This window comes from Gymnoscopelus braueri (genome assembly GCF_963280865.1).
Source record: "Gymnoscopelus braueri genome assembly, chromosome: 7".
In the NCBI taxonomy this organism is placed as follows: Eukaryota; Metazoa; Chordata; class Actinopteri; order Myctophiformes; family Myctophidae; genus Gymnoscopelus; species Gymnoscopelus braueri.
In genome coordinates this window covers 11,777,292-11,917,812 of record NC_137608.1, presented here as the reverse complement: position 1 = coordinate 11,917,812, position 140,521 = coordinate 11,777,292, and the positions used below count along the sequence as shown (strand labels likewise).

The window sequence follows — 140,521 nt, the reverse complement described above, 5'->3', positions numbered from 1 at the left end:
GCTTTGATGGAATCTTAGATTAGTTCTATTGCAGAAACACAACATAATTGCCTTGATGCAAGTAACATTAACGAGTGTCAACGAGCGTCAGCTGGACAGTGACACACACCTCAGCTGACCTGAAAGTGACTGGAGTTAGTTTCTAAAAAAGCCCTTGCATATGACTGAAGAAATTATGATGTCTACTGTGATTATGGTAAGCTTACATTTCATATCACAAACAAACCTCGATTTTTGGACATTGTGAATCGATTTTGAATCTTTGATAATAAGAATTGTGATTTTTACATGAATCGATGTTTTCCAACACCCCTAACATTTACCTCTCCTTGTGGTCTCCTGATGTTTTTTCAGGCCAATTTAGAAAGAAACCAGTGTTACAGTACACATCCTGTAATGGATGGTGTCAGGGCATTCCACATTTGGTGGCAGAGCAGTAGAATGAGAATTTTCCCATGTTTGTTGCACATTTGGGTGGTTCCAGATCATGGTCGCTCCCTCTAGTGTTGTGGCTGTGGGTGTCACTCACTTTGGAGAAGTAGTTCCACAGGTATGAGGGTATTGAGGGTTCTGTCCCTTTTGACAATCTTAAATATCAATCCCAGTGATATTAGCTTAACCCTGTCTTCTACTCTGAGCCATCCCAAACTAGCAAAGCATGTTGGAATTAGGTGGGTCATGGGCTTAAGGCCAAGAAGTAGTCATATCACTTTGTTTTGGGAGGTCCGTTAGTTTTTAGTGACATTGTGAACCAAGAGGTGCGAGCATAATCAAAAAGGGCATTGAATGACGGCTGCAGCTAGAATCTTGAGAGCACTTCATTTAATTTGTTGACAAAAGAGGAAATCCTGCCCATCTTATGATTTCCATCTATGGTTTCCATAATATAATATTCTCCTGCTAATACATCAGGGAATGGTGCTGGGTCAGGTTGCAGCCTCCATCTGGTTTGGGTCGACCGGTTCATTTGGGTATGACATAATCAGCCAATAGATTATGAGAATGTATTCTTTAAATTCATTCCATAAGCTGCAAATATACTGTACAGCTGCTAATATGTGCAATACAGAACAATGTTTATATCTAGTATATTGTTTATCTATAGTTTTATTTTATTTGTTATATACATGTTTTATATAGTTTGATTACTAAGCGTTCAAATGTTTTAATGTTGTTTATTCGCACAAAGCTCATCAGATGAAATTCTTTTTTTTTGTATGTGCAAATATTTGGCGAAATACTTGGAATTCTAATTGCTCAATGCTTTTGTTATGAGGAATAGAAGATCTAGTTGGAAGTTAATTGAAGCAAAGTTATAATCATGGGACTTTTTCCTAACACTACGGCTTTCCTAAAGTAAAAGTGACAGCTGTAATATTGCTCAATATAAATGGATGTTGTTGTGCATTTTGTTTTGCAAACCTGACATCAAATCGGCGCGCTTCTCAAAGACAGGAGACCTCAGCCTGTCAAACCAAAATCAAAACATCACAGTTATAATCATGGGACTTTTTCAACACTATGGGTTTCACAAAGCAAAAGTAACAGAGACAGCTGTAATATTACTCAATATATATATATGTATAATGTTGTTGTCGAACTTTTTTTTTCAAAGCAAACCCAACATAAAATCAGCGTGCCGCTCAAAGACAAGAGACCTCAGTCAACCCAAAATCAAAACATCACAGTGAGTGTTGCACAGGGTTAGCAGCTGGAGCAGTGGAGCTCCGCTAAATATATAGACATCTCTATTCCCTCAGCGGCGAGCTCTTTAATAATCATTTTAAGTTCCCATGTTGAGACCTGCTCCATCATTATGCAGCGCACAGCAGTACTTACAATGCTATATTTGGTACTAACTTTCATTCCCAAGTATAGCTCAGCCTCCGCATACAACAACAGGGCCAGCAGCATTTTGTGTGTGTGTGTGTGTGTGTGTGTGTGTGTGTGTGTGTGTGTGTGTGTGTGTGTGTGTGTGTGTGTGTGTGTGTGTGTGTGTGTGTGTGTGTGTGTGTGTGTGTGTGTGTGTGTGTGTGTGTGTGTGTGTGTGTGTGTGTGTGTGTGTGTGTGTCCATATAAATCAAAGCAGCAGCCTCTTGTTTTGGCCTTTGTCTTCTTCGCCATTCTCCTAAAAGTACTGTAGACACTTGATGATGTAAATCATATTTATCGCATGCTGCCTTTAGTGCCTTATCCTGAGATGAACTCTTTGCCATATTAATGATGATGGTAATATCTTCAACTTTTCTACAAAAAAAGTCCCTTTTCTCCTCTGTATACTTTACTTTGTTCAGCCCAATTAACTTTCCTTGAAATACTTTTTGATGGCCGGATTTTGGTTGTGCAACACAGGTCTGAATACTGTAAGCATTGTGTGATTAATTCCAACAGGTTAAGGCAGATCACCTTGCATGTGTGGGAGAGATTGAATAGAATCCCCTGATTCACCACAAATTACTCACACTGCATTGCCGTCAGCACAGGACGTGCTAATGCAATAAGGTCTCGACCTTGACCACAAAAGAAGTCTTAAGCCTAATTTATACTCGTGCGTGGGTGTCGCGCAACGCAGAGAGATTATGGTGGAGTTTGCACTTTCTACTATCGGTACTATCGGTGAGCTTGTAGATTGGCTATTTTTGATAATTTTGTGTGACATGGAATGACGAAGTAGGGCATTAATTACGAAAAAGGTTAAAATACGGAGATAAGAGGTTTCTGCCTGACAGTATATGCAATGTGGCCCTCTGGAGTGAGTGTGGAAATATAGTGGCCCTCTCCATCATCAATGTTGCCCACCCCTGCTATAGCCTTTACGCTAACATTCTTCATCGTAGTAGATTGATCTTCGTGGATAACAGGGATGATTTAATGCCCCCTCCTACTCAACTCTTGGTCGACATGTGTGTCCAATCTTAAACTGACTAAGAATTATTTTCCCTTTGAAAATGATTTCTTACTGCAGATTCAAGGTGTTGCTACTGTACGGGCGCAACCTTTTGCTGCAGATTACGCAAACTTGTTCACGGGTCGTCTTGAAAACAAAAAACAGAACATATTTATTCCACCAACCCTTTTTTTTAAAGCTTTCACAGTCTGCCTTTGACTGCCTTTGGAGAATACTGTACAACATCAATCAACTTTTGATACAATTCTACCACTTTTATATATCCAAGTTACCTTGACTGACAGAACACTCTCCTCATCACTGTAAGTGAACTTAAAGGCACATGTTTGCATAGGAGCTAACCAGTGCTCAAGCACTTGCCCGATTGCCTTCATAGGAGAAAATGCACTAGTGCACTTTCACCTATGAGGGCAATCGGGCCAGAAACAAGGGCATTGGCATACTCAACTGAGAAATCTTCACAGTATGATCTGCCATGAGACATACTGTACTGTATATGGGTGTAAAGTTGCTGACTCGGAATCAAATCAGTGCAGAAGCTCCATCTATTCACAGAGGTGATCCTAAATCCGCTGTAGCTAGACACTTTCAGGCAGTGACGGCTCATCCATTATGTGAGAAAGAAAGAGAAAATGTTTATGTTTTTGTAAAGCTGTGTAAAGCTTGATAGTGTCAATCCTAGCAAAGACACGTATCTTGAAACAAACATTTTACAACGTGAAAGCATATGGTTTGGCCGGTTATTTATGATTCATGGGTCTGTTGTGTCTGTGTGACATATCGTGAATGTGTGGACGCATAATGGTATGGCCACACATACAGCACGCATCGGAGGCGGAGTAGCACATGTGTCGAACGTGTCAATTACCCATGTCGTATTGCGGATTGTGGGCCGGTTTAGTGGTGTGTGTGTAGATTAATGACGTAGGCCTGGCTATGTTGGAGTGGTTGGCTCACTGAAAGAAAACTACAACAAAAAAAAGCCTGCCATGTCCATGTATGCGTGGTCAACCACGCACCACTTCCCAATTGGTTGACGCCCGGTCAAATTTCACCAATGTTGATCTCCAGGCGTTGAGTCGTAATGGGAAGCTCGACTCCTTCGCTCCCATAGAATGGAAGTGAATAGGAGGCTGATGTTTCTGACACGTATGTGTGACCATGTGCTCATTGTGGTCAAGTAGGTCACATCCAATTAAGCCTGATGTATGCCAGAAATAGCAGATCTATACCAGCTCACAACGCATAACTGATGCGACCCATTGTGAGCTTGTAGATCGGCTATTTTCAGCGCACCAAAGTACAGTATTAATTTTGGCATTAACTGACTGTTCTGTGTATCAGGATCTGTATATAGATCTTTGTTTGCTGCTTTTCAAATTCACTTTCAGCACTGTCTGACACAGATGTCTCACATTAACACAACATTTTTGCATCAACCTCAGCATGTGGATTCATTGTGGACTGTCTTTTGAGGCTTTCTAGCCCAGAGACATTGATGTGCACGTACTACACTGGACAATTCTTACTGAGAGACAGCAGCGTTAACCACTGAGACACCGTGTCATCATTTCGTTGTTGTCGGTGTGTCGGATGTCCAAAACTGTTACTTTTCAGGAAACAAAAAAAAAGAACCTGTGTGCCAATTGCCAATGGTTCCAGTGTAGTTATTAAACAGTCACAAGCTCTTGATAACACTTTTGGTACATTTTTTATAAAATCCACACTTAACCGCTTAAACCATCACTTCCAAAGTTTTTCAAGCAAAAAATAGTTGTTGCATTGTATAGGGAATTAATCTATGGGGGAACAAACCCATGCAAAGTTTTAATATGAAGGTTTCCGCCCGACTGCAACCATTTGTAATCCAACTGCAGTTCCGGGGGAGCAGGAAATGGGTGACGTGTCAACTCACGTTCTTACATTAAATCCCCAAGCCTCAACCAGACACATCATGTACACACGTTGGTGCAGGGAGCAGATGTGTGTAGCTCCATGTTAAGCACCTGTGGCAGGTGGCTTCGTCTGCAGATCAAACGGTAATGATATCATAACAGGGTTATGGGCCAATACATGAAATATAAAACAGACCACTACCAGCACTATATACGCTCTCACAATATGGTCGAGTTTTTTTAATTCAATCAAAGTGACGTCAGAGAGACGCTCTTATATATTTTATGACATAATGACGCCGAATAAAGATTTAGATTCATGCATCAGTGTTTCCTGAAAGAGCTCGCATCCTTGAATCAATGAACGGTCAGAAACGTTCACAGTTAAACCAGCCGTGTCACGCCAACCTGCCTGCAGTGACCATGTGTTTACCAGCTGCAGTGCCAACGATGCATACCGGAGGTTTATCCGGCATGCGAGCGTATAATAGATCAGATTTAATCGGTTACGCTTGTGCGTAAGATTCAATTCAGTTCAATTCAAGGGACAATTAGTTACTGGGAATGCAATCAACAATCAACAACAGGGAACAGATAGAGGGCTTGTCACATCCACGAGGGTTGTGGTTGAAATCTTGATATAGCTTACAATTTTACCAAGAGGATGGTGGTTCGAGCCCTCCCAGCCAGGGATGGCAAATTGTTATTCCACTCAAGCTTATTGTGAGGAAAAGCAAACACTCTCCAACACTCTTCTCTCTGTCCTGTCCCAAGCCCTAAAGGGCAAGATGACCCCTAGCAGGACAAAAAATAGCCAATCTCAGACACTTCTTATACTACACACACACACGCACGCATGCGCACACACGCACGCGCGCACACACACACACACACACACACACACACACACACACACACACACACACACACACACACACACACACACACACACACACACACACACACACACACACACACACACACACACACACACACACACACACACACACACACACACACACGAAAGCCCGCAAAAGAACAGACCACTTCTTACAGTCAGCTATGTAAGAAACGTTATATTCTTGTGTATATCGCGTTTTGTACATGATAGTAGTGGGTACAGTAAACATGTGAATCTCTGCACTGTAATGATTAGGGCTGGTAGACTCCCCCTACAGGCCACTTTGTTCATGTCAGAGTCCTCTCACATCATTTGGACCGACCTGGCTACATTTCAGCATCGTGTAACATCATTTATTACGGTGTGGCTCTGTGGGAGGTGAGCTGTCTAGAAGAGGGTCTGTCTGTGAGGCCAATCAATACATGCTCCTTCCGACGTTGGAAAAATCTTCCAGTTTCGGACAGGCTTTCTGAACTAGTTCGGACAGTCAGGACATCTGAGGGGGGGGGGGGGGGGGGGGGGCACGAGGAATGGTTCTGAGACGTCAATTTGTAGTTATACCACCTCCCTTTCCGAACAAATGTTTGGACCTCGGAAAGGAGCATGTATTATTCGTCTTTAGTTTGGGGTTAATGGCACAAACGGCTGGACCAATCAGTGTAAAATGTCTTGTTCATGCTGCCAATAGGCCAAGGAAGTTTTACATTTTAGTCAAAGGCAGTTGAGCTGGGCTGAAACCTTGCCCAAATATGGAGTCGTATGTGATATACAGTAGATTGGCTCCATGAAGTCCAAGATCCACATGAAGCCAATGACGAACTACCAGATCCACTGCTGTTGCTGGAGCTCATTAGATTTTTTGTATGGGAATTACAAATGAATAAATGAACACTGAGGATTTCAAAATCCAAATTTTTTCTTTTACCTTTATTGATCCCTTGGGGGAAATTCAGTTTCAGCTTCACTCAGATTGTCCTGTTGAGCTGTTATGGTTAATTTTCTTGCTCAGGGACTTTTTGACATGTTTACTGGGCGGACCAGAGGGCGAACCAGCAACCTTGAGATTCCCAGAATGTCTCTCTACCTACTCAGCTAAAAATACAGTGTAAGGCCCTGTGTGGGCTTACACTGCAGAACAGTAAAATCAATCATATTGTTTATTGTTCTTTGAGAGGGTATAAATGAAACCATATCACCTTACTGAGCTTCCAGTAGGCTATTTGATGAGGTGTGTTCCATCGAGGAGTTCAGCCAAGCTCCAGCTGAAGCTTTGCAATGCAATAAAACGTATCTCAGACTTACTTACTGTCTTTTCTCCCGTGAAGGTTCTACTATGGAATCTCGGGTCCAGACATGAATTCCCAAGGCCTGTTGTTTTCGTGTGAAGCACCTGGCTGGAGGGATTAGCCATTAGTACCATGTGCTGCCAACATGCATCAACCTCAGTGGTGGAAGAAGTACTCACATGTTTTACTTAAGTAAAAGTATCAATACCACAATCTAGAAATACTCTGTTACAAGTAGAAGTCCGGAATTCAAAATTTACTTGAGTAAAAGTACAAAAGTATTGGAATCAAAATGATAAATCTCATTATGCAGAATGTCCCCATTTCACAAGTTTTCAAATGTACAAAAGGTATAAATATCTTTTGAAAATAGACGATCTACAAGCTCAGACAATGCGTCACGATGCGACACATTGTGAGCTTGTCAGCTATTGTCAATAATTGTAGTGGAGTAAAAGTATAATATTCACGGAGTGGAGTAGAAGTAAAAGTACAGAAAATCGGAAATACTCCAGTAAAGTAAAAATACCTCAAAATTGTACTTAAGTACAGTATTTGAGTAAATGTACTTAGTTACTTTACACCACTGCCAACAATGTGCATTGACCCCACACAAACCCAACAAGAAGGATCAATTTTTAGCATTGCCTACTGAAACACTAGCGTCAGTGCAAATCTAACTTCGGATCCCGGGCTTGCCTTCCCCAGAAAGAAAGCCTGGGGAATGTTGAAGTGAAAAGTGGATAGAATGGGGTTGGTTGGTCTGACAGTAAGACAGTATGGACAGGGCCTTGGCAGAGCAGAGCTGTTCCAAAAAACAAAACACCAGTGCTGTCGGGGAGGTGTCTCTTATTATATTTATTTGATTTGTAGGCGGGCTTGCATTTACGGCCTCTTTGGATAAATTAGTACTTTTCCGGCATTGGGATTTTTTATACCATGGGGTTGGGGCTTTACAAACCAAGGAAAAACAGCACCACCTAGTCTCGCGTGGTCAGACCCGTCGTCTTACTATTCCAGCAACGGAGGTTCTGAAAGTCTGGGTTTTTCCAGAGAAAAACTCAGGTATGCCACTGATTGGCTGAACTGGAAGTCTGTGGTTGACTAAGGAGGTCTGTGGTTGGTCAATTCACATGTCTGACACAATTATTATTATCATTAATTTTGTCTCAGAGAATTTTGTCTCTGTTGAGAACTTCAGAAATTTAAAGCCACACAAGTCCGAGATCCACATTGGAGCCATGCCGTTCCCATGTCATTAATCATGAGATCCACATGATTAGATTTTCTTTTTTACATCATGGTAAATGTGTGAATAAGGGAGATAGTGGTGATGTTTAACAGAACACAACACAAAGATTAATATCTGAAATGAGAGGGCAGTTTGCTGGGACAGCCAGCCTCACCTGGGAACAATTAACCTTTCACTGTGTAAGACTTTGTTTGGCCAATTTGAAACCAGAGAGCGAAGCATCTGAGATGAGTCCTTTTGTTGTTTGTGACAATAGGCTGTTTGTTTGCATACAGCAGCAGTAGAATTGCCTCATGAATACTTTGTTTTATACGCCTGTCCTTTACTGAGAAAAGCGGTTACAAATACCACAGTGAGCTTGAAGGACAGTACAGTTCAACTGTATATAAAATAAAATAAAATAGACGATCTTCAAGCCCACCACACATCACAGTGCGACATGTGGTGAGCTTGTTGATCTAGTATTTTCATAAAAGTTCGACAAATCTTCTCTTATGGGGGTCCCTGGCACAAAATCTTTTCAAACGGGGGTCCACAGCCAAACACATGTCAATCCGGGGGTCCTTGAAATGAAAATGTTTGAGAACCACTGCAGTCTGCGGTCCTGAGCAGTCCGGTTGCCAAACCACACAGCTCTGATACAGCCTGTCAGAACGCTCTCAATGGTACAGCGATAGACGCTTGAGATGTTTCTGAGAGACAGCGTTAGAGGCCAGGGTATCTCCATCCTCCCCCGCCAGTCACGGACGGCACCAGGCGAGACGAAAGAGACTAAAGCCAGGCCAACATTTCTGGTCTGGCTGCAACCGATGTGGGAAAACGGGGCACATTGCATGCTGTCCTGCTCCGGAATCCCTGAGCCCTCCACTCTCATCACTATTAAGCTGACAGTCTCGGTACAGTGCTTCTCAAACATTTTCATGTCAAGGACCACCAAATTGATACGTTTTAAGCCATGGACCCCCATTTTCGGGGGCGGCAGTGGCTCAGGGGTAGAGTGGCCGGTAGAGCAGCCGGATGGGAGCCGCAAAGTTCCCAGTTCGATCCTGGGCTCCCCCAGAGTTAGTGTTGAAGTGTCCTTGAGCAAGACGCTGAACCCCTAATTGCTCCAGATGAGCAGGTTAGTGCCTTGCATGTGTAGTGGAACGCAGTGAGCTGGGAATGAACCCGAGGCTCCCACTCGCCAGTCCGACGTGTTACCAGTCATGCCAATAGGCCTGAGCCCGATTTGCAGGTCTGTTGCAAGCCGGTGCTTGGCCAATTTGACTGTGGAGGCTACAATCACCCCCCCGATCTTTGGAGCGCGTCCTCGCGCTTCACACTTCACGCCGCGCACCACCGTACACAATGTCCCTCATGTCCCTCATGCGAGGATATTACGCTCCTCGTCCTGCCGACTACGCCACATTGTAGTGGAACGCAGTGAGCTGGGATTGAACCCGAGGCTCCCACTCGCCAGTCCGACGTGTTACCAGTCATGCCAATAGGGCTGAACCCGATTGGCAGGTCTGTTGCACGCCGGTTCTTGGCTAATTTCACTGTGGGGGCTACACATGGTTTTGTCCGTGAATGGTGATTGTATGTGGGAGGTGAGGACGCTGGCGTCGACTGCTCGCCGCTTCACCTCCCAATGTATGAATGAATGAATGAATCATTGTAAAGCGCTTTGAGTAAGTGAGTACGCGCTATAAAAATCCAATTCATTATTATTATTATTTTGAAAATATTTGGTGCTGGAGGGCTCTTTCGATCGCTTCCAGCTCGGTCATCCCACTTCTGACACCAATGGTCGGAAGGACTAGCCATGACTTGTGACCCTGTGATTACCCCTATGGCTCACGGTTTTCCCCCAAATAAATACACATAAATTAAATGTTAAACAAACAAAACCCCCACAACATGCCCACAGTGCATTCCCGTAGTAACTAACAACCCAACAACACAATAAAAGAACAACAATTTGCGTAACACCCTGGGGCGTGCTGGGGAATCCCCCTCTGCAGCCACTAACAGCCCAGGACGATTCATTATTGTTATATCCTGATTATTCCCAGCTGTCAGATTATTGTGTTCAGGTAAACATAAATTTTGCCCAGAATGTGGAAATACATGCATATAGGTTTTCAGGAAGCTACGATCACTTGTACTGCAAGTGCCCCAGCAATGTATCATAATGTTCCCGAATGCTAGGGTCACTTTCATTCAAGTGTCAACCTGGGAATGTTTCCCACATCATTCCTTGGCGCAAAGACAAACTTTGGTCGCTCCACTTTAAATGTTTGCTCAACAGACAGCACACAAGGCAAACACACAGGCAGTATTTTTATCTTACTGTAAGAGTGCCTTATGTGTGACCTGTCTTGTGGTGGGACTGTATTGTTTAGAGATGAGCAGGATGTGGTTGTGGTTAGACTGTCTTTGACCGCGTCCCTCAGAGAGACAACCGTCCCTGTATCAAAAGGGCAAACGGCTAACCACGCACCTTGTTCGTCTGACATTTTCCCATATACTGTAGCTCCGGGTGAGGACACTTTTTCTATATTTTTATTGTTACATCCCATATACAGTGTATATGACAGTAAAACCACGGATTGTGGCTCCTCAATAAAAAAGTAGTACTAAAATAACGATAGTAAAAACAGTAAATAAGAATAACTCAAATAGAATACAATGAAACTTGCACACTCTAAGGTTCCTTTGTAGCAGTGGTTCTCAACCTGTGGGTTGAGAACCCCCATGGGGTCCCCACATGATTTTTAGGGGGTCCCCAGATGTCAGTGAAAAAAGAAAGAATAAAGACAGTTACTGCATGAAAAGTAAACAACAAACTATACTATAAAAACTGGTCAAACATTAGCCAAATCGTCAAATAATAAGAAAGGCACAAATTGTGAGAATAGCCGATCTACAAGCTCTCAATGCCTTGCGTTGCGTTTTGAGCTTGTAGATCTGCTATTTTCACAATATTTATCTGTGGAACCGAGTCAAACTAAATGTAATGCCTCAACTCTTATAATTCTCCAAATGCTTGTCAGGGTCCCCAGTTCAAATAGGATTATTTTTGGGAGGCCCCAGTTCAAATATGATTATTTTTGAGAGGCCCCAGTTCAAAAATGATTATTTTTGGGAGGCCCCAGTTCAAATATGAGAGAGGCCCCAGTTCAAATATGATTATTTTTGGGAGGCCCCAGTTCAAATATGATTATTTTTGGGAGGCAGCAGTTCAAATATGATTATTTTGGGGGGTTGTGGCCTGAAAAGGTTGAGAACCACTGCTATAGTGTATGGGTCCTACCTCTAGACATGTACCTCTAGACATGTCAGGTGCCTGTGTTTGTGTGTGGGTTGTGTATAAATAAGATAATATGTAGTGTGTATTATAGGGGTGTTGTGTGTGTTTAGGTGGTTATTTGCCTGTCTGTGTGTGTGGTTGCATATGCACAGCTGCAACTGAGTGACAGGCAACAGGCCTTAGCCTACTTAAGCCCCAATGTCAAAACAATTGGTGGCATCATTTTATCATCTCTGTGTAGAAACCACACGGCAGTTAAAGGAGGAAACCACAGTGTGATAAGATGGCACAGATTTATTTCCTGGAAGACAGGAAGCATCTGGAATTTAAACAGAATTAATTCAGAAGTTATTTCCCATGAAAATTACATGGAATGTCCTGTTGATTGTGTAGCTTAGGTGGGGGCCCAGACATCTCTCACCGTCACCGACATTAAAAACTTGCATATCTGATTCACGGATGAAGCAATCATTGTGGAGAGGGGTTTTGAGGAGCAATGGTCCAGACAATCCCAGACACAGAGTAAGATTGAAAATAAATAGTAGAGCTTGTCTCATCACTCATACATACATTTAAATACATCTAAATACATTAAAGGGATAGTTCACTCCCAAAATGACTTGTGTGAGTAGCCTACTTTTTCCACCACTGCTCTTAAATATACAATAGTGTGTGTCCGAAACTGGGAGAACGTTCCACAGCTGAGGTGCCTGAAACTTAAATGCTCTGCCTCCTGTTCTAACCTTAGATATGTATGGAACACCAGTGCATTTTTGCATACTGTGAATGCACTGGTGTTCTAGCAGGTCGATAAGGCTCGATGAGTTCTTTGAGATACAGTGGTGTCTGACCATTGAGAGCTTTGTGGGTGAGGAGGAGAATTTGTAATTCTATTCTGTATTCAAATTGTATTTACTTGACATTTGTTTAATGTGGGATTGAAAGGACATATCTTGGTCAAACATAACTCCCATATTCTTTACAGTGGCAAGTTAATGCCATCTAGGGTAAAATTCTTATTGGCTAATTTGTCTCTCAGGTGCCAAGTACAATAACTTCAGTTTCAGTGGTGTAAAGTAACTAAGTACATTTACTCAAGTACTGTACTTAAGTAAAATTTTGAGGTATGTTTTGCTTTATTTGGAATATTTCCAGTTTTCAGTACTTTTACTTCTACTCCACTACTGCCCTGCCAAGCCAAAGAGCAGTAACTACGTTTTTGGACACACCGACTTATTTGGGTATCCCAAAGGTCAAATTAGCCTTTGTGATGTTAATAAACAATTATTAACAATTACCTCAAGAACAGATGTACAATTAGTGTAATATCACTTATATGCGGATATCTCATTTGGCTGACCAGTTGAATCACTTTTAAACCCATTTTTCAGTGATTTTTGTTTTCGTAGTTACTGCACTCTGCCTTGGCAGGCAGTCTAGGCCTACATCTCAGAGGCACATATTGTACTTTTACTCCACTACAATACAACAGGCTATTTGAAAATAGCCAATCTACAAGCTCACAATGTGTCGCATCGCGACACGTTGTGAGCTTGTAGATCTGCTATTTTGAAACATTTTAGTACTTTTACTTTTGGTACTTTAAGTAAATTGTGATACCAATACTTATACTCATTCCCAAACTCTCTCCTGACATTCTTTTCTCACTGTCTGTCACAGTGTCATCGATTTTTTTTTTACGATGTTGGCCCTAATCCTTAGATGAAGAATATATGAGTAGTGTACACAGTGGTGCCGTGGTAAAACATGTGCTTCTTAGATCAGAAATTGTGAGTTCAAAACCTCAGCCTTGAATGTTTTTCAGTTTGCACTGACTCTAATGCTTCACTGAAGAGCATGTGATGAAGACTTCATTATATTTGGGTATTTATTTGAGTATTATGTTTATTGAGTCAATGAATTGATCATTTGAGTTCCTCCAATCAGAGAGGGACTGCCAGCTGATTAGGGCCAGGTGTGTTTGATTTGGTTTAGCTTTTCAGTTCAGTATGTTGGCAACATTCGATGAGAGATTAGAGCCAATCTTAGTTTGATGTGCGATTTTTTATAATTGAAGCCGCATTATTATTTTTTGTGTCATAAGTATTTATAGTAGGCTAAGTTGTGAACCACTTTTTGTAAATAAACACCCTGGAAGTGAAGCCTCTCACTGCATTCTTACCGATGCGCCACAGTCATCTCCTTTCCATCCAGCTAAACTTAAAGTGAGCTATCCTACATTAAAAAGATAAAGACGTAAGGGGAATCCCACAGAACACAGTGGTGCAGTGGTCAAATATGTGCTTCTTAAAGCTGAGGTTGAGAGTTCCAAACCGCAGCCTCACATGTTTTGTCTAACTTTGCACTGGCTCTAATGGCGCTTCACTGAGGAGCATGCTAGAATGAGAATATGGAAACAACATTTGAAATGATGGTTGATTTTCTATTTTTGTCTTTTTCCGACGCCCAAGCGACGTGGATACAATGAAAAAGTAAATTCCTCTGTAGGCTATAACTACAGAGGAATTCTCCAAACTCTATCTAAATTCTAAGTATTCTAATTTGAAGTATTTCCTGCTCACTCATAAAAGTGCAATTAAACTAATGAAGAGAGTAAAAATAGAAAATACTAAAAGATGCCTCATAAACTGTGAAGTGATTTCCAAACAAGAAAAGCTGTCAACTTAAAGGTAGTGTAAGTGATTTTCTTTGGTTAAAATAAGTGTTAAATAGCTCTATATTCTGATAGTACTCATTGCTATAGAGTGTTTGTTCAGTAAAAGGAGTCTCCTTGTCTCTCCAGCTCTTCATAAAACAGAAAATGCATTTTCGTTTCAGTTTCAGTTTCATTTCCAATTTGATCCAATCAGGATAGAGAACTCAATCAGGATATAGATTAAACAGGTGAAATTGGAAGTGATGACACTAAGAAATGAAGCTTACTTTCTCCTGATTGGCTGAGATTTTGACACCTACCGGAAAATGTATTTTCTGTTTATTAAAGAGCTGGAGAGACATGGAGACTCCTGTTACTGAACAAACACTCTATAGCAATGATTACTATCAGAATATAGTGCTTTAACCTTTTAACAAAATACTTTTTGTTTTAACCAAAAAATATCACTTACCCTACCTTTAAGCTAATGATATGAATCACTAAGTAAAAACTAAAAATCACTTTGTATAATATGCAAACGTATTAAGCTCCTCCCGCTGGAGTATTGTAATATTCAAATTTCATAAGCTCCTCCATCTGGGGGTGGCCTCCCTCCATGCTCCCCCTCTCCTACAGGACGTAAAAGAGAGCGTGAGGACGGGGGCGGGCTCCCTCCATGCTCCCCCTCTCCTACAGGACGTAAAAGAGAGCGTGAGGACGGGGGCGGGCTGCCTCCATGCTCCTCCCTCTCCTACAGGACGTAAAAGAGAGCGTGAGGACGGGGGCGGGCTGCCTCCATGCTCCTCCCTCTCCTACAGGACGTAAAAGAGAGCGTGAGGCCCCAAGCCCCCAGAACCCAGTGGTTGAATTGAAGGGAAATGGACATGCTGGCCATTCGTAGGTACTGCAGCTTAAACGGACGGGGCCACTGCACAATGTACGAGCGAAAACTGTTTCGACCAATGGGCTCGACTCACGAGCTTGCGCACAAGCTTGCGCACGGGGCCGCGCACCTCTGTGACGTAAACGCGTCACTTCTGTGACGCAGAACGTATCACAGTGGCCCCAAATAGGCTACGCCCATCACACTTTCCAACCCGGAAGAACGGGTGAATTCGCTTCATGCGCTGGGTGAGCAACTCAATGCAAGTGGATGGGAGGGGATTTCGGGTGCCCTCTCTATTATTTTTAACTCTATGGTGAGGCCACCAGGCCTTTCACATTAATAAGATGTTGGAGGTCATATTTGAAGTTGAAGGGAGAGGTGGCAGGTCAAAAGATGAAAATCCACACCAAACACCTCTCCCCCTGACAGAATCTACAGATACATCCACTGATGATCAGGGCTCATTGACTAAACTGAGATTTATGTTATGTAACATTGACAGCAAACAGAGATGTTTAATAACATAATTAATCTATTATTGACATACCGTATTCATTTATTAGTTTGAGTATCCTATAGCAGCTCAACTAGTTTCTTAAACAGTGCTGTATTATGACCACAGCTCCTCTTTTGATTAGCTTAATTACTTTAAGTTTGAGAAAATACCACTTTACACTGGCATACAGCTAATCAATCAAATCAATGCTCAATTATAGGCTGAGCCCCATACTAGTGAATTAGATTCTTTTTTAGTTTTGAGCTATTCTAGTGACTGAGGGATAACACATTATGTAAATTGAATCCAAACGATTCCATTTCACGTATTTATTGCAACAAACACCAATAAAGAATGAACAAAAACAAACAGCTGTCCTGTGAACAATTTAGGCTAACAATTACAAAGTATTATGGCATTGTATAACTTTAGCAGTACTGTATGGCATTTTGTTTAAAGTAAACTATTGTATCACTTAATTTGTTATAACATAATATAGTATGACATTTTTACTATTGTGTCAATGTAGGAACTGAATTAATAACAAGTTAAATTCCTTTTTTCTCCAAGGAACAGGCCTGATGTAGTTCGCAGGATTTTACTGAAGAAAAGCTGAAATTGAAAACAAACAATTACACAAATAATCATACATTGCTGATGATGATATACCGTAATAATGATAATATTCAAAGAAAACCAAGTTAAGTATACATTATTTTTCTCTTACAGGGGTAGCAGGTAAATAGGTAGGCAAGCACACTGTATTTTTTACATTTTCTCCAGCTTTTAAGTAACAGTTTCCCTTCCAGCAGGTTACTAAATATAGCCTAAAGGTCTACACCTATTAGCCAGGTGTAAGACAAGTATAGCCTAATCAAACTTAACCACGTCTACCCATTTACAGCAGAAACACAATCCAATTCACAGCATAATCCAAATATAATCACTATTGAGGTGTTTAACTAAATATTGACTTACTGACAGAGGCAACAGAAGAAACAAACAAAATGATCAGAGGGCATTTCTGAGCCTGCATGTTCTCAATCAACCTAATTACATCCGGCTGGCGTCTTGATGGAGTTAGGCTAACATGTGACCGCCACAAATCTCCCCTGCTTCACAGCTCACACGAGTATAAATAAGAACTCCATGTAGTTTAACAGCAGGTTAAAGCCTGCCTCAGTCTTGAAATGGTACGATTCAACCAAAAGAAAGGACCCGGTAACCTATGGCCATGGTTGGCCATGGACTTTACTTGTCCTTGTGGATCTAACATGTGGATTTCACCTGTGAAAGGTATTCCTATGTGGACTACCATCCAGTGGTGTAAAGTAATCAAGTAAATGTACTCAAATACTGTACTTAAGTACAATTATGAGGTACTTTTACTTTACTGGAGTATTTCCAATTGTCTATACTTTTACTTGCAAATATTGTACTTTTACTCCACTACACTTATTTGAAAACTTTAGTTACTTTGCAGATATAAATTATTACATTATAAAACATACCACCACTTTAGCCCTATTTTAGGGCTAAAGTGGCCCTATTTTATACCGAGGCTATTTGAAAATAGCCGATCTACAAGCTCACAACGCGTCGCACCATGACGCGTTGTGAGCTTGTTGATCTGCTATTTTCAAACATTTTAGTACTTTTACTTTTGGTACTTTAAGTACATTTTGATATCAATACTTTTGTACTTTTACTCAAGTAACATTTTGAATTCCGGACTTTTACCTGTAACAGAGTACTTCTACATTGCAGTATTGATACTTTTACTTAAGTAAAACATTTGAGTACTTTTTCCACCACTGTTTGCAAACAGACCTTATGACCATGTCTAATCTCATGTAGGCTACATACCTGCTGCTAATGTGAACCTACTAAAGTGTCACCATGTCAAGTCTAACCTCATGTTCATGTACATACTGTACCTGCATGTTTATCCTGTGTATATATGTAGATATCTTAGATTTTTGCCTCTCCTTCATGTTTGTTTTTTCCTCATTGCTCTCCCTGCCCCACTTCTTTTCCCCCTTTTTGAATACAAAAACGTACACACAAAAACGAATTTCACCCACTTCTTAGTTGACACATACCTGTGAAGTGACCATAAAGTTGATTCTGAGTATAATAGTCTAATTACATATATTATATTGAGAAACAATCTTTTCAGGAATGGTTTGGAGCATTGGGCTGTGGTTGAGCCATGGTTTTAGGACCGTGTGAAACGTCATCTATGACCTCCTACCTGGTTTTTCTGACTCACTTTTCTCACTTATCCAACTTTCACTCCCCATGGCTCACCTACAAACCTGCAAAGACGTGTGTGTGTGTGTGTGTGTGTGTGTGTGTGTGTGTGTGTGTGTGTGTGTGTGTGTGTGTGTGTGTGTGTGTGTGTGTGTGTGTGTGTGTGTGTGTGTGTGTGTGTGTGTGTGTGTGTGTGTGTGTGTGTGTGTGTGTGTGTGTGTGTGTGTGAGAGCACATACAGCATACCCAGTGAAAACACATTTATAAAAGAAAGGGGGGTGTTTCTGCACACGCATACATACCTACATCTGACAAACCAAATTGTGAAATAAGAATCCTCAAAACTAAAAGGTTGTGGGAGAGTTACATAAAACTATATATACACTATAGTTTTCAAAAAGCACAATCTTCAACGTCTTCAGCTTGTTTTAGTCATTTTAGGGGAAAGCTGCAACACATTGTAAAGAAAATTGGCATGGCAGGCATGTGGGATGTGGTCTGGAAGGGTGTGTGGGATGCTGTTTGTTGTTCATTAAATCTATAGAGGCCCTCTCATTAGAATAAACATTACCAGCAGGGGTGGCAGAGGACAACTGTAGCTTTAATTAAAAATAAAAGCACAGAATAAAACTAAAAGCACAAATTCCTAGTGGGGGGGGGGGGGGAAACGCAGCAAACTTTAGAAAGATTCAAGTGTTCAATTTGAGAAATACTTGGCTGAAAACTGTAAAATACCTGTGACCACTTTCGACCCAGCGTCCCGGTTTTGGGCACGTCATTACAGTATATAGGCGAAGACTATAAAAAAAATGTAGATCGGCTATTTTCGCCGTAGTTTACAACAAAGTATAAAATAAGGCTTATAAGTTCTAGGTCACTAGGAGCTAGGTCAGATGACTCTTCCATTTTGTTTTGTTTTTTATCTTAATTTTCTTCTCCCTTCGATCCACATAAAATACCAGTGGTGTAAAGTAACCACTGTAAGTTCATGTACTCAAGAACTGTTTTTTTTTAACTATTATTACAAAAAATACATTAACCACTTCAGTACTACATATACACTTCGGCTATTTGAAAATAGCTGATCTACAAGCTCACAGCGATGCGACGCGTTGTGAGCTTGTAGATCAGGCTATTTTCAAACAATTTTAATACATTTTTAAAACTCGTGAAATGGGACATTCTACGTAATGAGTACTTTTACTTGTATATTTTTGATGCCAATACTTTTACTCAATTAAATTCTGAATACCAGACTTTCACTTGTAACAAGAGAATGTGAGTGCACTTCTTCCACCACTGCATAATACAGTATATTATGTCTGTCAAATCACAGTTGTGCTGACAAAACATTGGATCCCATTCACCCTGCCCTGCGTTGCATGGTGCCAACAACATGAAAACAGCCCTCTTGCTTTCTGCTGTAAACGGACCAGACATCAGACTCCTCCTGCAGAGAAGTTTCCGTGCCACAGGGAAATGCCAAGTCCAACCTCAACATGTCTGTGGCTGCTACTGCCTCGCTACAGGCCCGACAACAATAAAACGTGCTTTTATCATCATCATCCTTCCTCTCTTGAACAAACGCTAAACCACTGGTTCTCAAAGTGGGGACCGGGGACTCGCCCAGCGGTCCTTGAGAGGGTTCAAGGTGGGGGTCCCCAGCAAAAATGAGGAAAAGTTTAAAGGAGTAGTTCACCCACAAATGACTTATTTTCTATCGATTACACACCCCATGAAGCTTTGAATTCATGGAGATTTTTTTGTTTTTGTCGTATTCCTAAGCCAATAACTTGATGACGGATAATTTGAAGTCTCCTACTGAGTCTCCTACTGACCGATGACCCAGTCATCAAATTAATGGCTCAGGAATGCGACAAAAGAAATCTCCATGAATTCAAGGCTTCATGGGGTGTGTCATTGATAGAAATTAAGTAATTTTTTGGGTGAACTACTTTAATTACACACTTACTGTAAGCCCTAATACATTTTAGGCTATTTTTTAACAATGCCGACATAGCTTGACATGCTGACAATGTTGACATCTCTAATGGGGATCCCTGGCACAAGATCTTTTCAAATGGGAGTCCATTTGAAATGATACAAATATCAATTTGGGGGATCTTGGGGCGAAATGTTTGAGATCCACTGCACTATAAACCACAGGAACAAAGGTCAATGATGCAGAACACTAGTCTGAACACACAAAACATGTCCAAAATACATCCCTGGACCTAAAGCATTTATTGAACAAATATATTTATATTTTCCAGCATAAATGTGAAATATTTTCACTGAGGGGTAAGAAACATATGTACTGTACCGCTTATTAAAAACAAAACAAATACAAAACCAAGTCAATTCAAGTTATGTAATTAGCTCATTTCTATCATTAAAAAAAATATATTGTAGTTAGGTTAGCTCACTGACATTTTCATCATCTATAACTAATTAAATTCAGCTCTAAAACATGGTACACATTACATGTGTAAATATGACATGGTTATGAACATCATGCAACTATGTCCGTTAGTATGTAAAAGGTCATACACTTTTGACACTGTAACATAGTCCATATTATACTGTGTAGAATGTAGATGATCAAATCATTTACCGGAAAGGGTTTCATTTGGGGCACCAGGGGATGGCAATGGAACCCCCCGTAGCGTTTGCATGTAACCTCAAATTCAGTTCTTTTATGCATATTTTCTCTACATCTGAAAACGTTTTGCAGATCAATCTGATTTTAGATCAGCACTGAGAGCATCTCAATCAACACCCCTCCATCTAGCTTACAACGCATTGAAATAGGGCTTAAGCTGTCACTGTATGTGCTATTATGGGGTAATATAATGTATAAAGAAGGAAAAAACCTTCCATGGGGTTGGAGGCACCTCATTGCACAATCTATACATAGACGTGTCAAAATTAACTCCTGCTGACAGAAATACACTCGTTTACACACTATTCCATGTGTCTGGAATCTAATCCCTTCACAAAATGTAGGCTATAACACTAATTTAACATAGGCCTACAATAACAGATACTCTCACCACGTTATGTAACATAAAATTCCCCTCTACCATCCTTTAGGTTGGTTTAGCCATAGAAAAAACATTACAAAATACATTCTCTAACAGATACGTTACGACACATGGGCCTACACAGTATCGTCACGACCGCTGTCCATCGTGCCAACCCTGCCTATAGCATCAGGGTACTTGTCAATATTCTGCCACGTAAGAACGTAGCACGTATCAATCCAGTGTACAGTACAGTATATGACTCTCTTCCAGTGAACTCAATATGGCCACGGTCTGTGCCAGCTATATAACCTTCTGTGTTCAACTTTCAGATCGCTCAGAACGAGCTTCAATGGAAGAGAACACGTACTGTACACACTGTAACTTCGCATTGCATCACTGTTTCGTAACAGCGTTGAAATGGATACCGTCGTCATCTTCAAACGCCTCAGGTTACCATGTTACCATTATACCGCCCAACCCTATAGTCTGTACATGCAGCCTTTTCATCTTAAACTTCTGACATACTCTATATACGGCCGGATATAATACTGTGCGACAAACAACCTTATCTATGCATGACTCGAGTGGTTATCAAACCTTCTATTGCAGCAGTGGCACAACCTACATAATGTCACAGAATTGCAAGAAGGCACTTAATTGTGTTTGCTGAAAAGGTCACATCAAGGCTACATGCGGCCACGTAAACAACAGCATCATTGTCTTTGAAGTTGATAACCATGATAAAACATACAGAACCGTTCCATTTCACTCAGGCAAACATCACACAGCGGGCCATAAATCGCCTACATTTCTACACAAACAGAACCCCAGTTCACAGCACAGCACACCTGAGCTCACTTCACGCCAGTGAATAAAATATACATTTCTATGTGCTTTTTCCACTACCACAGTATAAGACTAGACTAACGCTCGTTTTAGCTTTTTAAAATGTGTTATTGGTAATTCTACACACACAAAAGGATCTACAGTTACATGAACCATTATTCAATCTGCTGCACTTCAATCCACCCGACACTCACATCTCCAACACCTGTGGACAAGCTGCACTCTCTCAGAGTGCAGCTTGCTCTCTCTTCTATCTCTCTCTTTTATATTGTTATGGGCTTTTTGCACTTCACTTTTCACTTCACTTGGCAGCGTCGAGACGGCTTTCATCTTTAACCTGGCCGGCTACAGTACGCCTCTCCAACACCGTCCGGTCCACGTCCATGAGCTCTCCAAGACATTTACTGGAAAGACCCGGTATGATCTACAATGTTTTCATGACTGACTTGACCACAGCCTGGACTTTAGCATCACTGCTACTAAAGCCTATCTTATACTCCGTACTGCAACGGTGTTGCGTGCTGACAAGAACGTCAGCTTATAGATCAGATCAACACTGTCGCACAATGGAGTATGACTTGAGCTTAAAAATGTACCTTACACCCCAGGAGCGACGCACGTGAACGCTACGAACATGCGTGAAACCAGCAAATATTATATGCCAAACTATAGGTCAGTGGTTCGCAACCAGTGGCCCGGGGACCATCAGTGATCCTTGAGGGGGTTCCAGGTGGTCCCCAGCTAAATGGAGGGTTGGTAACCAAATGGACCCTATTAGATCTTTAACTTTTGAGAGCGTAATTTTTTTTCATTTTACGCTCTCAAGAGTTAAATTATTGTTAAACATCTGCCTTACTAAATAAAATAATTGTTATTTTGATCAACGTTTGCCATTTATCTCTCCTTTGGTACCAACATCAATACAGCATGGAATTGTGGACAAAATCTTGGGTCTGAGAGTCTAAATCTCATCAAACGGTGGTCCATGGCTCAAATGCCCAATAAATAATGTGATATGAAAAGGGTTGAAAACCACTGCTATAGGTGGATGATTTTATTTGCGATGATAAATACGTCGATTTATCACTGCCTAACATTCGCGTTCAGCGTGGCCGTACTCGTGACACCAACAGAAGGAAATAAACGCTCCCGGTGTGTATAGACCTTAAAGACTAACCTCGACTAACCCTTTCCCTTTCTCCATTGTCCAGACCATAGAAATAAAACGTTTAGAACGGACAATTCCATTCATACTAGCAACTCTGTGTGCTTCCGTGTCAAAGTTGGAAAAGGAAGAGGAAGTAATCAATCCACCAAAATGTGGAATGCCCTGGCACCATCCATTAAAAGATGTAAATCACTGGTTTCTTGCCAAATTGGCCTGAAAAAAACTTCTATCAGGAGACCACAAGGGGAGGTGAAATGCATGTTCCCATAGAAAGGAGGTGTCATGCACTGCCACCATTTCCCCCCTTTTTTTCTCCGTTGTACATACAGTGTTTTGTATTTGTTGATTGTGTACATGTTTTATGCTACAGTATGTTGATGAATTGAACACATAGGACCACAATGGAAACAAGTCCCCAGGACTTTTTTTGGTGTTATCATTTTAGCCTTAATGTCTGACTGTACCTCATGCTGACTAATACGTTCAATCAATCTGTGACGTATTGGTTTGATGTGAAGATGCATTAATTATCTGGTATCCAAGCATCATCGAGTCCCCCCAGGCGCAGGTGAACATATTAGTAGGGCGCTTATGGTCTATCTATACTTTTAAATCTATGGTTCAGACATACAGAAAATGCCCTACAGATTATGTACAGTAACCAGGCTGTTTGATATCTGATATCAGTATCGAAAACTAACCTTATATTCCCTGTATGTCTGTTCCTTCCTCTACCATTAGTATTCATGGGGGCAGTACCACACACACTAAATGCTTGTGCATGCGCATGAAAAAAACACACGTTTAAGCTTCGTAGAGAGGGGTCACCGTGCCATCTTTCCACTGGATGAGGATTTCTCCTCGCTGTAAAGCAGGGGAGGAGTGAGGGAGGCGCATGGCGTGCTGGGTCAGCGGGGCTCTTTCGTTGGGGACGGGAGACCCCGGCTGGCTCACCTCCTCCCTAGGAGTGTAGGATTTCAACACGCACACCACCTTCTTCCTGCTGCTGGGGGGGGGGGGGGGGGGTCAGAGAGAGAGAGAGAGAGAGAGAGTGTAAATGTTTTAACCTTACTATGCTACTTTATTTTGTACTTATTTTGAACTTATATGTACTGTCTCTGTCATCTTTATTTTATGACTATCAGTGGTGGAAAAACTACTACTTAAGTAAAAGTATCAGTACTGCAATGTAGAAATACTCTGTTAGAAGAAAAAGTCCGGAATTCAAAATTTACTTTTGTACTTGCAAAAGTACAAAAGTATTGGTATCAAGATGTACTAAAAGTACTCATTATGCAGAATGTCCCATTTCACAAGTTTTAAAATGTATAAAAATCTTTTGAAAATAGTGAGCTTGTAGATCGGCTATTTTCAAATGGCCGAAATGAATATAGGGCTGAAGTGGTTAATGTATGTTTTGTAATAATAATCACAATCTATAAGTCAACTAGTAACTAAACGTTGTCAAATAATTGTAGTGGAGTAAAAGTACAATATTTGCCTCTGAGATGTAGTCGAGTAGAAGTAAAAGAATTGAAAATTGGAAATACTCCAGTAAAGTCAAAGTACCTCAAAATTGTACTTAAGTACAGTACTTGAGTAAATGTACTTTACATCACTGATGACTATAGTAGCTTTAAGCTGCATGTCTTTAGCACGGAAAGCCATATTAGATTGTTATTATCAATATTATTATTATTACGAAACAGGAGCCAGCGCTGGCTGTCAGATGACACACAGAGAGTGTTCATTTTTTTTTACCGTACTATGCAACTATCCTAGTCATAGGAAGCACCACCATAGGAAGCACCATAGATGTCAGGGAAGCACCATAGGAAGCACCATGGATGACAAGGAAGTACCATAGGATATAAAATATAACACGCCTCGGGTAAAGGCACTATATAAATTAAGTTCCATAGAAAAATTCCAGCACACACTCTGAGATGATTTATTAAAAAAGGTCAACGTTCGGTCACAAATACCATGACAAATCAACCAAAAAAGTGACATAAAGTGACAGGCTTAAATACAGCCCATAATTACATGATAGTCCATAGTTGTGAAATAATTGTCATACTATCATGCAATTATGGGCTGTATTTAAGCACTATATCACTTTATGGTTCAGATGTCTTGAGAAATGTTTTTAATATTTTGTTTATAAATTTTCTCTATGGAATTGGATCTTTGAGGGATTTGATTCTCTGTACCACAGATAAGAGACAACGCAAGTGCCGTGTGTTTTTCCTTCTATTTTACCGTATGCTACAGTAGGTATAACGGAAACGCTTTCCCCAAAACACACTCGCCCCTATTTTTTCCCGCGGACCATTCGCCCCCAGCAGCGGACCACTCGTCCCGCTTGGCGTGGAACTGACTACAGCCCCTAATATTACGTTAGGAGGTAGTTAGGAAAAAAACAGAACAACGATGGAGGCATGCTGTCTGCAGTGGACTTGAACCTCGAGAGGCACCGCCGTGCGATCTCCGGCGAGCGCGTCGCCATGCCGAATGCTTGTGAGTCCGACTGCTCCGAGGTCGCCGGGTTTGTGACAAAAAAACAAATTTAAAAAAAAAGTTGATATTAATAATTGTACACCTCTCTTACACCTACATGTTTTTTTAATGCTTTTAACAAACATTAAAACTTTTCTTTTTTTTAAAGTTGGGAATATGTTTTCTGGCAGAGTGCAAGTTTAGAAAAAAGGAAACCAGACCAAAACATTGTATACATCTTATGTAATTCATGCTAATAAATAATTTAAAATGTTTTGGTATATGATTTGTCCCAGTTCTCAAGAATGGGTGGTATATAAATATTTCAGCTGTCATCTGTGTGTGTTTCCCTGCAGAAAGACACATCCCTCAGGCTGTATTTTGGTTTTGTTACACTGTTTATGTAGATGTTCATCAGGGCAGAGGAACGCCTCTGCCGGTGGGGGGTGGCTGATTTGTACTTAGTTGTGTGCAAAACAGAAGTGAGCTTGTAGATAGCAGTGGCGTACCCACTGTAGAGGCAACTAAGATCTCGCCTCCCGTAGAAAACCCAAATCATATAACCTGAAAATTTGTGCTTATGTCCTCAAAGTCACGCATCCAACAAGCTTTGAACTGAGCAGATTGGACTTTCCGTTCCAGAGATAAGGGCCAAAACATCTTGAAAACGTCCACTTTCGCCGATTTTTGATTGAGTTGAAATTGTGACTAGGATAGTGTTGTGTTTTTGGGGTGGGGGGTTGGGGGGGTTGGTTGCAAAAAAAAATCTCGCCTGCCCTAAATGTAATTCCTGGGGATGCCACTGGTAGATAGGCAGTTAAGTATTACTCAGGCCATTGGGTTTAGGGTTAAAAATGCCCCCCAAAAAGGTAAACAATGTCCTCAGAATTATAGTAATACAAACTGTGTGTGCGTGTGCGTGTCGTGTGCGCGCGCGCGTGCGTGTGTGTGTTTAGGTTCTCACCTGTTAGCATAAACATTGATGATAAGAATCACAGACCCCAGCACTAGAGCCAAGGAGCTCAGGACCAGCATGGTTATCTTCCAGCCCATACCTGTGAACATAGTGAACTTTCAGGACAACACAACATTACAACGTTCTGCACATTGCATTTCAACATACTGTAGTATACAGTACTTCTATGTCTGTGAGCCATGAAGCCTTGCCTAATGTACTTTTTCACACTGTTAGAGCCAATTTAGTTATTTATATTGTATTTATTGTTTGGATACCCGTTGCTGCCCCCCGCTGCTTGGGCTATGCAATAGATCCCACAGGTTGCTGGAACCCCTTGATTAAGGAATGACAGAGAGACTGTCAGGGACAGATGGAAATGTTTGGACGGCAGCAAACAGTTTTTTGACCACGATATAACACAATTCCTTAAGAAGAAATTAGAAGTTTTGTTTGTTACTTTATATATTGGATTGAACTTTAGTTAAACGACGCTGTGTGATTACAAACACTGGACCCTTGAATTGGAACGACTTGAAAATAAAAAGGTAGTCTCCATCACACACAAACTGAAGATAGAAGGTTATTGACTCTGAACTTTCTCACACACACCATAAAACATTCCTTCTCTTTTCCTAACGTTTGGCTCTCCCTAGTGGTGAAGGAGCTGTACCTACATTCATGCAGGTCAAACATCAGTTCCTAACCCCCTAACATTTGCATGGAAAACTAAATTCTTGAATGCAGCACTGCACCAAAACTCACCATAGTCCATGGTGAAGAACACCATTGTGGGATCTGAAGATGTATTCAGCTCTGTGACAGGGTCCATAACACCTTCAACTGGACATGAAAGAAGAATGCAGGCATTTCAATTAGTTACATTTATATAAACCTAGCCACTTTTTATATATTTTTTCTATATTTTTGGGGGAAATAAAAATAAAAAAATCCAATAAACAATTCAAATTAAATTTATAAAAAAAGTTATTATTGATAAACCTCATGTATTAGGAGGGCAGTATGAGTCACCACAACCAAGGATGGGTGTTTTCGATTAATGAAGTTACAATGGGTTTGTATAGGAAGGCTGAGATAATTTTATTTTGTCTGATAAAATGAATATTAAATATCTAAATACTGAATCAAGCAAATCTTAAGGGTTAGGGTGATTTCTTCCATACAATATAAATCCCATAGTCTTTGCACACAGGACTCATATGTTGGTGGATTGGGTTTAAGCCTTTTGTATGCCTTTTGTAGCTGCTGTGAGCATTATTTGTAGAATATATATCTGATTTCTTCTCTCTAGACCCTCTGGGAAAACTCCAAAGTAGGCCTATTAATGGGTCCTGAGGAATTTGTATATGGAATATTGCACTGACTGCTTTAAAGATATCTTTCCCAGTATTTTCTTAATTTTGGGCATGACCAAAAGGTATGTTTTGATGCCTCACAATATTATTTTTGTATGATTAATTATCATCAGATAAAGAACTCAATGGCTGGAAAGGGGGCATACTGTAGGGTTAGTCAATAAACATGTTTTAATGGAGAGAGACAGAGACAGAGTTAAAGAGGGAGAGGGATATCAGTTTTAGTACAAATACATAAACCAATTCACAAATCAGTTGAGAGATGGTTCCAGTGGTGTAAAGTAACTAAGTAGATTTACTCAAGTACTGTGCTCAAATATTGTACTTTTACTACACTACAATTATTTGAAAACTTGAGTTACTAGTTACTTTGTAGATTTTGATTATTATTACAAAACATACACCACTTCAGCCTATATATATTTTGGCCATTTGAAAATAGCGGAAAACAAGCTCACAATGCGTCTCATCGCGACGGATTGTGAGCTTCTAAAATGATTAATTTTTTTGGGAAAACCTGTGAAATGGGACATTCTGCATAATGAGTACAATAATAATAATAAGTATATTTTGATGCCGGTACATTTGTACTTTTACTCAAGTAAATTTAGAATTCCGGACTTATACTTGTAACAGAGTATTTCTACATTGCAGTATTGATACTTTTACTTAAGTACAAAATTTGTGTACTTTTTCCACGAATCATGCTGAGTCACACCCCCCCCCCCCATATGAGGGCAGTAGGTTTATATCGATTGGTAAGAAAAGCACTTAACTAAATGAGATCCAGCCCATCCTCAGGCTGAAAGCGGGCATCATTCTAATCCAATCTGCAGCCCAATGGGAAATACAGCCGTCTATGCAACTAACGTCACAAAATGGAGCCAAATGCCAATGAAAACAAACATTAAGTCGTATGAAATGGAAGAGGAAGTGGGTGTAGAATCAGCCGGAGTTGGCAGTGTGAGAAGAATACATGCAAAACAAGGAGGGAGGGAGGGAGCAACTCACTTTTAAAATTATCAATTTTATTCACAGCAGTTAAGGCTGTCACGATTATGTCATTTTACTTGACGTTTAATTGTTGCTCAAATAGATTTAATTGGGTTTCTGTCATTGGAACATTGGAACATTATGAATACAAATTAATATTTCTGTCTGGCTTTTAGGCTTCGTAAACCAAAGTAGAATAGGGCAGATATGACAAAAAACATAATTCAAAAACTTTGCACTTAACAAAAAAAAACATGAATAGTGGAAACAGCCAATCTACAAGCTCAATCAAATGCCATATCCGGTCTAGAGCCCGCCTACTAAATATATGAACATAATATGCCAATATATGGCAAATATATGCAGAATATACTGCATATATGCCATATTCAGGTTCATATACAGTATGTGCATATATGTGGATTTATAGGAAATCTATGTGTCATATATAGCTCATACTGTATATATTCCCATATATGTTAAACATATGTGTGGCATATATACAAAATATATATGTTCATATATTTTCTTGACCTCCCTGAAATGAATTTTTCCAGGGTGGGATGTCTGGAAATATCAAATTAATTTGAAGCCATTCGACCTTGGCTGTTGTCTTACTTACTTAGTTGAGGCTGTTGATGAGAGTTGGACATGTCTGACATGGCACTAGGTGCTGCATTCACGTGGTGATGAGGGTGATGGCTGTCTCTTTCACTGCACACCGTCTGGTTGTCCAGTGTCCTCCACCGAGTGCCCTGCTTTTAGGGACAGAGTATGGTTATTTAGTTCAGTAAGTTCTCAAACTTTTTCGTGCCAAGCGCCCCCAAATTAATATGTATTTGGCCCCATATGTACATTTTGTCTCTGTTTGTATTAATTTAATCGTACCTGTTTGTTTTGTGTGTATGCCTCTGTTTGTTTTTCATACGTGTTTGAATCGTAACTGTATGTCTTTATCCAGTGCTTCACATTAAAGATATTTGAAATAGATTATGTATTTGGCTGCAGACCCCCATCTGACCAACATTTTTTGTGCCAGGGACACCCAGAAGAGAAGATTTGTGTTAAAACATTTCAAAATTATTCAAACTGTTTCAAACATTTCAAAGACTTTTCACATGTACAAGAACAATTTTAGTTGAATAATCCTCTGTTTGATCTATTCAATTATTCACATATTGGATACATTATTTCAGCTAATTAACATAAAACTGTGATGTTACACTTGGTACAATAGGCTGGCATTTAAAGGTGCTGTAAGTGATACTTTTTGGTTAAAACATTGTTTTTGTCATTTTTTTTGTTAAAAAGTTGAAGCTCTAGTCTACAGTATATTCAGATATTCAGTAATCAGTAGTGTTTGTTCAGTAACAGGGGTCTTCTCATCTCTCCAGCTCTTTAATAAACAGAAAATATATTTTGAGGTGGGTCACCATTGACCATTTCATCCATTTAGGAGAGAGAAGACATTTAGCTTCAGTTTGATCGTGTTCTAATTCCAATTTTGTAGTTTCCTCACTTCCAAATTCACTTCTTTATCCTATATGAGTTCTCATTGAATTGAGTTCTCCTGATTGAATGAAAAGCTGAAAATGTACTGTAATTTCTGTTTAACCACCTTATTGAACAAACTTACTGTATACTGAACATACTGTAGAGCTATTTGGCACTTATTTTAACAAAGAATGTCACTTACAACCCAAATACACTGGGTATGGTTCCCAGTTTTACAGTGGTTTGACAATGAACAAACAAAAGCGCTTTCTGAAGTGCCTTTGTTCCCTCCGCTGGCCGTCAACTCCGGTTTCACTCCAGACCTCCAATCAGGTTATCAGGTCAGGTGTGTGCAGTTAACTAGCTGGTAGAATGGAAATAACCAGATTATTTATTTATGTATTTTCAACTCTTGTTTTTAGTGTTTGCTAAATTGCTTATTTGTTTTTCCTGATAAAGTTCTCCTCTCCCCTTGGCCCACACACACACACACACACACACACACACACACACACACACACACACACACACACACACACACACACACACACACACACACACACACACACACACACACACACACACACACACACACACACACACACACACACACACACACGTAAAGCGACTTTGGAATTTATATGGCACTTTTCTAAATACTCAGGTATTATTATTATTAAGTATTCATACCTGCTTATGGTCCTTGGAGAGGAACACCAGGGTGGACTGGTGGGTGGCACTGAGGTGCAGACCCTTGCCCGACAGGCTGAGAAGACCCTTCTTGTTGCAGGTCCATGCTTGGCTGCTGCTCGTCTGCCTCTCCATATACACCTCCTCTCCTCCTTCTCCAGGAGGAGACGTCTCTTCATCTTCTCCGCTTAATACACAGGTCTGCAGGTATAGGGTTGTCACCATTATGAGATTGTACGTGACGATTAATTGTCATTAAAATATTGCGATTAATGACTTGTGTGGCTTTTAGGTCTTGTAAATAAAAGTTGCACAAGGGCAGATATGATAAAAAAAAAATACACAAAGAAATTATAAATAATAAATAATATATGGCCATATGTCATATTTAATATTCTACAATATAATTTTTCCAAAATTGTGGAAATAGACGATCTACAAGCTCACAACACGTCGCGAGCTTGTAGATCGTCTATTTCCACTATTTTGGAAAAATAATAATATAATATATTATGGCCATAAATACCATATTTAATAATTTCGAAAAATACAAAATATTGGAAAAATAGCCGATCAAAATATTTTGATCGACTATTTTTGAAATGTTTCAAAATGTATGAACCTTTCTCAACATGGAAACGATTATGACGATTATGTTCGATTGTATGTAATAAAATGTAATAAATTGTGACAGGCCTATACCTGCAGGCTGACGCCCTCGTACTCTGCCCGCGGCGCCGTCAGACAGTCCCCTGTGTGCTGGTTACTGATGGCGTGGCCGCCGTGGTGGGGGTGGCTCCCCCCGCCCCCGCCGGGCACCCAGCGCCACTCCTGTAAGGGTGACCCCTGGCTGCATTCCTCCAGGGCCACCCTGCCTCCGCTGTGGACCTTCAGACATTTCCCCAGCAGCTTGTTTCTGATCATGAAGCCAGACGCCTCTGTGTTAGGAATACAAAGGAAAACATCATGTAGGCTAACTGGGAAGCTTATAAATGAAGGAAGGAAGAAAGAAAGAAAGAAAGAATGTACACACACACAAATGTTGGCTATTTTGAAAATAGCAGATCTACAAGCTCACAACGCGTGACGCGTTGTGAGTTTGTAGATCTGCTATTTTCAAAAGATTTGCATACATTTGAAACCTGTGAAATGGGACATTCTGCATAATGTGTAGTTTTACTTTTGGTACTTTAAAGTATATTTTGATGCCAATACTTTAGTACCTTTACTCAAGTACAATTTGAATTGAGTATTCTACATCGCAGTATTGATACTTTTACTTCAGTAAAACATGGTACAGTACTTTTACCACCACTGCCAATAAGTTCTAGACACATGCGTTTGATCTTGATGTTGATACATGGCACTAGCCCTAGAATGGCTGTGATATTACATACATTTCATGTATTCCAAATACTTGTATGTGCCTAATGACTATGCAGTAGGTGAAAAGTAACCAAGTACATGTACTCAAGTACTGTACTTAAGTACAATTTTGAGGTATTTTTACTTTAGTGGAGTACTTCCAATTTTCAATAATGTTTACCTCTACTCCACTACATCTCAAAGGAAAATATTGTACTTTCACTTCACTATAATTATTTGAAAACGTAAGTTTAATACTAGTTACTAGATTTTGATTACATGCTCATGTCTGTAGGAATGCACCTGTTGATGTCTAGAAAGTTTTAAAAAAAAAAGACAACCAACAAAGTTTGATCCTTGCAGAAATTATTGCAATTTCAAAGCTAACATCTGCTTGCAAAAAAATCGCTACAAAAACAACCAATCACTTTTGAAAGCAGATGCAGATCACTATGAAATCTGCAAGGATCCCAGTGGATCCCAGACAGTGCAGTGCAGTTGCTACAGCGACGTCAGAAGGAACATGGAACTCAGTGTAACTTTAACAACTTTAGGCTAAGAATAAGTTAGAATCAAACTCTACCCTGGTTATGAAAGAGTGTCTTAAATGTTTACCATGGTAATTCACAGCAACAGCCACAATGCAGAGACCCAGCAGCAGTCTGTTGTTATTCCACATGATGATGATAAAGCTGATGATGACAGTTTGTTGTCTCTGATCCAGTCAGTGCATGCAAAACAGTTACAGTCGCATTCTACACTAGTTCAAGTTGGGTAGAGTACTAGAGCTCTACATCCCATAACCCGGAGGGACAGTCACATCCTGATAGGCTAGGTGGGTTGTCAGTAGCCATGGATACACGACGGTCGTCTGTCACGACACGACAGGCATGGATGAACTTGAACTGCGTGTTTGCACTTTCTTACCCACTGAGCATTTTTCGGGCTATTAGACGTCTAAAATACGTCTAAGGGCTAGGCTAAAACGGGGTTATAATTGGTCTAACAGTGAAAGTTTTTTAGCGGTCTAGGCTTAGCCTAGACGTTGATTAGCTGTTTTTTAAGCGTCTATTTATAGACCGTCTATATTATAGACGTTGAAATGACGTCTATAATATAGACGTCTATATATAGACGCTTAAAAAACAGCTAATCAACGTCTAGGCTAAGCCTAGACCGCTAAAAAACTTTCACTGTTAGACCAATTAAACCCAGTTTTAGACGGAGGTCTAATAGACGACTATGGCTCAGTGGGTAATTTACGGCCCGTATATCTATCTACATATTACATAAACGTTCACATTTCAAATATAAAATGCTTACCCTATGGCCATGGATGTTAGAATTATACTCGAGCCAGCATAAGTACCTGTATATTACGTATTGTTCAATAAAAAAGCATTTTAATCCGATTGGTGGCCATTTTATCATAGGGTATCAGAGTGCAATACACCTCCCAACCGATAGGGTCACGTAGTTGAAAGCATATGGAGGAAATACGAAGAAAATGACCACCGATCGGATTCAAATGCTTTTTATTGAACAATACGGGACACACAGTTACTTCTAAGGACCCGTACATAATTGTAACATTTGAGGCCATGAGGTAAGCACTTTACATTTGAAATTTGAACGTTTATGTAGATGTACGGGCCGGCCAAAAAGGGTGAAAGTACAAACACCAGGTTGAAGTTCATCAGTTCATGACTGTCATGATATGACAAATATGTTCCAGGGCTGAGTTGTCAGGGGAGACAACAACATCGTCCAAACTAATTAACCACTCAAAGATGCTGCTGTATGTGTATCATACTGTATTTTGATGCATTAATCTAAGGCTATATGGGTCTCCCCATCTCTCCAGCTATTTAGTAAACAGAAAATACTTTTTCAGGGGGGTATTTCATCCAATCAGGAGAGATCATACAGGATAAACAAGTGAAATTAATAGGAAGTGCTGAAGAAATGGCGGATTAGATGAAATTTGTGTCCCATCTGGAAAATGTATTTTCTGTTTATTAGAGCTGCAGATATGGCTAGACCCGGCCTGTTATTGAACAAACACTATAGCAATATATGATATCTATCAGAATATAGAGCTTTAACTTTTTAACACATTTTATGGTTTGTTTTTGGTTTTAAGCAAACAAATATCACATCATGTAACTTTCCTCTTCTATCCCGGATTTGAATCCGGTTTCCTGCGCAAGTGCTGACATTTTTAGAGCCTGCCTGCTTGCTCTGGGGATAAATTGAATCTTGACCATCAGGTCAAAATTCTTGTCAGGTCCTGTGTCTAGGTGAGACATGACCTTTGACACAATCTAAATGTCTCAATAGAAGAGCATGGAGACAAGATACAACCACCCCAATTGTATACGTTATATTGAATTAACATACTCTACCATACAGATGTACAAAATTACATTTTTATTCATAAAAAGGTTATGTAGTTCTGCTTTAAGCGCCTTTAAACCCTATTATACTTTGTTGACCGTGTCCCCAAATGACTTTGCCAAAATAAGCAGATGTATAATGCAATCTGCTATTTTTGGTGAATGTTCACAACCTATTTTAGCCAAACTTTCACCTGTTATGACATGGACTGAATGGGGATGCTAGGGTTTGTCTGGTTAATGGAATTAGATTGTATCTTTTCACTGCAATTGCATTATTTATTAAATTGATCTACTCTAGAGTCTAAGTAATCTTTCCTAAACTCAGCGGTGGAAAGTAACTAAGTACATTTACTTACTGTAAGTACTGTATTTAAGTACAATTTTAAGGTACTTTTACTTTACTGAAGTATTTCCAATGTTTTATACTTTTACTCCACTACACCTCAGAGTCAAATATTGCACTTTTTTAATTGTTGGAAAACTTTAGTTACTATAGTTACTTTGTAGATTTTGATTATTACAAAACAGACATTGACCACTTAAGCCTGATTTAAACTTTGGCTATTCGAACATAGCCGATCTACAAGCTCACAACGTGTCATGATGAGACACGTTGAGAGCTTGTAGATATGCTATTTTCAAAGATTTGTATACATTTTAGACATTTTAGATATGATAACTTGTGAAACAGGACATTCTGCATAACGAGTACTTTTGGTATACTTTAAGTTTAAGTATATTTTGATGCCAATACTTTAGTACTTATACTCAAGTAAATTTTGAATTTCTGTGTTTCTACATTGCAGTATTGATACTTTTACTTAAGTAAAACATGTGAGTACTTTTCCACCACTGCCTAAACTATAGTCTTAGCTATTCATGTGTGAACACACTCCCCAATATTTTTTTATTTTTATTTTTTATGTCAAATAAAAAACAACCTGACATTTCTTGGTAGGTTTGTGGTTACCTGGCAACAACCTAAGTATCTCAACGACCCTCCAGGCTATGGGAATGTTTGTGTGTGAACAATAAAGTGAAATGAACTTGACTTTTTGTTTTCAGTCCTCCAATCAGAAGGGCTTGAAGTGCAAACATTCTGGGGGTGTGTAACTGAGGCATACATCACTTAAGTTAAGTATGTAGCGGGAAGGTATGTGTGGTCATAACATAAATTATACTAAATACTTGTTGGGGAGATTTTATACTGTAATAATCTGGATACTAATAAGGCTTAATATTCAGTTTCTAAATTTGACTGCGAGGTCAGCCAACTTGACTCACTTACATTAATAAATGCCTATTTAAACTGTTTTTCTATCAAGCTGTTTACATCTAATCTAACACCGTGAAGCAACTTGGACTACCAATTAGATGAGAAGAGCATAAATCTGGTGATAAAGAGAAAACAGTGGCTGTGGCTGAATAGGATTGCCCTCACATTAAAGTGACAAATGGGACAGGCTTGGGGGGCCTGGCTGGTCACGTGATGTTTTTCTCAATCAGTTTATGTGCAAAGACTGTAAAATTCTACTCATATTGTAGCATAGTGTTTCCCAAACTGGGGTACGGGGCCGCCCTTGGGAAGGCGCCAAAGCTCACAGTACATGAGGCCAGTCTGTTTGGAGGTTGTCAAAGATTGTTGATAACATGTTGCACAAAATCATGCTTTCATCTTACTTTCATCCGCTGTCTGCCTGTATGTTCTTAATGTTATATCAGTCCAATCATCATGAAGAAATGATTTAGATATTTTTTAAACAGTTTAAAAAACAGCAAAAATAGTCAATTTACAAGCTCAACGCGTCGGGTTATTTTCACTAATAGAGGCTCGGCCGTTATGCGGCCCTCACACCAATGTCGCACCGCCGACCTGATCGATATGCCCATATAGAGGGAGGTCTCTATATCGGTCTGTCCTTATCCCTTTTATACCCATATATGGAGATCCCTGATGTCATCAGTATATGCCCATATATGGGCATGCCCCCTTTTGTGCCCATATATGGGGGTAAATATGGAGCTGACTGATCTGTAACGGTTAGACTCTAGTCTAACCGTTAGACAACCCACTCCATATTTGGGTGTAGCTACATTGGGAACTCCTTATATGGTTCTCCCTCAAGCCAACTTTAAGACGTAGTCAAGAACATTTACTTGAGTACTGTACATTTGAGTATCGGTGCTTTATTGGATCATTTGTATTTTTGAATACTGCTAATAATCTGTTTAGTAAAGTCTTTGTCGAGTTCATCCATGTCTCTTGAGTTCTGGTGTTTGAGTTCTTAACAATATCACTTTGTAATAATTTACTGCCCGATACTGGGAATAAAAATACCAGACCACCCGTATGGTCTTTCAAGTTTAAATTGGAACAACACAGAGGAGCAAGCAGAAAACTACTATGAAAAAACATCTCAAATCCCAAGTCAAGGATGACAAGATACTCATTTCACTCATTTATTTGGCTTACATCACAATAAAAGTAATACACAGAGCAATATAAACACAACATAAATTTACTTTGGAATACAATTAGAATTAAAAATAAAACAAAGATTAGGGTAAAAGTTTTTTAAACCCCTACAGTTATCTCTAAAGGACTTCTTCATAAACATATACAACATAATCTAAAGCCGCTTACTGTAGCCATCTATGAGTCCTGTAACAGTGTCAGCAGTCATTATATTTCCATGGGCTCTGAATCGAAGAATTTTATAAATTCCATGATATTCTCAGAGTCTCCATCAAAGTTTTTAAGATTTTTTTCAAATGCAAAGAGATTCTGTGTTTCCACTATTCTCTTTACATCCTCCTTCACTTGGTCATATGAGTCATATGTGTCATGCTTGTGAGTAGAGGTGTACTGGAGGTACACCTCCAGTACATCAAATCTCTGTCTTTCTACTATTTGGATGATGATTCTGGGAAGTATGCGTGACAGGGGTTGGGCGTACTCAATGAAACTCTGGGTCTGTCCTCCCTTGATCTTATAGGCATAGCCCCCTGTGTGCATCGCAACAAGATTACAAAAGTCATCAAAGACGGGGGAGCCAGATGACTTATAGAAAAAGCATGTATCATAAGCTAAATCTGGGCTTTGATTAACCAGGTGTTTTAAGTCAGCCGACGGAAAGTAATGCTCAGTAATGAGGTGGTGAATCTCATTAAAACGGTCATCTGCCACCTTTATACGGTCATCAACTGGAATGGTGAAGCATGTGTCGGTCTTTTTCACTCCTCCATTGGGGTGTCCGATAATACAGATTCCACCCCTCGTAGGTGCAGAGGTTACAAAGTAACTCAACAATCCCGTGTAGTGTGAGTCAAGCTCCAACAAAGCCCAATCGTGAATACATCCTGAATCATCCGAAAGCTTTTCGAAGAAAACAACCTGACGTTTAACTGGCACTGAATCCACCCGGCTCCCTAGATCTTCAAAATGGAAAGAGACTGTGACCTCCTGAGTCAGCCGTTGTCCCCTAACATGAAAAACTTTGTCAATCACATGGGCACATGTGAGGATAAAGTTATCAAACAGGAGAAAACCACTCCCTATAGGTATTCCCTCTGCTCTCACCTGACAGACAGAGTGAGCCCGAACCCCTAACTGCCTCAACATTTTCACCTCCATGCAGCCCCTTCTTTCCAGATTCTTTCCATATTCTGCACGGAAGAGCTCTTTTGTAGGTTTTGATTTTCCCTCTCTGTCTTTCATGTGCTTAACTAACTCTTTATACTGTGCACACAGGAGATTCCAAATTTCCTTAGAATTTGGAATTGGACGTGGTTTGGCCCAAGTAGAAGAAGTATTTCTTCTTTCTGTGTGCTCAGTTGTTGCGGACTGCTGTGGGGAACTGGTACTGGTAATAGTAATGGGACTGGTAATAGTAATGGAACTGGGACTGGTAATACATGCAGTACTGGAACTGGTACTAGTACAGGGAACTGGTTGATATGACTGGATCTTTAGTAAAGCATATTTATCATCCCGTTTGATCTTGAAGGTTTTGCCATCAAGATTATTAACAAGACTGGACATTTCTGTGATTCTGTCATTACTTACATTTTTCAGTGAGCATTTACTGAAAACATCACTTTTGAAGCGTCCATCTCGTTTCAGAGCTTCCTCTACTGTTTCTCCTTCATATGCATACACAGTAACTTCATCAGCTAGGAGTTTAAGATTCTTGTTGTTCAGAATGTTATACTTTATGTTAAGACCTCCTTCTGCTTTTACATGAAAGAGTACTGGTTTGAGTTGGGGAGAACCACTTAAACTCTTTGGGGGTTCAGAGTTTCCCTCAGTTTTTATATATTCAATACTCAGAAGATCATCTTTTCCAATTAACCAGCATGGAAAGTGTGTGCTGATAGCTTTTTTGTCTCTCAGAATTACAAGTTCTTTGTATTTAACTTTTTTGACATTATTTGTGTGTGAAAAGGATGATGATGTCAATAGTGCATCTAAAATGGTCTGGGCTCTGGTACAGGTTATCTCCCTCTGTGATCCCTTTCCAATCATATATGCAAAGGAATGGCTGTCATGATGTCGTTCTTCTTCCTGAGAAAATAACAAACACATCAACACGGAAGAAAGTTTAATTGCTTGTGGTTTTGCGCATTTATTATTTTTAGTTAGAAATCAGTGCAAAATCAGTGCATATCTGTTTAGATAATCTGTGCTTGCTCTGTTTGGACAGGCTAATAAGTGTAGCAGGATGGGCGTTGTCTCCCACTCTGCCCACGGCCCATACTCCTCCCACTCATCAGTGGGCTGATTGCTAGCCGAAGTATTTAGGCAGCGCATCTTCTGCCTGCGTTAGGTGTCTCCTCTCGTTTGTGTGTGCGTGTCCGTCCGTCCTCACTATCTAGTTGTTTAGCGAGTGCCTGCAGTGCATATAGTGTGTGAACTTGACCGTTCGTTTCGTGTCATTTTAGTCCCTGTGTGCTACTGTTCGCCTATCCACGGAGAGCACTTCCCCCTTGGGGGGGGGGGGGGGGTGAACCGAAGTACCGGAATTTGGCGGAAATACCGCCCAAGGAAATGATGCCGACACTTTACAAAACTGTTTACATTCTCTGTGAATGAAACGAGTGTTGTGATTGGTCGACAAAGATCGCTTTTGGGGGAAATACGTACGACGGGAGTCTCGCCCCTATAGACACTCTCTGCATTAGGTCGTGAGCAGGCTTTTCTCTTCGCAGATGAGTAAAGGCTGGGAACGAGGCTGTGGCTTAGTAAGGCTTTCAGCACTGTAATTAAAGCATATTTGTGGCAGCTGTTGCTACAGGTTGCGAGGCGCTACAAGCTTTGTAGATACGCTACTTTTAAAATACCCATACACCTGTTTAAGCTGAGAAGAATGGCAAACGGCTATGTCCGACCAAGTGGTTATATCGCAAAAAGTGAACTTTACTGCGAGTGGCCCGATATATTGAGGCACAGCGTGTGCGATTTTGGTGTTGGTACGATCAAAAATGTGGTTATAAGAGCGAGTTAAAGAATGTTGTAGCTGAAATTATAAATAAATTAACATTGATCCCAATGAAGGACCTAATGGAACTCCTGTCACTCAGATTACCACTGTAATTACAAATAAAGGTAATTGAGATCATACTATTAAAAAGAAGATTACCTTGAAATATTGATCAATTTTTTCGGAATCCATTTCCTTGGCGTCCATTTTGAGTGATATTGGCAGCTGATGGTTACACTGCAAGGGGTTCCACCTGTTAAGGTGGGGAAATGTGGATTATTAATCCATGTCACTATGCAATACATAAACAAAAATAGTGTTGTTATAAACAATACAAGCGTTATAAGACAATATTCAACGGTTAAATATTGTCTTATATGTGAGCTATGTATTGTTTATAACAACACTGTATGTGTGTTAGTTTGTTTGTTTGTGATATGGTTAAACCATATCAAACAAACAAACTAACAGACATACAGCACATGAATCATCTTCTTCCACATGATACCTGTAGCCACCATAATCGTAAAACCTTTATAGATGTGAGGATTCTGCCCTTTGGGTATCACTCGGATTGGATTTGGATCCCAAATTTATCAAACCCCTCAATAATATTTCAGTATATTCCACAGGACTCCAAACAAATACATTCATGTCTCCTTGGAGAATATGTGTGAGCCCTTATGAAGCCAGATTGAAACATATTGTACGACATCATCGAGCCAACACTGTAATATTGATATCCTCCCGATGAGCTGGTTGGTGCCTTGCATGGTTTCCTCTGCCATCGGTGCGTGAATGTGTGTGTGTGAATGGGTGAACGTAATGCACAATCTATGTACAGCGCTTTGGATAAAAGCGCTATATAAATGCACCATTTACCATTTTACCATTTACAGATACAGAGATCTCCATATATGGGCACAAAAGGGACACAGACAGACGGGTACAAAGCCCCCAGAGACAGACAGGTTGGCTCGGCAGTGCGACATAGGTGTGAGGGCCCGAACTCTAGGTCCGAACCTCTAGTATACAAATAAACTGGCCTTACCCAAAGAAAGATGCAGGGTCAGGAAGTACTGGAGAGCTCCTCAGATGTATGGAGGATGCTGCCTCAGGGCTCGTTCTAGGAAGATCTAGAGAGACAATAGTGTTAAATCACTTGAGAGTAACAATGCCATTTATTAAACATAATCAAGGGGGAAAAAAACAACAGGACAACTTTCCTTTCCTATGTTAGGCGAGACTAAACTGGAATTTACAGCAGGAGACGCCATGACTCATTGATCAGCATCACATTTAGCTTTCAGATGCATCACAAGCAGCAGTTGCATCAGACGATAGGATAGGATTCACTGGCAGCTATGACACTTGCGCCATCAGTTAAACTGACGATGTTCACAGCTCACCTCTCCGCAACAAAAAAAAACACACAGATTTGGCTCAAACAAGGGGTTCAATTTTTTCTACTGCTATGCCACAAAAAAGTGGAATGCCCTACCAACAGACCACAAAAGTGTGAATCCTTACTCTTGTCGTGTCTGAGCACACATTACACATACAATATAATCACACATACACACACTACTAGCCCTTATATAAGACAGACACACACACACACACACACACACACACACACACACACACACACACACACACACACACACACACACACACACACACACACACACACACACACACACACACACACACACACACACACACACACACACACACACACACACACAATATATACATTTCAAGACAAAAGCTACACACATATCTCTTAACACACACCCACCCTCCCACACCACACATCCACATCACCTACACACCCACACACTATATACATTCCCAGCCAGATTGATGACCCCTTAACAAACACACACACACACACACACACACACACACACACACACACACACACACACACACACACACACACACACACACACACACACACACACACACACACACACACACACACACACACACACACACACACACACACACACACACACACCCACGCACACCCTCCCACACCACACACACATCGCACACAAACACATACACAGTACACACACACAACCATTAAGGTGATGGGTGACACCTGGTACCATATGCATTACTGTACACACACGCACGACACATGCACGCACGTACAGTCTTACTTCAGTGCCTTATAGGGACAAATATCGCTACTTTCATTCATGCACTCCTGTCTAATACACGCACACACACTCACTCACACATGCCTGCGCACCTCTATCACGCACGCACTTCTGGCCCCATACACATGTGTACAGGGGAGCACATACATACACATACATTGACAAGAGACCTATATAGACTCAGACAAGACAATACTCCCAGACTTTCCACTATGTCCTAGCGAGAGACAGCCCGTTTGACTGACCATGTAAACTTTGTACAATAAACTCTGTCTTTGTTACAACCTACTTCTCGGCCTGCTACCTCTAATCATTTCCAGCCATCAACGCTCTCCAAGACCACACATAAGTTACCACACTCTCCTTCAAAACCGCTCTTAAAGAGCACTTACAGGTGGCTGCAATTCGGAACTGGCCCCCGTAAAAAGTCTAAGCCTATCACCAGAAATGCTATCACCCACCCCCCATATTTTTTGTTGTTGATTACTAGTCGTTTATATGATGTTTTTGCATAGTAGTGTATATTTGTCTGTCGTTAAATGTTTCGATGAATTGATTACAAAGGACCCCAATGGAAACAAGCCATAGTACTTTCTTGGGTTTAAAATCCTCTAAACAGACCGTGTATTGAACTGTACTTTCTTTGTGCTTTTTTTGCAAACTGTTAATAAAGTAATCAATCAATCAAACACACACACACACACACACACACACACACACACACACACACACACACACACACACACACACACACACACACACAGTCACACAGCCTGGTAAAGCCCCTCCCTCCGGAAAATCTCATTTTCTTAAATTACAAATGAGATTTCCGGAGGGAGGGTTTACCAGGCTAACACACACACACACACACCACACACACAGCATCTCCAGTGAAAACTACTCATGATATTGTTGACCCCTCAGAATTGACCTGGTTCCGAATAAAAAGTTACGTTACTTTATCACTTTGTGATATTCACATTCTGTGTGGATGTTGTTCTCATGAAACAGTTCCAAAGAATATAGTCATAGATACAAATGTATGGTTAAACAATAAGTGTAATGCTTAAGACTTCACTTGCCCACTTTGTTTTAGTGCCCACCTAGTATTTCCAAGGAATAATGAGAGATCTACACTTACTGTATGAGCGAAGAGGTGTATTATCTTCAGTCAGCCAGGGTCCACTTCAGGTAGAATAAAACTTTCAGTCACCAGGCAGGAACTTCAGTCACTGTTTGGCACCTGGAAAAGTGCATTTTATGGGTTATATTTGCCCTTGAAAAGATATTTCAGTGGGTACACTCACTGGTTGAGTCAATCTAGTCTTTAAACTATAAGCCTCAAGAATGAAGTCAAGTCATTGTGAGGCAGAAAATACCCTCCAGTCACCAGCTAGGTCCTAGCTGCTAGGAGACGGACTTTTTGGCAGATATATAAAACTGCATTTTATGGGTTCTAAATGAAGTTAAATCAGGACAATTGCTAATGCGATTTTTATTTATTTATTTAAGGTTACACAACCAAGCCCATCATTTCTTCCAAAATGAATGATTCAGGTCCAATCTAGCCCCTACGGAACCTCTCCCTCCGCTGTATAGCTCCTCGGAGCTATACAGCGTTGCACATTGTCCCTACAACAATGTGCAACACAGCAGCAGCAGTGAGATTTATGACAAAGCCAAACAGTAACATAGGCCTATGTACTGGTTTATTTTTCTCACATCATTAATAGACAAGAGAGATCAATCTACAAGCTCACAGCATATCACTGCCACACGTTGTCTTTCCCTATTCTTTTTTCTCCATTTTTCAGTTATATTATGTATATATTTTGATTTTGACTAGTTATGGGAAAAAATGAGAAATGCGTAAGCCTAATGCAAAAATTCGTAGCCAGGCTATTCTCAGAAAGGGTTATATTGTTCCAGTAGTATCTATCCCCTCATATATTTGATTTGCAGACTGAGCCCTGCTTTGGTTTGGGCTGTGTGTGTGTGTGTGTGTGTGTGTGTGTGTGTGTGTGTGTGTGTGTGTGTGTGTGTGTGTGTGTGTGTGTGTGTGTGTGTGCGCGTGCGTGCGCAAGGTCTACACATTATACATGTGAACATTAGGAGCTTATTTCCTTAAATCAATCTCCTAAGGGCCTGGGTTGCTTATAATAAACCTAATGTAATTACACTCTCTTAGACATGGCTGACTAATTCTATCCCTGATAATTCTGTTCAATTTGAAGATTATGTGTGAGATTATGTGAGTTGATAGAGGCACAAGAGCAGGTGTGGCTACATATGTTTCTTCGTAATTTATCTTCTGAGCTTGTCATCCCAAATGAGAAGCCTATGCATTTTGCTATTTATCAACACAAAAAAATCATGAAAATAAACACCTGATTATAGGAAATATGTATAGGCCTCCAGATGCTCCCTCTGAATCTACACAATGTATTCTATCTACTATCGTCCAAATGAAATTATTATATTTTGGGTGACTTTAACAGGAACTGGCTTGATAGGTCGTCATCCTCCAAGGACCGTCTTGTCAGCAATGCTAACTTCACTCAGCTCATTAGTGAGCCCACTAGAGTTGACCCCGTTCATTTGTCTAAATCTCTGCTAGACTGGATTCTTGTCACTCATCCTGACAGAATTACAAAATCCAGGGTACTGTCTGATTGTTTCAGTGACCATTCAATTATTTATTGTGTGTGGAAGATTAAATTACCTTGTTTGCCACCAAGGTACATAAAAGTAAGACAGTTAAAAAATGAATAGTACACCTGTAAAGTAAAAATACCTCAAAATTATACTTAAGTACAGCAGGCTACTTGAGTAAATGTACAGTAGTTACTTTCCACCACACCTACAACATTAGCTTTATTTTAGGGTCCAAAACACAAGGCTATAGAACACCGACATAGGTTATGCATTACATGACAATAATAAGCTTTATTCCAGTTTATGTAAACTGCCGAAAACTGTCATAAGGGTGACTTTGTAACTTTTGATATGGAATTATATCAAAATCTGTAGGCTAAAAATTCAAAGTGTACGCTAAGGCTAGTTATAGTTATGAAGGTTGAGTGGAGTAATTGCCCAATATTAGCTAGGGCTTGTAATGGATACAGTCATACAGGTGAATATGACTCGGACTGTTCATTGAATAGAAAAAAAAAGTCCCCAAGTAATTCTCCCCCCAAAATGGAGCCATTATTATATGGGGCCAGTATGATTTCAGCTGGAGTGTTGCTGCTACCTGACCTGTCCCACACCAATATGCCTGATCTGCAGGGAAAAGTTATCAAATGTTGTCACACATTTAGGGGTGCCTTGGATGGAAAACAAAAATGTGGTGCCTTAAGCCCAAAAAGTTTGACAACCACTGGGCTAGTAGTCTATGGCAACAGGTGTTGGTGAGAGGACCATGAGAGTTTCTTTCTCTGTCTCTTTCCACCTTTCATGATACTGCAATGATGGAGCTTGATTTGAGTTTACCTTAGGGAGGTTAGGTAACAAAAAACTAAAAACTACAACATTTCAGCCAGCCTACATTCTGGGTTTTCTGGAAGTAAAAACGTTTTGAATTTCAAATATCTTCTGTGTGCATACAGTAGTATGTTCTGCTGTCATCTCCCATCCCTGTCGACCACCGAACATTAGCATCGCCTTTCAGTTTGATGAAAACGCTTTAAACTTTGGTTTCTTTTTCCAACTGGAACTGGAACTCTCCTTGTGACCGGATCGCCCCCTGCAAAGGTGCCCTCCTCGCTGAGAACATCACAAGTTACATTAAGGTTTTTCACTGAAGGCATAACTTCAGACAATGCTAAAATAGTGAAATGGATGTTACATTTGTCATGTAAATTTAAACAATCGACCCCAACAGGAACAGAAGTGGTGTTCAATTCACCAGGGAACTAAAGGAGAACTCGACCCCTACAGGAACAGAAGTGGTGTTCAATTCACCAGGGAACTAAAAGAGAACTAATTGTACATTGACGTTGCTTCATTGGCCGTTTATGGAGTAAAATGTAAAACATACTTGTTGAAAACACTGTTTATAAATAAAGTCACTCTCAAAACTCTGTGCCAAAAGAGAAGGTAATCTAACCAATGCAGTCAATCAATAAAAACATTTTTGTTGAAATTCTGAATTTAATATTTTAGAAATAGTACAGCGGGTTAACTCCTGTTTTTGAGCAAATCGTGCACTTTTTGTAAGAAGCGTGAAATTTTCAGCATAATTAGTAAATAATATAACATTAATTTTCAGAAGGGGAGGGAAGTCAGATTTGACCTCTGAGGACCGTGAGAGGTCAAATCCAAAATGGCCGCTAGTCCAACTTAAATTTGGAACCAAACACAGTAGAAAAATGTTTAAAGTATAATTTCCAACTAAATAGGGGATGCCTTTTCATTTGGTGATACTTTCGAGATCACCAGATTTCAAAGAAATGCATTTAGGTCGAGGTCAAGGTAAAAATGTGCCCAAAAAAATAGTGCAATGAATTCCTCAGAATCAACAAATGGCAGTGTAACAAACATGGGTGTCTTATATAGGCGACACATCTGAAGGGGTTTAGACAATTAATTAATTAACATTCCTCTATCAGAGGGCAAGGAACTTTATGCAACCAATGGAAGTAGAGTCGTCTGTTCTCCTGATTCTCCTGCTGATTCAAACTTGGCCTGCCTTGCCCCATGTTCACAAGAGGAGGCTGACACTTGTCTGCTTCTGCATGTGGCAGATACTGTGCTAAAGGGGTGTAAGAAGGTGACCATACGTACTGTTCATACTGATGTGGTAGTACTGTCTTTGGCTTCATTCCGATGAGCTGTGGGTTGCCTTTGGTGTTTGATCAAGCTTTCGGTACATAGCTGTTGTAGCATGAAATGGTTGCCACAATGACTCCAACACAGTGTCTGACTCTCCCAGTCTTTCACGCTTTCACCGGGTGTGACACTGTATCTGCATTCGCTGGCAGAGGAAAGGAGACTGCCTGGGAAACTTGGAGGTCATTCCCAGAGGTGAATGAGGCTTTCAGTGAACTCCTACACATGCCGAGTTAGGTCAGTGAAGGATCAATGTTCCTGCTAGAGCGATTTTTGGTGCTCATGTATGACCGAACCAGTGAGTGCACGGAAGTGAATGATGCCAGGAAACAGCTCTTCACACAGAAGTCAAGAACACTAGAGAGCATTCCTCCAACCCAGGCAGCACTCAAGCAACACATCAAGCGCACTTGCTACCAGGCAAACTGTTGGAACCAGGTATTGGTACTGGAACCAGAGATGCCAGAGCCATCTGAATGGGGCTGGACAAAAGAAACAACTGGGTGGCAACCATTTTGGACCACTCTCTCAAGCATCCAAATCGTGCCATGAATTAATCCGCTGTCGCTGCACCAAAGGGTGTACTGGACGATGCAAGTGTGCCAAAGCTGCACTCAAATGTACTGCACTGTGCCTCTGTTCTGGAGACTGTTAGGTTGTTGTTTTTTTGTCTTGTTTTTCTCTTCTGTACGCACGTGACAATAAAGAAGCCTTGAACCTTGATTATTGTCATTTACTATTAATTTATTAATATAGACTACCACCATGGGTTTATTCTGTTTATTTGTTTTGTATTATTCACATTGTCACAAAATGGAAGAACAGTTTCACTATATTGCAGTATAACCCAGTGTCCAAGCTAAAATATACTTATTACTATGTAATTTGACCTTGACCTTGATTTAATGTATGTCCTTGGGTTCTGGCAATCTCCAAAGTATCATCAAATGAATGGGCAACCCCAACTTAGTTGGAAAGAACGCCTTAAATGTTTTTTTTTAAGTATTTAGACATTCAGACCCTGTAAACGGGCGGCCATCTTAGATTTGACCCCTCAGAGGTCAAACTTGACTTCCCTCCCCTTCTGAAAATTAATGTTATATTATTTACTAATTATGCTGAAAGTTTCAGCCTCCTTACAAAAAGTGCACGATCGTATTGCTATTCCGCTCTACTAAAAACAGGATGGAAAGTCTGGAAACATAAATCTTTTTTCCATACTCCAAATTCCATACTTTCCATACTTGTGTAGGAAGCACACTGTAACCAAGTGGGTAAAGGTAAATAAATGAACAGCTAGAATATTCAGGAAAGTTCAGAAAAATCACTTCACTGCTACGTAGTAGCCTTTAAAACCAGGAAAAGACAACAGCCATCAGGGTTGTCACGATTACAAAATTTAAGTTGACGATTAATTGTCATACAAATAATTGTGATTAATGATTTAATTGTGTTATTGGCATTGAGCATTGGAACATAATATACTATGAATAAAGATAAATAAATACAAATTAAAATAGTTTGCCTTTTAGGCTTCGTAATAAAAAATGCACAGGGCAGATATGACAAATTATTTGAATATAAAAAGAAATTACTGACATATTCAATAATTGTATACTTTAAAAAGACGTTAAAATAGAAGAAATAGCTGATCTACAAGAGTTTTGGAAAATGTTTGGAAATGTATGAACATTTTTCAAAATGGAAACGATTATGAAAAATAATTGCGATTATATCAAATACTTGTGATTTGGTGACAGGCCTAACAGCCATATCACGATATTATAATATCCAAAATCCCAGACCATATCTAGTCTCATATCACTATATTGATATTATATCGACATATTGCCCCGCCCTAAATGATTTGATTTCTTCCCATGAGATCTGACTGAATCAGTCGGTCTCTCATGTCAGTGGTTCTCCAGTGTTTCCCCTATATGCATTAAGCAGTGGCGGGCCGCCACCCCTTAAATCCGACCGCCACAGTATGATTTATTTCTGTAAAAAAATAAAAATAATAATATATATACATATATTTTTTTTTACAGAAAAGATTATATCAATGATAATGATTGATATAATGCTAAATGCTCTCAGGCAGGATGCCATCACTAGTTGTTGATGTGTGACTGACTGATTTGTATACTTTTGTCTAATAAAAGTATATTTTCCTAAATCTGGAGACAATTCATATGTAAACTATAAAGATTATTACTGTGCACATGTACTATATAAGATATAAGACTTTGTGTTTGAGCATAAATATCTGGCTAGGGGAAACACTGGGTTCTCAAACATTTTCATGTCAAGGACTCCCGAAATGAAATGCATTTAGCCACAGACCCCCACCTGCAAAGATTTTGTGCCAGAGACTTCCATAAGAGAAGATTGTGTAAAATTATTTCAAATATTTCAAACTTTTTGCAATGTTTCCGAAAATAGCATATCTACCAGCTCACAACGTGTTACAACCTGTCGCATCGCGTCACGTTGTGAACTTGTAGATCGGCTATTTTCAAATATACCCCACAAGGACCCCTGTGGGTCCCCCCAAACTCCATGTCTTATGTAGCTAAACCTTGGGCATGTAAGACGGAGGCTCTTCTTTCTGTTCAGACAGGAAGTTGGAACTCATCGCTGGGGCAGTTGGATCGATGTTGAACGTGGGTTGAAGCGATGGGTTGAACACAGGCGGAGCAGTTGGAGGGAGGTGGGGATACACAGGGAAACCAGGCTGGCCGGGAGACTGCTGTGGCAAAGGGTTGCTCTTATATGACCCATGGCTGGGCTTTGAGCCGGATGGATCATTTTGGAGATCCGCATATGCAGGCGGATTTGACGAGTACCCTGGAAAATTGTTGGTACTGGGGCTTGGGCCTGCTGGGTAGCCTGGATGCACGCCAGGACCCGAGGGTACAGCGGGGTAAAGTTCCACCGGGGCAACAGGTGGTTGGAAGTCGCTGTTGTGGGTTGGCCCCCCGAACCCTGGCTGCTGGTTGGGTGGAGGGAAGTCGCTGTGGGTTGGACCCCCAAAACCCTGTGGCTGGTAGGGAGCGGGACCCCCAGCTCCAAATGGTGGAGGGATACACTCGCTGGTCATGCCAGCGGGTAGCATGACTACTTGAAACTCGACCTCTGGGTCAAAAGCAAAGCTGATGTCCAAATACGCCTGAGAATAAAAAGCAGGCAGTTAGATTGACATTGAGATAAAAAAAATCTACAATCCTATATGTTTTTTAGCCTATAGCTATTAGCCTACATTGATTGAAGCGTCACCGACGTGGACCATTTTTTTTGACCACCCATCTCCGCCCACAGGTATTTGAACACCACCCGCTCCCGCAAGACTTGTGTCGGCTCCCACGGGACCCCATGCAGGGCTCTAATGTGTGATGTTTAATTTCAAACCACAATCCCGTTCGTAGTTTGGTGAGAAAATTAAGAGGAAAAATTAGAACAAAAATTGGCTGGGGGGGGGGCTTTAAAAGGACCATAACAGCATGAATACCTCATTGTATTTTCACAGTTTCACCACTGCCCATATGTCGTACATACACATAGACATGTTGGATTATCTATAAATGTTTATCTAGCTAGTTTTTAAAGTTTCACACTCTACTGAAATGAATGGTATCCATGAATTGCTTCCTGAAAAATCAAACAAAATACAGAATGCTTTCGAAAATGGTCTGCACACTACACAGTAATGTCAAGTAAATACTGTATACCATGCGTCATTGTCAATCAGGGCTAAATATGCCAGGCCGCTGGTATTGTCATTTTACAAGAACAAGAAGACCATTTCATTTAATACTATCCCATAGGATCCAACATGAGGTTCATACATGGAATGTTCTTAATCTTTGGCATCTTATGCAGCGCCAACTCAACAAAGAACACAGCCAATGCAAAAAAAAGACTAGCAACAAGTTAGGTAGACATACAGAACTGATGTCAATGGAACAATGGGAAACATACTGTAACTACAAACTGTACATACCTTTACAACGTAATCTAATGAGATGATTTCACAGTTGCTGATGGTCGGGCACCAGCCTGCAGGAACCTCCATCTGACAAGTGATTGTTTCGTTTGTTTTGGGTTCAATAAGTTTTGGGTTCACCACTTTGCACACTTCCCTCTCACTCCAATTGGTGCGGTATTGGGCACGATACAACACTTTCTGAACCATTTTGAATTTGGGCGTCATTTCCTTAGATGAGGAATTGTTGACTTTGGCCACAATAGTCATTTTTTCACCTTTAGAAGAAGATAATAACAAATGATCACTGGGATAATGAAACAAAACAGCTGTATGTTCCTATACAGGTAATTAGACAAGTACAATATCAATACTTTAATAATAACAACAATGATAATGAACTATAACAACTTCTTCTACAGAACTATAGACATATTTTAATATGCATACGGTAGTCTCTACTCCATAATAACAATGCAATATACAGTGTTGTTGACTTGCAGGGATACGCTGAATCTGTCACGATCTTGGCCCCTGCCCCTGCTCTGTGTCCCCCTCCAGTTACTGTATGTGACTCTGCCCTTGCCCAGTGTGTTCTCGCCCTCGTTCTGCTCACCCCCTCTCCTCTCTGTTTTCCCCTGATTGAGAGACTGGTTCCACCTGGGCACCAAGCTGTGGTGCATCTGAGTTATTGAGACTTTCAAGTATTTAAGTTGTGCTGTGTGCTCAGTTACATTACTGGTTTATTGTCTTCTGTTTGTCTTCTGCCATGTGCTCTGTTCCAGCTTGAGAAGTTTCAGTTTTTGAGAGTATTTGTAAGATTTTGCACTGTGAGGTGTACCTGAGCTTTCAGTAAAGAGTTTTCAGTTTACCAACTTCTTTTGTGTTAAGAGTGTTTTCTGCATTTTGGGTCCTACATTCCATCCCTGGGTGTGAGCGCGACAGAATCATACACATTTATTTTTTATGTTGTGAATCAAACTAAAACTATCGTGTTGGGGGTATAGTTACCTGGACAACAAGTGCCCTTGTCAACAGAGGCCTCCATTTTCACAATTTGTCCTATGCGGAAAGTTCCAAGCTCTTTTTCCACCGAACCAACCTGAGGAGACTAGAATGCATCATGTAAATTTATATTAGTTACTGAAGAGCTATATGTTATATGTACAACATATATATTGCAACATCAAATGCGCACACACACACACACACACACACACACACACACACACACACACACACACACACACACACACACACACACACACACACACACACACAACCTGTCCTCACAGTCAAACTACAACCCACTACAACTTGCACAACGACAGTAGTGTCCAGTTACATGTGAATGCAAGAGAGCGCGTCCAGGTTTTGATATCATGAATTGACACGCCTTTTACCAAAAGACAGTATGTATAAAAAACAGATATACCAGTATAAAGAATCACTCAGCCACGACTGCCAGCTCTGGAAAAATAAGGCTATGCAAAGCCTGGTTAAGCCAGACCAGGACACTATGCCAGTCGTGTGTTGGGTGAATTATGATTCATATGTACGCAACATAGAGGAAACGGTTGCTACGTGGCTGCTACCTAGTGGTATAGTCTCTACGTACGTGCTCTGCAGGTACAAGTCTTAACCCATTTTGGACGGACCCCCTATTTGTAACTATACCTTTCAGGACAGGAACCCCTTTTGGGGTTGTGGTATATGGACAGTGTGCAAGTCAAAACATATTAAGAAATGATACTCAGTTTACTAAAGTAAGAGAATCATGAATGTGTTGTGAGCCAGCCTGCCATCTGCTACTCAGAGTGTGACTGGTGAAATTGCTATATTCTAACGCAGCAACAGCTGCAGCTGAGCCAAATGGCCATTGTGCTGCTCTTATTTTAGTACATACCTTATATGGCTATCATTGACCCCCACCCCACATGCTAATGTTAGCTACCTACTGTGTATAAAGAAGTGACTGTAAAATTAGTTAGTAGGTCTGTCTCACACGACGTGAGGCTGTGTGGAGTCAGGGCCCTGTCCCTGGCTCTCTGGATTATATGATGCTGTACTTGATGATGCTGTACTTGAAGGAATGCTGAATAAATGACCATGGAGAACCTGGAAACCCTGACGTCGTCTCTCTTCTATTCTCCTCCATATTATTACCACCAACGGGCCTGATAACATGCAGTTTATGCCTCAAATACACGACATATTTGGCGGGCCAGCTCCATCGTTGTGCATACTTTTGCGAGTGTGTGCTTCGATTAAAGAACCTGTGTATTTTGAGGTGGCCGTGATGCGGGCCTGTGGGGAGAATCGGACCCGTGGGAGTCTTCCTGCGGCGAGGAGGACCACCGCCATGGGGACGTCAGCGCGACCTACGATGATGGACCTCGCAACGGCGACGCTGTGATGACTGCCAACCGCCTCATGACCTGTTCAGATGGCTACGGGGAACATCTACTCTTCTCATGGTGGTTGCGAGCGGAGCGCTTTGGCTATGGACGGCGGAGCGGAGATCTTGCTGGTCGCAATTCTCCGTGGGGGGAGGTGGTGTGAACAGCGGCTATCTTTTTGGCTGGAGGACAATGACGTGCGTGGACATTGAGCTAGAGGCGACGAAAGCAGCATTATCGGATGGGAACAATGAACAATGCAGGAGAGAGGTTGTATTTAGTGATAAAGTGGTTTAAACTACGGAGCGTTATTTTTGTTGCCGTGCGTAAAAGTGTGAAGTGAGGATTTTGTTATTCTGGTCTCTAGGGTTAAATGTGGAGTTTTTGAGGGTGATTCCCTTATGTTTTTTGTTTTTTATTTGCGCGAGGAGTTTGCGACAACAGCTGAACCTATCATATTAGGGTGGGCGTGTGTTATGGTCCCTTTCCAGGTAAAGGAGACATTCGTTCATACCACAGGATGTTATGGTTTGCTGTGCACATTTTATTCTAGAGTTTAAAGACAACAGAAAGGCCTGCACACTGATTAGGAGGGGAAATGCATACTGGATGCGACGTGAGGGGGTGTCTCTGACAAACTAATAAGGCTATAAAAAGTTTGGTCTTGAGATAATTGATTCCCTTATGTTAAGTATGCGACTGAGATTGATAATGAGAGGCGAAGGGGGCTAGGAGAAAAAGATTTTCTCAAAGCGACGGCAGGCGGAAGGAGAGATCGATGCGCTGAAGTGCATATTGATGTATTTTCTCTGAGAATAAGATTTTATTTTTATTCTGAAATTTGATGTAAACCACTGTATGACTATTGTGTAATTTCTATTCCTGTATCTAAGTTGTTCTGTCTCATGTGTTGTTTGTGTTGAATCTGCTGAATGTCCTTTTGTTAAACTTCCAGTCATTGGTCATGGGGGGTGTAGAAGAAGGAAGGTTGTTTTTTATGTTTTCTCTCGCAAACTGTTTATTCAATATACCTGGTTGCGAAAGAAGTTTGATTCTTTCGTGGGGGGAAGTTGTGTGGTATATGGACAGTGTGCAAGTCAAAACATATTAAGAAATGATACTCAGTTTACTAAAGTAAGAGAATCATGAATGTGTTGTGAGCCAGCCTGCCATCTGCTACTCAGAGTGTGACTGGTGAAATTGCTATATTCTAACGCAGCAACAGCTGCAGCTGAGCCAAATGGCCATTGTGCTGCTCTTATTTTAGTACATACCTTATATGGCTATCATTGACCCCCACCCCACATGCTAATGTTAGCTACCTACTGTGTATAAAGAAGTGACTGTAAAATTAGTTAGTAGGTCTGTCTCACACGACGTGAGGCTGTGTGGAGTCAGGGCCCTGTCCCTGGCTCTCTGGATTATATGATGCTGTACTTGATGATGCTGTACTTGAAGGAATGCTGAATAAATGACCATGGAGAACCTGGAAACCCTGACGTCGTCTCTCTTCTATTCTCCTCCATATTATTACCACCAACGGGCCTGATAACATGCAGTTTATGCCTCAAATACACGACAGGGTTCTTGTTGCTATGTACAGTATATAGCAACATACCTTTTGTAGTAATTTTTTAATAAATATTTGAAGTTTTTCAGAAAACGTAGGTAAGGATTTAGAAGGCGTTTCTGGAATCGGCCTCAGGTCTAAATGGGTTAAGGGACATCGCAAGTCAAGTGGATGGCAGAGTTCACACCAACTATAAAAAATAAATACAATGAACAATATAGTTATAGTTATCGTTATAGTGCTCAGTGTGAACAGCCCTTAAAGTAAGTAGTATCGCCCCCATTTATTTATTGTATTTGTTTTACTGAGGTTAAGGTTATGTATAAGGTTAGTTAGGTTTAGGCATAGTTTTACTGAGGTTACTAGGGGTGTCGGAAAAAATCGATTCGAATACGAATCGCGATTCTACTGTTGGACGATTCAGAATCGATTCTCATTTTTTTTTAAATTGATTTTCAAAAAAAATAAATATATATATATATATATATATATAAAAAAATGTTATCTTGGATTTACCTTTGTGTGTTTACATTATTATCAGTTGATAAAACCTTTACAATTATAAAAGCTACATACATGTACTCTGTTCTCATGCCAGCAGATTGGAGTAGATCCTGAAATCCTATGTTTTGAATCAAGAATCGTTTTGAATCGAGAATCGTTTTGAATCTAAAATCGTTTGAATCGGAAAAAAACACTTTTGAATCGAAAAAAATTTGAATCGAGAATCGTTTGTTTTGAAAAAATCTATAAAAATCGGAATCGTGACCCCAAGAATCGGAATCGAATCGATTCGTGAGATAGCAGACGATTCACAGCCCTAGAGGTTACATTTAGGAATACCTGGGGACCGCTCCGAGGATGTGGGGCGGATTTGACCTGGGGAAAGCGTGTTTTGGGGCGAGTGTTTTTGTATTCCGTAGTATACCTACCCACTGAGAAAGCTCCAGGATTTCTGTGTGTGTGGGGGGGGGGGGGGGGGGGGGCTGGGGGGGCATGTGAAACCAAATCAAATCTTGCAAACCACTGGCCACCCTCTGGGCCCAGCAACAACAACAAAAAATATTCCTACTACCAAAACATTATGGAACGTATAGGTGGACCTAGTTCATAACAAATGTGCTAAGCTTAGCCAGGGCGTCTTGTGTTGTGACATAATCGCAGTCATAACGGACCCCACACGCAGTTCTGTCAGGTTCACCTCTAGACTGTGGAACCATTGGCGCAACATGTTTGTATGTCAGAAACTGAACAATGTGGGCTATTTGCATTATTGTTATTGTTATTTTTATTTTATTTTATTGTGTGGTATTGTATATCTGTGATATGGATCTACCTGGGTCTGAAATAAATATTGAATTGAATTACCGTTGCAGATGCTGAAAGGAACTTATTAACAAAGGTTAACTCGTGTGTTGAGACGCTATCTGGCCACCAGCTCCTGGACACCTCGGCCTGCAACACGTAGACAATCTTCCCATGTATTCCTTTGAAGGACGGTGGCATATTTCTGTAAAGGAAGAGTCAGTACTCCAGTGGATTTCTCACACCCCATACCAAAAAGAAATAAACTGCCCACAAAAAGTTCGGAAACTAAACAGTCGATTATTTCTCCCCAATTCAATAATACCAATTGGTATTGTGTTTTAGTCACCTTTACAACGAGGTACAGCTTGTAAGGATCGGGCATTCGTGGAATGAGCAACACAACTAAACGTGTGGGTAGCGCCTCCCCAAAATTTGCCAAAATCCCCCAATATGCTTCCTTTGGTAATCGCTCTTGTTTTGAGCGACCTGCCAGGACACACCTGCTGGCAGGTGTGTGCCAGTCACAGGTGTGTGTGACTGGCATCTGAGCATGGGTTCTGCAACTTTGTTGAGTTTGTGTATGCTCCAAGCAGCAACATTGCCCCCATGGAAAGATGCCACGTTTGTCCCTTCAGGATAAGGCCCGTGCAATAGGGCAAGTGAATCTGGTGTTCCGCTATGCAGAGTTGCGGCATTATTTGGTGTCAGCCCTGGTACCATTTCCAAACTTAGGAGCAAGTTCTGTGAGACTGGTGAAGTCAAAGGAAGACAACAACCCAAGAAGACCGGTTCCTCACCCTTGCTTCACTGAGGAACCATAGGTTTTCTTCCAGAGATTTACAGGCAAGATTTGCACAACGGTACCAAAGACAGATGTCAAAGTTGCAGGACCCATGCTCAGGTGCCAGTCACACATCTGTGACTGGAAATGGTACCAGGGCTGACGTCAAATAATGCGTAATCTGCGGAACACCAGCTTCACTTGCCCTATTGCACAGGCCTTATCCTGAAGGAACAAACGTGTGCATGTGTACCAGGTTGCGCACCCATTAGAGCTTATAAATATCGGCGCCCCTGCCTCTCAGCAAGACTGTGCTGGCAGGTTGCTCAAAACGAGAGCGATTACGGGGATTTTGGCAACATTTTAGGGGGCGCTACCCCCACGTTTAGTAGTGATGCTCATTCAACGAATGCCCGATCCTTACAAGCTGTACCTCGTTGTAAAGGTGACTAATCAACGATAAAAATGATATAAAACACACTACCAATTGGTATTATTAAAGGGGAGAAATAATCGACTGAAGTTAAGTTTCTTTTTGTGGGCAGTTCATATCGTCGCACTGACGATATAATGATGGTTTAAAAATATGCAAAAATATGTTTCTTGGGTCCAAATATATAACTATATATATCTTTTTTTTTCTCTCAGTCTGTGCTGCATTATTTAGCATGCCTCAAACATAAACTATTTCAGAATTACGCAAATGTATCGTTTTAGTAATTGTATATCAAACATAACAAATGTCCACATACTCCACTGGTATTTTGAAGCTGAAGTTGTAGGCATGGGGTCCTTCAGCAAGTACAGTCTCTGAAAAAGAAATACAAAATATGTTACCTCAAAATATCCTATGTTTATTCACACGCATACAAAGTGTGTGTGTGTGTGTGTGTGTGTGTGTGTGTGTGTGTGTGTGTGTGTGTGTGTGTGTGTGTGTGTGTGTGTGTGTGTGTGTGTGTGTGTGTGTGTGTGTGTGTGTGTGTGTGTGATGTTTTGTTTTATGTAATTATGTTTTGTTTTGTGTTTAATGTGTAGACTATTATGTTTTGTGTGTTTGATGAAGTTGTGTTTTATGGACCACTTAACCATATACACTAAAATCCTGGTTGTCAATGGACCACAACGGAAATAAGCACTCTGCTTTTTTTCCCCCTCCTGATGTTTTGTACTTTTAACAGGTATATACAAATATAATTCTATATGTATACATTTCTGTCAATAGAAATGACAGCGACTAAAATACATACATGTTCAGGATTTATTTCATTTAATTAATTGTATTCTTTGTTATAACTTTATTTAATTGTAGAGCACATTATTTCATAGTCACACACTTTGCATCCATACCAGGAGCCTGGAACGGCTAAAAGCAACAGATTATGTTTTTTGCTCCTGTGAGTCCATCTGTCAGTAACTTGTGATGTATGTTTTACTGTCACAAATTAGGTTACGCACTAGAACTCTCTGATTAGGATGCAGAACGGTTCATGTCTGTGCAAGTCTGACCTTTAAGCCTACCATTGATATCCGAAATGAAACACAACGTAAGATAGCCTTAGATTAGGTGTACTGTGAGACAATGGAATATACATTTGCTGTGTGCGTGTGCGTGTGCGTGTGCGTGTGTGTGTGTGTGTGTGAGAATAGGCTCAGGCCTAACTATCGGTTTCGTATCATAAGTGTGGATCTCTTGTTCGAACACACAGCCAAGCCTTTACTGAACTCAGTGAGAAACATACGTTTACATTACATCCCATTATCTCCTTTCAACATCATTCTCCCTTAATGACTTAGGCGAATACGCCCCCTTAACTGTTATCACTCATGCTGCAGACCTCAATCTTATTTTTTTTATCTAACCGCCAATCTGTGACGGGGTGGGAGGAGGTCTAAACTTCCGGTCATAGATGAGGTGGGAAGTGTGAGACAATGGAATATACATTTTGTGTGTGTGTGTGTGTGTGTGTGTGTGTGTGTGTGTGTGTGTGTGCGTGTGCGTGTGCGTGTGCGCGTGCGCGTGCGAGTGTGTGTGTCTGTCCTATACAAACCCAATGTAACTTCAAACTCCATTTTAACCATGATAGATTCATCAAGAACACCCGTCCTTGGTTCTGGTGACTCATACTACCCTCCTAATACGTGAGGGGGCCATGTTTTTCAATTACTTTTTTCATTTATTTTATGTAATTATTTTATTGTAATAAAAAGGTTGTTTTTCCAAATCTTCTTTTTTTAAATAAATAAATTGATTGATGAATCATGGTTAAAATGGAGTTTGAAGTTACAATGGGTTTGTATAGGAAAGGGGTCTGATTAAATAAATATCAAATATCTAATACTGAATCAAGCAACTTCAAAACTGTCTGGGGTGTTCACAAAAGCCTGAGTAGACGATGAAATTACCCAATTTTTTTTAAAAGTGAAATATCCCTTTAACTAGGTAAACTCATGTTATGCAGTGTAACTAAAGTACTGTTACTTAAGTAACATTTCCAAATTTCAATACTTTTACTTCTACTCCACTATATCTCTGAGGAAAATATTGTAGTTTTACTCCACTACAATTATATGAATTATATGACTTTAGTTACTAGTTATACTTTGTAGATTTTGATTATTATTACAAAACATACATTAACCACTTCAACCCTATATATACTTTGGCTATTTGAAATTAGCAGATCTACAAGCTCACAAGCGACACGTTGTGAGCTTGTAGATCTGCTATTTTCAAAAGAGTTTTAACTTTTATACATTTGAAAACTTGTGAAATTATGCATAATGAGTACTTTCTACTTTTGGTACTTTCAGTTTAGTTTTAACTCCACACTTTTACTTGTAACAGAGTATTTCTACATTGCGGTATTGATACTTTTACTCAAGTAAAACACATTTCTCCCCCACTGCATGCAGGAAAAGCAAGTATGTATGGGGCATGATAGCTTTATTTTTCCCTAAGGCTGCCTGAGACTGAGGCACAGACACTTTTAACCATATTAACACATACAAATGGAAAATGGTACACTTTTAGATCCATCAGAAAATGTGCCAATCTGCCAATGCTTTTGCAATGAGAATCGCATGGTTTGATGGTCTTTCTTGCGCATATCTTTCCGCGTGTTGCGCACACCTTGCGTTTATGCGCCTGCTGCTGATTGATGGATGGAAACAGTAAATGGAAGTACAATTCACAATACAAGGTCCTCTAAACTGGATCGCTCATAAAAGCACTTACTTGGCTTATTTAAAATGAGATCCCCAAATCCCCATGCTGGTACATGCCAATGCCATACATTACTGGCTGCAAAAAACAACTCCAAAATACAACTTTAAAAACATTTACCTTCTGCGTTTTCTGGAACCAGATATGTTTTGAGTTTGAAGTATCTCCTGTGTGCGGTGTGGGTATGCCTGTGCTTTCCTGACCCTGAGCTCCACCGAACATTGGCGTCTCGCTTGATGACAACACTTTTCACTTTTAACTCTTTCTCCAGCTGGAAGGTGACCCTCCCAGTGACCGGATCTCCCGCTGAGAAGGTGTTCTCCTTGTTGAGAACATTACAGGTTACGTTGAGGTCTTTCACCGAAGGCATTTCTGTTGGAAGTAAATCACCAAACTGTGATCTCTTCTCTTGTGTCGCTTGTCGACATGGGACGGATCTTCCAGACTGTAGGGGGGCGGGGGGGTTGTTTGAAGATCTAAGGGTTACTTACGTAACCCCGGTTTTGTAAATTGCGAACGAGTTGTTCACATATGGGAACAGCGCCCTCTGGCGGTGATAACAGAAGCTTCACATTAACTCCCTCAGGGCCAAACCTAATTTTTGGCCCGATGGGTCTTCCGTCGCTTTCCGGTAGCCCCCTCCCGAAGGTATTATAGGTGACCGGAATGCGGAAGTCGTTCTCTTGATACACCAGCTTCCTTCTGCCTACGGTGAAGCAAAAAGAAGGGTGTTTCTGTGAACAACTCGTTCGCAATTTACAAAACCGGGGTTACGTAAGTAACCCTTAGTTTTGCTACATTGCTCTCTCGTTGTTCACATATGGGAGATATAAACCCCCGTAATGTATCTACAAACAAGATACCACAAAAACCTGCCCCAGCGCCTGGGCGCCAGGGCCACGCCCCCCCCTGGGACGTGACCCCCTGGCGCCCAAGCCCCCCCAGACCCACCGGGTCTGGGGAAACCCCCAGACCCACCGGGTCTGGGGTAAGGAACAGGAAAAGAAGTGGGGCCCTGACAGACCTAAGTCTGCCTCATAACTAAAAGCAGGCACAGCCTGTCTATTCTAGTGGGGGGAGGGCCCTGACAGACCGAAGTCCGCCTTATTCATCTAAGGCCCAGACGTCGGCCAATCATACACTAAATTACAGGGGCATGAACAGATCCTACGGCCGTTCTATGCACCTACCCACCTTCAGGTGGAGGCCACACCCAGGACAGCGTGCGCCAGGGAAGACGCCGCCACGTCCAGGCTGTAGAACGCAGCGAAAGTCGAGGGAGACGCCCAACTCGCTGCCGTGCAGACGTCCTGAATGGAAACCCCTCTGCAGAGGGCCCATGACGTCGATACACCCCTAGTAGAGTGCGCTCTCAGTCCGTCAGGCACTGGGGCTCCCCTACTAGTGTACGCCAAGCGAATAGCCTCCACAATCCATCGGGAAAGCGTAGACTTAGCCACCGCTTTTCCCCCAGGCCCAGGGCCCAGGGAAACGAACAGCTGGCCGGGTCGGTCCCGGGCCGCAGTCCTCTGGACATACAGCCGCAAGGCCCTCACTGGACAGATACAGTGCAGCCTCCGATCCTCCTCTGAGGCAAACGGAGGCGGATGAAAAGCAACCAGCACGGTCGGTGTCACCACCGCCAGGTGGTTCTTAGGGATGAACGCCGGGTTGGGTTTAAGAACAACCCTACCGTTATCACCAGCGAACCTCATGCACTCCGGAACTACCGATAGGGCATGCATATCGCTCACCCGTTTCGCTGTTGTCAGCGCAACCAAGAGCACCGTCTTGAGCGTGAGGAACCTAGGTTCCACCGTCTCCAGTGGTTCAAAAAGAGGACGAGAGAGTGAGTCGAGCACCAGGACCAAGTCCCACGTGGGAAACAAAGCCCTGGAGACAGGGTGTTCCCGCAGGGCACCCTTCATGAACTGGCACACCATTGGTTGTTTTCCCACGGTTTTCCTACCGAAACCAACATGGTTGGCCGAGATGGCCGCCAGGTATACTTTGATTGTGGAGAAGGCGTTTCCCAGATCCAACCTATCCTGTAGGAAGGTCAGGATGTCTGGGACCGAAGCCTGGAAAGGGACCACAACCGGGGACCGGTCCAGGCACCACTCCTCGAACACACCCCACTTAGCTCCATAAACGGACCTAGTGGAGTGTGCCCTAGCGGCCTGAATAGTCGCTACCACCCTAGGTGGAAGCCCGGCTGCAGTCAAATTTTCCCTCTCACGGGCCAAACCCACAGATCTAGGTCTGCGGGCCTGGGATGATGAATCTCGCCCCCCGCCTGCTGTAGCAGGTCCTCTCGCAGCGGGAGGGGCCAAGGCCGCTCGTATAGGAGGGGAGCTATCTCCGACCTCCAGGTGCCCCATGCTGGAGCCACCAGCAGCACCGTGAGGTCCCGGAGCCTGATCCGTTCCAGAGTAGGGTGGATCAGCTCCATCGGAGGGAACGCATAAAGTAGCCCCCTCGGCCACTCGTGCGCCAGGGCGTCCAACCCCAGCGGAGCCTGGCCTTTCATTGAGAAAAACAGCGAGCATTTCGCGTTCTCCTCTGATGCAAACAGGTCCACCCTGGGCCGCCCGAACCTGACCCAGATCTGGTTCGCGACCGCGGGGTGCAGAGACCATTCTGAAGCCTGAGTCTTGCCTCTGGACAGAAGATCGGCTCCCCTGTTCAGAAGACCAGGGACATGAGAGGCGTGGATTGACTCCAAGTGCGTGCTGCACCATAGTATCAGCCTCCGTGCCAACCCGTCCAAGGTAGGAGACTTCAGGCCTCCTTGCTTGTTTATGTAGGCCATGGTCGTAGTATTGTCCGTCTTGACCAAAACGTGACAACCACAGACACTTTTAACCATATTAACACATACAAATGGAAAATGGTACACTTTTAGATCCATCAGAAAATGTGCCAATCTGCCAATGCTTTTGCAATGAGAATCGCATGGTTTGATGGTCTTTCTTGCGCATATCTTTCCGCGTGTTGCGCACACCTTGCGTTTATGCGCCTGCTGCTGATTGATGGATGGAAACAGTAAATGGAAGTACAATTCACAATACAAGGTCCTCTAAACTGGATCGCTCATAAAAGCACTTACTTGGCTTATTTAAAATGAGATCCCCAAATCCCCATGCTGGTACATGCCAATGCCATACATTACTGGCTGCAAAAAACAACTCCAAAATACAACTTTAAAAACATTTACCTTCTGCGTTTTCTGGAACCAGATATGTTTTGAGTTTGAAGTATCTCCTGTGTGCGGTGTGGGTATGCCTGTGCTTTCCTGACCCTGAGCTCCACCGAACATTGGCGTCTCCTTTCAGCTTGATGACAACACTTTTCACTTTTAACTCTTTCTCCAGCTGGAAGGTGACCCTCCCAGTGACCGGATCTCCCGCTGAGAAGGTGTTCTCCTTGTTGAGAACATTACAGGTTACGTTGAGGTCTTTCACCGAAGGCATTTCTGTTGGAAGTAAATCACCAAACTGTGATCTCTTCTCTTGTGTCGCTTGTCGACATGGGACGGATCTTCCAGACTGTAGGGGGGCGGGGGGGTTGTTTGAAGATCTAAGGGTTACTTACGTAACCCCGGTTTTGTAAATTGCGAACGAGTTGTTCACATATGGGAACAGCGCCCTCTGGCGGTGATAACAGAAGCTTCACATTAACTCCCTCAGGGCCAAACCTAATTTTTGGCCCGATGGGTCTTCCGTCGCTTTCCGGTAGCCCCCTCCCGAAGGTATTATAGGCGACCGGAATGCGGAAGTCGTTCTCTTGATACACCAGCTTCCTTCTGCCTACGGTGAAGCAAAAAGAAGGGTGTTTCTGTGAACAACTCGTTCGCAATTTACAAAACCGGGGTTACGTAAGTAACCCTTAGTTTTGCTACATTGCTCTCTCGTTGTTCACATATGGGAGATATAAACCCCCGTAATGTATCTACAAACAAGATACCACAAAAACCTGCCCCAGCGCCTGGGCGCCAGGGCCACGCCCCCCCCTGGGACGTGACCCCCTGGCGCCCAAGCCCCCCCAGACCCACCGGGTCTGGGGTAAGGAACAGGAAAAGAAGTGGGGCCCTGACAGACCTAAGTCTGCCTCATAACTAAAAGCAGGCACAGCCTGTCTATTCTAGTGGGGGGAGGGCCCTGACAGACCGAAGTCCGCCTTATTCATCTAAGGCCCAGACGTCGGCCAATCATACACTAAATTACAGGGGCATGAACAGATCCTACGGCCGTTCTATGCACCTACCCACCTTCAGGTGGAGGCCACACCCAGGACAGCGTGCGCCAGGGAAGACGCCGCCACGTCCAGGCTGTAGAACGCAGCGAAAGTCGAGGGAGACGCCCAACTCGCTGCCGTGCAGACGTCCTGAATGGAAACCCCTCTGCAGAGGGCCCATGACGTCGATACACCCCTAGTAGAGTGCGCTCTCAGTCCGTCAGGCACTGGGGCTCCCCTACTAGTGTACGCCAAGCGAATAGCCTCCACAATCCATCGGGAAAGCGTAGACTTAGCCACCGCTTTTCCCCCAGGCCCAGGGCCCAGGGAAACGAACAGCTGGCCGGGTCGGTCCCGGGCCGCAGTCCTCTGGACATACAGCCGCAAGGCCCTCACTGGACAGATACAGTGCAGCCTCCGATCCTCCTCTGAGGCAAACGGAGGCGGATGAAAAGCAACCAGCACGGTCGGTGTCACCACCGCCAGGTGGTTCTTAGGGATGAACGCCAGGTTGGGTTTAAGAACAACCCTACCGTTATCACCAGCGAACCTCATGCACTCCGGAACTACCGATAGGGCATGCATATCGCTCACCCGTTTCGCTGTTGTCAGCGCAACCAAGAGCACCGTCTTGAGCGTGAGGAACCTAGGTTCCACCGTCTCCAGTGGTTCAAAAAGAGGACGAGAGAGTGAGTCGAGCACCAGGACCAAGTCCCACGTGGGAAACAAAGCCCTGGAGACAGGGTGTTCCCGCAGGGCACCCTTCATGAACTGGCACACCATTGGTTGTTTTCCCACGGTTTTCCTACCAAAACCAACATGGTTGGCCGAGATGGCCGCCAGGTATACTTTGATTGTGGAGAAGGCGTTTCCCAGATCCAACCTATCCTGTAGGAAGGTCAGGATGTCTGGGACCGAAGCCTGGAAAGGGACCACAACCGGGGACCGGTCCAGGCACCACTCCTCGAACACACCCCACTTAGCTCCATAAACGGACCTAGTGGAGTGTGCCCTAGCGGCCTGAATAGTCGCTACCACCCTAGGTGGAAGCCCGGCTGCAGTCAAATTTTCCCTCTCACGGGCCAAACCCACAGATCTAGGTCTGCGGGCCTGGGATGATGAATCTCGCCCCCCGCCTGCTGTAGCAGGTCCTCTCGCAGCGGGAGGGGCCAAGGCCGCTCGTATAGGAGGGGAGCTATCTCCGACCTCCAGGTGCCCCATGCTGGAGCCACCAGCAGCACCGTGAGGTCCCGGAGCCTGATCCGTTCCAGAGTAGGGTGGATCAGCTCCATCGGAGGGAACGCATAAAGTAGCCCCCTCGGCCACTCATGCGCCAGGGCGTCCAACCCCAGCGGAGCCTGGCCTTTCATTGAGAAAAACAGCGAGCATTTCGCGTTCTCCTCTGATGCAAACAGGTCCACCCTGGGCCGCCCGAACCTGACCCAGATCTGGTTCGCGACCGCGGGGTGCAGAGACCATTCTGAAGCCTGAGTCTTGCCTCTGGACAGAAGATCGGCTCCCCTGTTCAGAAGACCAGGGACATGAGATGCGTGGATTGACTCCAAGTGCGTGCTGCACCATAGTATCAGCCTCCGTGCCAACCCGTCCAAGGTAGGAGACTTCAGGCCTCCTTGCTTGTTTATGTAGGCCATGGTCGTAGTATTGTCCGTCTTGACCAAAACGTGACAACCGCTGATGCAGGGTCTGAAGTGCTTTAACGCCAAAAAGACCGCCATCAGCTCCAGGTAGTTGATGTGGGCCGCCCTCATACTGCGGTCCCACACACCCCTGGCCATTCTGCCCTCGAAGGTGGCGCCCCAACCTGTCAGACTGGCGTCGGTGGTTATCATCTTCCTGGAGATGATCCTCCCCATTGGAACGCCCTCTGACAGGAAGGAGACTACTTTCCATTGTTGGAGGGACTGTATGCATGCTGCGGACACCGTTACCCGGCGAAAACCCTGAGTTACCGGGACCCCGAGGGAGCCCACCCATCTCTGAAAAGGGCGCATGTGCAATCTGCCCAGGCGTATCAAGGAAATGGCCGAGGCCATGAGCCCCGCCGCCCTCATGCAGATTTTGTACTGGACCTTGCGTCCCAGTTGAAACATGGCTAAACATCTCAGAAAGGAAACTCTCCTCTCCTGAGACAAACGAGCCCTGAGAGAGACCGCGTCCAGCTCGATACCTATGAAAGTAGCGCGACGGGACGGCGTGAGCACGCACTTCTCGAAGTTCAGTGTGAACCCTAGGGAGGTCAGGTGCGACACCACTGTACTGGTGTGATGACATGCCTCCTGATACGAGTCCCCACTCAGTAGCCAGTCGTCGATGTAACTCGCGATGCGAATACCCCTCTGCCTCAGGGGAGCTATCGCTGCCTGAGTACATTTGACGAACACCCTGGGACTTAGTGACATTCCAAACGGGAGGACCAGGTATTCGTACACATGACCCTCGAACTCGAACCGCAGGAATTTCCTGTGCGGTGGATAAATAGGGACGTGAAAGTAAGCGTCCTTGAGATCTATTGAGCTCCACCAGTCGCCCTGACGGACCGAGCGTAGTAACGCCGCCGCCGTCAGCATTTTGAACTGAAAAGTTTTCAAATACCTGTTGAGAGCTCGTAGATCCATGATGGGACGTAATCCCCCCCCTTTCTTCTTGACCAGGAAGTATCTCGAGTAGAAACCGAGCCGGCTTTCTCCTGGTAACACTTCCCGTACGGCGTTCTTGCGTAATAGGGAGGCTATCTCCTCTCGTAACGTCAGCGCCGCTTGACCACTCGCTCGTGACAAAAGTACTTTGTCGGACATGGGTGGTTTTGTGGAAAACTGCAGCCTGTACCCCTTTGCTATTGTACGAAGCACCCAGGGGTTGGCGTTGCATTCTTTCCAACGCTCGATGTGTAGTGTTAAAGGATTGGGGGGGACTGTTATTGTATTCGTACTCACATGAGCCGCCATCTTGGCTGCACTCGTTGGCATGGCTACCGTGCTTGTTGTTACATTCGTGCTCATGGGCGCGGCCATTATTATTTTCCTGGCTGCGCACGTGGGACCGGCCTTCGCTATTGTCGACACGTGTCTGCAAGTGGGGGCCGCCATCTTGTCTAGCGACACGTGTTGAACAGCTGAGGCGGCCATTTTGGCCCCCCCCACTGTCATTGCGACAATAGCTTGACTTTGTCTTACCTTGTGGCGCCGAGGAAAATTTTGGCGTGACCCATGTAGCATGTGGCGGTTTTGGCCCGCCACAAGCCTTTGTTCTGTCCGGAGACCACCATGGACCCCCCTGGGGGGGGTCCGTCGCGGTCTCCGGCTCATTTTCATTCCTACCGTTTTCAGTTGCAATTTTTTGTTGGTCTTTTTTAATACAGCAGCATGTAAAAGCACAACATTGGCAACAACAACAGTAGAAATAGCATGCACACTCAGACGATCTGCTGTGGCATGTGTATGTGTATTTTGCAAAACTTTCCTCTCTAACGCATGCACACTCAGACAATCTGCTGCGGCACGTAAATGTGTGATTTGTGTTTTGCTCTTCTTTCTTTCGGTGCTTGGCGAGCGATCTTCCGTCGCATCTGCTAGCTCCGGTGGAGATCTCCTCCTCTTCCTCGGTGACCCGTACATGAGGCCCGAGGCCACTAGATACAGGCGCGAATCCCCCGTCTGAGGGGAGAGGGAACCGGGGGAGAAAACTTCCCTGCTTTCCACGCAGGGAGTGACAGTGTCACCGACACGACCTGGCACCGCGACCCTTGTTGGAGCCTCTCTGGCTGGGTCTGTTCTGTGGGGGGCGAGGGCGGTCGTCCTCCCTTCGGTCCCGCTGTTCTCTGGCAGCAGGTGGAGCGGAGGAAGACTGGGCCTGTCGAACTGGGCCCTCCTGACGATTCGGCGGCCTACCTCGGTCTGGCTGTCGTCCAGGACGGGACTGGGGTCTGGGGAGAGGTGCTCTGGATGGGGCTTGGATGCAGGACAATGCAGCCTCATCTTGAGCTTTTCGAACCGCGCTGCTCTCCTTCAGATAATCCATGGCGCCCTGGAAAAGATTTCCTGGGGTGACTTTGAGGTTCAGCAGCTTTTTCTTGTCCTCGGGACCGCGGAAAGTAACATGGTCGAGCCATCGTGCTCTTTCGTGGGTGACGCAGAGCCCCAGCACTCTGCCCGTCCATTGTGTTTATTTAGAGAAATCATCTCTTGAGTGAGGCGTCGCATCTCGGCCAGCTGCTCGGGTGTGGCGGCGTCTCCCGCCTCGCTCAGAAGCACCTTCAGGGAGCCCTGCAGAAGAGCGGAGGCATTGAGAGCCCTGCCGCCCGATGTTGACGCCCTGTAGACGGCTTTAGAAGCCAGGGAGGCAGCGATGTCCTTTTCATTGGTGAAAACAGGGATGTCTTTCACCGTGGAAAAAGGTGTTTTCTGGCCGCGAGGCTGGCTAAGGCAGAGGGAGCTGGCTAGGGTGCGATCCATTGGTGGGGGGGGGCCGAGGCCCAGTTCACCCGCACCCACACAATCGATGTCGAACCGTAGCCTTCTGGGATCCGCGTCGGGGGCCGCGGGAGCGCTCCAGGACGAGGAGAGAGCCGAAACGAAACCCATCGCCAGTGGAAGTTTGCTTTTCTTGGTGATTTTTTCCTCCACTGAGTCGAGTCACTGAAACTCCGAGGTGTTAATAGGGGTCTCGTTGATCTCGTCGCCTGGCCACTTGAGGCCACATCTGACGGTGGCTTTTTTATAGAGCTCCAGAAGAGTAATCTCACCTATTATGGCCGGTGCGGGGGCTGTGAGCGCCTCAGCGTGAACAAGGACAGTGTGGAGGGTCCCAGCTGGGGCTGGGGGGGTCGGGGGGTCGCGGTCCGCGGTGAGAGCGTCATCCCTGACGACCACCCCGTCCTCCGCGACCTCGTCAACGACCAGGTAGTCTCCTACGTCCTGCGACTCCTGCCGCTCGGCTTGGTAGGGAGTGAGGGCGTCGTCATCCACCTCATAATCGCTGACCGAAACGACGCTCCCCGGGGTGGAAGAGTAGTGGGAGGCCGCACGGTGTTCGGTGTGGCCACCGGGTGGGGTGGGGGGTGGTTCGACGCGGGGCTCAGTAACATATTCGTTCCTCGGAGGAGAGCGAGAGCGGGGGTGTTTTGGTGGCTCCAGAGCCCTCGCGCAGCTAGCTGCTGCTGAAGCATGAGGCCGACGAGCAGCTTGGCTAGCAGGTGTGCGGTCCGCAGATCGCCGGGAAGCGAAGTAATGGCGGTCGCCGCCGCGCTGCTCCTCATAGTCCTCGAACAGGGGCCGTGAAGGAGGCTGGAAAAGATTTCTGGCCTCGTGGAACCGGTTCTTGCGCTCGGACGAGTTGAAAGACGCACAGTCGGAGCATCTTGGGTGTAGCTCGTAAGCAGCGTCCTCAGCGTGGGCGAGACCCAGGCAGGAGACGCAGTGGTTGTGTGTGTCCCACTCGTCCAGGAGTTGAGGACAGGAACGGGAGCCGCAGCGACGCAGGGGGTACTCCTGACGGTCAGAAACGGCGGTACGGCGTCGAGCCATGGAGAGGAGGTGGCGAGCTAAGCTACTAGCCACTAAGGTGGAAAGCTAAACTAGGCCGCTAGCTACTAGCGGAGCCAACAGGTGGCTAAGTTTAGCGTTCTCTTTTTCTTTTCTTTGAAGAGCTGTGCTTTTCCTCGTCTGGAAAAACACAGTGGGGAAGAGGGAGAAGAAGAAGGTCTGGGGAACTCTGTGGACCGCGAATCCTACCAGTCGCTATAGAGTTGTGATACCCGCAGAACTCGTTCTTTTGTTTGTTGAATGTTTGTCGATTTGCGAAGCTCCTTCACCGAAGGCAGAAGGAAGCCAAGAGAACGACTTCCGCATTCCGGTCGCCTATAATACCTTCGGGAGGGGGCTACCGGAAAGCGACGGAAGACCCATCGGGCCAAAAATTAGGTTTGGCCCTGAGGGAGTTAATGTGAAGCTTCTGTTATCACCGCCAGAGGGCGCTGTTCCCATATGTGAACAACGAGAGAGCAATGTAGCAAAACTCTTAATACCGCCCACGTTAACATTAGCTTTGTTTTAGGCTATATAACAGTACATAGGTTATGACATATAGCCATGGATCACACGACGGTCGTCATGGATGAACTTCAACCTGGTGTTTGCACTTACTCCCTTTTTGGCCGGTACATCTACATAAACGTTCAGATTTCAAATATAAAGTGCTTCACCCATGGCCACGGATGTTATAATGACGTTCGGGGCTTTGAAGTACCCGTATCTTCCGTATTGTTCAATAAAAAGCATTTTAATCTGATTGGTGGCCATTTTCTCATAGTTAGAAGGTATCAGAGTGCAGTACACCTGCCAACCGATAGGGCCGCGTAGTTGAAAGCATATGGAGAAAATACGGAGAAAATGTCCACCAATCGGATTCAAATGCTTTTTTATTAAAGAATACGGAACACACGGGTACTTCTGGACACGGACATAATTTTAACATCCGTGGCCAGGGGGTAAGCACTTTATATTTGAAATCTGAACGTTTTTGTAGATGTACAGGCTGTAAATGGAGAAAAGCAAACACCAGGTTGAAGTTCATCCATGACTGTCATGTAATATATGACAGTCTGCATGTTTCAGGGCTACTCCAGGGGCGGGGGGATTAAAGATCTCTTAATTAATACCACCTACAGTGATGAAAGAAGTACTCACATTTTTTTTACTCAAGTAAAAGTATCAATACCCTATTGTAGAAATAGCCTGTTGCAAGTAAAAGTTCGGTATTCAAAATGTATTTGAGTAAAAGTACAAAAGTATTGGCATCGAAAAAATATACTTAAAGTACCAAAAGTAAAAGTACTCATTATGCAGACTGTCCCATTTTTTCAAATGTATCAAGTTTTCAATGTATAAAATGTATAAAAATCCTTTGAAAATTGCGTTGTGAGGTTGTATTGGCTATTTTCAAATTGCCAAAGTATATAAATTATATAGGTCTGACGTGGGTTTTAATAAGTAACTAAAGTTTTCAATTCATTATAGTGGTGCTGCCTTTGAGATGTAGTGGAGTAGAAGTAAAATTATTGAAAATTGGAAGTACACCTGTAAAGTAAAAATACTTTATTTTAAGGTCCAAAACACAAGGCTATATTATATTACACCGACATAGGTTATGCATTACATGACAATAATAAGCTTTATTCCAGTTTATGTAAATGTATGTAAGGGTGACTTTGTAACTTTTGATATGGAATTATATCAAAATCTGTAGGCTAAAAAATCTAAGTGTAGGCTAAGGCTAGTTATAGTTATCAAGGTGCTAGGGCTTGTAATGGATACAGTCATACAGGTGAATATGACTCGGACTGTTCATTGAATAGAATTAGAAATGTGTTTTAAAATGTAAACTAGGGTAAGCTATTAGAAATTGGTTCTAAAATGTAAAAAAAAAAAAAGTCCCCAAGTAATTCTCCCCCCAAAATGTTTTAACATTTAGACCATTAGACTGTTAAACTGGTGAGACCACTTTGATAATATTTGGAATTTATCAATATCACTTATTTAATTATTACCGAAAAGGTAATCTCTCAAAAACAGGCGCTGTTTTTCCTTTTCATTTGGCGATGGGTTCCCAGATTGCCGAAAAGGATACTCTCAAGTTTTCCTTGCAACTTGTCTCTTCCTAACAGAAACAGAAATGTCGGAAATATGGAGGTTTCATAAGAGAACAAATAACGTTACACCCATTCTGCAACTGACAACTGCCTTATCTGATGAGTCAGGAGCAGCATAAAAGCCAAACACAAGGCTTTATAATGATTGTGCCAGTATGGTTTCAGCTGTAGTATTGCTGCTACCTGTGCCACACCAATATGCCTGATCTGTAGGGAAAAGTTATCAAATGTTGTCACACATTTAGGGGTGCCTTGGATGGAAAACAAAAATGTACAGTGGTGCCTTGGTGCCTTAAGCCCAAAAAGTTTGACAACCACTGGGCTAGTATTCTATGGCAACAGGTGTTGGTGAGAGGACCATGAGAGTTTCTTTCTCTGTCTCTTTCCACCTTTCATGATACTGCAATGATGGAGCTTGATTTGACTTTACCTTAGGGAGGTTAGGTAACAAAACAAAACAAAACTACAACATTTCAGCCAGCCTACATTCTGGGTTTTCTGGAAGTAAAAACGTTTTGAGTTTCAAATATCTTCTGTGTGCATACAGTAGTATGTTCTGCTGTCATCTCCCATCCCTGTCGACCACCGAACATTAGCATCGCCTTTCAGTTTGATGAAAATTCTTTAAACTTTGGTTTCTTTTTCCATATGGAACTGGAACTCTCCTTGTGACCGGATCGCCCCCTGCAAAGGTGCCCTCCTCGCTGAGAACATCACAAGTTACATTAAGGCTTTTCACTGAAGGCATAACTTCAGACAATGCTAAAATAGTTAAATGGATGTTACATTTGTCATGTAAATTTAAACAACGGAATACCTTCAACCCCTACAGGAACAGAAGTGGTGTTCAATTCACCAGGGAACTAAAAGAGAACTAATTGTACATCGACTTTGCTTCATTGGCCGTTTATGGAGTAAAACATACTTGTTGGAAACACTGTTTATAAACAAAGTCACTCTCAAAACTCTGTGCCAAAAGAGGAGGTAATCTAACCAATGCAGTCAATCAATACATAATTTTTTTTGTTGAAATTCTGAATTTTATATTTAAAAAAACAGGATGGAAAGTCTGGAAACAAATCTTTTTTCCATATTCCAAATTCCATACTTTCCATACTTGTGTAGGAACCACCCTGTAACTAAGTGGGTGAAGGTAAATAAATGAACAGCTAGAACACTTTCACTGCAACGTAACCTTTAAAACCAGGAAAATACAACAGCCATTAGGGCTGTCACGATTACAAAATTTAAGTTGACGATTAATTGTCATACAAATAATTGTGATTATTATTAAATAGTTTTTATTTTTTCAACACCAACAAAACATACATACATACATACATCACAGGACAGCACATAGCCACACTTATATATTAACAATACCTGCAATAAATAGACAGTAATACGAATATCAAAAATAAAACCCCAAAATAAAAAAACATGTCGTTCTCATACAGATTGTCAATTGCCATACAAGAATTGTCGAATTAGTAGTTCACCGTTCTATACCTAAGTGTCCCCAGCCGGGAATTTTTGATCAAAATAATCCAAAAATGGCTGCCAAACCTTGTAACATTTCTGGACAGAACCCCAGGTGGAATATTTAAGCTTCTCAAGTTTTAAATGAGCCATCACATCTCCGACCCAGCGTCGATGTGATGGGGGAATGGCTGATTTCCAATTGAACAAAATAAGGCGTCGAGCCAATAATGAGGAGAAGGCCATAGCATCAGACTGAGCGACTGATACTGTCACTTCACCAGGGACCACTCCAAAGACCGCAACCAAGGGGTTAGGGCAGATCTCTTTATCACAGATAACAGAAAAGGTCTCAAAAACAGAAAGCCAAAATTGTGATAATGATGGGCATGACCAGAACATATGGTAGAGAGTGGCTGGAGCTTGGTGGCACCTGGAGCAAGTCGGGTCAACATCCGGGTAAATCTCAGCAAGTCTGCTCTTAGAGAAATGTAACCTATGAAACACTTTGAATTGAAGTAGTCCATGTCTGATGCAGACAGATGATTTATGTATTCTTTTAATTGCCAGCTGCCAAGAAATATCGGGGATTTCAAGTCCCATATCATTACACCAGGACTCCCTAATGCGGTCCAGTGATGGGGATGCCATCTCTTGAATATCCAAATAATTGTGATTAACGATTTAATTGTGTTATTGGCATTGAATATTGGAAAATAATTATGAACAAAAATAAATAAATACAAATTGTGTTTGCCTTTTAGGCTTCGAAATAAAAAAAATGCACAGGGCAGATATGACAAATGATTTAAATATACAAAGACATTACTGACATATGGGTCTACACCATGAATTTCATTTTTTTTTGGTTTTTAGTATTTTTTGGGCTCCCCAGTGTCTCTTGTACCCCAAAAAATATATATATTTTTTAACATTCAGTCATTCATTCTCATTTCAGAGATTTTCAGAATGGGCGTGTCTGAACAGGCCATTTCAGAATGGCAATGCAAGTGACATCACTTGCATTGCCATTGCATTGATGCTGGCCAGACAGAATTGCTCAGTAGCCCCCCCCCTGCCCAAGAGGACGTTTTGGTATTGCAGCTGAAAGTGCTGTATAAGCCAGAGACAATTGACTTGGGATGAGTATATCTGAGTGATGATTTAGGCTCAAACCTTTTGAAAAAGGTTTGAGGGACATACACCATATGATATTAAATATCAAATATTTTTTTTTAATTCATGGTGTAGATCCTTAAAAAATGTTATACTTAAAAAAGATGTTAATCAAAACGGAAACGATTATGAAAAACAATTGCGATTATATCAAATACTTGTGATTTGGTGATTGTGACAGGCCTCACAGCCATATCACAATATTATAATATCCCAAATCCCAGATGATATCTAGTCTCATATCACAACATTGATATTATATCGACATATTGCCCCGCCATAAATTATTTGATGAGTCTCTCATGTCGGTGGTTCTCAAACATTTTCATGTCAAGGACTCCCGAAATGAAATGCATTTAGCCGCAGACCCCCACATGCAAAGATTTTGTACTAGAGACGCCCATAAGAGAAGATTGTGTAAAATGATTTCAAATATTTCAAACTTTTTGCAATGTTTCCGAAAATAGCATATCTACCAGCTCACAACGTGTTACAACCTGTCGCATCGCGTCACGTTGTGAACTTGTCGATCGTCTATTTTCAAATAGCCCCCAGACTCCATGTCTTATGTAGCTAAACCTTGGGCATGTAAGACGGAGGCTCTTCTTTCTGTTCAGACAAGAAGTTGGAACTCATCGCTGGGGCAGTTGGATCGATGTTGAACGTGGGTTGAAGCGATGGGTTGAACACAGGCGGAGCAGTTGGAGGGAGGTGGGGATACACGGGGAAACCAGGCTGGCCGGGAGACTGCTGTGGCAAAGGGTTAACATTATATGACTCATGGCTGGGCTTTGAGCCGGATGGATCATTTTGGAGATCCGCATATGCAGGCGGATTTGAAGAGTACCCTGGAAAATTGTTGGTACCGGCCAGGCTTGGGACTGCTGGGTAACCTGGACCCAAGGGTACAGCAGGATAAAGTCCCACCGGGGCAACAGGTGGTTGGAAGCCGCCGTTGTGGGTTGGCCCCCCGAACCCCTGTGGCTGCTGGTAGGGTGGAGGGAAGTCGCTCTGGGTTGGACCCCCGAAACCCTGTGGCTGCTGGTAGGGTGGACCCCCGAAACCCTGTGGCTGGTAGGGAGCGGGACCCCCAAAACCCTGTGGCTGGTAGGGAGCGGGACCCCCAAAACCCTGTGGCTGGTAGGGAGCGGGACCCCCAGCTCCAAATGGTGGAGGGATAGACCCGCTGGTCATGCCAGCGGCTAGCATGACCACTTGAAACTCGACCTCTGGGTCAAAAGCAAAGCTGATGTCCAAATACGCCTGAGAATAAGAAGCAAGCAGTTAGATTGACTATGAGATAAAACATCTTTAGCCTATAGCTATTAGCCTACATTGATTCCAGAGTCACCGGCGTAGACCATTTCTTTTGACCACCCATTTCCGCCCACAGGTATTTAAACACCACCCGCTCCCGCAAGATTTGTGTCGGCTCAACAGTAACTACTGTATACCATGCATCATTGTCAATCAGGGCTAAATATGCCAGGCCGCCGGTATTGTCATTTTAATGGTCAACAAGAAGACCTTTTCATTTAATACTATCGCATAGGATCCAACATGAGGTTCATACATGGAATGTTCTTTGGCATCTTATGCAGCGCCAACTCAACAAAGAACACAGCCAATGCAAGAAAGACTAGCAACAAGTTAGGTAGACATACAGAACTGATGTCAATGGAACATTGTGAAACATACTGTAACTACAAACTGTACATACCTTTACAACGTAATCTAATGAGATGATTTCACAGTTGCTGATGGTCGGGCACCAGCCTGCAGGAACCTCCATCTGACAAGTGATTGTTTCGTTTGTTTTGGGTTCAATAAGGTTCCCCACCCCTTTGCACACTTCCCTCGAACTCCAATTGGTGTGGCCTTGGGCACGAAACACCACTTTTTGAACCATTTTGAATTTGGGCGTCATTTTCTTAGATGAGGAATTGTTGACTTTGGCCACAACAGTCATTTTTTCACCTTTAGAAGAAGATAATAATCAATGATTAAACAAAACAGCTGTATGTTCCTGTAATTAGACAAGTACAATACAATATCAATACTTTAATAATAACAACAATGATAATACATTTAAAACTTGTTCTAGACATATTTTAATGCATGCTGGATTATTGTCTTCTGTTTGTCTGCTGCCATGTGCTCTGTTTCAGCTCGAGTTTCAGTTTTTGCGAGTATCTGTAAGTTTGACTTTTGCCCTGTGAGGTGTACCTGAGTTTTCAGTAAAGAGTTTTCAGGTTACCAACTTCTTTCGTGTTAAGAGTGTATTTTGGATCGTACATTCCATCCCCGAGTGTGAGTGTGACAGAATCGTACAAATCTATTATTGATATTGTAAATCAAACTAAAACTATCATGTTCGGGGTATAGTTACCTGGACAACAAGTGCCCTTGTCAACAGAGGCCTCCATTTTGACAAGTCCTTTGTGGAAAGTCCCAAGCTCTTTTTCCACTGAACCAACCTGAGGAGACTAGAATGCATCATGTACATTTATATTAGTTACTGAAGAGCTATATACAGTGTACAAGGTCACATATTACATTTTGAATGAAAGATGCTGTAAGTTATATTTTTTGGGGTTAAAACAAAAAGGTTTTGTTAACCCATTTAGACCTGAGGCCTATTTTAAAAACGCCTTCTAAATCCTAGGTTTACAGAAGAAGTGTATTTTTTTATACACTATATACTGCTATATACATCGCAACATCTAAAATACCACAGATGCTTTCCCAGTTTTAAAGGTATAACAACGTATAGGCTCGGTCATAATGGGTTAAGAAGTTAAGCTCTATATTCTGATAGTAAAAATAGTTTTATAGTGTTCTGTAACAGGGGTCTCCCCGTCTCTCCAGCATTACATTTTCAGGTTTTGCTAATTTGATCCAATCTGGAAAGACAACCCATTTATCGGCTTCAATTGTGTTAACAAAAACAATTAACAAAAAAAATATCCCTAACACATCCTTTAACTCAACTTCTTCAAACTCTACTGCCAGAGATAAAGCCCTTTTAACTCATAATCTGTCATAAAGCACTTAAACTCAGCCCGCACTCCACCCATCCTATTTGGTAAATAATTGCTTTTCCATATTTGCAACATCAAATGCCCGTCCGCCCGCCCCAGACACACAAAACTGTCCTCACAGCCAGTCAAATTGCCCACTACAACTTACACAACAACAGTGGTGTCCAGTTACATGTGAATGCAAGAGAGCGTGTCCAGGTTTTGATGATATCATGAACTGACACGCCTTTTACCAAAAGACTGTATGTATAAAAACCAGATATACCAGTATAAAGAACCACTCTGCCACGACTGCCCGCTCTGGAAAAATAAGGCTAGGCAAAGCCTGGTTAAGCCAGACCAGGACACTATGCCCGTCGGGATGTGTCGGTGAATTATGAATGATTCATATGTACGCAACATAGAGGAAACGGTTGCTACGTGGCTGCTACCCAGTGGTATAGTCTCTACGTACGTGCTCTGCAGGTACAAGGCCATTCACACAGAGCACTATAACTATAACTATAAAAATATGGTTTTAAAAAGTCAAATGGATGGCAGAGTCACACCAACTATAAAAAATAAATACAATGGTGAACGATATAGTTATCGTTATAGTTATAGTGCTCAGTGTGAACAGCCCTTAAAGTACGTAGTATGGTAACTGGAAGACTCGCCCCCATTTTTTCCCTGTATTTGTTTTACTGAGGTTAAAGTAATGAATAAGGTTAGTTAGGGTTAGGCATTGTCTTACTGAGGTTACATTTAGGAATACCTGGTGGCGACCACTCCGAGGATACTGGATTTGACCTGAGGCAAGCGTGTTTTGGGGTGAGCGCTTTTGTATTCCGTAGTATACCTACCCACTGAGAAAGCTCCAGTGTGTGTATGTGTGTGTTTGTGTGTGTGCGTGTGCGTGAATCCAGAGCAAATCTCGCAAACCGCTGGCCAACCTCCGGGCCCAGCAAAAAAACAAAATATTCCTACTACCAAAATATTTTGGAACATATAGGTGGACCTAGTTCATAATAAATGCGCTAAGCTTAGCCATGGCGTCTTACCGTTGCAGATGCTGAAAGGAACTTATTAACAAAGGTTAACTCGTGTGTTGAGACGCTATTCGGCCTCCAGCTCCTGGACACCTTGGCCTGCAACACGTAGACAATCCTCCCATGTACTCCTTTGTAGGACGGTGGCATGTTTCTGTAAAGGAAGAGTCAGTACTAGTGGATTTCTCACACCATACCAAAAATAAATATATCGTCACACCGCCGACAGAGACGATATAATGATGGTTTAAAAATATGTTTCTTGGTTCCAAATATATATTCAAAGGTACAGTATGTTTTGTATATTTTGAAAATAACTGAGATTTTTTTTCTCAGTCTGGGCTGCATTATTTAGCATGCCTCAAACATAGACTATTTCAGAATAATGAAAATGTATTGTTATAGTAATTGTACATCAAACATAACAAATTTCCACATACTCCACTGGTATTTTGAGGCTGAAGTTGTAGGCATGGGGTCCTTCAGCAAGTACAGTCTCTGAAAAAGAAATACAAAATATATTACCTCGAAGTATTCTATGTTTATTCACACGCATACTGTGTGTGTGTGTGTGTGTGTGTGTGTGTGTGTGTGTGTGTGTGTGTGTGTGTGTGTGTGTGTGTGTGTGTGTGTGTGTGTGTGTGTGTGTGTGTGTGTGTGTGCTCATCATAACCAAAGGTGGGGTTCTGAGACAGACAAACAGGTGGTTGTGAGAGGTCTAAAGTTGTATCAGTATCACCATGACATCGGAGTTGAAGGACAAAATAAATAAACTATTTATAAAGGCTTGGACATTATCAATATAATCAAAACAAATATAGGCTATATGAAGGATAGCTTAATTTTGCAACCCCATGTTTACACCCAGTGCCAATTGTCCAAGTAATCCCTCTGCCAGCCTAGGGAGCCTATTAAAACAGAAAATAAATTTCAGTACTCTCTCCTGATTGGCTTAAATGTTGTCACCTAGTACCTGAAAATGTACTATATCCTGTTTACTAAAGAGCTGGAGAGACCGCTGTGACTGAACAAACGCTCTGTAGCAATGATTACTATCATCAAAATATAGTAATAGTACTTTAACCTTTTAACAAAAAAACTCAAACACCCAAAACATATCACTTACCCTACCTTTAGGTAAAACATCTGAGTACTTTTCCCACCAAGTTAGACAACATTTAGCTCCAACTCCAAAATACACGTTAAGGGCACGGTCACACCGCACTTTTATTTTACCTATGGGGCGGAATCTGCCAATGCTTTGTCAATGCCATTGCGTGGATTCGTGGTCTTGCGCATCTTTCCGCGTGTCGCGCACACCTTGCGTTTATGCGCCTGCTGGTACATGCCATACAACATGTATAGCTCCAACTCCAAAATACACGTTAAAAACATTTTACCTTCTGCGTTTTCTGGAACCAGATATGTTTTGAGTTTGAAGTATCTCCTGTGTGCATGGTAGGTCCTCCTGTGATCTCCTGACCCTGTGGACCACCGAACATTGGCGTCTCCTTTCAGCTTGACGACAACACTTTTCACTTTCAACTCTTTCTCCAGCTGGAAGGTGACCCTCCCAGTGACCGCATCTCCCCCTGAGAAGGTGTTCTCCTTGTTGAGAACATTACAGGTTACGTTGAGGTCTTTCACCGAAGGCATTTCTGCTGGAAGTAATTCACCAAACTACAATAGGGCGTAGCACATATTTTCTCTTGTGTAGGTGTTGCTTGTTGACATGGGGTGATGGGGCGGATCCTCCAGGATGTAGGGGGGCGGGGGGATTGATTGAAGATCTCTTAATACCAGTCCACCCACGTTAACATTAGCTTTATTTAAGGGTCCAGTTAGGCTATATGACACCTACACTACAGTACATAGGTTATTATGACATATAGCCATGGATCACATGACGGTCATCATGTATGAACTTCAACCTGGTTTGCACTTTGTCCCTTTTTGACCCGTACATCTACATAAACGTTCAGATTTCAAATATAAAGTGCTTACTCTATGGCCATGGATGTTACAATGATGGACGGTGCCTCATATTTACCAGTATCTTCCGTATTGTTCAATAAAAAGCATTTTAATCCGATTGGTGGCCATTTCCTCATGTTTCACACTACAGTACACCTCTCAACCGATAGGGTCACGTAGTTGAAAGCATGTGGAGAAAATACGGAGAAAATGACCACCAATCGGATTAAAATGATTTTTTATTAAAGAATACGGCACACACGGGTACTTCTGAGGACTCGGAAATAATCTTAACATCCATGGCCATGGGATAAGCACTTTATATTTGAAATCTGAACGTTTATGTAGATGTACGGGCTGTAAATGGAGAAAGGCAAACACCAGGTTGAAGTTCATCCATGACTGTCATGTAATGTATGACGGTCATGTTTCAGGGCTACTCCAGACTATAGACGGGCGGGGGGATTGAAGATCTCTTAATTGATGGATTTTTTTTACTCAAGTAAAAGTATCAATACTCTATTATAGAAATAGCCTGTTGCAAGTAAAAGTTTGGTATTCAAAATGTATTTGGGTAAAAGTACAAAAGTATTGGCATAAAAAAAAAAATACTCATAATGCAGACGGTCCAATTTCACAAGTTTTCAATTGCATAAAATGTACAAAAATCTTTTGAAAATAGCGTTGTGAGGTTGAATTGGCTATTTTCAAACTGCCAAAGTATATAGGTCTGAAGTGGTTTATAATCCAAATCTACAAAGTAACTAACTAAAGTTTTCAAATCATTATAGTGGAGCTGCCTTTGAGATGTAGTGGAGTACAGTAAATTTATTGAAAATTGGAAGTACACCAGTAAAGTTTAAAAAAAACCTCAAAATTAAAAAGTACTGCAGGCTACTTGAGTAAATGTAGTTACAGCACTTACTTTCCACCACTGGCCACCTACTACATTAGCTTTATTTTAGGGTCCAAAACACAAGGCTATATGACACACCTACATAGGTTATGCATTACATAACAATAACAAATAAGCTACATTCCAGTTTATGTAAACTGCGAAAAACTGTCATAAGGGTGACTATGTCACTTTTGATATGGAATTATATCAAAATCTGTAGGCTAGTAATATTAAGTGTAGGCTAAGGCTAGTTATCAAGGTTGAGTGGAGTAATTGCCCAATATTAGCTAGGGCTTGTAATGGATACAGGTGAATATGACTCGGACTGTTCATTGACTAGAATTAAGAATGTGTTTTAAAATGTAAAATAGGGTAAGCTATTAGAAATTGGTTCTAAAATGTAAAAAAAAATAAAGACCCCAAGTAATTCTCCCCCCAAAATAGTGCTTGGTTTCCCACAAAATGCTTTACCTTTTAGACCATTAGACTGACCATTGGCCTGAACACTGCCTGTCACCAATCTGGCCTGCCACAACAGTGGAGATTACTTTCCTTATGTGGATTACTTTCCCTGGAATACGTGGCCTGTTTTTCTAACCTGTTTTCCAACATCTTCTTTCTATCTCTATTCTTCTTCCGTTTCCTGAAAACTACAAATGGAGCTTGTACGAAAAAAGAAATAAATACACATACAGTATATATCACCCACCTGTTTACACCTGTAAACCTGTGATGTGACAATAATACTGATTCTGATTCTTAAGGGCCCAGTTCTCCAGAAAAAAAGTTCCCAATTCTCTCAAGTGCCTAGTTCTCCGGTGACCGTCACCCCGCTCGTCACTCAACTCGTTTGATTAGTTCTGGTTTTTCCACGGTTGTTTTACAAATGTCAGTAAAATTTACATTTTTGCTTCCTCTTTGAATGCCACCACTCAGAAATAGTGACAGTGGTTGGACAAACTGACTGGGCCAATCACATCACAGAGGGGGCCAGTGCCCACCTATGGCCCTTTAGTAGTTCCAGCTCTGTAAAATGCCCCATATAGTTTGAATGGGGTTTCCCATATCCAATCAAAGAATCCTGAACAAACATAGGCTACAGCTGGGTTTCTCAAAGTGCCTACGGTGCCGTGAGACCAGTCCAGGGGTGCTGCGGAATACTTTGATAATATTTGGAATTCATCAATATCACTTGAATCTAAAAAGAGTATCCGAAAAGAATACTCTCAAGTTGTCCTTGCAACATGTCTCTTCCTAACAGAAACAGAAATGTCGGAAATATGGAGGTTTCATAAGAGATCAAATAATGTTACACCCATTCTGCAACTGACAATGGAGGCCTCTGATGAGTCAGGAGCAGCATAAAAGCCAAACACGAGGCTTGAGTGTTGCTGCTACCTGTCCCACACCAACATGCCTGATCTGCATGAAAAAGTTATCAAATGTTGGCAAACATTTAGGGGTGCCTTGGATGGAAAACAAAAATGTGTAGGGGTGCCTTAAGGCCAAAAAATTGACAACCACTGGGCTAGTAGTCTATGGCAACAGGTGCTGGTGAGAGGACCATGAAAGTTTCTTTCTCTGTCTCTTTCATGATACTGCAATGATGGAGCTTGATTTGAGTTTACCTTAGGGATGTTAGATAACAAAACAACAACAACATTTCAGCCAGCCTACCTTCTGGGTTTTCTGGAAGTAAAAACGTTTTGAGTTTCAAATATCTTCTGTGTGCATACAGTAGTATGTTCTGCTGTCATCTCCCATCCCTGTTGACCACCGAACATTAGCATCGCCTTTCAGTTTGATGAAAACGCTTTAAACTTTGGTTTCTTTTTCCATATGGAACTGGAACTCTCCTTGTGACCGGATCGCCCTCCTCGCTGAGAACATCACAAGTTACATTAAGGTTTTTCACTGAAGGCATAACTTCAGACAATGCTAAAATAATTCCATACTTTCCATCCATACTTGTGTAGGAACCACCCTGTAACTAAGTGGGTAAAGGTAAATAAATGAACAGCTAGAACACTTTACTGCAACATCGTAGCCTTTAAAACCAGGAAAAGACAACAGCCATCAGGGCTGTCACGATTAAAAAATTTAAGTTGACGATTCATTGTCATACAAATAATTAAGATTAATGATTTAATTGTGTTATTGGCATTGAATATTGGAACATAATATATTATGAATAAAAATAAATAAATACAAATAAAAATAGTGTATGCCTTTTAGGCTTCGTAATAAAAAAATGCACAGGGCAGATATGACAAATGATTTAAATATAAAAAGAAATTACTGACATATTTAATAATGTTATACTTTAAAAATATATTAAAATAGCGGAAATAGCTGATCTTATTTTTGGAAAATGTTTGGATATGTATGAACATTTTTCAAAATGGAAACAATTATGAAAAATAATTGCGATTATATCAAATACTTGCGATTAAGCGATTGTGACAGGTCTAACAGCCATATCACGATATTATAATATCCAAAATCCCAGACGATATCTAGTCTCATATCACTATATTGATATAATATCGACATATTGCCCCGCCCTAAATGATTTGATTTCTTCCCATGAGATCTGACTGAATCAGTCAGTCTCTCATGTCAGTGGTTCTCCAGTGTTTCCCCTATATGCATTAAGCAGTGGCGGGCCGCCACCCCTTAAATCCGACCGCCACAGTATGATTTTTTCTGTAAAAAAGAATATATATATATATATTATTTTTTGTTTACAGAAAAGATTATATCAATGATATAATGCATTGATATAATGCTAAAATGCTCTCAGGCAGGATGCCATCACTAGTTGTTGATGTGTGACTGACTGATTTGTATACTTTTGTCTATACTTTTGTCTAATAAAAGTGTATTTTACTAAATCTGGAGACAATTCATATGTAAACTGTACAGATTATTACTGTGCACATGTACTATATAATATATAAGACTTTGTGTTTGAGCATAAATATCTGGCTAGGGGAAACACTGGGTTCTCAAACATTTTCATGTCAAGGACTCCCGAAATGAAATGCATTTAGCCACAGAAAGAGGAGATCAGAAAGGAGATTTGGAGATCCGCATATGCAGGCGGATTTGACGAGTACCCTGGAAAATTGTTGGTACCGACCGGGCTTGGGGCCGCTGGGTAGCCTGGATGCATGTCTGATGTCCAAATACGCCTGAGAATAAGAAGCAGGCAGTTAGATCGACATTGAGATAAAACATTTTATAATCCTAAATGTTTTTTTTAGCCTATAGATATTAGTCTACTTTGATTCCAGAGTCACCGTAGACCATTTATTTTGACCACCCATTTCCGCCCGCAGGAATTATTTAAACACCACCCGCTCCCGCAAGATTTGTCGGCTCCCACGGGACCCGATGCAGGGCTCTAATGTGATGTTAAATTTTAAACCACAATCCCGTACGTAGTTTGGTAAGAAAATTAAGAGGAAAAACAAGAACAAAAATTGGTCAATGGAACGTACTGTAACTACAAACTGTACATACCTTTACAACGTAATCTAATGAGATGATTTCACAGTTGCTGATGGTCGGGCACCAGCCTGCAGGAACCTCCATCCTCCATCTGAACCTCCATCTGAACCTCCATCTGACCACCCCTTAACACACTTCTCCCTGCTCTGTGTCCCCCTCCAGTTTTTGCCCCTAATGTGACTCTGCCCCCTTGCCCAGTGTGTTCTCGTCCTCGTTCCGCTCACCACCTCCCCTCTCTGTTTGGCCCTGATTGAGAGACTATTTAAATTGTGCTGTGTGCTCAGTTACATTGCTGGATTATTGTCTTCTGTTTGTCTGCTGCCATGTGCTCTGTTCCAGCTCGAGTTTCAGTTTTTTAGAGTATTTGTAAGAGTGACTTTTGCCCTCTGAGATGTATCTGAGTTTTCTGTACAGAGTTTTCAGTTTACCAACTTCTTTCGTGTTAAGAGTGTTTTCTGCATTTTGGGTCCTACATTCCATCCCCGGGTGTGAGCGTGACAGAAGCGTATAAATCTATTTTTGATATTGTAAATCAAACTAAAACTATCATGTTGGGGGTATAGTTACCTGGACAACAAGTGCCCTTGTCAACAGAGGCCTCCATTTTGACAAGGCCTTTTTGGAAAGACCCAAGCTCTTTTTCCACCGAACCAACCTGAGGAGACTAGAATGCATCATGTAAATTTAAATTAGTTACTGAAGAGCTATATACAATGTACAAGGTCACATATTACATTTTGAATGAAAGGTGCTGTAAGTTATATTTTTTGGGGTTAAAACAAAAAGGTTTTGTTAACCCATTTAGACCTGAGGCCGATTTTAAAAACGCCTTCTAATTTTCTAAAGCCAAAGTTTTCAGAACAACTTGTATTTTTTATTCAAAATCCTGTTGCTATATACATAGCAACATCTAAAATGCCACAGATGCTTTCCCAGTTTTAAAGGTACAACAACGTACAGGCATAATGGGTTAAGAAGTTAAAGCTCTATATACTGATGGTAAACATAGTTATAGAGTGTTTGTTCGGTAACAGGGGTCTCCCCGTCTCTCCAGCGTTACATTTTCAGGTGTGTTGCTAATTTGATCCAATCTGGAAAGACAACCCATTTAGATAATGCCCTTTTAACTAATAATCTGTCATAAAGCACTTAAACTCAGTCCGGACTCCACCCATCACATTCGGTAAATAATTGCCTTTCCATATTTGCAACATTAAATACCCCCCCCACCCCCCCACACACACACACCCTGCAACATCAGAGTGGTACAGGCTCCAACCTCCTCACCCTGCAGCTGAAAACTGTCCTCACAGCCCGTCAAATTGCCCACTACAACTTGCCCAACGACAGTGGTGTCCAGTTACATGTAAATGCAAGAGAGCGTGTCCCGGTTTTGAGTACAGCCAGTGATATCATGAACTGACACGCCTTTTACCAAGAGACTATGTATAAAAAATAGATATGCCAGTATAAAGAACCACTCTGCCATGACTAAGGTTAGTTAGGTTTAGGCATAGTTTTACTGAGGTTACATTTAGGACTTGTTGGCGACCGCTCCGAGGACACCGGATTTGACCTGGGGCGAGCGTGTTTTGGGGCGAGCGTTTTTGTATTCCGTAGTATACCTACCCACTGAGAAAGCTTGTGTGTGTGTGTGTGTGTGAGAATCCAGAGCAAATCTCGCAAAACCGCTGGCCAGCCTCCGGGCCCAGCAAAAAATCCAAATATTCCTACGACTGTACCAAAACATTTTGGAACATAATAGGTGAAACTAGTACATAACCAATGCGCTAAGCTTAGCCATTTCGTCTTACCGCTGCAGATGCTGTAAGGAACTTATTAACAAAGGTTAACTCGTGTGTTGAGACGCTATTCGGCCTCCAGCTCCTGGACACCTTGGCCTCCAACACGTAGACAATCCTCCCATGTATTCCTTTGAAGGACGGTGGCATATTTCTGTAAAGGAAGAGTCAGTACTCCAGTGGATTTCTCATAGCCTGGCATTGGCCAGACTGATAAGGTGGATTCACTCTCACGGTCCTCCCCGGTATCAATCTGGACTTTGGCCCATAGGGAGCGAGTATGAGAAATCAGAACATTATTTTGATGCTTTTCACTGTTGTACGGACAGCAGTTGAAACGCAGTGACTGATCGGCCCGATCATTTTCTGATTTCTCATAATCGGTCCCTATGGGCCGAAGTCCAGACTGATACCGGGGAGGAACGTGAGAGAGAATCCACGTTATCAGTCTGGTCAATGCCAGGCTAGATTTCTCACACCATACCAAAAGGAAATATATCGTCGCACCACCCGACAGAGACGATATAATGATGGTTTAAAAATATACAAAAATATGTTTCTTGGGTCCAAATATATATTCAAACGTACAGTAGGCCTTTCTCAGTCTGGGCTGCATATTTTGCATGTCTCAAACATAGACTATTTCATAATTATGAAAATGTATTGTTATAGTAATTGTACATCAAACAAATTTCCACATACTCCACTGGTATTTTGAAGCTGAAGTTGTAGGCATGGGGTCCTTCAGCAAGTACAGTCTCTGAAAAAGAAATACAAAATATATTACCTCAAAATATCCTATGTTTATTCACACACATACAAATTGCGTGCGTGTGCGTATGTGTGTGTGTGTGTGTGTGTGTGTGTGTGTGTGTGTGTGTGTGTGTCAGCTCATCATAACCAAAGCTAGGGTTCTGAGACGAATACAAGAAGACTCACTCCAAAACCAACTCACCCCAACTCAAAAAGGAAAACTCACCCCGGAGCTAGGAACACTCACCCCGTGGGGTGGGTAAACTCACCCCAGGACCTGAGAAAACTCACTCCGGAACACTCACCCCGGGGGTAGGAAAACTCACCCCGGGGGTAGGAAAACTCACCCCGGGGGAGACGCACTGTGATTGGCCAGTAGTCACTTTGAGTGGCAGTTGGGGCAAACGCAGTCAGTGGGGCAAACGCAGTGAGTGGGGCAAACGCAGTCAGTGGGGCAAACGCAGTCCCCACCAAAAATATTTACTATTCTGTCCCTATCGGTACATAACTCGGACGGCGCTGATTCGACTAGCAGACCATCGGCTGGTCGTTGCGGGCACTCGCGCCTGGAGGCGCTCGGGCGCAACTCCTCAGCCTCAAGGTCTGCTGAGTCGGCGCGCCTCCGTCATGGTCCAAAACTATACTTTATCGGCGAAAAAAAGAAGTCCGCGGATGACTGAAAAAGTTTTACCCCAAGCATTCTGTGAAAATGGAAAGCTCACAAAGTTAAAAACCATTGGGGTGAGTTTTCCGGAGTGAGTTTTCTCAGGTCCTGGGGTGAGTTTTCCTACCCCCGAAAATCTTTCCTACCCTGTGGGGTGAGTTTTCCGGAGTGAGTTTTCCTATCAATGGGGTGAGTTGGTTTTGGAGTGAGTCTTCTTGATACCTCTGAGACAGACAAACAGGTGGTTAGTTGTATGACCATGACATATTATGCAGTGGTGTAAAGTAACTAAGTATATTTACTGAAGTACTGTACTTAAGTAAAATGTTTTACTTTAAATGTTGTATTTCCAATTTTCAATAATTTTACTCCACTATATCTCTGAGGAAAATATTGTAGTTTTACTACACTACAGTTGTATGAAAACTTTACAGTTGCTTTGTAGATTTTTATTATTATTACAAAACATGCATTAACCACTTCAACCCTATATATACTTTTGCTATTTTCAAAATAGTTTTACACATTTGAAAACTTGTGAAATTGGACATTCTGATAATGAGTACTTTCTACTTTTTGAAATTCTATTTTGATACCAATACTTTTGTACTTTTACTCAAGTACATTTTTAATTCCAGATTGTTACTTGTAACAGAGTAATTCTACATTGCAGTATTGATACTTTTACTTAAGTAAAACATGTGAGTACCTTTTCCACAAATGATGCATGCAGCAGGAAATGCACGTTAAACAACATTTTTTGCTCCAACTCCAAAAATGCACCTTAAAAACATTTACTTTGTGCGTTTTCTGGAACCAGATATGTTTTGAGTTTGAAGTATCTCCTGTGTGCATAGTATATCGTCGCTGCTATCTCCTGTCCCTGATTCAGTCCACCGAACATTGGCGTCTCCTTTCAGCTTGATGACAACACTTTTCACTTTTAACTCTTTCTCCAGCTGGAAGGTGACCCTCCCAGTGACCGGATCTCCCCCTGAGAAGGTGTTCTCCTTGTTGAGAACATTACAGGTTACGTTGAGGTCTTTCACCGAAGGCATTTCTGCTGGAAATAAATCACCAAACTACAATAGGGCGTAGCACATATTTTCTCTTGTGGCGCTTGTTGTTGACATGGGGGCGGGTCCTCCAGACTGTACAGGGATTGATTGAAGATCTCTTAATACCACCCGTGACCCACGTTAACATTAGCTTTATTTTAAGGTCCAGTTAGGCTATATGACACCTACAGTAAATAGGTTATTATGACATATAGCCATGGATCACACAACGGTCGTCATGGATGAACTTCAACCTGGTGTTTGCACTTTCTTCCTTTTTGGCCTGTACATCTACATAAACGTTCAGATTTCAAATATAAAGTGCTTACCTCATGGCCACGGATGTTACAATGACGTACGGGCCCTCGGAAGTAGCAGTATCTTCCGTATTGTTCAATAAAAAGCATTTTAATCCGATTGATGGCCATTTTCTCATAGAGTTATAATGTATCAGAGTGCAGTACACCTCCCAACCGATAGGGTCACGTAGTTGAAAGCATGTGGAGAAACTATGGAGAAAATGGCCACCAATCGGATTAAAAGGCTTTTTTATTAAAGAATACGGAACACACGGGTACTTCTGAGGACCCAGATATAATCTTAACATCCGTGGCCGTGGGGTAAGCACTTTATATTTGAAATCTGAACGTTTATGTAGATGTAAGGGCTGTAAATGGAGAAAGGCAAACACCAGGTTGAAGTTCATCCATGACTGTCATGTAATATATGACAGTCAATTTTCAGGGCTACTCCAGACTATAGAGGGGCGGGGGGATTGAAGATCTCTTAATTAATACCGCCTACAGTGATGGAAGAAGTTGTCGTTTAATTTATTATTTAGAAGTAACTTAAAGGTAGGGTAAGTGATATTTTTTGGTTAAAACAAAAAGTATTTTGTTAAAAGGTTAAAATACTATATTCTGATAGTAATCATTGCTATAGAGTGTTTTTTCAGTAACAGATGTCTCCCTGTCTCTCCAGCTCTTTAATAAACAGAAAATGCATTTTTCGGAAGGTGTCAAAATCTCAGCCAATCAGGAGAAAGTACCCATTTTTAAGCTTAATTTGTATTGTGTTCCAGTTCCAATTTTGTCTGCTCATTTCTTAGTGTCATCACTTCCAATTTCACTTGTTTAATCTGTATCCTGATTGAGTTCTCTGTCCTGGTTGGATAAAATTGGAAATTAAACTGAAACTGAAACGAAAATGCATTTTCTGTTTAACAAAGAGGTGGAGAGACAAGGAGACTCCTAATACTGAACAAACGCTCTATAGCAATGAGTACTATCAGAATATAGAGCTATTTAACAATTATTTTAACCAACGCAAATCACTTACCCTACCTTTAATTCATATAAATCTTTGTTTTGATTTTACAACCCAAAAGCTTACTTAAATGCCTCGGTAAGATGTAAGTAACAGTTAATTAGCCAATAGTTTGAATATATATGATAAATGATCACATTGTGATGTGAACATTGGCTTTCAATATTAGATTCATAGACATATCATAGATTGATTGTTTTTATTGACAAAATGCACAAACATATTTGTATATATCTGTCGAAAGGATAACACAAAAAAGCCTGAGAGCATATTTCCATTGTAGTCCTAAATGGGGGGTAATCAGTAATACTGTAAATTCATACAATTTCCAATGTACTAGAGTAGACAACTAAAATAGAAAAAAATGTAAATGGTACCTGCTAGTTCACAATAGAGCTAATCGATTTAAGGCTTGCTTACAGAGAATATGCACCAACAAACAGCAGACATTTATTCATATCTTACGTGGAAAAAGTCAGAGAAAACGTAGTGGTTAGTATTTCCGGGAATATGCACCTCGTATGTGAACTGGGTAGGAATAAATATAGGCATTATTATTCCTACTCCTTTTTGGACATGTTTATTAAATGATTTATTAATCCATCAGTATTTTTGTGCAAACTGAAGTGGACACTGCAGAGGTAGTTCCATAACATAAAGTGGATGCATGTAAGTAAGGGGATGCGGATTAGTTTTAACTATATATCTATACAGAATATACATGTAAAACACACAGCTCGCATACTTATCCAATGTTCAATATCAGAATCAAACAGCCATTTAATTTTACTAAGACAGAATACAGGAAAGCGTCATGCACTCTGTAAATAAGATGTCAAGGGTTTTCTTTGCATACTAGCTCACAGCTGCCCAATAAAATGGCCACCAGCTGAGATGAGGTCATCATAGATTGACCTTGCTTAATGTGACTACCTAATACCTAATAAAAACAGAAGGCTGCTCCTGGAAGAGATTTTTAGCTTTTAAAGAATGGCAACATAATTATTTTTCTATAAAAGTCACATAAAAAAGGGGTTTTATTTACACAGTAGGTTGGATTTGATTCTGTTCATCCAAAACATCATCTCATGGTGTTCACAATTTAACGTTCTTCCTGTTTCCTCCTTTCTACATTTCATGTCATAAAAGGAGCCTTTTTCCTGTGGAACCTCTGTCCTAACCGGAAAAACATGACACCACTTCCCACAAGAGCCATCAGAACAATGTGCCCTGACCGTAAAGGGCCATCCATTCCACACCAAGAATGATAACTGTAAAGATAATGAAATCATAATGCAATACGAGGGTGTGGAGTGGACTGGCCGAGTCGACACCAACTCAGGACTCCTGGATCGCTGCCCTCCACTTCCTTCCTATCTGCAGTGTTGCTCCGCAGTCCACACCCTCGCATCACATGATTGCATTATAATGATCTGAGCATCCGCACTGATGAATGATAATGTTCTGCAGTGGTGTAAAGCAGCTAAGTACATTTACTTAAGTACAAGTTTGAGTTTTTTTTTACTTAACTTTTCAGTATTTCCAAATATTATAATTCATATATTATTGGGCAAATATTATACTTTTTGCTCCACTACAATTAATTGACGGCTTTAGTTACTAGTTACTTTGCAGATTTAGATTATTATCACAAAACATACATCAACCACGTTAGGGTGCATCTGTTACCTCTCACCTACACTGACCGATATCTAGCTTACGAAAACCTGATCTGCAGTTATCACTTTACACATACAATATTTTCCGGGACAACACTTTTCCAGTGCGCTGATGGCCTAGTGGTTAAGGCGCATACCACATATAGGCTCTAATGTAGCCTGACGGCTAGTAGCAGGTTCGATTCTCGAACCCGATAAGGTGACAACATCAATGCCTGGGGGTGATAAGTGTTGCAAGGCCACAAGGTGTCACCCTAACCACACTGTAAGACGGTGTCGCTTGCTGACCTTCAAGCTGTTACGTCCGACATAGCCCTGCGACACCGGCTTCGGATGCTATCAATGCACTGAATGGGACATTATCAAGTTTAATCAGACTATTGATTGGTCTAAGTAGGTGAGATTCTGACCTACCGGCGGGGCTCAGTCCCCAAAACATGATTTACGATTCTGTGCCTATCGGCTCAAGCAAACTGGAGTCACGAGAGGCACCACCGAGCGAGCTAAAGCGAGCGAGTTGCCGCGCCCAACGTTGCCTCCAACGCGGTCCAAAACTATACTTTATACAAAACACCTACTTTGTAGGTCAGTATCTCACCAATCAATAGTCTGATTAAACGTGGGTAGGTCAGTATCTCACCTACTTAGACCAATCAATAGTCTGATTAAACGTGGGTAGGTCAGTATCTCACCTACTTAGACCAATCAATAATCTGATTAAACGTCCCATTCAGTGCATTGACAGCCTCCAAAATGGGTGCCTGGCTGCGACGGGAGCCAAGCGTTAACCCCAGTAGTCAAGTCAAGCGTTAACCCCAGTATACCACTGGGAAACCACTACTTCTTTTCACCGGATGCACTGGTATCAGAAGGCGGCGACGGGTAAAGTGATGTGTAAGACGGAGGCACTTCCTCCTGGGACAGGAAGTTGGTGTTCATCATGTCCGGGAGGCCAAACGCCGGCGGGGCGGAGGGGGACATGTCGGACAGGCTGTACGACGGGGCAGAGGGGGACGCGTCCGACAGGCTCAGGTTGTACAGCTGGGCGGTGGGCGGGGGCAGGTCTGACTTCTGGGGGAGGGCCGGGGCAGAGGGAGGAGGCGGTGGAGCAGAGGGAGAAGGCGGTGGGAACACGTTGAGGTGAGGAGCATTAGCAAGATGAGGAGGAGGTGGATGCCTCACTGGAGAAGACGAAGACGAGGAGAACGGAGAGCCGTAAGGAGACGGCTGCGTCGGCAGCGGGTTATTATAACCCCCTGCCATGCCTGGCTGCTGCGCGCCGTACATAGGTGGCGGCGCTGCGTACATGGGTGACTGTCCAGGGTATGCTGGCCCAGGAGCACCTGGGCCGGGGCCAGCTGGGTAGCCGTACGCGGCCTGACCCGGGGGTCCGTACGCGACCTGACCTCCTGGGGGTCCAGCAGGATACGGGCCATACGCAACCTGACCTGGGGGTCCAGCGGGATATGGGCCCGCCGGAGGAAAAGCAGGAGGGGGGAAATCACTGCTGGTTGGCCCCCCGAAGGCCCCCGGGTGGCCCCCCGGAGCGCCGCAGTGATCCATGTATCCGAGTGCAAGGAGGACCACTGGGAACTTGACCTCTGGATCCGAAGCAAAGCTGATGTCCAAATATGCCTACGAATACAGAAGCAGATTAATGATATCATTTTTATGTCCCATTGACACGTTGTCCAAGTTGGTAAAAGGGTTAAAGGAGAATTCCGGACTAGCCTTTTCCTTACCTTTACCTGTTATTATGTCCTAGGACGTGATTTCACCCGTGATTTCATCCAAGCCGCTTGTAAACACTACGGCAGCCCATTTGGGACAAAAACACTTTGGCGAGGTTTCTGTCATTATGAACGTCAGATAAAACAAAAAAAGATCTGGCGCATGGACCGTCCACTCGGGTTTTTAGCTGCGGTGGACTTGGGATGGAGTTATGAAACTTTTCTACTGTACCACTCATCCTAGGACATAATAACATCATATAAAAAGGTAAGGAAAAGGCTAGTCCGGAATTCTCCTTTAAGGAGGAAGAAGCATAGGAGTTAGCTCACATTCCCTCAGGTATTTCATACCTAAAGACTTACTCAAACATAAAAATTAAAGAGTACGCTCAGAACCAAGCCTGGAGCTGCTTCCTGATTTTAAAAAAACAATTCCCTAATTGCATTGTTCCTGCCTTATTTCTTGTTTACATTACAGCCTCTGAAATGTTCCTGTACTGTCTTAGCATGTGCATTACATTACTTTGACCACCAGATGTCCTGCTTGTGCCAACTAAAATGAGTAAACCTAAGCAGTATAAAATACACTGCTGAGAATGAATCCTTTTCACAGCAGACATTTGATATGTAAATGCAGCTGAAGGTAATAACATGGGTGTGTTTCATTTAGGTCAGCGGTTCTCAAACTATGGTTCGCGATAAGAGATAAGATAGGCTTACAAATCTGCAGGAATCACTGCTTTAATTTCATTTTCTAATAAATATTCATATAGAAAGACCAACAATGTATGCTTTTATTTTAACTCACTGAGTGCCAGAATTATTTCTGGCTATTTCTGGCCAGTACGATTTTTTTTTTCTTCTTTTTTTAAAGTAAAAAAAAGTGCTTAGGAAGCGAGATACAGCCTTTTTTCAGTTATAAGTTAAACAAGGAGTGGATGGAGCTGCAAATCTTCAGATAATGATATCTTGGGTTCTTTTTTTTCTATTTTTTTCAAAAACACGTTAATGGCACGTTGCACCATAGCGGTAAAACATGTGAAACACGTTAATGGCACTCAATGAGTTAAGATATCCTTTATTTCCACTTTTAAATTGCACTATAAATAAAGTGAGGGGTCGCCAAAAGAATTCCACCATAAAATGGGATCGTGGCATAAAAGAAGATTGAGAACCCCCGATTTAGGCGTTTCTGTGTGCCAGCATGGATGGACAGATGGTGTTCAGTTAACTTCACGCCGACACAAAAATACTTAATGAAAACACACCCAGAAGATAATAACATTACTTGGGCGTTTACATGATACAGTACACGCCTTGTCTCATTATGTACAATACTGTTCGCAATGACCCTACGGTATGCTCCTTATATTCATATATTTCATATGTATACGTTTATTATTTTACGCTTAGATTTTATACTTTTTTTTTTTGTCAAATGTAGTCAAAATGTGAAAACGGGTCCATACTGTAGCTTATTCAGACGAAAGTGGACCATTCTGTGTGTCTCTGTAACTCAATCCTCAACATCTGAATGAAGTCTTAGTTGCACATCCGCTTGGCAACTCCTTTCAGTTCCCTAAAACACTTTTTTGCCCCCGTGTTTGGTTTGATGACATCTCAAACCACTTTGCTGACTAGAGATTAAGGAATAATCTCCCATCAGTCCAGTCCCATGATTCTAAATCAAATCTAGAGACTAAGCTTCTTTCGGTTGCTTTTAGCTCAGTCTGTGAGGTTGCCCCCACCGTTCATGATTTGTCAAGTCCCCTGAATGTATTGAATTGAATCTATTTCTGATACCCTTTTACAACACTTGAATCAGTTATTTGTTTTGTTCGGTTTGTCTTAACTTTTTACATGATTTTCACTTGTAGTTGAGTAATGTTTGACCAGGAGTAATCCCTGCCTGGTCAAATCCCATACCTTTAGCTCGTACTCCAAGGTGATGATGTCACAGTTCTGGATGGTCTGGGGTATGTCGGGGCCAATCTCCATTGAACACGTGATGGATTGTTCTTTGTTGGGACTGATGACGTCTCCGATCGCTTTGCTCATCACAGTGCTGTCGTACTTGGTCCTGCCTTGGGCGTGGAACACCATCTTCTTCTTCAACTGGAATTTAGGCGTCATTTCCTTGGACGACGCGTTGTTCACTTTAGCAACAATGTTCACAGTCTCACCTGCAGTGGTGGAAAAAAGTATTCACCTTTTTTTTGTACTTAAGTAAAAGTATCAATACGGCAATGTAGAAACACTCGTTACAAGTAAAAGTCCGGAATTCAAAATTTACTTGAGTAAAAGTGCAAAAGTATCGGTATCAAAATGTACTTAAAGTACCAAAAGTAGAAAGTACTCATTATGCAGAATGTCCCATTTCACAAGTTTTTTTATTACTTTCTTCTGGACGATTTGTGTGAAACAAAATTCTAAATTATTCAACACCTTTTTCTAAAATATTCAAAAAGAGCAGATGTACAAGCTTGTAGATCTATTATTTTTGAGAACCACTGTTCTAAACCACTGTTCTAAATCCTAGGAGTTTTCAGAAAAACTTCTAAAATCTAAAGTGACACAGATGCTTTCCCGGTTTTAATGGGTTAAGTGATTAAAACGGCATTATTCGATATCGATCTTCCCCACTAGGCCTGAAGGTTTCATTGAGATATACTATAGCGGTATGGACAATAATATGGTCATTAGCCTGGCATCTAATGGTGGGGCTCTAAGGATGACGTTGTCTGTCAGTCGGTTCAGCTGTACGGTGCGTCCATCCGCCCAACGCTTTACTCCCAAGCAGCAGGTCTCAAAAAACTACTGGTTGGATTTCCATGGAATTTGCCGTGCACCCTCATGCCGAGGATGAACCCTACCGATGTTGGTGATCCCATGGCTTTTCCTCTAATTCCACCCATTTCCCATCAATAATAAATAGCAGATCTACAAGCTCACAATGTGATGCATTGTGAGCTTGTAGGTTGGTATTTACAAAATAAAATAATTAAGGATTATGGCCTTATTGGTCATTTATTTTGATTATACTGGTACTGGTCATTGTCATTCATTTCGTTGTAATTTCAAAAATAGGATTTATCAATCTTGAAAGATATACCCGCACTCTGCCACTTGCACGTTCAAGAGAGGCAACGTTTTGGTCGTGTAGACCTTCCTCGGGCATGCCTGAGACCGAAACGTTGCCTAAATTAAAAACTTCTCTTGAACCTGCAAGTGGCAGTGTGAGGGTATATCGTTCAACATTGATCTCACCTATTTGTCGCCTACGCACCTGCTTTTAAACTTACGGGTGTATGGAAGTAATTTTTTCACTAGACTGGATTTATAAAATGTTTATTTATAAAGTCATGACTCATTTGTCATATTTGCCCTTTGCCATTTTTGTAAACAAAGCCTAAAAGGCAACATAAATGTATTTTTTATTCATATGTTCAATGCAAAAAGGAAAAACACAATTCAATCATTAATCACACGTCAACTAAAATCTAACCTAATTCTTTTATTTTTTATTTTTTTTCAGCTATGATGACGTGCCCAAAACTGTGGCGCCAGGGTTAGTGGTTAACTCGTTTCCTGTCTTCTTGTTAGTTTATAGTGTGAAGTCAATCACATGAACTGTTAACCCATTCAATCTGGGAACGCATCTGTGTCATTTTAGATTTCTTTGGCTAATAAAAAAACTAGTAGATATACATTATATAAGCTCACATATACGAACTTGTAGATCTGCTATTTTACTCTATTTTAGTGTGTGCAAATCTTTGAATATATATATATATTTTAAAGCGAAAATATTTTACTCAAATCTTTGCTTCTGGGGGATTCTACAAATGTCTTCTAAATCCAAACAGTTTTTTTGTTTTTTTTACTTATGTTGCTATAATATCAGTGGTTCTCAAACTTTTTCATGTCAAGGACCCCCAAAATGATATGTATTTGTCCACGGACACATTCAAGGCTTCATGGGGTGCGTAATTGATAGAAAATAAGTAATTTTTCGGGTGAACTACTCCTTTAATTACTATGGACCCTATTCTGAATACAGAAGTTATAAAATTGTGGCGACATTACCTGGAGCGTAAGCCCTCTTGTCGACAGTTACGTCCATGTGTACTTGTCCTTTGGAGAACATGCCCATCTCTTTATTCGTGGAACCAAATTGGGGACACTGAAAAGGACACACATCACTTTCTGTCAAATTACAGCAAGAAGATAAGTCTTAGTCCCCAACTCCGCCCAATACTACAACAATATTGTCCTTATTTACCTTTATGCTAGCAATGGCCACCAGATGCTATAATTAGCAAAGTAGTTTTGTTTCTTTGCTTTCTAATCATACAAATTTGTAATGAAATTGTAGCATAATAGAAAATGATGCACTTGAGGTCATGCTATACTTTTGAGATCTTGGCGAATGCACAAGCCCCCAGAACCGCGATAGAACAGTGAAGCTGCCGTCGCCTGGTGGTCAAATTTGTGGTCCAATTGCAAGACTTGCAATTTCCGAAAATTTTAAACGCTACTGAGGGTGCTTCTACCATTTGAAACCCTAGTGTGCCAGCTCGGTACTCAAGTTTTCTGCATGAGGGTACTTCCGGGTGCTTCATTTAATTTTTTTAAGCCGACTGGGGTCCTTCTGAGGGGAGGTTTTATATCGTCTCTGTCGGGTGGAAACCTCACGTCCAAAACTGTTACTTTTCAGGATTCAAATTCAAAAGCAGCAAAAGAAGCAGATCCACAAGCTCGAAACGACTACTTTCGAAGCGACTACTTTTGATGTTTTTGTGTGACGCTGTATGATCAAGTAGGGCGTTAATTTATGAAAAAACACAAAAAGTTAGAATATGGAGATAAGAGGTTTCTGAGTCAGAATAATCGAATAATCAATATTAAAACAATATTATTTATTTGTATTAATTTAAAAAATACATTAAGGCTATATTGTCATCCAAACCTTGCCCATAGTAACTAACTACATTTTAGAGGATACCTAGTATGTGTGTAATATTTATTTATTCTCCATTTTGCGTTTACAGGAAGTAATCAACAATCGAATTTAGGGACTTAGTCTTTTGATATTAAAAAATACACAAAAATGACTGTGGGTATGCTCTAGAAGTGTGAAAAGTATATGTTTTTCACTTTTACACATCCCTACTGCTCGACAGCAACAATATTCTCCTTGTGTCCCGTTTCCTGCCACACAGCGCAGCTCATTGGCTGCCAACTGTTCCTAATTATAATTAGGACGTGTCAAACCCCCTGTGGGGATCAAGTATAACTTAACTTCTGTAACGCCCTCCAATGTGGCGTACATAACCTAAGAAAAACCCTGCAGTGTCTCAACATGAGCTGGAACATAATGTTTACATACCATCAGCTGGCCAATGTTGTGGCCAGACTTGGAGACAAAGTTGAGACGAACCAGATCGGTTTCGTTCATCCTCCAACTCCTTGTCATTTTAGCTTCAAGATCGTACACAATCTTCCCAAGATTGTGTTTGAAGGAGGACGGCATGGATCTGCAACGATAAATCAGATGCTTCTTTGTTTATTGTAATGCTGAGGTTGTTGAACCAACTGTGTGACTTTGTTGCTCCCTGCGGTTTGGTCCTGCCTGGTGACTGTCCTTGTTCTTACTAAAGCAGTAACACACTAAGCATGATCTGCTAACAAGTTCTCATCATTTCAACAAAACGTTGATTTCACTCACCCTGCTGGAATTTTCAAGCAGAATGGAAAGTGATGGATCCCTCTGGGAAGAACAGTATCTGCAGGAGAAATGGTTGTGGTTAAATTAATATTATCCCAGCAAGTATGCACCAAAAGGCTGTTTAAAGTTCACTTTAGCCTATTTACTTTGAGTCATGGGCTCAATAGAATAGCTAGCCTAAGGAGTGGAATGGATGGGACTGGAATGTGATTATTCCAGTTAGGGCATAGCCTAAGGGCTTGATTGGTTGATTGATTACTTTATTAACAGTTTGCAAAGACAAGCACAGGGGAGTACAGTTCAATACAAGGCCTGTTAAAAGGATTTGAAACCCAAGGAAGCACTTCCCACTGGCCAAAGCCTGTTACAAGCTTATTACAGTATGAAGGTTGAAGGTGTTCTTTATTGTTGTCTTGTGTACAGGTACAAAAATATTTTGGTCTGGTTCCTCAGTCACTGTAGCAGCATGAATAACAAACAAAAACATCAACAAACAACAATAATAGTGAACATATATTAATTAATTAATTGATGAATGTATTAATTAAAGATTTCATTTCAATGTATGTTAAACATACTATGTTTGTTTGTTTGTTTGTTTTTTCATAACTGGTCGCTACCAATCCCTTACGGGATTATTCAGATTTAAATGGACCTAAAGTTGTATTTTGTTTTTTCCTCTAGTCTAGTGCATCGTAAACTTAACATCAGAAATGAAACATGGAATGGAAACAAGCCCTAGGCTTTTTGTGTTATCCTTTTAGCATCATTGTATAATCGTACCACTAACTGTACTATTTGCAAACTGTTAATAAAGTATTCAATTTCAATGAATCAAAAGAGAGTGGGTGAGCGCAAGAGACTGCAGGCAGAGAGATCATTCCAGGACATGCACACTGTTGCAGAGCTGCAACAACACGCAATGAAAGCCACTGCACTAGTAGTAGTAGTAGTAGTCACATGAACCTAGTACTACTACTACTAGCCTCACCCTTCACGTTGTAAATAAACACCACACAGATAGCCTTAGATCAAGACTATCGTAGATGTATTTTTTCGAGTCTGATTTACTTTCGTATCTGCGAGAGTCTTAGCGACCACCCAACCCCCCAGCCAGTTTGTCCTGATTGTCGCCAGTAAAGCCCGTATTTCTCCAAACATGTACAAATGCAAAATATAAGGTGCTTACCCCAAATGTTAACTAGGTGTCCGGCGTGTTTGTGCAATGTATTAGTCCATATTTCTACAATGTACATTGTATAGTCCGTTTTAATCCCGTCTGGGGACGATTCTGTCGGAAGTTGGGCGGTAGTGACGGGGCGCAACCGGTGAAAGCCGGAATTACACTCAATGTAAACAGGAAGTAAACGAGGGGGGGGATTAAAACACCTCTTTATTGACAAATATGGACTACATTACACTGCACAAATACTCCGTACACCTAGTTAACATTTGGGACAAGCGGGTAAGCACCTTATATTTTGCTCATGTTCAAAGTTATACGGGCTTTAGTGGCGACACAGGCCCCCCACATGCACCGAGCTATGTGGAACCTCATCTCGGAGCTGTATAGCGGAAGGAGAGGTTCCAAATGGGGCTAAATGGGGGGGGGTCGCTAAGACTCTCGTAGATACGAAAGTAAAAGTCAGACTCGATAAAATACATCTACGATCTAAGGCTAGTATTTGTCCTCCATGCATACCCTTCTCAACCAAATCCTGCTTCACTTTGAAGAACCGCCTGTGCGCGTTGTAGTTGTGCGTCTTGTCGTTGTGTCTCTCGGACCAGTGCACGTTGGCGTCTCCTTTGGCCTTGACGAACAGAGACTCCACTTTAACGTCCTTCTCCAGCTCCACCGTTACTTTACCCGTGATGTTGTCGCCCTCGGAGAACGTCCCGTAGTCGTTCAGGGCGTCACAAGTCACCTTAAACTTTGTTATGGAAGGCATTTTTATTTCTCGACGTAGTAGTGATGCAAAAGCTGCACAAAAAGATAAAAACCAAAAGGCCCTGTCAGTGCATCCAGTTTGGTTTGTTCCCTGGTTGTTTTGATTGTAAATGTTTACATTACTCCTCGTCCCCGTCCAGTCTGAGCTGAGGCTTGAATGACTTGGCCAATGGCCACACCCTTAAACATGGAGGGATACCCTGGATCAGAGCCCAGATAGACCCAGGAGAAAGACCTCTACTGCCACCAAGTGTAGAGAGGGGGCTCCAGTCCAGATGGACGGTAGTGGTGGTCTTCTCGACTCTGGCCTCTTCACAGCCGACTTTTGGTGCGTTTCTATTACTGTAGCTACAGCTCCTTCAAAGACTAGAGTTGATATTAAACATTATGTTAATGTGGGAGGAGAGCCCTTGCCTTGCTATTACTCCTCCTCCTCTGGCTGCTGATAAGTGAGGAGGAGGAGGGGCACACTGACTGACTGGCAGACTGCCATGTCTGCTTGTCAGTGTGCTCTGTATCTCACACCATCTCTTTTCTTGCCACTCCATTTCTCCTTTTCTGGGTCTCTCTATCTATTTTTTTTTTTAAAAACATTTTTAGAGTAGCCAATAATTTTTTTTACCCCCCTTTCTCCTGAAATGTAGTCATGATTCCAATTAATTCCTCCCCACACATAAATTTTTGTGTTTTCACTGCTGTCGCGTTCCTACAGTTATTTTCAGGTTCTCAGTGAGGGGGGCTTCGGTATCCTTTACTGGACTCCTCTTTACGCTTGCTTAAGCTCTGTATTCCTGTTGAGCAGCCTTGAAATGAACTGACATGGATTTAACATTGTTCCTCTAGTTAGCTTAATGAAATTAACTCATCAAAGGCACCGCTCACTCCACTTGTGGGTGGTGTCATTGGACTCAGATAGCAGTCCTTGTTCTTCATTGGTGTTACATAACTCCGCCCCCTCTTCTAATTGGTCGATATTTGATAGTATTATGTATGTGTTTTTACCAAACTCATTGAGGTTCTATGAAATTAGCCTGGAGGTATGACCACTAGATGTACTGTGTCTGAGCATGAATTCATGTTGTTGAAGGTTGTGTATGCTCTCACGCAATGCCAATACAATCAAAACAATTACCTGATGATCGATGAGACGATATGGTAAGATTTACACCTTTATCTTCCCTGAAACCAACAACCAGTCCTGTCTCTGCAGTCAGGCTCATGACCTGCCTTGCGGACAAGTCAAGTGTTGCATGGCACACAGCTGTGTGCTACAGCTGCAACAATGCAACAATGAAGGCAAGCTGGAGGTTGGCCTGTTTGGCTCCCTCACGGTCACTCCTTCACAGGGAATAGATGGGTTTCCTGTTTGTAAACATGAGAGGATGATGCGCGCGCAGTGGCGGGATGAGCCTGTAGAGGGCGCTATTACCCGCAGCATCTCTGGCCATTGTACATTCATTAAAATAAATGGTCTTCACCAGGTTTAATGAAAGTAGATTAAATGATGCAGTTTGTAATATCTTCTTTACTCAATAAAAATGATTTGTTGGAAGTTGGATCTGTTTGTATATAATAGCAGCATTATGCCTATTATGCCTATAATAGCAGCATTATGCCTATCTAAATCACGAAAATAACAATAGAGTGAATGGCGCTTCCGGTTCGTTCTCCCCCGCGCATGCGCAGATTGCGCACTCTGCTCTGTGATGACGTCGCGCGGAAACCCATCTATACTAACGGTCTTCTTGGCAACCCAGGGGGGGAATTAACCAAATTAAAGTAAATTGTGATGCGCGCGCACACGCTGGGAACGCACATGCGTCCCCTTCGGTTCTAAAATGCCCTCTGTGTCCCTGTGGCAACCTGTCCACACTTGTTAAACCCAACGTGAAACACCTTGGTGAGATGTTTGATTCTGCCTTTAAGTTTAACAAGCAGGTAAAAGCAGTAGAAAAAAATCCGTATTTTTTTCTAGCTTTGAATCGTTTCCAAAATCAAGCCATTTTTCTCTAACATAGACCTTGAGAAAGTCCTCCAGTCCATTTTTTGGATTGGGGGACTCTCTATATTGGGGCCTATTTAGTTTTAATTTAATTAAGGGTCGGGCTCTGGAACAGTGGGTATCAGTCGGCCCATTTTTCTAGAGGCCCCCCCTGATCCTTGGGCCCTGGGCCCACTAGGCCCGTTCGGGATCCACCACTGCCAAGAGCCAGAGCCTCTGTATGATGTCACAGTTATCTTTGCATTTCTTGTCACATATAAAGGGCTTAGTAATGCATGTCAATAACAGCCCCAATAGTCATACTGAAGGAATAGCCTAAACATTCACATAAGATGTAGCCTTGGAAACCCATGCCTTTTTTTTGGTTGATGTGACAAGAAAGAAGCGATCATCATACCTTTGATGCCTGAGTGTTTATTCCCTTAGAAAGAAGCGATCATCATACCTTTGAAATGAGTGTTTATCCCTTTAGTTTACCTTCACAGAGGACATATATTCCATGCAATAATCAACTCTGTGGGGAGAAATGATGACAGATAAATGAGTGTAATTTATCACTTGTTTATGTGTTTTTACCAAAGGTGACTCATTGAGGTGTTATGAAATTAGCCTGGAGGTATGAGTGCCTGTTTGTTTAGATGTACTGTGTCTGAGCATGAATTAATATTTTTTTTTAGATTTGCTGCTGCATTATCTGAAGGAAGCCAAATAAAATAAGTTTTACTCTTATGTACCTGTACACAAGATGTAACAATAAAAACACAACCTTGAACCTTGAACTCCTCATCACTCCACTGAACATGGCTATCAATCAGCTTTCCTTGGTTAGTTATCTGATCATTATGTTTTATGTTGTTTTAATTGATTGTATGTGTAGTGGTTGTGTTGACTAAACTGTTGCGAACCAAATTGCCCCCCTGGGGATAATAAAGCATGGGGTGGGCCTAGGGCCAAGACGTGGTCGTCTGTCTGCTGCCCAATGCTGCACTGCACTTGGCCGCAGTGCAGCATTGGGCAGCATGCAGCATGCAATTTGCAGCATGCAATTTATGTGCTATCCAGCACAAAGAAGATTAAGTAAGTAAGTAAATGGGATTGGTATTTAAGATACTCAAAGGGACAGTGCCCTCATACCTGTCTAACTACTTCTCCTAAATGAGTGACACACACACAGCCACAACACCAGAGTGAGCAACCATGACCTGGCTGGTACCCCCCACATTTAGAACCATGGGAAAATTCTCATTCTACTGCTCCACCACCACAATGTGGAATGCCGTGAGACCATCCATTAAATTGATGTGCATCACTGGTGTCTTTCAAAAAATGGCCTGAAAAAACATCTATCAGGAGACCACAAGGGGAGGTTAGGTTTTTTTCCCCCGTCGAAAGGAGGTGTTATTCACTGCCGCCGTACTTCCTTTTTCTCCTTTGTACATATAGTTATTTGTCATTGTTGTTGACATGTATTAATGCGTATTTGCAAGATACTGAAAATACCACCAGATCAAATACTTCAAATAGTGGTAAATACATTGGTGACTATTTTCATTGAGTGGAAGAAAATATCAATATCAAATATATGAAGTGGAGGTTATGAACCAGTGATCGAATATTTCCCGGGAAATGTATTTTATTGTACTCTCAAAGACTCAAAATACAAAACATGGCTATTTTAGTTTGATAAACTTTATGGTTGCAGTATATTTTGATGCATTTATACATCCCCTCAGCAGGAAACCGGTGGATTGTGCAGTCCGGGTAGGGAATGAGGCTTTGCCCCAGGTGAAGGAGTTTAAGTATCTCGGGGTCTTGTTCACGAGTGAGGGGAGGACGGAGCAGGAGATCAGCCGGAGAATCGGAGCAGCAGGAGCGGTATTGCAGTCGCTGTACCGCACTGTGGTGACGAAAAGAGAGCTGAGCCAGAAGGCAAAGCTCTCGGTCTTCCGAGCAATCTTCGTTCCTACTCTCACCTATGGTCATGAAGTGTGGGTCATGACCGAAAGAATAAGGTCGCGGGTACAAGCGGCCGAAATGAGTTTTCTCAGACGGGTGGCTGGCATCTCCCTTAGAGATAGGGTGAGAAGTTCGGTCACCCGGGAGAGACTCGGAGTAGAGTCGCTGCTCCTTCGCTTGGAAAGGAGCCAGCTTAGGTGGTTCGGGCATCTAGTACGGATGCCTCCCGAGCGTCTCCCTAGGGAGGTCCTCGCTGCACGTCCCACTGGGAGGAGACCCCGGGGCAGACCAAGGACCAGATGGGCGGATTACATCTCCACACTGGCCTGGGAACGCCTCGGGATCCCCCAGGAGGAAGTTGCTAATGTTGCTCAGGAGAGGAAGGTATGGAGCTCTCTGCTGGAACTGTTGCCCCCGCGACCCGACTCCGGATAAGCGGTTGAAGATGGATGGATGGATGGATGATGTAGTCTCTGTCTCATTTGGAAGGATTCATCCTATCACCATGGTACCTATTAATGCCCTAATAGGTAATTGTGAATGAAGACAACATAGTAAGACAGCATCATGTGACTAGCAGTGTGATGCCCCCCAGCTAAACAGTACAGTATATATATATATCATTTATATATGAGGTATGTATCACAATTTGCAATTTAGTCATTTAGCAGACACTCTTATCCAGAGAGCAACTAAAGGCCAGTCCACACCAATGTGGCAACTTACAACCAGTTGCAAGAAATATAGCGGTCTGGACAGAGCAGTTGCAGAACGGTGCCATATGGGGGATAATGGTTGCAGTTGCAAGGAAGTTGCATTGGTGTGGACAAGTGCAAGATCAGATAAAATGTCATGAATCCTAGTTAACAAACAACAGGGTAAAAGGTCACATCAATAGAGTGCAAAGAAAAACGATTAAGTGTTACAAAGATAACAGGTGTCTAAATAACATGTGAATAAGTAACCAACATACTGTTTATCTGCATAGTATAACCATCATCTATCAAATAGGTACAGAGTACACAGTAAATAAACATTGAAATTATACAAAATATTAAGTTCTCCTTGGAAATCCTTTGGAAAAAGCATGAGATTTATACGATTTGAAGAGAAGGGAGTATACGGTAGCTTTGATAAAGTTGCTGTGAATGGCTCCAATCACAGAGCTACTTTTCACATTGATGACAGTACAGTAGTGTATGCCTTGTAAAGGTTAAGGTGTTACTGAAACCACTATATACTGTAACTAGGCTCGTAAAACTTTGGCATGCTGGATAATGGCTATGTGTTGGGGTTCAGGTGAGTTAGCCGTCTGCCATGCATTTGACATCCCCCATTTGTTAAAGCAAAGTAAATGAGTAAAAAAAGCAACATGGCTAGTTTTACAAGACCATTGGAGATCCATAACATACAGTGTATAGTATTCCCTAAAAGAGCAAATTAAACCATCGGTTACATTCCCAAAATTAACAGATAGTAAGTCAGAGTTATACTCTTCTCTAATTAACAAAAGTCCTTACCACTGAAGGCCCGGTCACACACTGTAGTCTTCAGACACGTTGTAGTCAAAGCATCTGAAACGCAAGCCCATGCATCGAATGTGTCAATTTGTTTCTTTTTTTTTTGACTGGCCAATTCATTTTACCCCCTTTTTCTCCCCAATTTTGCCGTTATGCCAATTAATTCCTCCCACACACATTTGTGTGTGTTGTCACTGCTGTTGTATCCTACTGATTCACCTGCCAGTGAGGAGCCCCCACCGGGAGGACTACTCCTCCCGCCCAACACTCCCTGCTGACAGGTGCCGCTCCAGCCTGTAGGAGTACATGCAATGACCAATATCAGCCTCCATGCCCCGGCTTCCCTCCCCCGAACACGGGCCAATTGTGTTCGCATAGACGCCCGACAAAGCCGGACGCACCACGGTGGATTTGAACCCACAACCTCTGTGGTGGTGGGCAGGGACTTTGCCACTGCACCACCCGAGCGCTGTTGGATGTGTGGATTTCAATAACATTTCCCATGATGTCTTGCAGGTTGTTGTAAGCATTGCTAGCTTGAGTGCCGATCTTCCGGTGTGTAGTTCGTTTGGAGTGCTGGCCAAGGTTCTTTACGGGGCCACTATGAGCTTCAGATGCGTCAGACGCAGCAGCTTCCCCGTTCACTTCAAACAACTACAAACCACAAAACCGGCACTCCTACCAACACTTCCCACAGCCCTGCAAGACAACATGACGCCTTGGCGTGCGTTGCAGATGCATTGGCTGAAGCGCATGCGTGACTGAGCCCTAAAACGCTTAAATGACACAATCTGTCCCTTTCACAAAAAGGTTCATTTTCACAAACTCAACAGTTAAATCAGACAATTCCTCAACATGAGTCCTATTTTTCAAAATGCTAACAATGTGATAGGATTTTGTTTTGTACATGTAGTCAGTACAGACTGTGGACAGGCAAAATGGACTTCTTCTTGATTCGTTCCAGAATATCCTGTCTCAGTGTGTCGTTCTGTACTCTGTACCAGCGGTAACGGGGGTTTTCCAGGGGCGGAGGGGCGTTTTGCGCCGGCTCCATGCGCTCTCCGTCCTCTTTGCGTTGGGGGCGGTCTTCTACCAAAGCGACCAGCGTGTTGAGACACACGCCGTCCGTCATGCCCGTTAGCCTTCCGTTATGCTGCACGCTGAGCACGCCCAGAGTGCAGAGGTCATAGTCGTGGTAGCAGCTGGGCGTGGCTTCCTGCAGCACCATGCTAGCAGCCCAGGTCACCGTGTGGGTCCTCACTGCGGCGGCTGCCGGCAGGTGAGCCGACGGAGCTTCAAAACAAACACATTAACAGTTTTACAAGCATGTATGATGAGAGTTTTCTCTGTTCTGGCCCCAGTGGTGGAATGAACTCCCCACTGATGTCAGGGAAACAGAGTCACTGCCCATCTTTCGCCGCAGGCTGAAAACCCACCTCTTCAGGAAACACTACCCTGACCCTTCCTCTTAGCCTTGCCTACTTGTTGTCAATTATTTGTACGAGCTTGTTGTAAAATATTTGTACGTTTTATTGGATCTTTATTTGATGTGACTGTAATGTAATAATGTTATGAGTACAAGAAGTGAACAAATCTAGAGCCAGACTGATATATCGGCCCAACGTCCTTGGAAAATGGCATCACCAATTCAAAGTGAGCTTGGTTTGCGGATATAGCGTAGGTGGGCAAGTGTATACTGTTCAGAGACCGGAAAATCCTTTGGCTTTCCAAAGTAATTGAATGTCATTGGATGTCATCTGTGTCCTTCTAAAATGGCTCCAGGACATTAGACCGATACAAATACAAAATAATCTACAGGCCATCATGGGTGCTGTGGTTGAGGGGAGGCGTTGTACCTGTGACCAGCAGTACCCACAGCTCCTGCTGTGAGTTGGTGAAGGTCATGATCATTCTCTGGGAAACGTGTGGACAGGGCATGTCTATAGGCATGGTGGTGGGATGCCAGGCCGACTGACGGTACCTATAAACACACACACACACACTGCAGGATTATAACACTTGTCTTTTCACTGACTCTATACATAGGCCTGTTTGTCAGGTATGGTTTACTATGTGTTGCGTTGGATTTTCCATTTCATATGCACTAGATAGGTGGTGTGTTTACAACCACTTCCTCTCAGAAACCACATCCAGATGAACAGATAAAGATGTGGAGGAGAGTTGACACTTCAAAAATAGAGAGAGATATGCCAGAACGTCTTGTTCAGTGAGGGTCTATTTCAACTAAAGTGTTAATGATACAATTGTGATTACCATTTATCCTGGGGGTAGCTTAGCAGTATTATTAGCATACTGTATGTATTCTTACAAATAATTATGGTGTAATGATTAACTGATTAATTGAGTAGTCGATCTGCAAGTTAATGCAACGTTTTCCAGGACAAGGCCCCTTAGCTGAGAGAAGTAAAAGTGTCTCATACATTTTTAAAGCCTTCCATTCAACTTCAAAACTACGTAGCTCGCCGTATTAAGCATTCCACAGGTTTTAATTCTAAGTACCTACAGTATGGGTTGCCTGTGATGCAGCAGCTTTGATGGATTCATAGATCTGTTTAAAAGCACTGTTGTGTAAATTAAATGTTTTTTGTTTGTTTACACACAAGATTTGACAGCCCACCTGTCCCTATCTCTCTCTCTCTCTCTCTATAGTGTCATAAACCATCATTGTTCATACTTGAGTCCAGTGTCAATGAGTGGAAGGATGTCTCGTCCTCTGAGAGACAGGGGAGACGTTCTGTCCCACCAGGCTGCCTGTAGAGACTCCTGATCAGCCTCTTGTGGAGTTTTCAGACTCCCACCTACAGTCAGACAGAGTGAGAGAAAGTTATGTGTTAACACTAACAGATTGTACGCAGTTGAAACTTTCACAAAAGCAAACATATTCTAGTGAATGGAGGATATTTTTATTAAAGATTCAAGTCTAATGACACACTTTATGACACCGCTCTCTCAGATCAGCCAACACAGGGAAGCTGTCAGAACCTTCGCTAAAACATCCGGGACAACACTCCACACGTCCCAGATTCAGATTCTCCCTTCTGACTCCCAAACTATGGATGCAATTAGAACTGCAGACTCACTCCCAATCTTCTACCTAATCTTGGTTTACGTATGTATTAGTTATTATTAGATTATTGGTTTACTTATGTTTTACTTTATTATTAGATTACTATTTCTATGCATTTGATGTATTATTGATATATTATGATGTATTACTTGTGTCCTTGCTTACTGTAAGTCGCTCTGGATTAAGAGCGCCTAAACTGTAAACTGTCAACTTTATCCCAATATACATTACTACATATACCCAGAATACATAATACGCAATTCAAATATATTATAGCCAATATATGTATCCAGAATACATACAGTGCCAAGTTTAGACACACCTACTCATTCAAGATATCAAAACTATAAAATAACACCTATGGAATTATGTACTAACCAAAAAGACAAAATAATTACAATCATGACCAAATGTGTATGTTATGTGTGCCCTCTGACCTGTGACCTTGACCAGGAAGATGAATCTGATCCACTGAGGTCCCTGTTCCTGGATCAGCAGCAATGTGATTGGTTGACAGTCAAACCCCGCCTCCTCTTTCACCTGACAAACAGTAAAGCTTCTTTAAATATTATCATGAATCTTGAATACCAGTGGTGGAAAAAGTACTCAATTGCTTTACTTAAGTAAAAGTATCAATACTGCAATGTAGAAATACTCTGTTACAAGTACTCATCGTGCAGTATGTCCCATTTCAAAAGCTTTCAAATGTATAAAATGTATACAAATCTTTTGAAAATAGCTGATCTACAAGCTCACAATGCGTCACATCACATTGTGTCAGTCATGGATCAAGGAAAGGAAAGGTCACATCCCATGTGTTTCTACTGTATGCGTCCTGTAAAGTGTCCTTGTTGTTGCTGCACCTCCTAGTCTCACCTCTCTCCTCAGGGCCTCCTCAATGCTCTCTCCTCCCTCCATCCTCCCAGCAGGGAGGTACCACTGTTTGTGGCACTCCTGCTTCGCCTCTTGTACCATCAACACCTCCTCCTGATGGAACACACAAACGTGCCGTACTCATTACAGGATCATTTCATAGAGCCAGTATCTTGCAGTAAGATGAATGCACATGCATAATGTAACAACACTAAAGGTCCTGACACAACTAGGGCTGTCACCATTACAAATACGTTTAGAACAGGGATGCTAGTGGTTCATCAAATCAAATCAAATCCAACTTAGAGGGAAAGTGCAGACCTACGCCATCTGCTGGTTGCATTTTAAATATTTTAAATCACAGACTCATTTCCACATAGGGCACTTTCTGCAATTCTGCATTACAATACAAATCGGTTAAAACTTGAACTTTCATGAAGCATTTTGCATTAGTTTAAATACACGTGCTATGAATAAGATACAAGATTAGCATATTTTACAAAGCCACATGACAGTGAAAATGTAATTAATAGTGAACTGCTGCAAGTTGGTGCAGTGCTTTCCTCCGGGATGTTTGCACACTTTATTATTCAGAAAGCGTTTCTGCCATACTGGATGCTTTTATGATAAGATCTTAGTATTTAACAAGCCAGCTGATGGATATTGGCATTTCTAAACTGTGATAGTAAATGATGTCATTTCTATGCGTCAGCCTATGATGTCATTTCTATGCATCAGCCTTTGTAGTCCATTTTGGGGGGGGGAAATGCTTCCTCGTGAATCTTGTATTTCTGTCTTTTACTGTCTATCAATCATTAGAAACACAGACAGTGTCCAATACGACTGAAAACGTGGCAACAGAACACTTTGTGTTGTACAATGTGACTGTGATTGTGCATTAGGTGCAGTTTATTTCCATGCTAAAAATGTTCATATTTTCAAAATATGTCAAAAATAGTGTAAATAGCCGATCTAAAAGCTCACGCGTTTTGAGCTTGTAGATCGGCTATTTCCGCTATTAATGTTTATTCTTAAGTGTGAAGTAATTAAATATGTGTTATTTGTCATGCCTGCCCTGTGCAACTTTTGTTTACGAAGGCTAAAAGCCAAATGGACAACGACAGAAACACAATTAAATAATCGCAATTATTTGAGTGACAATTAATCGTCAGGTAAAATTTCAAAATAGGGACAGCCCAACAAACACACAAACACACACGTTACGTTCTCCTGACCTTATCGTTGAAGATGACGGCACAGACGATGTAGGAGACGGTCTTCCTCAGAGCCACTGGTCTGGCCTGCTCAGGGACCACGTCCAACAGCGTGAGCTCTAACCCCTCGCCGCTCAACAGCCGACCCATCTGCTCCTCCACCTCCTTCTCTTCCACCTGCATGATGGCTGAGTGCTGACTGGACTGGAGGAGGAGAGGTCAGGGGTTACGGATGGATGGACACACACTCTTGGAGGACGCTGGATAACATAGGAGTGAACAACACTGATTGAGTTGATGGTTCTTTTAACATGACACACACATTAGTTAGTTACATTCACATTAACACCTGTCCAGTACGACCAGTCTTAATGTTGGTCTCTGGAGCTGCTTAGTACAACCAGTCTTAAAGCCGGAAAAGCATCTATGTCATTTTAGATTTTAGCTGAGCTATATATATATATATATATATATATATATATATATATATATATATATATATATATATATATATATATATACATTACATATACACACACACACACACACACACACATTTGAAATATTTATTTATGTCCACATAATGAGAAGTACAGGATGTACAAAAGACATAAACACTGCCAGTGCAGTCAGATGAAGGGAAAACAGTTAGTTACAAAGCGCATGTAAAGCAGAGCAACGTTACATACAAAACAAAAGATGGCATACTTGTCAAACACAGCGGACAACAATCATGGGTAAAGGAAGCAACGCCTCCTCCAAATTGAGCGGCTTCCTATAATAGCTGATATTGAGCAGTACCTTGCTAATTGTTTAGCCCTCCTTTTGGAGAGGCCGGTCATTTGCAGGCCCCTTACAACCAACTTGTGCACGTGCCCTACACTACCAAAGATAAAAACCAAAAGTTTACATCTGTAGCCTAGCTGAGAGATGGTCTGCTCTAGCTGATGATATTTTAGCACTTTGGTTAGGAAGGCTTCCTCTAAGCTGTAATCAAAAGTACAGCCGACCTCGAGAATGAACACCTCCCTATGGTTTTCATTAACAACAATGACATCAGGGGTGTTAGCTGAAATGTTGGAGAACACAGAATCATCGTTACACAGGTTAAACATGCTCGGCTTCACAGTAGAATGCTTATACAGCATGATGGAGGACCTGAAAATAGAAGTGATATCTTTAGATATCAAATCCACTATTCTGTCATGCCTACTTATGTAGAGTCCCCTGTATACATGGCACCCATTTAAGATGTGGGACATGGTTTCAGCTATTTGTTCATGACCATGATGTATACAGTGAGGAGCATGGTTGCCTGGAAACCAGATGGAGAGGTTAAGTTTAGATGGTAAAACCTGCAACCTCGCTTTCAGAGTAAAGATAATAATGCATTCGTCTAAAGCAACATTTTTTAGCACAGAGTGCGAGACAGAATGGTCCGCAGCGGGGAGACATGCAGTCTTCCCTTGCAACCTCAGTTCAGTCCAATGCTGCCGCTGCCTTTGCTGTTGTGCCCATAAGAGGCGACCTCGGGCATTAGTCAGTGGGAGTTGGTGTTCTGTTCCACACACAGTCATAGATGCTCTGACAGAGATACTGGGGTCAGATATAAAGTCCTCCGAGACAGCCATCGCCTCTGAGTTAGACCCTACCCACTTCAAGGTAACATCAGCCCAACAGCACAGATCGTTTAAGTCCGGCCAGTCTGACCACACACCGAAGCCGGGAGAGCGACTGTCTAGCTTTCCACTAGGTTTCCTCCTGAAGCCTAGGAAGCAAGGATCCGAGCCACATGCCAGGGGGACCTTACGTCGTTTTAGGTCCAGAAATAGAGATGAACGTGCAAGCTCTCTCACATACTGGTCATCGTTGTTCAGCATATTTAACAAGTGGGAGAGCCTCGTAGCAATATATGTCCATTCAAAATTGGGAACACCCAAACCACCCTCACGTTTACTGTGAAATATAATGTCACGTGTTGTGTGTGTGTTAAGACCAGTCCATTGTCTCACTAAGTGCACAGTTTTGTCAGTCAAATCACGTAGTGATTTTCGTGGAACATGTACATTGGAGAAAAGATGTTGTACCTTGGCCAATGCTATTATTCTGACTGCCTCCAGTTTCATGATTAGAGGCAGAGGCGATGTGTTAGTCACACACACACACACACACACACACACACACACACACACACACACACACACACACACACACACACACACACACACACACACACACACACACACACACACACACACACACACACACACACACACACACACACACACACTACTCAAAATAATTAAGGGAACACTTTGATCCCTTAATTCTTTTGAGCAGTTTTTGTTAGCAGTATGTACACAGTTCATGAAAACTCAAAATAATTAAGGGATCAAAGTGTTCCCTACATTTCTTTGAGCAGTATATATAGTAACATACGTTTTTCACAAAACTATTTAGGATTTAGAACAGTGGTTCTCAAAAATAGCAGATCTACAAGATCTACAAGATTTTGTGTGTGAGTTGGTTGGATATGTAGGTACATTTGTGATGATGATTTTTTGTTTTTAAGTCCACACAAGTGTGTTTTGATTTGTTGTAAACAAAGACCGAAAATAAACCATCCATTCATTCAGATATATATATCAGAGAATCAGAGGACCATCACCCTGTAAACCAGGGGTAGGCAACCTTAGGCACGGGTGCCAAAATTGGCACAGGGGAGGGTGATCACTGGCACACTGGCATAAGTGTGAGAGAGAAGATTACTTTTTTAATATAAAATATTCAAAATAATGTAGTCAATTAAATTGAGTCTCCTCACATTTGTATGAAAATTACTTCCTGCACATAATTCTACATTCATACAAACTCTGAACTCTGACTGGGGAGGGAGTCTGGGAGAGGGTGGGCTATTGCGGGTTATTGCTCTGAATATACAATGTCCAGATAATTTCTAAATAAAAATAGAACAAATGTATATGGCCAATACAAATCAAGTTGGAAATATTTAATTTTGATGTGGCGTCATAATTCAACGTTATGTTGACTGACTATCAAGAAAATAAAAACATGGCACTTCATGTCAAAAAGGTTGCCAACCCCTGCTGTAAACTATTTGACTTTAGCTGATCGTTAAGGCTATTAGTTGACTTGACCCTGGTCTGTTAATCTGTTGAGAATATTAACCAACATGAACCACTTAGCAAAGCTTCGCTGACTCTAAACAACATTTTGTGAACATAAACGTGCACTGCATAGTGCATATAAATACATGTCAGTCAAACCTTTAGGTGTTAATGAAATCCGTCCACTTATCAACCAGACTCAGACTGACAGCTATATGACTGACAGGCCGCCATGTTGGTTTGTTTTGACAACAACTGCTCCACTTCCTGTGTGTCAAATTAAAAATCATTTTAGTCTCCACTTCCTGTGTGTCAAACTAAAAGTATTTTAGGTTTCCAGCCTTAGGGAGCATTTATTTGTTTTTGTAGTAGTCAGTGAAATGTAATATGTATAATATTCAGTGTTGTAAAGTAACTAAGTACATGTACTCAAGTACTGTACTTAAGTACAATTTTGAGGTATTTTTACTTTCTTCAGTAATCAGTATTTACAATTGTCAATACTTTTACTTCTACTCCCCTTCATCTCAGAGACAAATATTGTACTTTTACGCCACTACAATTATATGAAAACTTTAGTAACTAGTTACTTTGTAGATTTGTATTATTATGACAAAACACCCTAACCCCTTTGGCCATTTGAAAATAGATCTACAAGCTCACAATGGCCATGGGTCGAGATCTCCCAGGACGCATCAAAAAGCGTCCAATTTAAACTTTATTTTGAAGTTTTATTTCCGGTCTCATAGTAGGTTTGCTATGGTTAACTTGACACAACTGTTCTCTGTGTGCATTTCCTCCTAGGTGGAAAGACTGGTGACGCGAGGTTGGTGTGCATTGCTGGCATGACATGACGTCACACACTCTTGTACAGTAGGTGGCGGTATGCTGTAGTAGGTTGCGATCAGCCGATAAACTAAGAGAAGAAGAAGAAGAAGAAACAGAAGGAGAAGAAGAACTGTTCTCTGTCATAACATGCATGGAGAGGTCATTCAAATGGAGATATGATATGGAACACAATGTTCATATTAAACCAGCATTAGAACGTTAAAAACACATTGTTTTTGTTAGTGTGGTTTGATGGAGTTTGACAGAGGAGAGACCATCCATCAACGTCAGAGCTGAACAACGTGACACTCAAACAGGTCTGCCTTGTCTCTCTTCACTGCTATTTCATGTTATACTTAGTTTCATAATCATGTAATATACTATTATATATATATAATATCACGACTTATGCATGTACAACAATTACATCATATCAGGGGTCTTCAACGTTTTCAGGCCAAGGACCTCTTAGCTGAGACAGAGATGAAGCAGGGACCCCCACTACATGCTGTATAACATTGTGTTGCAGATTAAACCTTTAGATATATGGCTTCATGGACTTGTTTGACAGCACTATCATCAGTGTTGTGTAAAATAATAATAATAATGAAGTTACTATATCACACAAGGATTTGTTGGCCCCCCTGTAGTAACTCTGAGGACCCTCTAGGGGTCCCGGACCCCCTGTTGAAGACCCCTGCATTAGATAGATTAATTGATATGGAGAAAGGGAGAAAGAAATGTTTTGATACATGTTTCAAATACTCGTTCATACATTGCATATTAATTCATGAGTCTGTATCAATAGTATTGTCATTGGTGTGATTTGCATTTAGCTCATGATATAAAGTCACTGACATGGTCCACCTTTGGTATAATAATGATTCTCTAGTCTAGTCTGGAGGAACAGTAGCTCTCCTATATCTGATATATGGGATTAACAAATTGCCATTTTTTTAATTTATTTTTTAGGAGACATACTGACCTGTCCTACACATAACTGACTCTGGATAAGCAAATCACTGATCTTCCTCCCACTGTGCCTCTGGTTCTTCAGCCTGGAACCAGTAACTGTCATTTGTGGACCTTATAGGAACTTCATACATCACAGAGACTCCCTCCTACACTGTCTCCCTCTGAGCCTTCCTACTGTCTGTATCTCATATACTGTCTCTCTTTCTCTCAGCTGACCTACTGTCTGTGTCTCACAAATAAAAACATCAGTGTTGTTTATTAAAGCCATGGCGCGTCACAGTAAGCTGCAGAAAAATGTTCTGGCTTTGTACCGGCAGTTCCTCCGCGCCGGTCGGGACAAACCAGGCTTCGTACCGCGGATCAGGGACGAGTTCCGGGAGAACTCTCGTATCAAGAAGACGGATGTCATGCACATCGAGTACCTGTACCGCCGTGGACAGAGGCAGCTGGATCAGCTCAGAGACATCAACACCAAACAGCTGGGCTCCTTCTCCAAACCCAAAGACAACAGCTGACCCTCTTATAAAGGGCCTCTGTAAAGGGCCAGTTCCTAAACCTCCATATAACCAGTGATGTCACGGGACCTTTGAAGGGACAGTGATTCCTAAAGATTGATATCTGCATATTTCTGTTAACATGGACAGTTTAATCACCATTTATGAACACAGAAACCTGACAAAAGCTACATTATGTGGAAACCTTGCTTTGACTGGTACAGGAAAGGAGTGTCGGATGAGTTGAGGCTCATTTATTATTCGTTCATTACACAACCCTTTCAGTCAACAAGAATTTTGTGTTTTCAACTGAAAGAATTCTCAACATCTGCTTGTGGAGTTTTATTTGATGGCAGTGAAACAGTTAAACCAAAAATAATAGTCTGCACACTGTGGCTAACAGAACTCCTAGTCAAAAGCTTTATTGATTAGCATTTCGATTGAAAAGTTGTTAATCAATAAAGCTGTTGACCGGGAGATCTGTAAGCCACAGTGTGCAGACTTATTTTTGTTTTGCCTGTGATTTCCATTGGTCCTGCACCTACCCTCAAGTGAATGTGGCAGCCTTTTTTTTACAGTAGTTACCTTCTCTAAACACTGCCAATACGCTGGAAAGTCCTCCATATCACCATAGTAACAGTATCAGTAGAATCAATGGTGGTTACAGCAATGGCCTGTGACCTGTGGGGATCAACATGGCTGCCAGTGACCATGCCAGTGACCATGCTGTTTCTGCTAGTAGGCTACCAGAGGCATAAACATATCAATAAAGGTTTTTAATGGGAATATGTTGAATACATTTGTTGCCCTTCTGTGCAAACAAGTCTTGTTGAAAGATTCATGAGAGTGTTACAGTTTATACCATATACCACCATACATCTTGTACCATAAGTTCTTGTTTATCAAAATAAATTATGAGCTTCAGGTTACAACTTCAACTTTATTGTCACATCACAAGTTTACAGGTGTAAAAGAGTGGGTAAAATATTTTGTTGGACAAGCTCCAAATGTTTTGCAGTTAAAAGACAAAATATAGAAACAAATAGTTGTAGAATATAGAAAGAGACAAAGGAAACAAAGTCAGATAACAAGACAAATATACATGAAATGGATAAACAGCATTTTGGAAATAGTCATTTTTAAAGATAATGTTCAAGGCATTTCTTTATTGAACAGTTTAGACGTAAAGAAAATGTGACAAGCATTTGAATCCTGTGTGGGATCTGAACTCAGGATGTTGTGATTTCACCGGGAATCCTCAGTGTTGACAAGAGTATTCATGTGAATGGCAGGTACAAATAAATGTAACCCAGTTAACCACTAGCGCTGTTTTATACTCCATCCTACAATGGTTTTGCACAAAAATACATTGTAGATTCGTCTAGCATGTAGATCACAGATTCGTCTAGCATGTAGATCACAGATTCGTCTAGCATGTAGATCAACTATTTTTATAACAATCTGCAGCTATGGGTTTCTGAGACAATATATTATAACTCACATGGGCAACTTGCGGCCCGGGGGCCACATCCGCACATCCCTCACCTTCACTTAATGCGGCCCTTAGGTTAATATCGGAATACTGATATATTGATTTCAGCTGTTACAACTCCAAACATGCAAACATGACCCGCTTTAATTACTTCAGTCTATATTAGTAGCTTAATTACTTTTTTATGTCCAATGTATTTGTATTTAAGTTCCTAAAGTTCACAAACTTAAGTATAACTAAATGCATTTGAAATTTAATAGAAATGTTACTTTTCAGGATTCCAATTCCAAAATAGCAAAAATAGCAGATCTACAAGCTCAAAACTGAGCTTGTAGATCAGCTATTTTTGTGTGACATACTAGAATGACGAAGTACGGTATTCATTTACGAAAAAATATGGAGATAAGAGGTTTCTGCCCGACAGCAACGTATGCAATGTGGCCCCCTGGAGTGAGTGTGGAAATATAGTGTCTCTCGGCCTCTCCATCATAGTGCAGCGGATAAAAGCAATATTTTGGGAGAATCGTTCACTTGGTGATACAAGCGTGAAACTTGGTACAGATCATCTTTAGAGGTCATTTATCGATTTTTTTAATCGAGCCACTTGAAAATCAAAGATGGCGGCCATTTTTCAAGATGGCCGACATCTTAGTGGGCAGTTAAGTGATATGATGGTTTATTTGGTGATACAAGCATGAAAATTGGCATGAGCAGTCTCTGTGGGTCACTTGACAATAGGCCACCCACAGCTACTTGAAATTTCAAGATGGCGGCCATTTTTCAAGATGGCCAACACTTTAGTGGAGCAATTAAGTTATATAATGGTTTATTTGGTGATACAAGCATGAACATTGGCATGAGCAGTCTCTGTGGGTCACTTGACAATAGTCCACCCACAGCTACTTGAAATTTCAAGATGGCGGCCATTTTTCAAGATGGCCAACACTTTAGTGGAGCAATTAAGTTATATAATGGTTTATTTGGTGATACAAGCATTAAATTTGGCATGAGCAGTCTCTAAGGGTTGCTTGACAAGAAAACACTCCCAGCCACTTTACATTTCTATTTTCAAGATGGCCGCCCCCTGGATCCTCAAAAGATAAATTTTCTCATAGAAATGTATGTTTTTTTTTCATTAAGGACGATTATACGATTATTATTATTATGCTAAAGAACAACTTTTAACACATCACAATATAGTTGTGTTGATTTGTTGATCATAGATAGATTAGATAAGAGTGAATATCTGCACTACCAGGGCACACTGGTGATATATCACTGCTGTTAAACTCAGAGTGGGGTTCAATGTCAGCTAATTGAAAGTTGGTATCCCAAATGCTGTCTAATTTACCCCAAAACAGTTAGATAGCCGCTCCTGAATTGACAGGTTGTGCCAGCACGGGAGAGCCGAGCCAAGGTTAATGGGGTTTTAGTTAACCGGATGGTGTACAGATCGCTCAGGATTTAAATGGCATTGGATGAACGATCGAACTAAGTGTAGGGTTAAGGCACGAACTTAGTTGTATCCCATACATCAAAGTGCTTGGTAAAAGGTGGTAAAAGGATAAACCCTCGGCCTCTGCCTATGCTGCAGACATGGCAGAAGCCATCATAACAGTTGTGAAAACTAACTGGGACAGATGTTTAATTTGTCAGCAGGTCACCAAGGAAAAACTCATTCAGCCGAGTTTATTCAACAGAGAGCACGATCGTACTGGTTATGATACCATTGCAAGAAATGTTCCATTATTTCATAAGATCAATGCTCTGCCTATCTTACTTAGTCCAACCCGACTAGATGAAGGTGATGGCATAGAAAGCACATCGACAAGAAACAGAGCAAAATATAATTCAAGCTGTAAACTTAGGTTCAACAACACAGAGCTGGAAAGGGCCCAAAAGAGAGCATCTACATCTGCTGAAGACACTGAAGATACCAAAGATATCCATGTCAAGAGGCCAAGAAGATCTAATGTATGACCGGTCCAGCGATGTCACAACTGTGAACGAGGCCAGGCTTGATCTCTTTGCCAGAAAGCAAAGACAATATGACTTGATCCCACCAACTCAAGCAGCACTCAAAGAGCATGCCAAACATGCTTCTTATGAGGCTGGATACATGTGGGGACAGGCATTGAAGCGACATCCACAAATGCCGAGCCCATCTGACTGGGGATGGGTGGAACAGGACGAGAAGTGGAAAGTCTTCTGGACTCCACTTCCACCTATTGCGGAGAGTTGTTGGGAGTTGACCAAATGTGGGTGCTCCAAGGCATGTACTGGAAGGTGTAACTGCTTCAGATATGGACTCAGTTTCACATGCCTATGTAGTTGCCCCTGCTAGAACCTATTTGCATGTTTATTTTGCCAGAGTTATTCCCTGTTGTCCTCTGTGTTTTCAAGTGGAGGCCTATGGCTCGGCTTCCCCTCGTCACATCGACGCATCATGTTTTACTTTTTATCTAGTCTATTACTGTGTAATTTTCAGTTGTTACTTTGTAACATTGCTTCCACTGCCTTCCACTGCCATATCTAACAGTGAAGCACATTTTCAGTTTAGTTCCTTAGTATCATTTGTCATGGTTCCGTGGCTATTGCCATTCAGTATTAGCCATTAGTCATAATTTTGGAGCACTGTCCGTTCAGCACCACAACTGTGCTTATCAGCACCACAACTGTGCTAATTTATTCATCTTATTTTTTGTATCCCCACCCCTTAGTATTTATTTGACACATGTAATGGCTGTTAGTTTAAAAAAAACAATATATATATATATATATATATATATATATATATATATATATATATATATATATATATATATAGTGTGACTGTTACCTTGTCGTGGTAAGGGAGCTTGTTTAGGCCTACCTCAGTGAACCCTGAGAGCTATGCCGGTGGGAGGCAACTCCTGACAGGTCTTACCAAACTGGACAGGTCGTGGGCGAGGAGTCAGACAAAACACAGTCAAACAACCTCTCTTGACAGAGCTTTTTGAGGAACCCAATACATTTCTATGAGAAAAGGTATCATTTAAAGATTGACATCTTGAAATTTCAAGTGGCTGTGGGCGGTTTCTTGTCAAATGACCTTTTGAGACGGCTCATGGCAATTTTCATGCTTGTATCACCAACTAAATGATTTCTTAAGCTTAACTAGTCCACTAAGGTGGTGGCCATCTTGAAAAATGGCCGCCATCTTGACATTTCAAGTAGCTGTGGGTGGCTTATTGTCAAGTGACCCACAGAGACTGCTCATGCCAATTTTCATGCTTGTATCACCAAATGAACCATTATATAACTTAAATGCTCCACTAAAGTGTTGGCCATCTTGAAAAATGGCCGCCATCTTGAAATTTCAAGTAGCTGTGGGTGGCCTATTGTCAAGTGACCCACAGAGACTGCTCATGCCAATTTTCATGCTTGTATCACCAAATAAACCATCATATCACTTAACTGCCCACTAAGGTATCGGCCATCTTGAAAAATGGCCGCCATCTTGGATTTTTGAGTGGCTCGATTAAAAAAGTCAAAGAGTTGACCTAAAGGAATGTTCATGCCAATTTTCACGCTTGTATCACAAAGTGAACGATTGTTCCTACTATCTGCTCTACTATCATCAAAGTTGCATCACCACTGCTCCATGGTCTGGTGCTTGCCGTGCTTCTATGAGGAAGGTTGTTTTTTTTCCCAAGGGGCGGGTTCAAAAGACTGGCTCTGGACGCAATTGGTTAGACTTACAACCAATCAGAGCAGCGCAGCCTGCTACGTCACACACACGCGCCGGTAGTGAAATTGTAAACAAAAGAGCAGAACAAACTTGTCTGGACTGCGGGCTCGTAAAATCTTATTGAAGAAGAACAACAGAGAGAGAGAGAGAAATGGATAATGTGAATAATTATTGTCGCTTTTGCAATCATCCTTTAAGAAATGAAAATGGACAAATCCATCACTCTAAGCTCATCTTTGAGAGAACAAAAACGGAGAAGGACAAAAATATCTTCGTGCGACTTCGCGATCTAGGCTTGTCTCTGTCCAACTGTCGGGACAAATCCTTCCGCTCCTGTGTTAAGTGAGACACCTTAGTGAGGAGGTTAGAGAGTGCATTACCGGCTTTCAGACAATGGGAAGAGGACGAAAAAGTATCCGGTTCGAATCCAGGAGCAGCGTCGGCCGCCTCGCATTCAACATCTAGCAGTGGTGGGAAAAGTACTCCATTTTTTTACTTAAGTAAAAGTATCAATACTGCAATGTAGAAATACTCTGTTACAAGTTAAAGTCTGGAATTAAAATTTTACTTGAGTAAAGGTACAAAAGTATGGTTGTCAAAATGTACTTAAAGTACCAAAAGTAAAAGTGCTGAAAAGTTAGAAAATAGCAGATCTACAATCTCATGACGAGTTGTGAGCTTGTAGATCGGCTATTTTCAAGTAGTCTATGACTCTATGTATGAAACGTAGTATGCCAGGCCAGCAAATGTGTCGATGAAATGAAATTTGTCCCTGAGCAAGACTCTTAACCCCTAATTACTCACAGGCCCTCATTGGAAACAAGACCGCAAGGACTTTCATGAACGGACCTGTTAAAGGAATTATCCTTATATCCTTAAACAGGGCTAAAGTGGTTAAAGTATGTTTTATAATGTAATCATCTGCAAAGTAACTAGTAACTAAAGTTTTCAAATAATTGTAGTCGAGTTAAAGTACAATATTTGCCTCTGAGAGGTAGTGGAGTAAAAGTAAAAGTATTATAGACAATTGGAAATACTCCAGTAAAGTGAAAGTACCTCAAAATTGTACTTAACAACTTACGTACAGTACTTGAGTAAATGTACTTACTTTACACCTCTGACATCTAGCCATGTTTTTTTAATCCAGCAGTGTCGACCACTTCCACCTCCCCAACTCCATCTAGCCACGGGTCATCATCTTCTGATAAAAGGGCCCGAGTGACACCATCGAAAATGCCATCGAAAAAAATACGTCAAAATCCGCCAAGTCCTGCTCGTACCACAAAAATCGCAGAGGGGTGCCATTTCTTTTTTGCACCGGCAGATTCGTCTACAGGTCCCTGGCTATCATCGCAGAGTGAACAACCGAATGCCATTGAAGATGCAGAAATTGTGATGGTTGTCATATAACTGTGCACCTGACAATAACTTGACATGGACCTCATCTCCTTCCTCCAACTGCACCGTGACACCATTACCAGTATTGAACTGGCCATCTCTGTTATTGCCATCTGTTGATGCAAGTAGTTGTGAGTTCTTGAAGAGGAATGCATGGTTGCTTTTCATCCCACTATGTGCTGAACTATGATGGCTGGTGGGGCAATGAAAATGTACAATTGTGTTTGTTTTCCTGGTTAAAAACTACAGACTGTTAAAAGCATGGCAGACTGACCTTATAGTACACTGTGATGTAAGCAACACAGCTGCAACTTATACAATTAATAAAGGATGTGATAAATGTAAGTGTGGCAATTAATGTGCAAGCATTGAAAATATATATTTTTTAATCACATGTAGCTTAACCATGTCATGTGATATGCTACTTCAGTACAATTTAACAACAAATATTACTGGCACCACTACTGATGATTGCAAATGAACATTTCAGATCCAGGAATTCATATTATAGACACTATAATATAGCCTTATACTGGAATTCACAAGTGTTAGATTAACCCTTAAGGTCCTTACACACCGGGACGATTTTTTTCATGCGAATAATACGTTTTTTTTAAAAACCTTATAAAGTCAATGCAAGCTTCCACACCAGTTTCGCGGAGCGAAAAAAGCGTCTTTTAATTATCGAGTCCGAATTTTGCGTATATTCGCATATTCGCCGGTGTGTAACCGCCTTTAGTTTTAAAATGTACACATAAATGTATAGAAATATTGTACATTAAGGATTAGGGTCCTCGTTTACAACTTCAACTTTATTGTCACTTCACAAGTTTACAGGCGTAAAAGTGAAAATATTGTTTTGTACAACCCAACCAATGTTTCACACAATGTCAAATATACCTGAAATGGATGAATGGCATTTTGGAAATAGAGCTTTTAAAATATTTCCAAGGCATTTCTGCATTTCTTTATTGGATACACCAAAAAGTGCAAATTAATAGAAAAGAAAAAGTGAGAGCAGCAGAGAGAAAAATCTGTGTGGGATCTAAAAAAAAGTTTTGGTATGTAGGCTATCAAATGTAATGTAACGAGTTAACCACTTAAGCCCTATTTTATTCTTCATCCTACAACGTTTTTGTGCCGAAATAGTGAAAATAGCTCCTATTTTAGCTATTTTAGAAAATCTTTGAAAATGTTTGCCTATAATGACATGCCCAAAACACCAACACCAGGTTGAAAGTGGTTGAATAATATCTTCACACATGGAAGTTGTATGGCCATGGGCTTCTGAGACAATATGTAGATTATATATTATTAATATTATATAATTATAATTATGTATACTATCACAGAGTGAACACCAACATGCCATTGAAGTTACTGAAATTATGATGATTGTCAAACAGCCATGCACCGGAACGTAAGTTCACATAGACCTCGTCTCCTTCCTCCAACTGCACCGTGACACGATTACCTGTATTGAAGGAGCCATCTTCATTATAACCATTTGTGGCTGCAACTAGTTGTTTGTTCTTGTAGAGGAATGCATGGTTCCAACCAGCAGTGCCCCCTGAACTATGATGGTGGTGGTAACTGAAGTCATACATTCCTTTTACAGGTGCTGTGAAGATACCTGTGAAGAAGAGGATTTGTGCTATATCAATTTGTTTTCCCACAATACCCCCCACCCCTGTATATTGTGAGCTCAACTGGGCATACATAGCCCTACCTGTGTTTGGACTGTAACCGTTGCCAATGTTGGTGAAAACATTCCTGTATTTCAAGGTGGTCTCTGTGTTGAAGGGGCCAGTGTTGCCATCACCCCCAAGTCCAGCTGAGAATGCCACTTTAGATTTGCCTATAGGATACATACAGACCAGTTACAGTTACAGATGACAATATAAAGACATTTCTATGTCAGGGTTGTATGACAGTTCAAATTCCAGTAGCATGTTGAACCCCAAGGTGAATATTCTCCTCCTTTTATTATTTCTATACCACAGTTTTCAAGTGCAGATAAAACGTTGTCCTACCTTCTGTCTCCAGCAGCTGTCGCAGTTGATCCTCACTAGAGCTCAGTCTGGCGGTGACATCCCTGAGCTGTGACACAGTGTTGTCCAGTCCTTCAGTAAGCTCTTTAGACAGCACACATGACATGACACATCAGTGCATTCTATCCAAATATCGTTGCTCTCAGGCAGAAACCGCTTATCTCCATTGATGGAGCTGTTTTTTCCTTATCACCCACACAAAGTAGTAGTACCAGCCATGTTTCATAAAGGCGACAAAGAAAATTCAGACTTGAACACAGGCAGCCATTGGATGTAGTGAAATATCTTGTATTAACAGACAGAGAGACTGGGAAGGTTACAGTATCACAGGTATGGTAGGCATCATCGGTCGTGTCTCTCTCCCGTTTAACAGAGAAAGCACTGGACTTTAACAGCGTCCGTTAACATAAACATATGACATCATGGAAGACAGATCAAGCGTCCAGTCGTCGGAGGTGTAATCCTGCCATTGGTGGAGACTGATGATGCTAGTTGTCGTCAGATGAAGATGAGGATGGTAGATGATGATGATGATGATGGTATGACAGTTTATCTTTGGACAAACAGCGTCCACATGTCTCAAACAACACGTTGACCTCGGCTCTGACCGGTCACTGGTCAGTGATGACTTCGTGACACTGCAAGAAGGGTTATGCATTGGAGAAGAACACCAAGATAGTGTTCTCAAAACAACAGATAGCCACAGAAAGCCTGTAGCTAGTTTGACCTTGCATAGACAGAGAGAGAGAATAGGAGAGTACAGAAGCACATTTAACATGACTGGATTAGGCCAATATAACATTATATTAATTTGACATTTAAAGCAGGTTTAGGACACTAGACAAAGTATGACCAATCAAGATTAACTCTATCATCCATATTATTATTTGTAGTCTTTTTTTTTAAATTAATGCCCTACTTGATCATACTACAGTGTCACACAACAGTAGCAGATCCACAAGCTCGAAATGCGGAGCTTGTGGATCTGCTACTTTTGATACTTTTAAATTTGAATCCTGACATTTGAGGTTTCCCCCCAACAGAGACGATATACAACCCAGAGTTAAAGCTGCATTTTACAACTTTCATGTCTTACATTACATCACATTACCTTGTTTGTGTGTCTGTAGTATGGCCACTGTGGACGTCAAGTGTTCCACCTGGCTCTCACTTAGAGTCAGTCTTCTCTTCACCTCTGGAATTAGAGAAGCAGAATAGATGTGTTTGGCCTGTGACACTCACAAATATATGCTCTAATGCGCTAAAAATAACAGCAACAACAATAATAATAATATTAATAGTAGCCTAATAATAATTATACATTATATATATAACATTTGTTATAGTGGTTTCTAAAGTAGATGTTGCATGTTCACTTGAATTACCTTCATTCTCCGTCTGTAGCACGGCCACCTGCTCCTCTGTAGCCTTCAGCCTGGCTTCTATGCCTCCAATCTTCATCAGCAGTTCACACATATCAGGCTGACAGCTCTTAACGGCTCTATCTACCTCACTGTCATTTTCTTTTGAGTCGAGGATGTTTCCTCTGCTGTTTCTGACACAGCACAACAGAAACACTGGCACAATTAGAAAGGCTCTCATTCTCTATTCGATATGTCTGGACACAGGTCCTAACCTCTTTCATATATCCCCACTTTTGACCCAGACCTAGTATTTATGCAGATCTGTGTGGGAATGTGTTGGTGATAACCACATGTGTACACTGTATCACATGATGCAAGAGACAAGAGAGAGGGTACCAAGCAGGCAGAGATTCTTGTATGGCGCCCTGGGTATATAACTTCATATTTAGCACATTTATTTCTCCTCTTTTTCCTAAACTGGGCACCTTTCTTTTCTTCTCCATCTTGTGTTTATGTTTATATGCTGTATGAATTGTGGTTCATTTCATTGTGTGACTGGTTTTATTAATTGATTGCATTAGTACTGTACAAAGTTGGGTGCGCTAATTGATAGATTCCCCTGTGCCCCTAACCTCAGACCTTGGCCCTCATCCCTCAGTCATCCCCCTTTGCCCTGCTCTGTAGCACCACATCCATGCAGGTGTCCAGAGTGTTGCTGACGGTACGATTTAAGTCTGATACCATACGTCAGTGGACACATACATGTTCAACACCAGCTGAGCCAAGGCCCTGGGTGCACATAAACACACACACGCTATGCTAAACACCTGAAGCTCAATGACGTGCACGTAAATACACAATTAAACGCCTCGATGTGTACATAAACACACGAACATACACTAAACAAGCAGATTGATGCTCAGTGACATGTGCAGTTATATAGTACCTTTATTGAAAGGATAACCCCTTGAGATGTATCATCTCGTTTTCGAAGGGGGTCCTTCACAAATCTCTATTAGCAAGAGAGGTTCAAGTCGTGTTTTCGCCATTATGTGAAAAAATAGAATTGCATATCACCATAATAGTCCCATAATCTTAAACTCCTCTCCTCTCCTCTCCTCTCCTCTCCTCTCCTCTCCTCTCCTCTCCTCCTTCAACCCAGTCCTCATTTATTTATGACTAGTTATGACTCATGGTTTAGCAAAGCTCTTTGGCTATCAGGGTTATAACTTCATTTCAAAAAGTATAATGTCAAGGTATTGTGGCTTGCAGTGAAATTAGCTACAGTATTTATTGAGGCAAACAACCTAATCTCTCACACACACACACACACACACACACACACACACACACACACACACACACACACACACACACACACACACACACACGCCTGCACGCGCACGCACACATTGAATTTGAAATAATAACATCCCAGTGACTTAAAACCTGATTGCCTTTCAGTTTGTGTTAATTATTATCATTTCACAAGAGTAGGCGTCCATATTTCCCGGCACAGACATGGCAACAGTTTGATAAGGTGGGAAATTCATGCAGCTGGTTCTGTTGGCAGAGCTAACAGTGGTGGAAAGTAACTAAGTACATGTACTCAAGTACTGTACTTACTGTAAGTGCAATTTTGAGGTATTTATTTTACTTTACTTGAGTACAGAAAGCACAGAAAGTAGCCTACAGTTTAATACAAATACAATGCTAAAAGGATTGGAACCCAAGGAAGCACTATGGCTAGTTTCCATTGCGGTCCTGTGTATTCAATTCATAGGAACATTTAGTGACAGTGACAGACAAATATACACTACTATGTTTCCAAAGTAAACCCCAATATGGAGCCTATTGCTCTATTCTAACTTGCCCACCATAGTTTTGTCCTGAATTTGAAATATATAACATCCCGTGACTTAAAACCTGATAGCCTTTCAGTTTGTGTTAATTCTTCATTTCATAAGAGTAGGCGTCCAGTATTTCCTGGCACAGACATGGAAACAGTTTGATAAGGTGGGAAATGCATGCAGCTGGTTCTGTTTGCACCAATGGACCAGTTATTTACTTGTCTTTAACAACATGCTGACTCTGATGCCTACGTCAGAGGGCAGACATGGGTTAAATGCGGGGTTGCATTCCAGAGGCAATGACATGTTATAATTATAAATATAATGTACACTTTAATGCTACTTGAATCAACGGAACTCAGTGCTATACTCTTTAAACAACTTGATATCTTGTGGAAGATGTGATTAAGTGTGTTTAGTTAATTGTTCAAGCATTGGCCTTGACATCTCTTGGTCTGTGTAGACTTAATCTCTCAAGAACAGATTCAGAGCCAGTGAAAGAGTAAAAAACAGCAGAGGGCGCTGTTTTTCCTTTTTATTTGGCGATGGGTTCCCAGATTGGTGTAGACTGAGTATATTGTATCTGTATTTCATTAAGATGTTGTATTTATGCAATGATTTATCACACCATATAATCAAGATTGATATAATTTATTTTACATTTTTGCATTTTTAAGTTTGTAACTGTTTTTGTAAAATGTTTCCATGTTATGTAATGTAATTTATTTCTGTGTGGACCCCAGGAGTAGCTGCTGCTATTAGGTAGTAGCTAATGGGGATCCAAATAAACAACAACAACAATCTCTGTTTTATATTACTGTATGTGAGCTAGTGCCATGAGTTTGGTACTTTTTCTGTTTTTCATTAAAAGTATGCAAACCACAACATGGAGCCTATTGCTCTATTTTTACTTGCCCATCAACATTTATATTTTTATAATTGATTTTGGAATTAGTTGTTGAGCTCAATGGTTGAGCTACTTTATTTACTGGGCAAAATAAATACATTAACAGACAATCAATGTCATTCTTCGCCACCAGGGGGCAGCCACATGCAAAAGCACAACAAATGACCAGAAAGAAGAAGAAGAATTGTAAACAGACTAACAGGAAGTGGAGAAGAGGTGACGCCTAGAGATATTTATTGATACTGACATTAACTCTGTTTAATAGAGGAGAATCTTAAGGTTTAAACCTGGTATCATCTTTATAGAGGAGATCTTAAAGTTTACACCTGTTATCATCTTTAAGTGCCGTGTGTTGTTGGTGAGTGACGCCAAATAATACTAGCTGTCTAGCTCCAAAGAAAGCTCCAGATATGTCGAACACAGGAGGACAGATGACCAATGCTCAGTTATTTCAACAGGTTTGTCCGAAACAAACACACACACACACACACTCACTCACTCACTCACTCACTCACTCACTCACTCACTTACTCTCTCTCTTTAACAATGTATTTATCTCCACATAGAAGGACCAGTGAGTAGAGAGCAAACATACATTTTCATATCAATGTCCCCCAAATTGATCCCGTGGGATCAATCCCATAAGAAGAGTGTTGTTGTTAGACAGATGTATGATGTATTATATAATATTAGAACTGTCTATCTATATAACCTACTGTAGGTGGGGAGAAACCCCATGATCTGAATAATCATTATTATACAGTACATTCTCTCATTGGGGTAACTTCTAATGTAGACAGTGAATTAATGTAGAATCCCCTTAAGGACCCCACTTAGAATCATTACAGTAGATTAGCAGTGCCATAGGTCTTCATACCAAAACATAGTACACCAGTTATCATACTGTAGAAGTATAGGTCTTCATCATACCAAAACATAGTACATCAGTTATCATACTGTAGAAGTATAGGTCTTCATACCAAAACATAGTACATCAGTTATCATACTGTAGAAGTATATATCTGGGTCTTCATACCAAAACATAGTACATCAGTTGTCATACTGTAGAAGTATAGGTCTTCATACCAAAACATAGTACAGCAGTTAATGTTATCATATGTAGAAGTAGCAAAGTCTCCACCAGTGGTGGCAAGTAACTAAGTACATTTACTCAAGTACTTAAGTACTATTTTCACCCAAAACCCTAATATCTCCCCCGGCCAAAGGGGCTTAAGATGTTGGCTTTCCACGTCGAGGAAGACCTGGGTTCGAATCCTGGGAGCTACACACATATAACCTCTAGCTGTGAGTAAAGTCATTCTTCCTTCCTTCCTTCTGTTTGCAGATGGCGCTGTTGCGCTGGCTGTCGTCTCAGTCAGACTCCGATAGACAGTCTCTCATCTTTCTGAATGGAGTTCAGGTGGCCAGAGAGCTGTTCAACAGAGTCACCGGCCAGGACCAAGTGGAACAGTACAAGGTAACTAACAACAAACCCAAGCCCTAGAATGTATTCCAAATACACAGCCATAGATCGGTTCTATCCCCGCCCGGTTAGCAGACTGATATTCCAAAACTTCCTTTGGGAAGCACAAATGTATGGGGCACACAATTGGCAGGTGGTGTGATTAATTACCCGACACCAATCGCAACGCACCTGTCAATTGTGTTGTGAAGCTCGTGAAAAAGTGGAGATCATTTACTAAACACACGTTTTCTGCCAGAACTTCCAAATGGTTATGAAACTAGAGGACAATATCTGACTCCAAGTCTTAGTAATTAATTATTGGGTGAGCACTGAGTACACACGCAGCGCAGAGAACTTTTATGCCGCAGAGGTCAGTCAGCTAACCGGACGGGGATGGGACCGATCTATGGCTGTGTATTTAGAATACATGAAATGTATGTAATATCACAGTCATTCTAGGGCTACAACAACCCATGAACCACTTTCAACCGGGCTGGCGTCCGGTCTACAAGCTTACACCACATCGCATTGGGACGTGTGTAATCACAATTATATATTGAATATAACTACCGCCCTGTCCAGTCTATAGCAACAATGGCAGTTTATGAACGATCAGGGGTCATTAATTATGCAAGTAAAATAACGCTGAGGAAGACCTGTTAGGTTGAAACGTGTTGGACAAAACGTTGTTCTGTCCGTGGAGACTAGGTGAATAAACTATGTGAAAAGGACATTTATTGTGTGCTGGCTATTTTCTCACTTTCCTAAAATAACAGGCCTCATTCAGACTCCATTACCAGAACTTTACACCCGGTCACACTCCCTGTCCATAACGTTTTCATCCACTGTCATGAGGACAACATTTTAACCCATTAAGACCGGGAACGCATCTGTGTCATTTTAGATTTCTTTGGCTATTCAAAGATAGCAGATCTTCAAGCTCATAGCGCGGCACCGAGTGCCATGCTATGAGCTTGTATATCTGCTAAATCTGCCAAAAGAAAATCTTAAAATGACACACATGCGTTCCCGCCCGGTCTTAATGGGTTCAAATACCACTGGCAAAAGAAAACACGTACAAAAAAATCCATTGTCCCTCCCTACTGCAATAAGAATGACTACACCGCGGCATGGTTTTAATTGTGTTTTTTTCACAATTTATATTATTGTGAACTTGTATTTTGTCTGTCTTTATGAGTCTTAGCCAAAGTCACAACGTGCACTGTTAAATGTATGACTTCTGTCACACTTCTGTAACAAACAAATCCTGCAAGAGACCAACGTCAAACACTCAATGTGAACAGTCTGGAGTTTATCCCACAGAGTGAAACTTAAGATTTGCAAGATTATGCAATGTTGGGCAAATTGAACAATGGCAATATTACTCAAAGAATTTTGTTGCTTTTAGTTTTTCTTCAGAGAAAGATGTTTTTGAATAGCATAGGAGCTGTTGTGTTCAATGTGTTGTAGAGCTCGACTAATATATTGGTTACGATACGATGTATCGGCCATTATTTAACTTTTTTGACGACATAAGTATTTGGAGTTATGCAGCCGATGTGTCCCGATTATTTTTTTTACCACTTTCTACCTGCCGTCCCTATTTTGGGCATGCAATTATAGGTGGAAAAAATAGATCTACAAGCTCACAATGTGTCTCACAATGTCTCACAACATGACACATTATGAGCTTGTAGATGGGCTATTTTAGATTCCTTTTGAATTGGTCTTAAATTGTTAAAGGCATATAGTATGTAACTTTGCCCTGTGTTTACATACAGTAACAAAACAATAAATACATGTGTGGTGGTGTTTACCTGCAGAAACACACTGCCCTCTCGTTGTATTTTGTATGTTTGTTTTGGTCGCCCCAAAAAACCTCCCCGTCTACCAAAACAAACAGTGAAAATGCCAAAATACAAGAGGGCAGTGTGTTTCTGCAGGTAAACAATAAACACGTATGTGTTTATTTTTGATTTATCAAAACATTCTTTTTATTTATTTTTATAGATTTGTTTTTGCTTATAAGTTAAATGTTTTTCAAAATGACTAGATTATGGCTGCCTGGGAGACTAAACTGAAGCTGTTGTTTTTGTCAGAGCGAGTGCATCCAGAACATCGCTCTATTTGTGCAGCAGAACCCCACCGCCTCAGAGACCCAAATCAACACAGAGGTGGAGAAACATGTTCTGCTGTTTGCTGCCCGTGTCAAAGCCCTGGACTCTGCACCACTATTCTTCTGAACACACACACACACACACACACACACACACACACACACACACACACACACCCATGCACACACACACACCCATTGCACACACAAGAGCATGTGCACGCACACACACACACACACACACAATTTAGACACAGCATATCGTGGCTGTCAGGTGGAAAATGTCCAAAAGCCGTTCACTTTTCTGGAAATGGAAAAACTAAACCATGTTCCAATGGATCCAATGTAGTTATTTGTCACAAGCTCTTGTTAATACTTTTCTGACATGTTTTTGTGCCTCACTTATAAAGTAGATTAGAAGCTGCCAAGCTGGTGAATTGCTTTGAATGTAACTTTTATTGTTAATTTGTCAGCATAATAATTGTGCTACAAAGACATTCCTGTCTCACTACATCGTACCAATCTGGAAGTGAGGTAGCGGTGGGTTGCCTGACCACATTTCTAATGCCTTTTTTTCCAAATGTTTTTTTGATTTATGCAGAAAACACCATCTTTGGTTAACATAAGCATACTTAACTTATATTAAATGTATGTGGTTCAAAAATCGTGAAGTGTTGCTTTCATTATCTTGTTTCAAGATGTGTATTTGTTGTCGCTCGGGTTCATGTGGTAAAAAAACTAACACACATAGGACTGAGTGAACATGCTCCCACAAATTCTAGGTTATTCGTGAATTCAAGGACAATCACATATCCATACCATGTGGAATTGCATCGCTATAGGGAACAGCTGGGTCCAAAGTTTATTTCCTGTTGCTATTTCCAGGCCGTCTGCTACTGATATTCACAAACACTGCAACAGGAAATAATTATTTGGGTCATGCCTGAAGAACACATTTAAACTCTCTCTCTCTCTCTCTCTCTCTCTCTCTCTCTCTCTCTCTCTCTCTCTCTCTCTCTCTCTCTCTACAATCCCATAGCCTGGAGGGACAACTGGCTGGTCTCCTAGGCCAGTGGTTCTCAACCAGTGGTACCCAGCAAAATTAGTTAACGTAGCATCACAATCATTTTAACCACTTAGCTTTGGCTATTAAAAAATTGCAGATATACAAGAGCTTGTAGATCTGCTATTTTTGAAAAATCTTGAAAATGTGTGCAAATCTTTGAAAATACAGTATGTTTTTCAAAGCGAACATTTTTAACTCAAATCTTTGCTTCTGGGGGGTCCCTGGCACAAGATGGGGGTCGGCGGACAAATGTACATGTATTTAGGGGTCCTTGGCATGAAAAAGGTTGAAAACCATTGTCCTAGGCCACCAGTTGACCAGTGCTGTAACTTGGTTTCAACTTGCAACGTGGTTACAACGTGGTTAAACAGGGCTAGGCTACGCCCGGCCAAAAACAAACCAAAAAACTGTGAAAGTGAAAAAGGGCACTGATGGTATTATACTGTCTGGTATTAGACAGGTTTTAAACACAGGGGAAGTGTTAGAAAGGTTGCTATGGTGACGTTCTGACTCACGGTCACAGCGTACAGGAGTGACTCACAGACACACTTTTTATTTCACTGGAAAGCATATTGTCTGCCTTCATTCAGCAGGCAAGGATGCTCTTTGAGAAACGATGTCTGTGTGTGTCTGTGTCTTCTGGCTCCCAAACTATGGAATGAACTCCCCGTAGCAATTAGAACTGCAGACTCACTACCAATCTTCTGCTGTAATCTGAAGACTCACCTTTTCAGACTCCACCTCAGCCCGTAGCACTTGCCCTAGCCTTGACGGCCTTGCACGATTATGCAAAGGCTATGGAGACAGATGCCAGGTCATTGATGTAGATATAGTTTCAATGTAGGCTGATGATTGTTTTTTGGTTTACGTATGTAGTTATTATTAGATTATTGGTTTACTTACGTATTACTTTATTATTAGATTACTATTTTTAAGCATTTGATGTATTATGTGTATTATGATGTATTATGCTTACTGTAATTCGCTCTGGATTAAGAGCGTCTGCTAAATGCCTGTAAACTGTCTGTGTGTACGGTTATGATACAATATGTGTTGTATCCATTGTCAGAGTACCCATTGTACCCAACCCGTTGTCCGAGTACATAATGTAGTACTCATTATCAGTGTATCAGTGTATCAGTACTTGGAGGCCAGTCTATGATGTCAGTACTATGACCAGTGGTGGAAGAAGTACTCACATTATTTACTCAAGTAAAAGTATCAAAGAAAAAAGTAATAGCACTCATAGCAGATCTACTAGCGTTGTAAGCTTGTAGATCAGCTATTTTCATTACATTACACCACTGACTATGACGTCATATTGATAACATCAGGGATTTCCATATGGACATAAAAGGGACACACGCACACACTGAGCTTCATTGATAGATGCGACCATGACTGACAGGAAGGCAGTGATAAAGAACGCAGACATGTCTGAGGACATGCAGAAAGGTGCAGTGGACTGCGCTGCGCAGGCCATGGAGAAGCATAACATCGAGAAGGACATCGCTGCCTATATCAAAAAGGAGTTTGACAAGAAGCACAACCCCACATGGCATTGCATCGTGGGAAGGGACTTTGGCAGCTACGTGACACACGAGACAAAGCACTTCGTCTACTTCTACCTGGGTCAAGTGGCTATTCTCCTCTTCAAGTCTGGCTGAAACCAGCCACATGCCTTCTTAACCCTACTTTTATTTCCAACCCTAACGTGCCTGACCCAATGCTATGTTTGCCCAAGCCTTTTTCTTTTCAGATCGTCTGCTTTAAAAAAAAGAAAACCTCTTATTCCTTTACATTTGCCCAAGCAACTGGGAGCAACCACGGGAGAAGGCCTTTTAGAGCCACATGCGGCTCTAGAGCAGCAGGTTTACCTTTTATTTTTCTACCCACCACACTGACAACGATGGTGGAAGGAGCGTTGCTCCTGTTTGTACTGTGATACAGATGGCTAGGGCAGTGGTTCTAAAACCTTTTCATGTCAAGGACCCCCAAATTGACACTTATTAGCCCGCGGACCCCCATTTGAAAAGATATGCCAGGGACCCCCATGAGAGAAGATTTTTTACGGCTCTAGCAGTGATTCTCAACCATTTTAATTTCAAGGACCCCCAGTTTGACATGCATTAGGGCTACGGACCCCCATTTAATGGCATTTCTATCTCTTGGACCTCAATTTATATTGTAAAACCTATGTTAATTTAACTCTCAGAGTTACAGACCCATAAGGGTCCATTTGGTTCCTAATCTATCATTTAGCTGGGGACCCCCTGGAACTCCCTCGAGGACCCCTGGGGGTCCCCGGACCCCACTTTGAGAACCAATGGGCTAGGGGCCATTCTCATGCACATGCACACACCCACATACACTCCAACACGACACAGACAATACACTCACTCACTCACTCACTCACTCACTTATTCAGAATGCTCATTGTTCTAGCATAATACTGACTCATACTTTACAAACATTATTTGGCTGTGCGCTGATGCATGGACCTCGTACATTAGCTTATATGTATACTATACGTTGTATGATACATTGCTTTTCATGGAATTGCCTAATTAGCAGGAGATGTTTGTTAAAATGTTATCGCACAGTTTGCGTAAAAATGTCTTGACTGTTGCTTATAATTAATAAAGAGTAGTATACCAAAGGAAAAATAAATAAAAGGGACACAGACAGACAGACAGACAGATACAGAGATCTCCATATATGGGCATAAGATGGATTGGACACAGATGGACAGATATGGAGATTTGCATCTTTATAGATAGTTCCGGACCGACTTCCCACTCAGGATGTGTTGATTAAGCTTTGTCTCAGAATGTCTTTGAAGAAACTGTGACACTACAGAGAAATCACATCCATGAAGAGATAAATTATGTAGAGGAGAGTTGACAGTGACAGTAATAGAGATATAAGACAGATTGTCTTGTTCAGTGAAGGTCCAGTTCAGAGAAAAAAATGTGTGACTGAATCCCCTGGAGACAGAAATGCATCCAATGATGTTGTTCATTCTGTTCTGGAGCTCAGGTAGGACTCTGTTTTAATACTTACAATTTACAATTCAGGAATCTAGAAGACGCTCTTAATCCAGAGTGATTCACAGTGAGCAAGGTAAACACAAGGTAATACATCAAATGTATAGAAATAGTCATCTAGTATAACAGTATAACAATAATCTGTACAAACTACACACGATAGGATGCCAGGTCTACAAATACTTGTTTGTTGATGTCACTTGATTGTAAAATATGTTGCTCATCGTCTTTAAATCACAACAAAATATATCTCTGACTTGCTTTTACTACATGTGAACCTTTGAGATCTGTCAGGTCACCCATGTAGGACCAACAAATGGTGCGTTGTGTGCTTAATATTTTCAATATTATTTGACAATTTGGCCAATGTTTGACCAGTTTTTATAGTGTAGTTTGTTTATTACTTTTGATGCAGTAATGATACTTTTAAATGTAATTAAATTTTTTTTAAATTAGGTATTAGGTATTAAAAGTCCTTAGATTGTCATCTGGGAACCCCCTCAAAATCAATGGCCTAATAATAATAATGATAATAAATATATTTCTTATGAGAAGACAAAACTGGAACTGGAACACTATAAATTTAACCCTCACTCTCTCTCTCTCTCTCTCTCTCTCTCTCTCTCTCTCTCTCTCTCTCTCTCTCTCTCTCTCTCTCTCTCTCCTGATTTTCAGTTAGGCTACTGTCAGAGCTAGAGAGATGGGGAGACTCCTGTCCTCTCTGAGAGTTACCAAATTTAGAGTACTACCTACGTCATAGATACGTCATAAACGTCATAAAAAAGACTGACATCACAGCCTGTCCAAGATTCACATGAAGCCACAACATTCCGCATGGGGGGAGATTCTCGAGATAGCCTACCAATGAAGTGATTTTTTTTCCTGCTGATAAGAGATAAGTCACTGACACGGTTGTGTGTTTCAGTGGTGGCCGTAGGGAGGTGAAGGGATGCCACGGTCAGTGTTGCCATGTTTGCTTATTATAAGCGACTTTGGGCTTGTTTTTCTTCAAAGTTTCTTGGTAGTTGCAGGTTGCGTTTTTTTGCGCTTGTTTCTAAAGTGCAGTTGCTTATTTGGACTTTCAATTGTGTGGTAACATTACATAGGTAATAACATAAAAAATGTTATCAAGAAAAGAAACCCACATTTCTGACCGAAAAGGTATAGGCTGAAGCATTGCTTATTACGCCTACCCTTTTACAAAACAAAGAAAAGTTAAAGTGAAAATGGAGAGAAAAAAAAAAAGAAAAAATGGAAACAAGGTACAAGGACAAGACACTTTTCTGTATGTCAAGGACCCCCAGTCCTCACTCAGATTAATGTATTTGTCCGCAGACCCCCATCTGAAAATATCTTGCGATTTGTGTTGTTAAAATGTTTCAAAAAATATTCCAAAATGACTAGATTTTTGTTTTTCTTTTGAAAATAGCAGCTCGAGCTTGAGCTTGTACCTGGTTGCGGATTTCTCTCGCAAAACCTGGCAACACTGCACTGATTTTAAACGCATGCGTGATTGTAGCGCCTCTGAATAGAGTAAAGTGGTCCATGTTAGGGACAAAACGGAACTTCCAGTTCAGTTCAGTGACGTTTGTTTCAAGATAAAAAACATTTAAAAAACATATAGGCTACACGTTACCGTTACATTAAACATTCATTGTTGTGGAGAAGCAAGCGACACTCGTTTTATCACACAGAGAGTATAGCCAGTTATAGCCTATATATTTGGCTTAGGCCTACATTTTACATGCCAAATGGATATTGTTACAATGCAAAACTTACGAAATACATTAAGTATTCCTGAGGAATGCCAGCTTTAATTTAGCACACCCTTCTAATCTATTATACTGTATATTGTTCCATATAACTGATTGATTG

The 140,521-nt window shown here is 41.6% G+C and overlaps 9 protein-coding genes and 1 long non-coding RNA gene across 13 annotated transcripts; 4 read left to right on the top strand and 6 right to left on the bottom strand.

The window, feature by feature from the left end:
- Positions 1-20,063: 20,063 nt before the first annotated feature.
- Positions 20,064-32,960, bottom strand: LOC308088892 (uncharacterized protein). Its single transcript, XM_080433476.1, has 7 exons — positions 32,853-32,960; positions 31,575-31,810; positions 30,873-31,073; positions 29,311-29,443; positions 27,085-27,162; positions 26,329-26,419; positions 20,064-23,871 (listed from the first exon to the last, which is right to left on the bottom strand). Exons 1-7 carry the CDS (start codon positions 32,914-32,916, stop codon positions 23,670-23,672), a joined length of 1,005 nt encoding a protein of 334 aa, XP_080289602.1. The 5' UTR covers positions 32,917-32,960; the 3' UTR covers positions 20,064-23,669.
- Positions 32,961-37,110: 4,150 nt separating this feature from the next.
- Positions 37,111-40,356, bottom strand: LOC308088684 (serine protease FAM111A-like). The gene is made up of 2 exons (XM_080433235.1): positions 40,276-40,356; positions 37,111-39,200 (listed from the first exon to the last, which is right to left on the bottom strand). Exons 1-2 carry the CDS (start codon positions 40,321-40,323, stop codon positions 37,320-37,322), a joined length of 1,929 nt encoding a protein of 642 aa, XP_080289361.1. The 5' UTR covers positions 40,324-40,356; the 3' UTR covers positions 37,111-37,319.
- Positions 40,357-45,148: 4,792 nt separating this feature from the next.
- LOC308089483 (arrestin domain-containing protein 3-like) lies at positions 45,149-63,875 on the bottom strand. Of its 2 annotated transcripts, none has more exons than XM_080434224.1 (6): positions 63,601-63,875; positions 57,913-57,970; positions 56,440-56,581; positions 52,114-52,213; positions 51,121-51,380; positions 45,149-50,289 (listed from the first exon to the last, which is right to left on the bottom strand). In XM_080434224.1, the coding sequence occupies exons 1-6, from the start codon at positions 63,854-63,856 to the stop codon at positions 49,693-49,695; spliced, it is 1,413 nt and encodes a 470-aa protein (XP_080290350.1). In that variant the 5' UTR covers positions 63,857-63,875; the 3' UTR covers positions 45,149-49,692. The 2 variants fall into 2 exon arrangements, with proteins under 2 accessions (XP_080290350.1, XP_080290351.1); XM_080434225.1 differs by lacking the exon at positions 63,601-63,875 and adding an exon at positions 60,504-60,776.
- Positions 49,952-76,196, top strand: LOC308089484. 3 transcript variants are annotated; one of them, XR_013933509.1, is made up of 3 exons: positions 49,952-50,033; positions 75,855-75,989; positions 76,056-76,196. It is a non-coding gene; the product is annotated as an uncharacterized lncRNA (long non-coding RNA). The 3 variants fall into 3 exon arrangements; XR_013933510.1 differs by having other exon boundaries at positions 49,988-50,066; positions 75,879-75,989; XR_013933511.1 differs by having other exon boundaries at positions 49,988-50,066; positions 75,879-75,989; positions 76,023-76,161.
- LOC308089482 (arrestin domain-containing protein 3-like) lies at positions 73,576-80,781 on the bottom strand. The gene is made up of 6 exons (XM_080434223.1): positions 80,410-80,781; positions 79,450-79,507; positions 79,022-79,163; positions 77,330-77,426; positions 76,661-76,917; positions 73,576-76,203 (listed from the first exon to the last, which is right to left on the bottom strand). The coding sequence occupies exons 1-6, from the start codon at positions 80,663-80,665 to the stop codon at positions 75,514-75,516; spliced, it is 1,500 nt and encodes a 499-aa protein (XP_080290349.1). The 5' UTR covers positions 80,666-80,781; the 3' UTR covers positions 73,576-75,513.
- A 10,398-nt stretch (positions 80,782-91,179) lies between these two features.
- Positions 91,180-102,471, bottom strand: LOC308089481 (arrestin domain-containing protein 3-like). The gene is made up of 6 exons (XM_080434222.1): positions 101,837-102,471; positions 100,135-100,192; positions 99,796-99,943; positions 98,493-98,589; positions 96,333-96,589; positions 91,180-94,311 (listed from the first exon to the last, which is right to left on the bottom strand). The coding sequence occupies exons 1-6, from the start codon at positions 102,081-102,083 to the stop codon at positions 93,514-93,516; spliced, it is 1,605 nt and encodes a 534-aa protein (XP_080290348.1). The 5' UTR covers positions 102,084-102,471; the 3' UTR covers positions 91,180-93,513.
- Positions 102,472-105,711: 3,240 nt separating this feature from the next.
- nudt18 (nudix (nucleoside diphosphate linked moiety X)-type motif 18) lies at positions 105,712-116,106 on the bottom strand. The gene is made up of 7 exons (XM_080432710.1): positions 116,023-116,106; positions 112,757-112,995; positions 111,525-111,635; positions 111,086-111,188; positions 110,256-110,379; positions 109,417-109,541; positions 105,712-108,853 (listed from the first exon to the last, which is right to left on the bottom strand). Exons 2-7 carry the CDS (start codon positions 112,916-112,918, stop codon positions 108,474-108,476), a joined length of 1,005 nt encoding a protein of 334 aa, XP_080288836.1. The 5' UTR covers positions 112,919-112,995; positions 116,023-116,106; the 3' UTR covers positions 105,712-108,473.
- A 1,804-nt stretch (positions 116,107-117,910) lies between these two features.
- sdhaf1 (succinate dehydrogenase complex assembly factor 1) lies at positions 117,911-119,016 on the top strand. The gene has a single exon (XM_080432478.1). It carries the CDS (start codon positions 117,933-117,935, stop codon positions 118,179-118,181), a length of 249 nt encoding a protein of 82 aa, XP_080288604.1. The 5' UTR covers positions 117,911-117,932; the 3' UTR covers positions 118,182-119,016.
- Positions 119,017-131,149: 12,133 nt separating this feature from the next.
- LOC308088838 (uncharacterized protein) lies at positions 131,150-135,218 on the top strand. The gene is made up of 3 exons (XM_080433428.1): positions 131,150-131,410; positions 132,298-132,429; positions 134,517-135,218. Exons 1-3 carry the CDS (start codon positions 131,363-131,365, stop codon positions 134,658-134,660), a joined length of 324 nt encoding a protein of 107 aa, XP_080289554.1. The 5' UTR covers positions 131,150-131,362; the 3' UTR covers positions 134,661-135,218.
- Positions 135,219-136,996: 1,778 nt separating this feature from the next.
- Positions 136,997-137,266, top strand: LOC308088492 (dynein light chain 2, cytoplasmic-like; the record flags this gene model as incomplete). The annotated part of the gene is made up of 1 exon (XM_080432958.1): positions 136,997-137,266. The coding sequence occupies one exon, from the start codon at positions 136,997-136,999 to the stop codon at positions 137,264-137,266; it is 270 nt and encodes an 89-aa protein (XP_080289084.1).
- Between the last annotated feature and the right edge of the window lie 3,255 nt (positions 137,267-140,521).

Coding starts and splice junctions, on each gene's coding strand:
- LOC308088892 (XM_080433476.1), bottom strand. CDS start 32,916: ATGTGGAATAACAACAGACTGCTGCTGGGTCTCTGCATTGTGGCTGTT. Junction 31,074..31,574: donor ACGAGGGCGTCAGCCTGCAG/GTATAGGCCTGT, acceptor CTATACCTGCAG/ACCTGTGTATTAAGCGGAGA. Junction 27,163..29,310: donor TCATCAACAGCCTCAACTAA/GTAAGTAAGACA, acceptor TTTCATGTCCAG/TTGAAGGTGTTATGGACCCT.
- LOC308088684 (XM_080433235.1), bottom strand. CDS start 40,323: ATGGACGCCAAGGAAATGGATTCCGAAAAAATTGATCAATATTTCAAG. Junction 39,201..40,275: donor AAATTGATCAATATTTCAAG/GTAATCTTCTTT, acceptor TTATTTTCTCAG/GAAGAAGAACGACATCATGA.
- LOC308089483 (XM_080434224.1), bottom strand. CDS start 63,856: ATGCCTTCGGTGAAAGACCTCAACGTAACCTGTAATGTTCTCAACAAG. Junction 57,971..63,600: donor GGTTCCAGAAAACGCAGAAG/GTAAATGTTTTT, acceptor TTTCTTTTTCAG/AGACTGTACTTGCTGAAGGA. Junction 52,214..56,439: donor TCCTTTCAGCATCTGCAACG/GTAATTCAATTC, acceptor GATGCATTCTAG/TCTCCTCAGGTTGGTTCGGT.
- LOC308089482 (XM_080434223.1), bottom strand. CDS start 80,665: ATGCCTTCGGTGAAAGACCTCAACGTAACCTGTAATGTTCTCAACAAG. Junction 79,164..79,449: donor AGCCTCAAAATACCAGTGGA/GTATGTGGAAAT, acceptor CTTCCTTTACAG/AAACATGCCACCGTCCTACA. Junction 76,204..76,660: donor CATTAGATTACGTTGTAAAG/GTATGTACAGTT, acceptor TCTTATTCTCAG/GCGTATTTGGACATCAGCTT.
- LOC308089481 (XM_080434222.1), bottom strand. CDS start 102,083: ATGCCTTCCATAACAAAGTTTAAGGTGACTTGTGACGCCCTGAACGAC. Junction 100,193..101,836: donor GCAGGATTTGGTTGAGAAGG/GTATGCATGGAG, acceptor TTTCTCCTGCAG/ATACTGTTCTTCCCAGAGGG. Junction 98,590..99,795: donor ACAACATTGGCCAGCTGATG/GTATGTAAACAT, acceptor TGTCCTTTTCAG/TGTCCCCAATTTGGTTCCAC.
- nudt18 (XM_080432710.1), bottom strand. CDS start 112,918: ATGCAGGTGGAAGAGAAGGAGGTGGAGGAGCAGATGGGTCGGCTGTTG. Junction 111,636..112,756: donor CCGTCATCTTCAACGATAAG/GTCAGGAGAACG, acceptor GTGTTCCATCAG/GAGGAGGTGTTGATGGTACA. Junction 110,380..111,085: donor CTTCCTGGTCAAGGTCACAG/GTCAGAGGGCAC, acceptor GTCTGACTGTAG/GTGGGAGTCTGAAAACTCCA.
- sdhaf1 (XM_080432478.1), top strand. CDS start 117,933: ATGGCGCGTCACAGTAAGCTGCAGAAAAATGTTCTGGCTTTGTACCGG.
- LOC308088838 (XM_080433428.1), top strand. CDS start 131,363: ATGTCGAACACAGGAGGACAGATGACCAATGCTCAGTTATTTCAACAG. Junction 131,411..132,297: donor ATGCTCAGTTATTTCAACAG/GTTTGTCCGAAA, acceptor TTCTGTTTGCAG/ATGGCGCTGTTGCGCTGGCT. Junction 132,430..134,516: donor ACCAAGTGGAACAGTACAAG/GTAACTAACAAC, acceptor TGTTTTTGTCAG/AGCGAGTGCATCCAGAACAT.